The sequence below is a fragment of the Podarcis raffonei genome, chromosome 15, assembly GCF_027172205.1.
Source record: "Podarcis raffonei isolate rPodRaf1 chromosome 15, rPodRaf1.pri, whole genome shotgun sequence".
Taxonomy (NCBI): domain Eukaryota; kingdom Metazoa; phylum Chordata; class Lepidosauria; order Squamata; family Lacertidae; genus Podarcis; species Podarcis raffonei.
Genome location: NC_070616.1, coordinates 26,533,358 through 26,677,536, shown reverse-complemented (window position 1 = coordinate 26,677,536; position 144,179 = coordinate 26,533,358). Strand labels below are relative to the sequence as shown.

General features: G+C 43.9%; 1 protein-coding gene across 2 annotated transcripts; it reads left to right on the top strand.

Moving 5' to 3' along the window:
* Positions 1–48,957: 48,957 nt before the first annotated feature.
* On the top strand, positions 48,958–123,627 carry DRD2 (dopamine receptor D2). 2 transcript variants are annotated; one of them, XM_053367225.1, is made up of 8 exons: positions 48,959–49,831; positions 109,795–110,093; positions 114,296–114,405; positions 114,603–114,739; positions 116,361–116,560; positions 118,532–118,618; positions 120,866–121,199; positions 122,728–123,627. In XM_053367225.1, the coding sequence occupies exons 2-8, from the start codon at positions 109,821–109,823 to the stop codon at positions 122,919–122,921; spliced, it is 1,335 nt and encodes a 444-aa protein (XP_053223200.1). In that variant the 5' UTR covers positions 48,959–49,831; positions 109,795–109,820; the 3' UTR covers positions 122,922–123,627. The 2 variants fall into 2 exon arrangements, with proteins under 2 accessions (XP_053223201.1, XP_053223200.1); XM_053367226.1 differs by lacking the exon at positions 118,532–118,618 and having other exon boundaries at positions 48,958–49,831.
* The last annotated feature ends 20,552 nt before the right edge of the window (positions 123,628–144,179 follow it).

The following is a 144,179-nucleotide window of genomic DNA, read 5'->3' as shown; positions in this document are numbered from 1 at the left end:
AGTCCCATGGACTGCCAGAAGATCAAACCTATCCATTATTAAGGAAATCAGCCCTGAGTGCTCACTGGAAGGACAGATCCTGAAGCTGAGGCTCCAATACTTTTGCCACCACATGAGAAGAGAAGACTCCCTGGAAAAGACCCTGATGTTGGGAAAGATTGAGGGCACAAGGAGAAGGGGACGACAGAGGACAAGATGGTTGGACCGTGTTCTCGAAGCTACCAGCGTGAGTTTGATCAAACTGTGGGAGGCAGTAGAAGACAGGAGTGCCTGGCGTGCTCTGGTCCATGGGGTCATGAAGAGTCAGACATGACTAAATGACTAAACAACAACAACAAAGCACTACTAACCCACTTGAGCTGTAGGCTGTTTTAATGGAACTCACACTACAGTTCCAGAAAGTGAAGTTTGCTTTTCACTTTGCATAAATAAGCTAAGGGGGAAAAACCACCAATCATTACCCAAAAGCAAACACTCATATCCCAGGATGAAACACGGATTCCATAGATGCTGTTTAATTATCACTGCATTTCATTAACTCAGAAAATTAGCCTTTGGGGAAGGGCGGAGGTGGGGTGTTTAAAGCAAAAGAACCCATTTGGGACAAGTCATTATTAATAAGAATATGAAGGGGAAACAATAAATCACCACACAATTTCAAACTCTAATGAGCCTTTTTATTCTTTTGTACCTGAAGGTACAGTTAGCAAAAGAAATCTAAAAAACAAAGAAGAAAGAACCCAAACCCTAATCAGAAATGGCAAGAAGTAAGCAAAATGCTAATCAAAAATGTCAGCCAAAAAATTGTGGTAAGTGGGGAATTGTCTAACTTTTTGTTAAAATGAGCTGGAGACTAGGGGCAATGGGAATAATGGGATGCAAAATCTTAGATTACTGGGAGGGATCCCAAAAGTATTTGGAGACGATGAAAGCAGTGTGATTACATTGCTGCTAGAGTTGCTGCTGGCAGTCCCGAGGCAGAAATGAAGGGGAGGGGGAGAATTTCCCTTCCACCAGAACCAAGTCAGGATGCTTCCTCCTTCGCTATGTTATCAGAGCTCCGTTGCAAAGAATCTTTGTCATAGTGCAAAAGGGAGTGTTTAACAGAGGCGACATGCAAAGAGGATTTTTGGAAAAACCTCAAATTGGAATTGCACTGCTGCAAGACGACTTGTGTGTTATTGTGTACCTTTAACCTTCCAGCAAATTGAATGCACATTTGCCTAATTACTTCTGCCACTGCAATGGTTCTCAATACCCCCCTCCTAAAAAACCACAAAAACAAAACAAAACATTGCTAAAGGGTATCTGTGGGTCATTCAACAAACTTTTCCATTCCACAAATCAAAGCATGTAACTCATTCAATCATAACATTTTTCATCAATGTCAGCATTATTACGGAAACCATTGCAATATCATGGACCCACTGTCAGGATCTTATTATCAGTTTTATTATCTGGCCCTGGTCTAAATGTATTCAACTTTTAAACCAGGGCTAGATAGATAGATTTGTTGTTGTTTAGTCATGTCCGACTCTTTGGGATAGATAGATAGATAGATAGATAGATGATAGATAGATAGATAGAGAGAGAGAGCTTTTTTCTGGGGGGACATAGGGGTACACATTCCCCTAAACATTTTGTGAATCTTTGCACTTTTGTCCATTTACTGTATTTATTTTTTTCCAATTTTAACTATAAAATGGTGATTTTCTTGAGTCAAAATGAGAGTACCCCTAAACATTTTTTTTTAAAGAAGCACTGGATAGAGATAGATAGATGATAGATAGATGACAGATAGATAGATAGATGATAGACTGATGTATTCTCCATCAACAGACAAAAAAATAAATCCAGGGCAAAGCCAAGTACTGCCTGAATGCAAACCACAATTGGATGATCTCTGTCAGGCATAGGCAACCTAAGGCCCGGGGGCCGGACGTGGCTCAATCACCTTCTCAATCCATTCTGCGGATGGTCCGGGAATCAGCGTGTTGTTACATGAGTAGAATGTGTGCTTTTATTTAAAATGCATCTCTGGGTTATTTGTGGGGCATAGCAATTCGTTCATTTTTTTCTTTTTTCAAAATATATTCTGGCCCACCACATGGTCTGAGGGACGATGGACTGGCCTACAGCTGAAAAGGTTGCTGACCCCTGATCTCTGTGCAACTGCCTCCTTTTTTTCTGGCTGGGAAACAAAGGCACTCAATGGTCAGCTGCCTGGTGCCTTGATTCCCAGACAGAGAAGGGCATGGCAGTGACTGAGTCAGGAACCTAAGAGGGCAAGGGAACATGGGTACCATCTCATTGGGAGGTTTAAGATACAGGAACTGGGCCTTTAGTGTGGTGCAAGTATTTTTGTCAGCCAGAACTCACCAGAACTCCTCAGATGGGCAACGTTGCCATGACAAAAGAAAAAGGGAAGCATTCGTGATGAGTTTTGGTACCTCTTTTTCCTAGAAAAATAGCACTGGTGGGGTGGCACCTGTCATAGAATCATGGAATTGTAAAGTTGGAAGCAACCCCAGGGTCCTCTGCAATGCATGAATCTCAGCTGAGCATCCAGGAGTAGAAGACCATCCAACCTCTGCTTAAAAACCTCCAAGGAAGGAGAGCCCACCACCTCCCAAGGGAGTCCGTTCCACGGTCGAACAGCTCATTGTCAGAAAGTTCTTACTGATGTTTAGTCAGAATCTTCTTTCTTGTCACTTGAAGCCATTGGTTCAGATCCTAGCTTCCAGAGCAGGAGAAAACAACCTCCACAAGACAGCCATTTAGATAGTTGAAGATAGCCATCATATCTCCTCTCAGTCTCCTCTTTTCCAAGCTAAACATACCCAACTCCCTCAATCGTTCCTCATAAGACTTGGTTTCATAGCTGTCAATGTTTCCCCTTTTTTAAGGGAAATTCCCTTATTCCGAATAGGATTCCTGACAAGAAAAGGGACAAGTTGACAGCTATGCTTGGTTTCCAGACCCTTAATCATCTTGATCACCCTCCTCTGCACACATTCCATCTCATCAATATCCTTCATAAATTGTGGCACCCAGAACTGGACACAGTACCAGGGCCATCTTTAACAGATGCGGCGCTGGGGTGCAAATATCCGCCCAGGGCCCCCAAATTACCACGGATGGGGGGGCAAAGCTGCGCACTGCCAGCCATCGGGGGGTGCAACTCTCCCTCATGCTGCTGCAGGAGAGCAATCCCCGCAGAGGCTTGGGCGGGAAGCTGCACCACGCCGACCAAGCCTCCGTGAGAGGAGAGCACAGCCTAAGCCTCTGTGGGGATCACTCTCCTCCTGCAGAGGCTTAGGAGGGAAGCTACATGCCCACCAGCCGTATACAGTAATTGACGGGGCACAGCTTCCATCCTAAGCCTCTGCGGGGATCGCTCTCCTCCCGCGGAAGCTTGGGAGGCAAACTGCATGTCTGCCAGCCATATGATTGGCGGGGCGCAGCTGGCAGGCGTGCAGGGAAAGGGGAGGCCACCTGCAAAGCCGCACAGCTCCCCCACTCTCTGGGGCACCCCTGAGAGGCCGGCGCCCTGGCGCGACGCACCACTAAGCCCTATGAGAAAGACGGCTCTGCACAGTACTCCAGGCGTGGTCTGAGACAAAGGCAGAATAGTCCTGTTACATATCAGACAGACACCATCTCCAGTGCCTTTTCCATGCCTGTTGAATACCGTCTTTTCTTCCAAAACCTTTTAAGTGCATTTTTTTTTATTGCTGTCAGCATCTGTAATGGATTTGAAATTGTTTTTGTACATCTTTATATTGCTGATTCGTTTATTGTCAAATTGTTCCTGGGTGCTGTCAGCAGGGAAATTAGCATTTTACCTTTCACAAATACATTAAATATTTGTATTTGTTAGTTGGAGTCCACAGTGAATTGCTCACTTTTTCCTTCTTTCTATTTTCAGATCCTTTCTTTTCCAAAATGACTTTATTTACAATTTCTTGAAATTGCTTCTGTATTTTGGGTGGGTGAGATATTCTGCACATCTCTTTTGCGCAAATGTTATACAAGTGAAATCTGCAGTGCAGTGGGGATGGGTTTGGTGGGCTCAAGCTCACTGAGTAAGTATTACCTGGTGTGTGAAAAGGGACCGCAGTGTAACCATTAACTAAGACATGTTTGCTAATCATACACTACAGAGATGCAAATTTTTTAAAAACCAAATGAGGGTATTTGATTTGGAAGATGTGCTTTGTTCTGGAAAATAGATTATCTCTCCATTCCTAATTATCTCCAATCCTTTTCTCTCTTTTAGTAATTTTATGCACCCGTGCACAGGAAATGTATATTGTTATGGAGACCAATTTCTCTGTGAAAGGACCTATTCGCTAAGTGATAATTTGGCAGATGTGGGGCATAAACAAAAAAATAACCAGGGGAGTGGAAGCAATTTCAGGAACTGAGGACAAAGAGGGCGAGAAAAATACCTATTAGCCAAAGAATGGAGGGAAATTGCTGCAGGACCTAGTCATGGCCCATAAAAGAAACCAAAACAACCCAAAGAAGCAGATATATTGAGCTCTTTCCCAGTCTTCATTTTCACTGGAATTGTTTTTATATGCTTAAATTATTTTATTCCTTGTGCACTGGCCACCCTGGGCTCATTTGGGAGGTAGGTTGAGATATTAATATAGTAAATAAAGCAACTCCTGCAGCAGGAGGAGAGGTCCATCAATGGCTATTAGCCAAGAGGGCCATATGGAACCTGCACCCTCAGAAGCAGTCTATCTCTGAATACCAGTTGTTAAGAAGATATAGAAGAAAGCAATTGCCCTCAAGACCTGCTTGTGGGCTTCCTGGGGCTTCTGGTTGACTGTTGTAGGAAATGAAACTGGATGCGGGACTCATAATTTGTCCATTTTCTTGTTCTTCTTTTTGAATTATGGTGCTGGAGGAGATTCTTGAGAGTCCCATGGACTGCAAGAAGATCAAACCTATCCATTATTAAGGAAATCAGCCCTGAGTGCTCACTGGAAGGACAGATCCTGAAGCTGAGGCTCCAATACTTTGGCCACCTCATGAGAAGAGAAGACTCCCTGGAAAAGACCCTGATGTTGGGAAAGATTGAGGGCACAAGGAGAAGGGGATGACAGAGGACGAGATGGCTGGGCAGTGTTCTCGGAGCTACCAGCATGAGTTTGACCAAACTGCGGGAGGCAGTGGAAGACAGGAGTGCCTGGTGTGCTCTGGTCCATGGGGTCACAAAAAGTCGGGCACGACTAAACGACTAAACAACAACAACAAAATGTACACAGATATCTTTATGTAATCATCAGAGATGTGCAGCAACCACAAAAGTTGCCTGGCATCTGTAGCATTTGGAGTCGGCCAGATCTGCTTCAGACCTGCTCTGTATCATTCCTGTTTGATTTGTTATTCAGGGATCTGATCTATTAAATCCAAAGCCTTGTTTCACCCCCATCAACTATAATGGGAAAACTAAAATAGGTATAACATTGGTTCCCCTTTTGCATAAGTGAGTGAAATTTGCAGGCTATCAAGTCCCTCTAGAGCGGGTTAAACCTGGCAAATTTCTGGCAGATCCATCTAGGTGAGTTTGAGCAGGGAACCTTTAAAATGTATTTAAAAATTTAAAAAGCATCTAACTTTGTCATTTTTCTGCTGGAATTGAATGAAAATTGTAGGCATTGTTACTCCTTCTGAAAGAATATAGTGTGCCAAATTTAAAAAAGGAAGGTGTAGCCAGTCTTTTTCAATGACTGACGTTACCATTTTGGGTGGGAAAATACAAATTTCCTTACCTTCCTTAGTTTTTCTGTTGGCAATCACTTTGAAAATTGGGGTGTGGGGAGCATGAGGGAGTTGCCCCTGGTAAGTAACCTGTTGAGATTCAGAAAATTAGGTTCAGAGACTATTATGTTCAGTGATTTTACCTTTGTTGTAAGAAAGTGGAAAAGTTGTCTTTTTCTCCTCACTCCCCACTCCCTGGAAATACCCGAGAGAAAGAAGATTTGTAGTTTTTTCTTAGGAAAAACAATGACTGTGCTAGAAGCAGGCCGCCCCAGTAGTCTAACTCCACCACTTATGTCCTGGTTTCACAGTCAAAACTCTGAGGAAAATGATGACATAGGATAAGACATAAGTTGATTCATCCCCCAAATCACTGTTACTGGAGTACACTGGAGAAATAACCCTTTGATTAAATGGTAGACCTGTCCATCAAAATAAAATATTCTATCCCCCCCCTTCAATTTTTAAAATTTGATTTTACATATTAACAATTTCAATCATACCACAACACATTCCAAAAAAACCCCAACACAACAAGATTTCCACAAATCTCTGGACTTTCCTCCTCCCCCTCCATGGGTCTCATTGTTAAATCTTTTCTTCTGCATCTTTTTTATAATAATCCAATTTTTTATATTTCCATTGTTTCCCTAGTTCTTGTTACATTACAAGTGTTGTTACAACCCCGCTAACGATTTTAACTGTTTGCAGTGGTCTCCAAGGTAAATTATAAAATTTCCCTGTTCTTTATTAAAGAATTGGTCTTCCTGGTTCCTGACTTTTCCAGTCAATTTTGCCATTTCAGCATAGTCCATCAACTTGATCTGCCATTCTTCTCTGGTAACAAAATATTATCCCACCTCTCTACCACTCTCTTCTCTTGTAAACCCACTCACCCCACAAATTTTGAGCACTTCCCTGGCCAAGTAGGTTCCATTTCTCAGGGTGAGAAGGAAGCTGTACATTTATTATTTTATTTATTTATTTATTTATTTATTATTATTATTTATTTTATTAAAACTGAGGCAATAGAGATACTTGGAAGACTGGGCACTTCCTAATGCACCTTGGCATGTCTTGGTAATGCACAAACCAAGAATGTGAGAATCTGCCACAATTCACCCTAGTTCAGTTCATTATTTGGGGTGCTCACAGAGCTGATCACACACTAGTGGAAACCAGCATCCAGAAACATGTCTAGGTGAAGCATTTACACACCCAGTGAGATGATGGCCTCTAGTATGCGTTTGTTGGCTGGGGCTGGTAGGAGTTCAAAGCATAGATAGCACCTGGTTGTAGAAGGCTCGCTTATGCTCTCTAATTTAGCCTAATCTGCATCTGCAAAACAAAGACAGCACTTTGCTGCTGAAGTGAGCCCAACAGTGCATGAACTGTAAATGTAATTACTTACCAGCTCATGCAAATATTGCTTGTTTCACATAACTTGTGTCCAGAGTACCATCCCTCCCCTTGTTCTCCTCGCACCTCATGCAGCCATTGCTAATTAGCAGGTTGATTTCCTTCATGCCTTTTGCTGAGAGAAAGAGAGAGGAACGGAGAGCTTAAATGAATCTTCAACCATCCCGCCTGATGTATGTCTTTTCCTCCCTTTTTGGAAAACTGACAACAGCAGAGCAGCTTGGAGCTCCCCAAAAGCTTGCTCAGACACTCTGCAACTGGTTTGGAATCAGACTTTATAGCCTTCTATGATAAGGGCTAATTAGGACATTGTCAGCGCTTGATTTATTGCCAAGATCCAGACTAGAATAGGAAGAGATGTTGGCCAGCTTAATAAATTTTTCTTTTGCTTTTCATGACTGATTTGGACGCTCTGCTCTTTCCTCCCACCTCCCTAAACAGCATTGTTCCCATGTTCTCTCATTATCTGGCGCCTCCCTCTGCCCTCAAATGCTGGTGCTTTTCAAAGCTGAAAAGCTGTGGCAAGGTATCTTGCTTGATTCAAATTGCCAAAAGCGTTGGCTGTCCTCTTTCAGGAACAAAGGGGCTGATCCACTTTGCACATAGACCTCCTGCTCCTACAAAGAGCTTAGGCAGTACCAAATGCTGGCACCTCTAATGGCAGCTGCTGCAAAATGATTGTGAAGCAGTGGAGCCTAAGCTCAAGAATTTGCTTAGGTGGTCTAAGATGAGATGCTGATCTCTTCACTCCTGTTCCTCTTCTTCAATATGATGGAAGTATTGCTGGCCTTCCATGTAAGGTTGCTGTTATCATTGTTATAAGAAAAACAGTTCCCTTTCCCTTATGGGGTATTCCAGAGGCCTTAAGTGGGTTCCCTATCGGTAGGAGAAAAGTAACAGAGGCCAACCAGAGTATATTGAGAAGCAAAGCGGCTAGTGAGCCTGATCTTTATTAAAGGAACTTGCAACAGGCTCCCCACTCATCACAGGCAGGAGGGAGGAGAACCCTGAACAATGGTGCACAAGCCCTTATATAGACTTTTGAAATTGCCCACCCTGTAGCCCAAGAACACCCCCCCCCAAAAAAAAATCATCATACATACATCACAGAAGGAGGCAGTCTGCAGCAAAAATCCTGCCTGCCAGGATACCTGATAATGGTCACTGATTGCATTACCTGGGCAGCCTGGCCATTCTTTTGTGATGGTTAATACTTTAGTTCCTGAATCCAGGTCACAGGCTCACCCTATTCAAACACAAATATGCCCTGGAGACAGGAGTTGCAAGCAAAAAGACAATGGGAAGGCGTTCCCCATTTGCCTCCGTTACTGTAGAGGAATATTTGAGGTCACTGGGAGAGCCAAAATGGCTTCAGGATTGCTCTCCCATGCTATTTCAGACACATGGTTCATATATTTAGATGTGTGTGCATTTACGAATATTTATTCTACGTTTGAGACCTTAAAATTCTTATAACGTCATGATCGTTTTACTGTGCAACTGCTGTTCTCAGGTGTCTTGGGGGAGGAGCTGTGCTTTAAATGTAAGATATGGTTGTGACCTTTGTCTCCCTCTTCCAAAAATGTGACAAATTGCTGCTGCAGCTTCTCTCTCACTCTCTCTTTCACACGCACACAAGCACACGCGCACACACACACACACACACAGGGAAGGGGAGAGAAAGTCCACCCCCTCTCCTCTAGTGAAGAGGTGTTATCAAGCTCCCATTCAATCCCATACAGAGATCCCCAGCTGTCTTCAAAAGCCTTAGCTCCCACTCAGCCAACCCTTCTGGGCTATTAACCAGCTACCTGCCTAGGTCAGCCCCATCTCAGCTCATGCCCTGAGCTCACTCAGCAAAAGAGGCTGGAAAATGGCACCATACAAATTGACTAGCAGTTTCTTTAAAAAAAATAGCCCCTAGTGTAGCAATAAGATTATAGCTCATTTATCCTCTTGGGCAGAGCAAAGTAATTCTGTGGCTTGCAGAAGGCCATGAAGCAAGATGATGAAGAAGCTACTTTGCACAGTCCTGTTTCTCGTTTAGGCGGCAGATAAGGCAAAAGTAGCCTTAAGAGCTGGAGGCAGCACATGAAGGAGCACAACTGAACTCAAAGGCAGCCTTAATTTTAGATGTCTGCCTATTATCAAGATACATTCAGCTCTGCACAAAAGAGACAGTGGCCACAGGGTGAGAGATGCTTTCCTCTTTATCTAAATCCAGGAAAGTCCCAGGGCTTTGCCTGCAAGTGTTCCGCAGAGCTAATTTAATCTTTGCTTGTCTCTCCAACAGAGGTTCCCAAAAATGTTCAGGCCACGCCCCTCTAATTCCATAAACTCATCTTCAGTGCCCCCTACCCTACTCTATAAAAAGCATTATTCAGAACAGTGGTTTGCATGACCCATTAAGGGAGATAATAACACAATGCAATTCAAGACAGTAACAATCAGTAACAATTTAGCTGCTAGATCACTTTTTTATAAACACTGTATTAGGTTAAGTTTAGGATAAGTAGAATAACTACGTTATAAGATTTTCTCCCCCCCCCCCCCGCCCCGGTGTATCTTACAGTGACTATTCTTTTCACAGCTTATTTTACTTTGTGCACTTATAGTTTTATACTGGGTGCAAAGATTCCTTTTTATCTTTCAATAAAGTATGTAAAAAAGACAGTAGTGATTAATTGCACATTAATTCAAAATCCAATGAAAATGATTTAGTTCAATTAATTCAACAAATTTGATGAACTTGACCCAGTGATACTGTATTTTCAAGGTCTGATAGTTATTTACATCACCAGAGCCCCCACCCTTGCCTCTTAGTGCCCCACTAGAAAATACCACTGCTCTCTCCCCACCCCCAGAAAACACCTTGGGAACCACCTTTAAGACACCACCCCTGAATGTTCCCTGAAACTTACATGGATGTAAGTTAAGGAATGGCTAGGTCTGCAGTACTCTTGCACCTATTTGGAAGTAGATTTCATCCAGCAAAGTGGGACATTTTTGAGTGATAACTATGCATTGGATTGGGCTGTCAATAGCTTTCCAGAAACAAAGGATGGCAGCTACTGAACAAAAACAATGTTTCTACACAAGATTTGCAAAACAAATATCCAGACTATTTGGTTTGCTGGGTCATAAATATTCATACTTTGAAAAAACACATTGCAGCGAGCTCAGGTAGTTGGAGATTATAAAATAGGCAAAATGATGGGCTCAGTGTATGCTTGTGGCAAAGTGCATGATGATATTTCCTAGACTATAGCATGTATGATGACAAGCTAGTTCCCGGATCCGGTAAGATGCCCACAAAAACAATCACAGTAAATGAGTTGGGCAATTTAAATTATTTAACCTCAAGAAGTCAGATGTCTTCATCATTGTTCCTTCTTTTCCATTGGAGAATAAAACTGAGTAATTCAGAATTTTATTTGGCTAAATAATTCAGCTTGGTGGGTTGTTTGTTTCCAAGTGATTATGTGTATTTGATGATCACATCCAATCAGCTATTCTTTTCAGTTGCATAATCCTTATTTTGTCTTTGTCATTAGACGCCCAAGTAACCTCAGCAGCTAAGGCCTGTCCCAGAGGCTCCAGCTGTCAGGCTCTGGGGGATCTGCTTCCTCCCCAGTGGCAGTAAATGAGCAGATCAAACGTAAGGAAAGTCTTACCAGTTAGCTTCTTTAATAAACACAGTGAGAGACAAAAGAAAGCGTTTCCCTGTTATGGCGGTGCTCCCAATTAAGATGTACCCCCTCCGTCCCTATTAATCTATGTCATTCCTATGTTTTGTAATCTGAGTTTGTACCCTCTGCGCTTTCTGTTCTAACACTCCCTGAGCTCTCTTTGTCCCTGGGGATGGGGGGAGAGGGGGAGGAATGCTGTCCAGAGACTGTGAATCTGTTAACTCTCTCTCTTCCAGTGTTTCTTCTGCTAGCTGCTCCCCATCCAGTATTTCCCAGCTTCTGCCTTCTGAACTAGGCCCCTCTGCAAACCACTGTTCCAAATCTATACTGTCCTCCTGCTCCTGGGAAGATTCAGGGTCAGGGGGAGGGGGCTGCTCCCACCATTCCTCCTCAGTGCAGCCCTCCTCAGCACGGTCCCTGATAGCAGCTAACTCAGAGCAGAGCTGCTAGATGGGGACAGATGGCTAACAGCACATGGCATCATTGCTCAAACAACTACAATGACTGTCCATAGGCTGCTCGGGCAGGTTGAAGACTTTTGTGTTGGTATTGAAAGTCCTGAGCTACTGAGCTACAACATAGATGGTATTTAACACCTGAAAGAATAGCAAAAATGAATAAAAATTGTAGCAATGTTGCTGGCGATGCAATACTGGAAAAGGTACTATGATACATATATGGTGGAATTGTTTAAACATCAAACAATTTTGGGAAATAATATATAACGAAATGAAAAAAATGTTTAGATATTCATTTAGGAAAACACCAGAAGGTTTTCTATTGGGAATAGTACCAGGAAGCCTAGAGGAAGAAGACAAGACCTTATATTTATATGCAACAGTAGCCGCAAGGCAATTGATTACGAAAAACTGGAAAAGTGGTATTGTACCGACAAAAATAGAGTGGCTTGCCAAATTATTGGACTACTACAATATATCCAAAATAATGGGAGAAATTGGAAGGATCTCAAAAGAGAAGATAGATAGGGACTGGAAGGTGTTTAAAAGATACTTGCAAAATCATATCGAAAAATCAGAACTCCTATTAGAATAAACAAGTTCCGTTTCAAATACTGAAATACTAAATAAGATGGATAACAATGTGTAATAGAAAAAGAAGTATGAAATTAGGCTAAAGGTGTGTGAAAGAAAGTAATAGAAGTGGAAAGAAATTGCAATTGAGTAGATTGGAAGACTAACACAAAGGTGGGGTGGTGGATGGTGATGGGAAAAGGAATTATTTGTGGGATTGAGTGAAAGTATGTTTGAACACTTTTAAGGATTGTATGAAATGTATGTTTGTATGCTTGTATATCTGTAATATATGAACTATTTTAACAATAAAAATTTATTATAAAATAAAAAATTAAAAAAGAAAGAAAGTCCTGAGCTACTTGGATTGAGAAATTCCTGAGCCCTCATAGCCCAGCTTGATCACTAAGACCTTCTGGAGGAAGTCTACCAGTTGTCTCCCATGTTACAGAGGCCCAAGTGACCTCATCTCGAAGTCAGGCATTTAATGTCCCATGCCACAGTGCACTCTTCCAGCAGAGATGTGGCAGGCATCCCCCGTCTTTTTACTTGCAGGCTTCTCCATAACCTCCAACATTTCTCCGATGAAAATAGAGATGTCCCCTCCAATATTTCTCCGATGAAAATAGGGATGTCCTAATGACCAAACTGTGGGAGGCAGTGGAAGACAGGAGTGTCTGGCGTGCTCTGGTCCATGGGGTCACAAAGAATCGGACATGGCTAAATGACAAACAATGAAAAGCAGTACATTCCAGGATCAAATCAGAAACCAGGATGGCTTCTGTAAATCTGGGACTGTCCCTGGAAAATAGGGACTCTTGGAGAGTCTGCTTCCCTTGATGACCTTTTTATGCTAACAGTCCTTTTGCATTTGTTTAATTAGCCGTCACTTAAACAGTTATTTGCATTGATTTTAGTGGTGTTCTGAGTTTTACTTTTGTTCACTGCCCTTCTATTTTACGATAAGGTACAGAAATACTTTTATAAATGCACAAATAAACTGAAAATAACTTTTCTCTCCTGAAGCCATCCAAAGAGAAAAGAACCAGTCTGACCCAATTCTGAAATACTTGCCCCAAAGTACCATCTGCAGCACACTTTGTGCTGTCCGCTTCACACCAGCTGGGCTCTGTCTGTCTGCAGAAGCTGAAGGAGGCAAACTTACTAACTCCCTAAGTCTCTCAACTAATTTTTTTTCCAAGTCTCTACCTCAGCATCCAAATATCAGGGGGGTCAGACTTTTGCCTCCCTCCAATTCTGTCGAAAAAACAAGCAAGGAGACCATTTTTATATGCTGAGTTTAACCTACCGAGGCAGGCAGGCTTTGTTCAGCAAACCTTGCACTGGAGAAAGCAGCCTAAAAAATGCCACAGGCAAAAAAGAGAGAGGAAGTTTTTGCTCAATTTACTGGAAATGGAGAGCTGCCACCTCTTGGGAAGCTGGCCATTTAATCCTGTGACTTCAAATCCCAGAACTTCCTAAAGATTTTCAGGCACCTTGCAAATGATGGTTTTATTGCACGACATGTTTGCAAATGTGGTGTGTCCAGCGGGGAGTCCAAACTTTTCACATCCACAATCGATGCGCCTAAGCAGAAGACATCTGGTGGAGAATGCAAGGGTAAGAATTGCAGAGTGCCGTGCCACAGGGCTCCCGCAATCGTACCCTCCAACTACCACATGACACTCTCTGTCACCTGTGGCCAGTAAATCTCTGCCTGTGATGGCCTTGGAATCTGATTCAGAGGCTGAACCTGAGGAATCCCAGCCTGCACAGGAGTCCCCGCCTCCAGGGCTGGCTGAGCCGGGGCTGGGGCTTGAGCCTGAAGGGATCCTCAGGAGCAGACATCAGCTGAATCTGCTCTGGCTCCGGAGGTGATCGAGGACCCATTGCCTGCAGGTGCTCCTCTCCCAGCCCTGTCAGGGAAAGGTGAGGTTACCTCTGAGTCCAGTAACCCTCCAGCCTCACCTGAGCTGCAGAGGCTCAGGGCAGAGAGGCGGAGGGAACTAAGTTCTCGCAGGAGGAGTGCTCGCCTCCAGGCCAGGAGAGGCGAGTCACCTGTGGACCGGGGCCACCCAATGCCTCAGAGGAGATAAAGGCCAGCCCGCCCAGTCCCAGGTTGCGGGAGCAACATCGTTGGTTACCTGTTCCTGCCAGAGTTCCTGACCACCCCCAACTCCCTGCCTTGGACCCCGCTTCAGCCTCGGACCGGACACGGACCATGCCGCATGGTAACACCCCTCCCCCCAGGACCAGAAACTGCCATTTTCCACCAGCTCCATCAGGCCTCTTCTCCCTCGACTGTCACCTGGGAGCAGCCATTGTACCATTAGAGAGATGGGAAGCAGGGCTCACTCGCATCAGCTCTGCTGCCACCTCCATCAGGCCTCCTCTTGTTCTACTGCCATCTGGCTTAAGTGGGGAGATATGAGGCAGCGCTTATTCCACCAGCTTTGCCAAAAGCCCAGTACCACCAAGCACACCCTACTCCTGAAATGTGCTAGCTGGTCATCATAAGAATAATTAGTTTTCAAGTTTATACATTTCACTAATTTTACAATCAATTTAACATTTCAAAATTTGAATTCCTTCCCCCTCTTTCTGTGGTTCCTTAAATTTATTTTTTAATTCCTTCTGCATATCCAAATTCATTTAACTTGCTCATTTAATTACCTACTGTAAATATATACTCTTTATAAAGCTGCAGGTTATTACAATAATCCTGCTAATGTTTTTATCTGTTTACAATTTATCTGTAAATATTCAATAAGCCATTTCCATTCTTTTATAAACAGTTTGTTATTCTGATTTCTTACTCTACTTTTCCAGTAAGTTTTGCCATTTCTGAATATTCCATAAGTTTTTGTATCTATTCTTCCTTTGCTGCTTCTATCCACTTTTGGACAAGTAACATTCTTGCTGCTGTGGTAGCATACATAAATAAATTTCTATACAATTTGAGTAATTCTGTCCTAAAAGAAAAGTGTTTGGGGTTTTTTAAATAAAAGTTATTTTAAACATCCTTTTTAATTCATTGTATATCATTTCCCAGTAAGCTTTAACCTTACTACATATGATAAAGAGAACCTTCTTTCTCTTTACATTTCCAACACTTGATTTAGACTTATACATTTTTGCCAGTTTACTCGGTGTTATATACCATCAATATATCATTTTCATATAATTTTCTCTTAAACCATAACATGCTGTAAATTTTATATCTATATTCCACAATTGTTCCCATGCATCCATATCTATATGATGACTGATATCTATTGCCCAATGTATCGTTGAGAATTTTAATTTGTCTCCCATTACAATAATATTTTATACATTTTAGGCAAGACTTTTACATTACATTCCAACAGGTCTCTCTCCAGTTGTAATATTTGTTCCCCAGACCCTTGTATCCTTGCTTTCTTAAAAATAAGAATAATCGTTTAAGAATTGGTGCCTGAGTTTTTCCTCTTCCCTCCCTGTCCTTTTCCCCTTGTGTGTCATGTGTTTGTTTGAGTTTTGTTTTTGTTTTTTAAAAAAGAATAACCCAGCAGGCAGGAACTGTCTTGCTTTTACTAATTGTATGTAAGCCACTGTGGCGTTTGCCCTCCTATGTGTGTGACATCATACTGGGTTCATAGGGAAAGGGTTAACTAATTGTAAAATGACTAACCAATGGGAACCCAGGGGGCAGCCTTAATGGTGTATAAGATTTAAGCACAGAGGTTTTTAGTGAGTTAGAGTTGTTGAGAAGACAGTCTGGAGTTAGGAGAGACAGAGAAGATAAGTTGGGCTAGTCTGGTCTGAGAGAGTGAGATAATTTGTTAAGAGGAGTCAGTCAAACAGTTGAGATAATCCGTCAGAAGGTATTAGGAAGGTATAGCCCGGTAAAAAAACTAAAATTAAGATACTGACAGGAATTATCTGAGAAACCATAAACTTGTTAATGTTTGAAAAATAAACTTGTTTTTTTGGCTCACTTTTAACAACTGACTGGACTTAGTGTTTTACCAGAGAGTAACTGGTTGGTGGCAGCGGGGAAGCGAGCACAGTGGTGGCACAGGGATCAATAGACCGTTAAACGTCCGGGGACCCTGTGTGATCACCACAGCCACTCTGGGAAGCTTTTTGGCTGAAGAGTGGGTACAAATGCTCTAAATCATAGAATCATAGAACTGTAGAGTTGGAAGGGACCGCAAGGGTCATCAAGTCCTGACAGTGAGGAACCTTTTTTTCAGAGCAATGAATACGAATTATACTTTTGTACAACAGTCTCGATTCAAACAGATTCACTCTCTCCTCTCTTTACCCCCCCCCCATCCAGGCAAGCAAGAAACATTGTCAGAGCTCAAGGACACATTCCAGCAAAGCAAAAACAATCAAGGAAGATGCAAAGCAAGTGAGGGGTGTGGCCTTGGGAAAGGGGGCGTGGCTTGAGGAGAATGTCAAGGATTGGAAAGAAAGGTTTGATGGGTTATGTTTGGAGCCTTCACCTGAGGTTCCCCACTCCTGTCATATATGGACTTTAGAGGGGGGTTTTGTTTTTTGTTTTTGTAAACTAGGAAATCTTTATTTTATTTTATTTTTAAAAAAAACATTTTACAACATATCAAAATATCAAATGAAACAATTCACAATAAGACATTACTGAAGATAGTCAAATATAAAGCGTACACTAAGAGCAACACAATTAACAGGAAACCAAAATATTATCTTCAGGATTTCGAAATAAAGCATTACGAAAGAGGTCAGCTACAGAATGCACATTTGATGCAGCAAAGTTAACAAAAAATTATCTCAAACTTTTCAAAAGGAAATATTACTAAAGAAAGTCAGATATAAAGCACACGTTTAAAACAGCATACTTAACAACAGAGTAAAAATATTATCATAGACAGAGAACACTGCTGCTGCTGTTGCTGCCAAGCCTGTCAATGGTGGTTCATAGTGGGCAGTGAGTGTTTGTGTATTCAATCTCAAGTTTAGAGGGTTTGTTGAAAGCAAGACGTAAGGATCAGCGTTCTCTTAACTGAAACTGGAGCGGAAGGTTCATTCCATTTGTTTTCGGCATCTTCCATTCCTTTATTCTCTCACTTCTTCTTCCTATGTTGCATAATATATGAAAGTGACGCTTTGCATGAATGCTGAAAAGGTTTCTTCTGACTCATGGAGAAAAGGCAGCTTCGGGATATAAATTGGTAACTCTGAGTGTTGGGCTTGTCTGTGGATTTCTTCCAGGTAACCTGACATTCTGTGTGATCTGTAAGCTGACCTCATGTTAAGGTCCGCAGGAGAATTTGTGAGGTAGCTTTCTTTTATTGGTTCTGTTTTGCTCAACATGAACTTACAAGAAGGGAAAGGGATGTTCATATTCAGCATGACATTATTCTTTTGGCCAATGCTAAGGTTGCTTTTGGTTATACCATATTAAGATTTCAGCATTTTTTAAAAATATTATTTTTCTAGTGTTGTTTCTAGCTGTCCCCTGAGAAATGCCTCTATCCTTCTTGTATTAATCTTACAGTGGTACCTCGCAAGACGAATGCCTCGGAAGACGAAAAACTCGCAAGACGAAAGAGTTTTTCGTTTTTTGAGTTGCTTCGCAAGACGATTTTCCCTATGGGCTTGCTTCGCAAGACGAAAACGTCTTGCGAGTTTGTTTCCTTTTTTTCTTAAAAGCGCTTGAAGAGGTGCAGTTGCGACTGACCGTGCTTCGCAAGACGAAAAACCATGCAAGACGAAAAAACTCGCGGAACGAATTAATTTCGTCTTGCGAGGCACCACTGTATTTATCTTACAGTCCGTCAGAAAAGACACTAAAATGAATGTATACATTTAAGGTTCTGTATTAGTGATTTTGAACACACACTCTTTTATTGCTCAGGTTTGCAAACATCCAGAACGGTAGTGGGGGACAGGGACAGAGAGACTTTTTAGTACATTCTTTCCACTGAAGGTAGAATTCATAGCTCATCCCTGTTGGTGTAATTTGGAAAAAAAAATGGGTGAAATTGCACTAAGTAGGCCATGTCTTGAGCAGCCCATCCTCTGTGCCTGGATTCTGTTTAGAGTTAGCATGTCGGCTGTGCTTGGTGACTTAGAAAGAGTCCAAGCCTAAATTCTTGGAGCATGGCTACCCTCTCTTTCTCTAAGGAATATGCAGAGGTGGTTAAAAAGCCAAGGCTGCATTCAGCGATGTTGGCAGGAGTGAGAGGTATTCACTGAGTGCAAAATATCCATGGAGAAGCTGAAAGTTGCATGGTATGTGGTTCATGATGAGTTGGCGTAGTAAAGTGCTAGTGGATTTCTCTCTACAGTGGTACCTCGGGTTACAGACGCTTCAGGTTACAGACTCTGCTAACCCAGAAATAGCATATAGAATGAGAACAGAAATCGTGCGGCCCCATTAGCTAAAGTGGTACTTCAGGTTAAGAACAGTTTCAGGTTAAGAACGGACCTCCAGAACGAATTAAGTTCTTAACCCGGGGGACCACTGTATACTTGTATCTTTACAAGGTTTACTTCTTAAGACCAGAAGAACTGTATTATAGTAGATTAGTTTGCGATGTACCAGCATGTCTTAAAAGTTTTTGTAGCTAGTGTGCTTATGTGTGTCTTGTGCCCAGGAGCGGAGCAAGGGGGTGCGGTGGGTGCGGACCGCCCTGGGTGTCACCACTGAGGGGGTGACAAAATGCTGGGTGGCACTCATCGTGGGGCCTGCAGCATGCCCGAGCCATGCGTCTCTCCAGGGAGAGACGCTGTGGCTTGGGCGCACGCAGGCTTCATGCTGCCCAAATGGTCCACCTACTGCCTCCCTTCCCAGCTGTAGGGTGGCTGAGTGGGAGGAGGTTGGCAGACTCTGGAGGCTCCATGGTGTGCCTTGCCCCTATGGGCAGCTCACCACACCCCTGGGTGCACTGCCCCAGGCGCCCGAGCGGCTTCTTCCACCTCTGCTTATGCCAGGAGACGATAAACACTTTATACTCTAAACTGAACTGAGTGCAAAAGGAGTTTTATGAACTGGGATCTCTGGAAAAGGCTGACTTACTGGAAAGCAGGAAAACTCTGGTGTTCTGCTGGAGGACTCTGCTGGAACTGTGCATACTCTCCAATCACGCTGGTCAAAGTGTGGGGCAGTATCAACAACAGATGGTGGGCCCAATTCTAACATTCCCCTCCACCTAGTTTATAGCAAGAACTGTTAGAATTCCTGCTCCATGATTGCAGTAATGGGGTTTTTGTCTATCACATGACGGTAAATGTTTTGACTCCACAGAGTGGGAAGTGACGGAAACAGGATGTTTCTGTTACTGTGTTCCGTGAAGTGGGGCTATTGCCCTTTGCTGTTTTTCTCTTTGCTGTCTGATGCTAGAGAGAGAGGGAGCCATGTTGCAGTGCTCTGTGTGTATTTATATGTAAATAAAGTAGATTAGCCAAAATGCTGAGTTCTGTCATGCGAACTGCGCAGACTCTGCGAATCCCTAAGTGTGTCGGTGTCTGTTGGCATCAGTTGCTGTAATGTTCGGGAAGAAGAAAGCTTTTGAAGCTCCCGAACGATCGACCAGAAGGGAGAGAACATGCCAGTTGGGCATGTGTTTCTACCAGGGTCCTACTTGAGTGTAGGACGAGCTCCTGACAAGAACAACCCTGTGAGGTAGACTAGACTGAGAAATCATGACAGGCCCAAGGTCACCCAGTGAGCTTCAAAGCTGACGGGGATTTGAATCTGGAGCCACCTGGTCCCAATCCAATACTGCTGTTCTAAGTTGGAGGGGGAGACTCCACCTAAACCCAAGACATTGATGAATGTCAGAACGCTGCACTGCTGTAAGCAAGCTCCTCTTCAGATGACCATGTTGTAAGATCTGGACTCCCTCCTAAATCAAGGTGTAAATATGTGAATAAACCATATTTCAAAAAGAGAGAGAGAAATGTTGCATATGTATGTCAAAAAGTTTCCACTTCTACCTTCACCTGTTGCTCTAACAAAAATGATGCTATTTCCAATATAGCAATCTGTGGATTGAATGCTCAGAAGGTTTTCACTCGCTGACTCTGAGCGATGCTGTAGGTTGAGGCGTGTGGTATTAATATGTCTGACATGTACATCCAGAAGTTCACCCATTCTGTTCACATCGTTGGATTCGTTAACATCTCTGCAGCAATTATTGATAAGCCTGACAGACTGCGCTTCTCAGAATCAAAGAGATTAGCAACAGTGCGCTCCATATTTTTGGTCAAAAGAGCCTCTTTGTGGTTTCAGAACTTCTGCATAGGTCAGTTGCGGTTTTACACACACATACACAGACTCAAAAACAATCAGTCTATATAAACAAGAGCCTCCTTGACTTTTGCTCTGGCCAAACGAGACAGAAAATGTAATGAAACCCAGGCCTTTGATTGTCATGTGGGTCAACCCCTTGAGGATATGTTCAGGGTTCTCTGCGCTGGGAATATGATTTTTAACTATTTTCAGTTTCCTGTTACTATATATACACATTATGTTTTCAGATTTTCGTTTGTTATGGCCAATGGCAAAAACAAATACAGAAATAAATCGTTTTGTTCAAGGAGTTAGGCAGAGGGAACTATTATCAGATGAACTCCAATTGAATCCTTCCCCTCCCTTCTCCTTTCCCCTCCCCACAGGTCCTGGGATGTGAGGTTTACGTAAGGGCAACTCTTGACGGACAATATGTGTGACAAAACGGAGGAATTATGATGACAATCAATGACTTATTAAAGGAGCAAAGTAAAGATGCAGTGGATCTAGGGGTGGAGAAATCAATTTCTTTTTCTAATTTTTCCTGTCTTGAAGAAAATGAGTCTTTTCCACATTTCTGCACTGGTGTGTGATTTATTTTTAAGAAGTCCTTGTGAAAATTCATCATACGCGTCTAAACATACACATTTTATGTGATTTTACAATTTTTTGAAAAACCTTTATTTTATTTAACAAAATTTATGTGCCACTTTGTGAAAAAGCCTCTTCAGGATCAAATTTCTCCCCCTCCTTACCTGGATCTCCTCCATAAAGGGTTGCAAGAATCTTTCAACTTGCACATTAAAGGCTCTGTCTGCCTGCCCATTCCAGGAGCTGTGTGTTCATTCCCTTGAAACATTTGTTATTTACATTGGAACACAACATTCTTGCTAACTTATTAGGAGTCAAATGCCACCTGTACATCATTTTCATATAGTTTTCTTTCAGCGTGCAACATGCCAAGAATTTCAAATCATTTAGCAAAAATTTATAAGACAACTAAATATACCTGCTGGAAACGTAAAGAAAAAGAAGGTACCTTTTATCATATCTGGTGGTCGTGTAAAGGAATAAAAGCATTCTGGGAAATGATATATAATGACTTGAAAAAAATGTTTAAAATAACTTTTATAAAAAACAACAATCCAGAAGCTTTCTTATTAGGAATTGTAGGTAGCGATATTCCAGAGGAGCAAAACAGACCCCTTATGTACCTGTATGCGACAACAGCGACACAGATGCTACTAGCCCAAAGATGGAAAGAAGGCGAAGTCCCTACGATAGAGGAATGGCAAACCAAGCTGACTATGCCAAAATGGCAAAACTGACCAGAAAACTCAGGAACCAAGAGGACAAGAACTTTACAAAAGAATGGGGGGAATTTGTAAGTTATTTAGGAGACCACTGTAAGCAGATGAAAACATTAGCCGGATTTTAATAGCACTTGTAATGTAACAATCACTATGGATAATATGGACAGATACAAAATATGGATGATGAAATAGTATGCAATTGGGAAGTCTAGAGATTCAGAGAAATCAGCACCCTGAATGGTCCCATTTGAGTTGTCTCACATTCATTCATAATTTGGCAAACAAAATCGCATATGGATCTTGAGAGGAATTGAGTTCTTATATTTCATTCTTTCCTTACTAAAACTGCAATGCCTCCTCTAAAAGGTAAAGGTAAAGGACTCTTGGATGGTTAAGTCCAGCCAAAGGCGACTATGGGGTGTTGGCGCTCATCTCATTTTTTCAGGCTGAGGGAACCGGCGTTTGTCCACAGACAGCTTTCCGGGTCATGTGGCCAACATGACTAAACCGCTTCTGACGCAACGGAACACCATGACAGAAGCCAGAGTGCACAAAAATGGCATTTACCTTCCCTATTTATCTATGTACACTGGTGTGCTTTCAAACTGGTAGGTTGGCAGGAGCTGGGACAGAGCAATGGAGCTCACCCCATCATGCGGATTCAAACCACCAACCTTCCGATCAGCAAGCCCAAGAGGCTCAGTGGTTTAGACACCAGCGTCACCCGCTCCCTGTTATGCCTCCTCTATTTCTACCCAGGTTATGAAACAGATTCTGGATCTGGGCAATACCTTAATAAACATTAGTTACACAAGTAAACAATGCAAAGATATCTATAACAATATTGCCTGACTGTGGATTTTTGCAATTTTCCTAATAGAGCCAAGTGGCTTCCCGTGCTGTTTAAATGTTACCGAGTAATTGATTAGTGGTGCAGCCCCAACCATGTCTACCTGAAGGAAATCCTGCAGAATTTAATAGGACTTACGTCCAGATAAGTAGGGTTAGAACTGCAGCCTAAGGCTGAAATTCTGCACACAGTAACCCAGGACTCATTGAACACAGTGGGACATGGTAGGATTCATTGCTCAGCAGAGATGCAGAGAGTGATTGCTCCATTCAGTGAGAGACACATGCATGGTCATGCTTGTTTTAGAAAATTATGAATCCACAGTATTAGGAAATCATGTTTCGCAAATAGAACCCATTTTATTTCTTGTCGCTAGGCTTTAAATTTCACAAAGCTTTTTTATTTTTTAAAAAACTGGCATAAGTGAGAGAAAAGGGAATAGAGGAAAAAATACAGCCTTAGGCTAGGATTTGTGTCATTCCGCCCCCCCCCCCAACTCTGAGAACCAGAAATAATATCATCCCTTTGATGCAAGGGAAGGGGGCTCTGCTTTTAATAACTGTGTGGAAGAAGGGATTTGGGCAATATACTGCACTGCTGAAATGCCCCCTAAAGGGTACATTTCCATCACATCCTACTCTCAAACAGACCACAAGATACTATTAAAAACTATGGCTGTACCCACACAAGTGTGCGTGATTCAGTATCCCTCTGCAGGTGCCCATGTTAAGGCGATAAGTATACTTGCTGGCTGTTGGAAGATTTTACCAGTCCTTTGCTTCCTTCACTAAAAGAATGCGATGGATTCTTCCCTTGTTTTCCATGTAAGCATGGCAGATTAGACCCCTAACAGTAACAATAATGGGGAACATTTGCATTGCATTGTATTTACAGTCAAGTTGGTAATTTATGAGGAGAGATAAAGCAGATGTTTATCTACATTTGCCCAGCTAATTTATACAAAAAAGAACCGGGCTCCCCTGATGTGCAAAGCAGAACGGAATTGTCACAAACAAAGCATCCACTGAGAGCAAAGGCAGAATCATTATTCCCATGGAAGAATGTAACAGTCAGATAACAGCGGTGGGTTGCCTCCCAAGACACAAAGCGTTGTATTTTAACATAAAACTTTTCTTGATCTGTTAAATGCAGTCATTGTTGTGGGAATGGCGGGTTGCTAAGGAGGGTAGAGATTGTACAATGCAAACCAATAATAAGAATAATAAGAATAATAATGTATCATTTATACCCCGCCCATCTGGCTGGGTTTCCCCAGCCACTGTGGGGGGCTTCCAACAAAATGTTAAAAATACAATAAATACAATAAAACATCAAACATTAAAAACTTCCCTAAACAGGGCTGCCTTCAGATGTCTTCTAAAAGTCAGATAGTGGTTTAATTCCTTGACATGCTGAACGATGGGGATGGAGATGCTCCTTAAAGGTCAGCACCAACACTTTGAATTATGCTTGGAAATGTACTGGGAGCCAATGTAGGTCTTTCAAGACCAGTGTTATGTGGTCTCAGTGGCCACTCCCAGTCACCAGTCTAGCTGCCGCATCCTGGATTAGTTGTAGTTTCTGGGTCACCTTCAAAGGTAACCCCACATCTATGTGTGTCTGCTTGGAAGAAAAGCCCATTGAGTTCATTAGGACTTAATCTCAGGTGGGCATGCATAGGACTGCAGCCACAGTCTCTTTGCTGTCTATTCTTATCTGCTTCAGAAACCTTCCTCTAAATAGGAAGAGATAGTATGGTAACCAGGTAAAGGGTTTTTTGGGTGGGGGCTCCTTGAAACAAACTGCTGCCACACCAGGTCACAGCCCTTTCAGCCCACTGCCGTAAAGACCACAGAGCAATAAGGACCCCAAACCCCAATCAGTTCACAGCGATATCTACTGCTGAGGGGTCATTGGCTCCCTCCATCTGTGGACAGCATGTGTGGAAGTTGACACCACCACAGCCCCTGACTGGTGGTTTTCCTGGTGTTTCCAAAGATGCTGGGATGTATCTCTCATTTTTATACCATTTTGGTGTTTTCCTCTCCCCTTCTGGGCTGAGCAGGCACTGGGCTGAGCAGGCAAGCATAATAGCAGCATTTCTCATTGCCTCCTGGATAACTGGTCTGTACTAGGTTTGCTCTGTCTAGTCCACGGGTCAGCAAACATACCACACCTTGGGCTGGTGTCTCCAGCGCCGATCACGTGGCAGGCCGGAGGGCGGGGGAGCGTGTGCCCATATGCATGCGTACACGCTATTTCTGGTGCACTTCCAGGTTGGAGGAGCACCGGAAATAGCTTGTGTGCATGTGCACAGGCCTCCTCTGACCTGGATGTGCACCGGAAATAATGCTTGCTCATGCCCACAAGCTGTTTCCAGTGCTCCTCCGACCCGGAAGTGGGCAGCCGCACAGTGCAGCACCGGTAAGAGCAGGCAGCGGTTGCCGCGGGCCAGATAAACAAGTCCCTCGGGCCTTATCTGGCCCATGGGCCTTAGTTTGGGGACCCCTGGTCTAGTCCTACGTAAGAGCTTGCTGAATCAGGCCAATGGCTCATCTAGTTCAGCATCTGTCATGGCTTCAGGAAACTATTCTGCCCCCCGTTTGCAGCAAGAGTAGAGAAAACAAGGTAGAGTCCTTTTTAACAAGTTTATTCAATCGTAATAGCGAGAGATGAAAGAGCACAGCCAGCCCTGACAATGGCGTTGTTCCAACTGACTCCTCCTCCCTCCTTCCTAGCAACAGTATCTGCCCGTACGGTGGCTGCTTGTGGTCAAATGCTTCTGATTCCATTGTTCTTGAACTCTTAACGAATGCAGAGGGAATCAGAAATACTCTGCAGTGACAACGTGTCAGCTGGCTACCCTGCCTCTGTGTCCTGCCCAGCTCTTCTGTATATCTATCTCTGAGCTGTGATGTCCTTCAGACCCATCAAACCCCTGCTGTAAATCAATGCTGCATTCCCCTTCTCCTGCAGTGTCATGACAAGATGGGGTGACCTCCACCATTCCTCCTCCACCTCGCCCTCTTGAGTCCAATACCTGACAGCATCCTGCTCTTATAGTGACCAACCAGAAGCCTCTAGGAAACCCACAAGCAAGATCCAGGCACAAAAGCACTCTACCGCCCTGTGGTTTCCAGCCACTAGTGTTCAGAAGCATTACTGCCTGCAACCATGGAAGCAGAGCATAGGTATCATGGCCAGTTTCATGGCTAACTTTGTCTACCATGAACAAGGAGCTGGATAGGATGGCTGCACCCAGCAGATGGCAATGGGGATTAAGCCCTTCTCACTTAAATCCCCCAGTAACTCTTCATGGGCTTTTATGGAGTCCAGGCACGTTCAAAATGAGCAGCACTCAGTTCTGTGCCATGCTTTCTTCACCTTTCACTTTCCGTATAATAGGATTTGATGGGCTTCGTTTCTTGCCCTGTTCTCAACAATGAATATTAATAGGATGTTTAGGAGAAAATATGGTCTAAAGTTACCAATGGAATATTGCAGACCCCTGCTCCTTGGCAAAGCTCATTCAATTCCACTTGCCCTGCATTCTGCTCTGTTAAAATTGGGCACAGTGCTGACACTCTGCACTGACATCCAGAGAGGGGCCAAGAGGAGAAGCCAAACATTCTGGCTCCTCTTGGTTCAGAAGTGGCTGGAGGCAAGGCGCAGTCTTTTGAAATATCAGAGCTCCTACACTGTGTGTGCATTGCAGAGTTTCCACTTGGGGGCGGGCGCAAACCAACTCCTCCTGGCCCCAGTTAGGGTTGCCATGTGTCCTCATTTTCCAGGACGCACCTTCCTTTTCAGGGGTAAAAATTGAGACAAATTGCATTTATTTGCATTGAATGGCCGTCATAGCATCCTCTTTTTTGCTCTTCAAAATATGACAACCCTAATCAGCATGTAGTGGGGCCTTGGGAGTCAGGGTAATAGCTCAGGGATAGAGCATGCCTTCCATGCCCAAGGTGCCAGTTTCAATCCCTGGAAGGGTTGGCAAAGACTCCTGCTTGAAATCCTGGGAAGCCATTGCTACCCGTCACTGTAGATGCTACTGAGCTAGATGGACCAATGGTCTGACTCAGTGTAAGGAAGCTTCCTATATTCCCAGGGATTCCCTGTCCCATTGGTGAGGAGGTCCTCTCTGCCTCAGGTTCAAGTGCTGGTTGATTATTATTACACAAGCTTTGCATGTGAGCAGCACAGGAAGATACTGAAGCATGCCAGCTCCCAAGCTCTAAGTGAATGTTGGAGGCATACCTTTCTTCTGCCACTTATTAAAAGTAAAAAGGTAAAAGGTAAGGTAAAGCCAGTGTGGTGTAGTGGTTAAGAGCTATAGACTCATAATCTGGGGAACCGGGTTCTCGTCTCCGCTCCTCCACATGCAGCTGCTGGGTGACCTTGGGCTAGTCACACTTCTTTGAAGTTTCTCAGCCCCACTCACCTCACAGAGTGTTTGTTGTGGGGGAGGAAGGGAAAGAAGAATGTTAGCCGCTTTGGGACTCCTTCGGGTAGTGATAAAGCGGGATATCAAATCCAAACTCTTCAAACTCTTCTAAAGGACCCCTGGACGGTTAAGTCCAGTCAAAGGCGATTATGGGGTTGTGACGCTCATCTCACTTTCAGGCTGAAGGAGCTGGTGTTTGTCCACAGACTGCTTTCTGGGTCATGTGGCCAGCATGGCTAAAACACTTCTGGTGCAACGGAACACCATGATGGAAACCAGAATGCACAGAAACACTATTTACCTTCCTGCTGCAGTGGTACCTATTTATCTACTTGCACTGTTGTGCTTTTGAACTGTTAGGTTGACAGGAGCTGGGACAGAGCAATGGGAGCTCACCCCGTCATGCGGATTCGAACCGCCAACTTTCCAATCAGCAAGCCCAAGAGGCTCAGTGGTTTAGACCACATTAAAAGTAGTGTAGTTGAGAAGAGAGTAGCATGTGACAACCTTGCAGTGTAGTTCACTGTTAATGTTGCAGGTTGGAAGCCTGAGCTGAGCTGCTTTAAACTTTAAAGCCAAGAGTCTCCCTATGCAAAACGCCTCTCTGGTTGCTGCAAAGTTCACTCTGTTATTTCAGTTCTCAACTCAGCCTCTTTCCCAGTCTGAATCTGGCAGTCAGTTGCACACAGAAGCCTTGGAACCCATTTACATGCATTGCACTTTTAAATATTTTAAATCTATTTTTTTATTAATGGGGCATTTCCCACCACCAGTAAGATCTAAGTTATAAAGAGCTTTGCTGGTCTTTTTGTTGCTAGGAAGGGGCAAGCTGCTGAATAGCCTCTACTCTGGATTTCTTTTGCAAAAATCCTGGATTTCTATGGCAGCTCTCACTTCAGACACAGAGGAAAGAAAAGAAAAAACCACAAAGTCACCCCAGAAGCAAGGCTTTGTGTGCAAGTCAGCAAGTTTATGAGATAAACTTCTGGAAGGAATTTGGTAAGCCAGAAAGTCACGGGACCAGAGTGAACCAACCAGCTCCCAATTCCTTTCATATAAACCCCAAGGCTCACTTACTTCCTATTCAGTTTGAGCAGTATTTACAACTTGCCAGAGTGTTTTATGTTGTAGAGAGGACATTTATGAGACTGAAGGACTTTGAAATGAGGAAAGAGCAAAAGGGGGGGGGAAAGGAGCAAATGAGGTTTTGTGAGATTTAAGGTAAAAGCTACCTGTTTCTACAGCTTGGTTCCAAAATGTATGAAAGGCGAAGGCTGCTCTCCATCATCATGATACATCATGCTTTTCTCCTGTGCATACATTACACATCATGCAAAGGGCTGTGTTTCAGTCTGAGAAACACTTAACACTATTGGAGTGAACATTGTGGGGAAGTTGTGTCTGAGCATTGCAAGGAAGTTGGGTCAAGGGACAGACTTGTTCCCCTGCTTTGCCGAGGACAAGAAGGAGTTGCTCCCCCAGAGTTTGTTCCCACTATCTCTTTGATAGGGTAGGGGGTGTTACTGCCTTTGCCTTGAAGCAGGGAGGTGTGTGTGTGGTTATTTTTAAAGATGTTGCTAGGATTTTGTTGTCTTACAAAATGTAAGCTGTACTTTTATTGAATTTTGTAAGCCATCTTAAGGGTCTTTTTGGCTGAAAGGCAGCATAGAAATAACCTCAATTCACAAACCGAGAAGAGAGAGAGGTTATAATTAGTAAGACAAACTACAGTCATACCTCATGTTACGTCCGCTTTATGTTACGTTCTTTCAGGTTATGTCCAGCAGTGACCCGGAAGTACCGGAAAGGATTACTTCTGGGTTTCGTCGCTCGCGCATGAGTAGAAGCGCAAAATGATGTCACGTGCATGCGTAGAAGCGGCGAATCGCAACCCGCTGTGGGTTACGCTCTTTTCATGTTGCAAACAGACCTCTGGAATGGATCCCGTTCACAACCAGAGGTACCACTGTACTAAGTTGGTGCACTATGTTGTAAATCAGACAGATAATATAATACATTTATGGACTAGTTATTGTTTGGCATGGATTGATTGACTGACTAGTCTTCCAGCAGCTCCTCCCTAACTCTGGAGCGGTCCAATTTTTCTGGTTTCCTCATGAATGCAAATCTAATTGGTGAGCTCTAAATTCACATTTGATCTCATTTTTATACATGGTGTACAGAATTCCTTCTTTAGAGCTTTTGACCTCTCCTGCATTTAATCAATCAGGATGAGAAGTTTCTGTTTTGGGTTACTTATTTGCATGGTTTTATTGACCTTGACAAAAGCCTTAACAAGGGAACAACTAAGGAGAGTAACAGCCCAACTTATTTTCTTTTTTCTTTTTACACTTGCAGTATAAAAAGGCTGCTTTATGAAGGCAGAAAAGCCCATCGTTATACACACTAGTAAATTATGTTGTGTTCAGAATTTATCTTCTTCACTGTCAGTTTTTCCGCGAGGGAGTTTTGTTACGGAGAAAGAAGATGGGCTAATAACTCCGAAGATGGATGTTTTCCTATTTCCCCCAAAGAACTGGGCCACTAAATGAGAGGCGAGCTTCAGAGAAAGTGTCTTACCTTCTGTAACCTTTCCTAAATAGAACGATGTGAGTTGTGGTCCCCTAGCGCGAGAGCGCAATTTTGTGTGTGAATATACAGTGAAGATGTAACCATCACACAAATGAGAGAGGTCAGTTTCAGGCTTTGTTCGATGCTCTTCTGTTCCTAAGCTTGGCGAGTGCAGAACCTCTCCAAAAAGGAGGACCAAACTGCTCTTCTCCAGCTCCAAAATCAGCCTCTTCCCAGCCTTTGCCAGTATGATGTGGTCTAAACAGAATGACAACTTTGCTCCAACCAAGTGAGGAGGAAAATGAGCCCAACCCTATGATATATACGATATACGATATCTTTATTGTCATTGTCCCATGCAGAACAATGAAATTGAAAAACTACATAAAACTACCACAAAACTACATAAAACTACCACAAAACTACATACCGTATTTTTCGCTCTATAACACGCACCCGACCATAACACGCACATAGTTTTTAGAGGAGGAAAATCTGTAGGCATGCCACGCACAGACATTTCCCCTTACTTTCTAGGAGGAAAAAAGTGAGTGTTATGGTGCAAAAAATACGGTAAAACTACCACAAAACTACATAAAACATTCAAAAATCCCTAAAAACTCTAAAACCCAATTTTAAAATACTATAGAGACCCCTTATGCTGCATTTAGAACCAGAATTGCATTTGCGTAGAAACTGTTTCTCAGACGGCTAGTCCTGGCCTTTATAACCCTATACCTTCTTCCAGAAGGCAGAAGCTGAAAGAGATCATTTCCGGGGTGCGTACTATCATGTGCTATCTCTGCCATTAGGTATGCTGACGTGACTGCCTCAGGTGGCAAATACTGGAGGGTAGTGGAAGGCATCCTGGTTGTCCCTTCTGATCCCCTTTGATGAAGCCTCTGTTTGAGGGGCGTGTGCCATGTGCGGTGCTCTGCACCCTGCCAGCTGATCTGCTGCTCTCAGGTGTGGTGAGGGACACTATCCAGGTGCTGATTCAGCTGCCAGTACTGTTGTCTTCTGTACATGAAATGGCAGGTGCCTCATCATGTGTTTTCCCTTGGAAATCAAAATGCCTTGTCCTGGCCCTGGGCAAGTTTCATTTGGGGTAACAAGAGCCAATCCCTGGAGCTTGCTTTGGGCACTAGGACTTGGCCTTGGAATAATCATGCAATCATACATTGAATGCCTCTAAAGATGTGCAGAGCACTTTACTCTTGCCTCTGTGCAATTCTAACTAATATGGGAGTAAGAGGGTGGAAATCCAGATTGAGTGAAAATTAATACCTGTTTTTAATTTCAAGGATAGATTCCTTATAGAGCTGAAATGAACCTGGACAGGGACATTTTCCAATTTGCTCATAAAATTTGGATTAATATACTTCTATTCTCCTCACACCCACCCACCCAGGTTGTGGAATGTTAACCCAACTGAACATTCACCAATAATACTTTTTGAAATGTGTGTGTGTGTGTGTGTGTGTGTGCATGCCTCTTAATAATATCCTTTGCCTGGAATTTTGAAATTTGTGCAACATTCTTTTCCATCTCAGCTAATAAGTGCCAGCTTCTGCATAACAAGCCAGCGTCTCTTTATCAAGTGACTATGAACAAGCATTATGCTATTACTTATGAGGTATTTCTGCAGCAAAGGGAACTGTAGAATTTTAGATGCTGTTCATTACTGCAGCTGGAGGCATACTAGTCTGGTGAAAAGTTTCTGGGTGTTCTTCCCTACGCTGCTGTCTGGGCATCATAAATAATAACTAGGATACAAGAAAAGTACTTTTTGGCACCACAATTAACTAGACAACTGCGGATACAAAACATGGTGTTGATGCAACAGTTGAATACCCATTAGAAATTTGACAGACGATTGAGGATTCTTATCCAATAGTTGCACTGAATTGTAACTCAATTGTGTTAAAAGTGCTCTGGGCATTTTGTTCCTGTTCATTGTTTTAATTAGATTTAGGTGTCTTAATTATTCTGCAATTCTCGCCATGTAACATATGCTGCAATGCGGTGGGTGGAAGGGCGGGAGATTTCAGGCTGGTTGGATCTACTTTGGTTTACCCACCCCAAGATTTACCAGTCAAATCCACTGGCAGCCAGTGCCCTTGGAGACTGATAGGATGGAAGGCAGGGAGGCCAACAGAAGGCGGAGCCAGAGCCATTAATGGGTGGAAGCAGAACATAAAAGACAAGCAAAGCCAACTGATTCTAGCTTTGAGCACAACACCCTCCTCTCTGAGTTTCACAGGGAGCAACATTGAGACTAAGGAGGAGGCAGCTGGCAGGCAGAGCCATTCCATTGACTGAGCATTTATATTTATGCAGGTGGGGGATGGCAGGCTGAGGATGGTGGGGCTCTCTCTAATGGCTAGCCTCCAAAACACAGAATCATAGAATTGTAGAGTCGGGAGGGATTCCAAGGGCCATCTAGTCCAACCCCCTGCAATGCAGGAATCTCAACTAAAGCACCCGTGACAGATGGCCACCCAACCTCTGTTTAAAAACCTCCAAGGAGTCCATTCCACTGTCAAACAGCTCTTTCTGTCCTGACGTTTAGTTGGAATCTCCTTTCTTGTAACTTGAAGACATTGGTTTGAGTCCCACCTTCCAGAGTAGGAGAAAACAAGCTTCCTCCACCTTCCATGTGAAAACAAAAAGAACATATAGCTAGGATGAAGGACGCGGGTGGCGCTGTGGGTTAAACCACAGAGCCTAGGACTTGCCGATCAGAAGGTCTGCGGTTCGAATCCTTGCGACGGGGTGAGCTCCCGTTGCTCGGTCCCTGCTCCTGTCAACCTAGCAGTTCGAAAGCACGTCAAAATTCAAGTAGATCAATAGGTCTACCTTCTCTGGCGGGAAGGTAAACAGTGTTTCCGTGCGCTGCTCTGGTTCGCCAGAAGCGGCTTAGTCATGCTGGCCACATGACCCAGAAGCTGTACGCCGGCTCCCTCAGCCAATAAAGCGAGATGAGCGCCACAACCCCAGAGTCGGCCATGACTGGACCTAATGGTCAGGGGTCCCTTTACCTTTACCTAGGATGAACGAGCAGGGCCCCTCTGAGTACTTTCTGAGCCTGGGGACTTGTTTTCAGCATCCTCTGGTTAATTTTCATTTCAGCCCCCTGCATTTGGGGGTGGGGGGGTTGTTAAACATCTGAGAGCCAGAAACCCTTGCCACTCTACTCCCAGTGTGCCAGAAACCTACCAGAGATGCCAATCTACCTTCTGCCCCTCCCCAATGTAACACATCTTTATTACCAGACAAACCCACATCAGGATGTTCTCTCAATGGAAAGAATGAAAGAACAGCTCTGCTAAAGGCTAACACCAACCTTGAATCACGGCAGCCTGGAGAAGGGGAGATGGAGAGAGGTTGTTGGCCAAAGGAACAGCACTGTACCAAGATGAGAATGTAGAAGAGTACCTGAGGGAAGGAGAAGGTGGAGAAGATATGCTTTGATGGCTACTGTCAGCATCAATGCACCCTTGAAATAGGGGCGGGTTACATATGTCTCCCAAAAAGAAGTGGGAAAGCCATTTAGGGTTTGATGCTGCTTCAGAAACAGACAGGAGAGCTTAACCTTTCTTAGCTCCTCCACACCTTCTCACTGGTGGAGACCTCTGTATCCCTATTTAAATGCCTATTTAAATTTTAATCCCGCAGGACTCTGCATCAGTTCAATCTGATGTCTTCTGTTAATATTCCTAACAATCCAGTCTGCATGACCCATTAGCTGCAGCTTTCACAACACCTCTGCCATCTTAATGCCCCAAGCTTGATCCATCGGCTTCTTTTGCTGAACTCTTGTCATTTCTAGAATCCTGGCCTCTTGACAGCTCAACTCGGGGGCTGTGTTGTACATTTATAATTGCCAAGATAACTTTCAGAGCTGCTCATTTGTGGTACTTCATTATATCCTTGCCTCTGGAGCAATTCCTCGCTCAGATGTTGCCCATGCCCAAGGACAGCAGAAAATGCGACAAAAAGCTTTGTTATTAACCACATTGTCCACCATCTTCCAGAGAAAAGATCTAGTGAGCACTCTAGAATTTAATTAAACTCTGCTTTCCGGCTGCAACTAATTACACAGAGTGATGAGAAATGCTCTGATAAGACAAACAGATTTTTTATCTTCCCACAAAGAAGAAAGGGCAGCCTTTTGCTGGAGAGTCTCTGGTATTTGGGCACAATTAATTACTGAAAGAAAAGGAGGTCTCCAACATGGCATATGCTGCACATCTTTGTGAAGTGGAGAAAACATTCAACACCATTTGGAATGCTTGCAAACAATGCAAGAAGGTTTGATGTTTGTTTGAAGTTGAACTCTCCCAGTGGATTGGGATTGTTTAGGTGGCTTCTGTTGTCATTTAGAGACTGGCTTTTCACCAGCTGCCACGCTGAGCTGTCATTTAGCCCCAGATGATCATTAAACCTGCCACAGTTTTAAGCAAATTGTTATGCTTGGAGTAATTATTTACCCAGGAGCAAAAAAATAATAAAAATCCAGGTTGGGTGTCTGCAGAAAGAGTCTGAATGGTAGTTTCCAGCAAAGGATTACATGAAATGGCACAATTAGGGCTGTGATGAATATGTTTCCTTGTGAAGGACAAAATTTGTATTTGACCAGTTTCTGTAAACGCTTTCTTCAACCAACATTTACATGGCAGATTGTAGTTATTGGGGATGGGTGTTCCCTGATTGTTCCCAAGGAGCTACAGATCAGAACAGTAGTGTTTCCTATTTAGGATTGTCATATGCTTGGAATTTCCCAGAATACTGCAGATGCAAGCAGTGTCCAGGTGGAAATCGGTTAAATGGCCGGGAAAATCTGGACGTATGGCAGCGCATGTCGGCAGTGTAGATTTTGCTGGTCTTCCCCAGAAATAGCTCAAAAATATCCAATTTCGTTCCTCAACAACTTTGGCAAAGAAAGCTCAACAACTTTTCTGTCTGGATTTTCACTTTTTTAAATATGGCAGCCCTAGACTAGATGGCCCACTGGATTTCTTCCAACTCTGCAATTTTATGATGATTCAACACTGCTTGTTTTGTCATTGCATGACAGTTCTGATATAGAACAGAATAGAAAGATTTGATATAGCACAGTGATTATACTCAGAACATCTTAACAGAAGCAATTTTAGCTCCAGAAGTAAAAAATAAGAGCAGAATGAGTGGTAAGATAAGCCGTTTCTTGGATGGACGAATGAAATGGACCAATGGGACCTCCTCTGAGGGGAAGACACCTTACCCCACTCAGACTCTGTATTGTAACATATGCATTGAATTGAATGTTCATATCAGAGGCTTCCTGTGCTAAACTTCCATCTCAAGAGAGTAGGGCCAGTGTTGTTGTTGTTGTTGATACTGTGGGAAATAAGAAATATGGAGGATGGATCTGTCTGGAAATCAATCTTTTATAAGGAACAGTTGAGGGAGTTTGGTACGTTCTGCTTGGAGAAGAAAAGTTTGAGATGTGATGTGACAGGCATCTTCAGATATCCGAAGAGCTGTCAACATGGAAGATGGAGCAAGGTTGTCTTCAGCTGCTCCAGAGGGTTGGCTATCAAATGGATTCAAATCTTCAAAAGAAGATTCTGATTAAACATTAGGATGAACTTTCTGATGGTAAGAGCTGCTCAACTGTAGAACAGACCACCTTGGAAGGTGGTGGACTCTTCTTCATTGGAGGTTATTAAACAGAGGTTGGATGCCCATCTGTCAAGGATTCTTGAGCTGTGATTCCTGCATCACTTGGGATTAGATAACCCTTTTTGTATCTTCCATAATTCTATGAATGGACACTAATCACAATATCAACATTTAAAAAAAACACCTCTGGGTGCAGAGTTAATCTGCCACTACTGAAAATCCAGTTGCTGGGGGCAACAACAGGACCAGTCAATTGCCTTGATGTCCTGCTTGTGATTTTCCTGGTGGCATCTGACTAGCCACTTTGGGAAAGTGGGATGATGCTGAACTACATGGACCTTCCATCCGATCCACCAACGCTCTTCTAATGTTCTTATGTCAGTCATTATGTATATATAACATCAAATGATGTGTCATTCAGTCAATTATTCATTTATAAGCCACCCTTCCAGGGCTGCAAAGAATATAAACACTGCAATAAACCAGCCTATAAAAATCAGTACATGCTGTAGAGGCATCAGTCAAGAACTGAGGCATCAGTCAAGAACAAAATGAGTAAATCCATAAACTCCAGCAGAATCCATTAAAAAAGAATCATGACTGATGAACTATAAGGCATGCTGCAAGCCCTGGGAAAATGTTTAAACATACCAACGCACACAAATCCTTGCCGTCTGCCAAAAGGACATCAGAGTTGGTGGTGCCAGGAGATGAAATGTCTGGGGAGGGCATTCCACAGAACAGTCTTCCTCTACCTGGAACCCTCAAGGTGCGTTTGACTACAACTCTCATCAGCTCCAACCAGCATTGCTGTGCCACAATCCAGAGAGCCCCCTTCCCACCCAACTGCAGGGGATCTGGAGGAAGGTGTGAAGTGAAGAGCAAAGGGTTAGGAAGTGAATTCGTGTAATAGAAGGCAGGCCACCAGGCATTTCTACCAAGACAAACCATTGGCCCATTTAGTTCAGTACTGTCTGCACAGACTAGCAATGGATCTCCTTGCTTTCAAACAGGAGACCTCCTCAGCCCTATGTGGAGAAGCTGGGGGTTGAAGCTTGGATCTTCCACATCAGGCCTGCCCCAAGACACTTTGTTATTTGAGGTGAGGAAAAATCCCACCACCATGGCTTCTGCCACCACTGCCTAGAGGAAGCCTGAGGAAGCTTGGCACAGTGGTGGGGCAGGGTGGGCCTCGGGAGTGGGCTGAGTGGCCATGGTGGTGGGGAGCATGTGGTCAGGGCTGTGGAGGAGGAGGAGGCAGCACAGTGGAAGTGGAAGAAATGGGCAGGCTGTCCCCATTCTGCCACTGAGCTGCAGTCCGCTTCTGTATCTTTGGAGATGCTGCTTCAGTCCAACACAAACTCCCCAACCAACTATTATATATTGCATCAGCAGCTATGCCAACTAAAGTAGCTGTCTCTTTAAGCACCAGTGGCTTAAGGGAAACCACCGAAAGCTCCTTTGCCAAGCTGAGACTCATAGGCCATAAGATCAACTCTTACTTAACCCAACTCCAGCTACGAAAAATGAGGGCTTTTCGAAAGCTGGATGGCTGCCACCATATCAGCTTTTGTGCTTTTTTTGGAATCGATTTCTCACTTCTTTGCCAGTCTTTAAGAGTGACAGTGAATAATCGTCTGAAGATGCCTTTCTCTACTTCCTAACCTTTCCAGTCACCATCTGTTGAGAGATCAATTCCTTGTAGAACTCTCCCTCTGTTATTTCCCCCCTCTTGCTTCTCCTTCTTGCAACTCAGCAGCTGGTTTTAGATTCCTAGACTTGATGCGTCAGGATATGTGGGCTTGCCACTTAAATCATCGCAGGGTCCCAAGTGCAGAAAGGCCTAGAGAAACCAGAAGGAGTTGCTGGCTACAGAGGCTGCAGATGGTCTTTGGGAAGCTGTGGCTGGTTCCATTTGCAGGGAGACAGCAAGCAGAATCCAGCACTGGAACCATGCAACATGGTGTGCACTGCTAGCACTATATAAACTAATATAGGGCTGCCATACATCCTGATTTTCCCAGACATTACCAGAATAGATGTCCAGGGGTGGGGGTGGGGATGTCCAAACAGCGCTTTGTCCTGGATCTTAGGCGAGTCAATTGAAAAATTGCTCTTTTTGGTCTTTTTTGTAAAAAAAAAGAAAAGAAAAGCTGAAAAACTTTTGTGTTTTCCTAAAAAGAAGCTCAACAATTTTCAGGGTGTCCTGGTTTTTACTTTTTGAAATATTGAAAGCCTAACTAATAATAATAATAATAATAATAATAATACCCCACCCATCTGGCTGGGTTTCTGCAGCCACTCTGGGCAGCTCCCAACAAAATATTAAAAACATGATAAAACATCAAACATTAAAAACTTCCCTAAACAGGGCTGTCTTCAGATGTCTTCTAAAAGTCAGATACCGTGGTACCACGGGTTACAGACGCTTCAGGTTACAGACTCCACTAACTCGGCAGCAGCGGGAGGCCTCATTAGCTAAAGTGGTGCTTCAGGTTAAGAACAGTTTCAGGTTAAGAATGGACCTCCAGAACAAATTAAGTTCTTAACCTGAGGTACCACTGTAGTTGTTTATTTCCTTCACATCTGATGGGAGGGCGTTCCACAGAGCAGGAGCGTCTACCAAGAAGGCCCTCTGCCTGGTTCTCTGTAGCTTCACTTATCACAGTGAGGGAAACGCCAGAAGGCCTTCGGAGCTGGACCTCAGTGTCCGGGCTGAACCATGGCGGTGGAGACACTCTTTCAGGTGTACTGGAGTTTAGGGGCCTGCAGTTCAAAGTAAGAATTGCCACTGAGTTACAGTTCACTTGTGTATCTTTGGAGATGCTGTTCCATTCTGGCACACACTCCTTGGCAACTATTTCTAGCCTCACACTATTTCTAGGAACCTAGGAAGCTGCGTCATACTGAGCTGAACCATTGATACATCCTGTATTTTCTGCACTGACTCGCAGTGGTTCTCTAGGCCTTCCCAGCCCTAACTGGAAGTGCCAGGGGTTCAGCCTGGGACCTTCTGCGTGGTCTACCAGGGAGCTAGACCACTTGCTTAAAGTGACCCTCTGCCTCACTCAGTCCTCATTTTCCTTTCCTTGGCTCTCTTTTTCTCAGCCAAACATGAAATAATTTGCAAGCAAGCAAACTGTTTGCCCACACAAATATGACCACTGCTTGCTCTCACAGCCATTGTTGTCCATATCTTATTCATTATTGCACCTTTCAGGTAGTGAAAGGATGTAGGAAAGACAGCTCTGCTCAAGAAAAGTATCTCCTTCCTGTTGCCCAGGAAGCATCTTTTCCCCTATCCCCACATAATCCAAAATAATTGCTCTCTTTTGGGTATCTGGCCATCTTCATTACTCCTGAGGCCGAAAACTCAGCTCTTATCTCTGCTAGGAAATATTGTGTACTGCAAGACCAGCATCCATCATCCAGATATGAAGGCAAAAAGGAGAAAAGGCGATGCCAGTATCTGTAGCCCTTGTTAGCAGCATCTGGTCAGGCTTCATCCACAAGAAGGAAATTAATTCTCCCCCTCCCCACTTCACCCACCCAGCCTTCCAGCCACTCGTGGCACAAAGAGACGTCCCCCACCTTTCCAAAGAAGGGGAGGCAAATATGCTTATTTAACAAACTACTGTTTATTTCCTTACACTCATTTGCATTTGAAGAAGAAATCCTAAAGGAAATGTTTTCTACAGCAGCAGCAATTTCTGTTTAAATTAACAGAGTTTGCCGACAAGGGCTACAAAAAGAGAGGTCTTTGAGGAACTGGAGGGAGTCACAAGGAAGAACGGATTATGATAAAGTGAAGAGTTACAGGTATAATGTACAGGATTTATTTTCATATTCAAGTCTCTGCATATAATAATGTCAACTTCACTTATCTTCAAACAGCCCTTCAGGGGAGAGCAGGGGAGTTAATATCCACTTCCAGAAAATCCAAGCAGTTTAAAGCTATAGCGTGTGAGGGCTGTGAGTGAGTGTGTTTAAGTGACTATTAATCAGAAATGTTTTAACATTTTCAGTGCCCTTTTTGAGGGGAACACTCATGGCTCCTGTTGGTTGAACCTCCAGGGACCAGTGGGATATATTGCTGATTTGTACTCAGCAGAGAATCATAGAATAGAACCATAGAGTTGGAATAGACCACAAGGGCCATAGAGTCCAACCCCCTGCCAAGCAGGAAACACCATCAGAGCACTCCTGACATATGGTTGTCAAGCCTCTGCTTAAAGACCTCCAAAGAAGGAGACTCCACCACACTCCTTGGCAGCAAATTCCACTGTCGAACAGCTCTTACTATAGAATCTAGATTCTAATTTTCACACATTGAGTACCAGACAGAAAGTGCAACTTCTGAATATTAAGAAGGCTGAAAGTACCATCACCTGTTCCAGCCTCCTGCATCCCATAGTAGCCTCCCAGGAGCAGGACATAAAGCCAGCATCCTTTCTCTCCTGTTGCTCTGCAGGAGCTATTCCTTAGGGATGTACTTCTTCTGAAACTAGGATTGTAAATAAATAATTGTAAATCCATAAATAGCAACACCCTAGAGGTCCCGGGCCCTAAAGAAGTTAGATTAGCCTCAGCCAGAGCCAGGGCCTTCTCAACACTGGCTCCAGCCTGGTGGAACGCTCTGCCTCATGAGACCAGGGCCCTGCGGGATCTGATTTCTTTCCGCAGGGCCTGTTAGACAGAGTTGTTCCGCCTGGCCTTTGGTTTAGAATCAATTTGATTCCCTCCTCCCCCCCTTTCTTTTCCCCTTTCTCCTTCTACGATGAGGCTGCATTTTAATGTTTTAATTGTTTTAATGTTGTATTTTAATTTTGTTTTTTAAGTTGTATTTCAATCAACTTGTTTTTATTATTGGTTGTTAGCCGCCCTGAGCCCGGTCTTGGTTGGGGAGGGCGGGGTATAAATAAAATTTATTTATTTATTTATTTTTATAATTAATTTTTATTCAAATTTCCAATAACCATTCCAATTACAATTTAACATCCAATTTAACTTATACATCTTGTAGACTTCCATCAGCCTATCTGACAATTTCCATATTTATCACAACTTTTCACATTCCTTAAATTTATGTTGCACTTTAACAATCCTTATTTTATCTTTCCCTTTAAGCGACATTCCTATCTATTCTTTTCACAGAGCTTCCTGAAATCCAACAAGCGTTATTTCCTGATCACACACAGTTTTGATATACTCTGTAAATTTGTTCCAGTCCTCGGTGAATCTCTGATCGCGTTGGTTTCAAATTTTACATGTTAATTTGTCCATTTCTGCATATTCCATCAATTTCATTCTCCATTCTTCCCTCGTTGGCATTTCTTCCTGTTTCCATTTTTGGGACATCAAGATTCTGATAAAATTTATTTATTTATTTATTTATTTATTTATTTATTATTGTGGCTATAGCTGCAATTATGCACCCATTTTCATGAAAGTAAGACCCACTGAACTTTATCACTTACGGCAATTCTGTGTAAATTTGGACAACTTTAAAAGAGGGTATGGCAAATGCACCAAGGATAAGGTTATCAATAGCTAATATGATGGCTGCATTACTACCTCCAGTATCCAAAGAGACATGTCTCTGAATACAGGTTGATAGGAGCATGTGGGCTATCTGGCCACTGTGGGAACAGAAAGATGGACAAGATAACCTTTGGACGGATCCAGCTGTTGGGCCAGCTCCAGGGGACCTCAAGACAATGGTCCTAATTTTCTACTGGTCTTGTAGCTTTCATGGTGCCTGAAGCATCCGACAAAGTCATTAATGGAGGACCTTTTTCATCCCAAGGGTTGCATTATTCCCTTCTGGAAAACCTTCTAGATGCCAGAGAGAAAAGTAGGCAAAGCAATTCATGTAAATTTCACCTTTGTGTTTTAGTTTCTATACATGCTCACACACCTCTCTGTCCTCCATCTGGGCAAGCAACAGCACAGATCAGAATTCAAGGACTGGCAAAAACACTCAAGGAATTTAGAAAGCCAGGACAGTGGAGGTGGGGCCTGGGGTGGGGAGGGCTGTGGCCTGGGAGATTTCCAATGGCCAGATTGAGAGGCCTGGAGGGCTGTCGAGTTTCCCTGTCCTTGTTCCCTGCATTATTCCTTTGCCTCTCAGGTTTCGAAACCTCCTAATTCCTAGAGCTGGAACTTCTGTCTTTTCCCTCCTTCCACATCAAGATTCTCTTTCTGCCATCCTCTTTCTACTTTCTTGTTCAACCCACTTCTTGGCCTTTAAACTGCCTTTGTTTTGTTTTTTTGTTTTTTTAATATAATTTTTATTAATTTTAACATATAAATTATAAAGTGTACCACAAAACTTGTCACTTATATAATCTTTTTAGACTTCCATCAGCACCTCTGATGATCCACCATTTTAACCACTTCTTATGCATTTCTAAACTTTATATTGCCTTTACATCTCTTAACAAATCATCCTTCCCCTTCTCCATTTTTGCAATACTTCCATTAATACTCCTCACAAAACTTCTTGCAAACCTACAAACGTCGTCTGCTCTTCACAAATACTTTTCAGATAGTCCGTAAATTTACTCCAGTCTTCCGTGAATTTCTGGTCCCGCCGGTTTCGAATCCTTCCTGTTAGTTTATCTAGTTCTGCATAGTCCATTAGCTTCATCCTCCATTCCTCAATCATCAGTAATTCTTCTTGCTTCCATTTTTGGGCCAATAATATTCTTGCTGCTGTTATTGCATATAAAAAGAGCTTACATTCCTTTCTATTTATATCCCTCCCAACAATGCCAAGTCAAAATGCTTCTGGTTTCTTTATAAATGTATATTTCAACATTTTTTCCATCTCATTATATATCATCTCCCAGAACCTTTTCACCTTTTTACATTCCCACCACATGTGATAAAATGTTCCTTCTTTTTCTTTACATTTCCAACATTTATTACTAACTTTATACATTTTCGCTAACTTTACGGGTGTAATATACCACCTATACATCATTTTCATCACATTTTCTTTAAACTGCCTTTGGATGGGCCAGACCATTGGCACATGGCACATGGCAGCTGAAGAGTCTTCTGCTCATTTCCCGGGGAGAAAAATTGTCTCTCTGAATCCTCTGATTACATGCTAATTGGACATCTATACCACATATATGACCCGACTGAGTAAAGTAGCTCTTAGCATTACAGTGGGTTGCTCTCTTTCATTCAGGACCCAAAAGCTTACACCACCGCATACCGCTTTAGTTTTCTGTGTCAGATGTTGCACTGATAGTGTTAACAGGCTCTGGTGCTGGGGTTATTCCAGTGTGGTCCTTCCACGAAGGCTTCTTTCTGAGCAATCTACCCACGATTTAATTTCCGCTCTGAAACTACAGAGAATTCCTTCCAGCCAGAAAGCATATTGTATAATTAATTCTGAAGCACTATTTGACTTACTTAGCATTAATAAGTCAAATTTCACACCTCCCAGCTGAATTACTGTCAGAATTAGATTTGTGTCTCCCAAATACCACCACCCTTTCCTACCCAACATGCATTCACCAGAGGAGAAAAGCCCATCTAATCCAGTATCCTTTTCCTCCAACTGCAGTCAATCCATTGCTTCCAGGAAGCCGACAAATATATGAATATGTGAAGCTGCCCTTTGGATGAGTCAGACCATTGGTCCATCCAGGACAGCACTATCTTGCTCAATACTTCCAGGAAAGTCACAGCAGGTCATAAAGGCAACAGCTCTCTCTAGCTACTGGTACTCGGGGTAGACTGCCACTGAACATGGATGTTCTGTACAGTCCTTGTGGCCAATTGATCTGAACCACTGACCAAAAGGTGTATCAGTTTGTCTCATTCCCTTCTAAGCTTTCTAAGCTTCTGGCCATTGCTACACCTTGTGGCAGTGAGTTCCATTAAGGCATGGTATGAATAAATCCTTTCCCTCTTCTGTCCTAAATCTTGTTTATTTTTTCATTCATTCATTCACTCACTCACTCATTCGTTCATTCATCTATTTATAGCACGCTGTTCGCCAAGTGGAGGTACACACATCATTAAAACAATAGCATTTCTAAAATCCCACACATGTGAAGCAGAGCAAATCAGTACTTAAAACCATTGATAACCATCCTTCAGAGAGGCTGGTGAATGGAAAATTCAGAGAACAAAGCGTCAGGCGCTAAACCTCATTTCCTCCCAAAGGCCTGGGCAAATAGGTGCATCTTCAACTGTGAGTGAAATGGCAATAATATCAGTGCATAACACACCTCAGTGCAGAGATTGCTTCCATAAGTGTGGGCCACCACAGAGGAAAGCACCGATTTCACTGGTTTTTGCATCAGTTTTCTGCAGAATTTTAGAAACCCTGATCACTGTCTCCACCACTGCTACTATCTTAGTCTAAAGCCTTCCTGGTCTAGCAGTCTATTTTGGGAACACAAGCTGGCAAAATGATTCTGGGAAGCCCATTGCCTTCCAATGCCGAGGTCCTTTGCATGCTCACCAATGTCTGCAGTTTCAAACAAATAGGATGCTTAAATAAGCAATGGGGTATTTAAAGAAGCATTGCTCCAACAGGACGTTTTAGACAAGGAATGGCTCGTCCTTTTTAGTACGAGAACCTCATTCATCCTTGCACAGTCCTCAGAGACCACATGTTGTTGTTGTTGTTGTTGTTGTTGTTGTTGTTGTTGTTTTGCATTTGCCACCCAAATCTGTGAGTTCTTTATGAACTGGGGGGGGGCTGCGGGTGGAGAGATGAAACCCTGAACTGGGGGTTAGCTTCTCCCAGTTTCAGGATAATGCTTTGGGTTCCCCCCACTCCCTGCAGTTCTTGCCCTAATTTGTAATGACAGGCTGTATGCCTGAAGCATGAGACTTAGTACTGCTTTCCCCAAGTATATTTTAATTATATAATAATCTAATTCACTATCTCTCTCTCTCTCTCTAAATGTCTGACTACTTGTTACCTGGAAAATCCTCAACTATTGGGGTTTGTAACTTGGGGATGGGTCTCCCACCCGCCCATCTGATGCATTCTCTTTTCTTTTTTTTGTATATAATTTTATTATGTTTTCTGTTTTACAATTTAAAGTACTCATTTTACATCCTTAAGGTATCAATGATTTCCTTTCTTCTCTTTCCACAGTTCATTTTACATATCATAAATCCCTGCATATTTTACAGAAACTATACCATTCAGCATTCCATTATTACACCCATCACAACTTATTTACACTGTTGAATTTATCTTAATGCTGCCAACGTTTTCAGCTGTACACAGTTATTTCCCATATATTCAATAAACATTTTCCAATCTTCTCTAAACATATGTTCTTCTTGTTCTTTTATTCTATATATTCTATATTCTGTATTTTAATATTTTGTTGAAAGCCGCCCAGAGTGGCTGGGGAAGCCCAGCCAGATGGGTGCGGTATAAATAAATTATTATTATTATTATTATTATTATTATTATTATTAGTCTGAGAGCTGTGCGTATTCTGTCAACTTAAGTTGCCATTCTTTTTTGGTTAGGACCTCACTCATTTTCCATTTGGGGGCTAACAAAACATGGGCTGCAGTAGTAGCATACATAAATAACCTTTTTTGACACATGGGGATTTCAGTCTGAATTATCTCCAACAGAAATTACTCTGGGGTTTTTTTTGGGGGGAAGTACTTTTAAACATCTCCCCCCAATTCATTATGGATCACTTCCCAACACTCTTTTACCCTTTTACAAGTCCACTATCTGATGCATTCTCTGTCTCTTGTTAGCATCAAGAATATGAGCTTCAGGAAAAAAGGTTCACATTCTACAGATGTTCATTCAGCAGTTAGAACAAAAGCTAACGTGGTGTGTGGGTGTGTGTGTGGGTGTGTGTGTGTGTGTGTGGTGCCTTGGTCTCCTACATTGAGTATGTGCAGTAGTAGCTTGATTGTAAGAATGGAGGAGGAACATGAGATCTAGGGACTGAGGGTGGTTGGATATAATGTAGCTAGTGTAACTCTCTTGAGATTGCTGTGATTTTAGGATGACTAAGATGCAACCTCCATGCTTGGGTGCAGTCTACTTCTCAAGGGATACAGGGGGAATGGCAGAATAAGTCTGTTGTCTTCGTACACTATCTGTGGTTGCCTCAGAGGCATATGGCTTGGAGCTCTTCAAAAGAGGATGCTGGGTCACATGGGAACACACACACACACAAGTTTGATCCAGCAGACAACTTTGTGTATTCTAATTCAGGGATGGGGAGCCTGGGGAGATGCAGTTGGATTCCAGCTCTGAGCAGCCAGCATGGCCAATGGCCAGGGATGGTGGTAGTTGTGGTTCAGAAACATCAGGAGGGACACAGGCTCCCTGTTCTCTTGTCATTCATTCCATCACATGGGCGGGCAGGCACGGAACCGTTCTTAATGAGAGAGGAAAAACGAGGTGACAGCCAATATAAATAAGATTATTAGGGACAGCTGCACAACACCCCCACTGCATTATTGAAGCCTGTAAATAAAAATGGCTGTATTGATTGGCACATACAGCCTTGACACGTGATAAAGAATCAATGGAAAGCAAAGTCCTAATCTGTAGTGTCTCCTGTTCCCAGCTCTGCTGTGGCACTTGCAATTTTATATTAACAGCACTGCTATTTTTCTGTTCTAACCCTGCCACCACCCCCCTTTCCCTGCCAGTGGCTGGATATAAAAGAGAATTGCGGGTGGGGGGAGGGGGTTGCTAAAAGGCACAGTGGTCTAAAATAATTACAAGTGGCTTTCTGAGCTTAGAAGAAGCTGAAATATCTGAAAGCAATAATTTGTGCCTCGCACTGCCTGTTGTTCGTCGGGAAATGAATGCGTTGACTCTGTGATGAAGCACAAAAGGATATTAAGACCCAGGGATAAATATATAATAAGAGGTGACCTATAACTACTGCAGTTTGAGCAGAAAGCAGATTATATTAGACAGATGGAAAGGGCAACACAGAAATGCTCCCCAGTTTACTTGGGAAGCGTAAGAAAAAGACATTGCTACTCAGCATAAGAAGATTTTGCTAAAGGTGCAGATATTGTAAAGCAGCCTTCCTTACAACCTGTTGCCCTACAGATGCTTCCATCAGCTCTGGTGTGATGGTTGGGGACAGTGTGGTATAGTAGTGTTTGGAGCACTGGACTAGGACCTGGGAGACCAGGGTTCAACTCCCCACTCAGCCATGAAGCTCACTGGGCAGCCTTGGGTCAGTCACTGTCTCAGCCTAACCTACCTCAAAAGGTTGCTGTGAGAATAAAATAGGGAGTGGCAGAACCATGTCTGCCATGCCATCTTCAGCTCCTCAGAGGACAGGTGGGATATAAATATATCATAATCTATTATGTCTTCTGGAAATTTGTTTGCCCATCTGTTCTCTGAGGATCTGCACCAATCTTTTTGGTTCCTTCGAATCCTCAACCAACACTGGGTATGAGACTACTAGTAAATGAATAAATAAAGGTCATTGTAAAGTATACAATAGGGGTAGTGTGGGCAAAACACTGACAATTCCATGCCTTGGTCTGCTGGGCAAGGAAAAAGTGGAGATGATCAACTGCAGGGGGCTTTGTACTAGTGCAAGGTTGTGATTCACGGAGGTGAGCTAGGGCAGCGAAATCTGTAGGACAATGCAATGGTGCAGCGTTACAATGGCGCAAGCCTGATTAAGTATGGTTGAAGGTGAGGGGGATGGGGATGGGGATGGTTACCCTGGGGAAGAGAGAGGATGAAGGGAAACCCAATAGCCATTTTCAGATCTCTGAGCAGCTGCCAAGCGAGAATATAGAAAAGATCCCAGAGGGCAGGACTAGAACCCACTGAAGGAAATGGTTGGGAAGCAGATTTCTGCTAAACTTTAGGAGAAGATTCCTAATGGGAAGAGCTGCTCAACAGTGGAACTGTTTGCTACAGAAGATGGTGGTCAGAAATGCTGTCACTGAGTGATTCCTACATTGAGGAGGAACTATGGGCTAGATCAGTGTTCTTCAACCTTGGGTCCCCAGATACTGTCAGACTACAACTCCCTTCAACCCTGACAGTTGGATAAGCTGTCTGGGAATTATGGGGACCGTAGTCCAGCAGCATCTGGGGATCCAAGGTTGAAGACCACATAAGATTGGATACCTTCTGAGTCCCTTTCCTACTGAACAATTCTGTGGTTCCAAGGGGTTGGCACATCTTCCCTGCCAGTAACATCTGGAGCACTTGGGACTTGTTTAGTTTGGAAGCAGTGACTAAAGGGATACAATTATGATCAGTGTGGCTAAAGAGGTATTTTCCTCAGGAGTCATCAACAAAAGTTGATTGGTCAGTTCTGGACAGACATTTCTGTACATAATTCATGTGGGGCTCACTGTTCCAATTGTCACTAGATCAGACAGGTTTTAAAGGATTTAATTTTTAAGGATTCCTAGGGGGAAATGCCTGTGAGCGGCTTCTAGCCATGATCATAGAATCATAGAATTGTAGAGTTGGAAGGGAACCTGAGCCTCATCTAGTCCATCCCCCTGCAGTGCAGAAGTCTCAACTAAAACATCCATGACAGATGGCCACCCAACCTCTGCTTAAAAACTTCCAATGAAGGAGAGTTCACCACCTTCCAAGAGAATCTGTTCTACTGTTGAACAGCTCTTAATGTCAGAAAGTTCTTCCTGATGTTGAGTCTGACTCTCCTTTCTTGTAACTTGAAGCCCTTGGTTTGAATCCTACTCTCCAGAGCAGGACAAAACAAGCTTGCTCCATCTTCCATGTGACAGCCCTTTAGATACAGTGGTACCTCGGGTTACATACGCTTCAGGTTACATACACTTCAGGTTACAGACTCCGCTAACCCAGAAATATTTCCTCGGGTTAAGAACTTTGCTTCAGGATGAGAACAGAAATCACGTGGTGGCGGCGCAGCAGCAGTAGGAGGCCCCATTAGCTAAAGTGGTGCTTCAGGTTAAGAACAGTTTCAGGTTAAGAACAGACCTCCGGAACGAATTAAGTACGTAACCAGAGGTACCACTGTATTTGAAGGTGGCTATCATATCTCCTCTCAGTCTCCTCTTTACCAGGCTAATACCCAACTTCCTCATGATAATGAAACATCCACATTTAAAGCCAACCAACCTCCAAGGCCCAGGTGCTGAGGGAAGGCAATGAGGCTGTGGTGGCTGTCACCTCCATGACCTTTTGTGAGCTTCCAGCTGTTGGGAACATAAAGCTAGGCTAGATGCATCGTCATTTTTAGGGCTCTCTGCCGTTCCATCATGTTCCAGGATAAATGGACGCAATAGTGTTTAGTGCAACAGTCTAAGGACATTGTGTGTTGAAAGCAACCCAGGGTTGTCTGTATGCGCCTGAACAGCTCCTCAGCACCATTCGGTCGTCCCTCTCAACCCTGACCCATTAGTGTCTGTTTGAGATTTCCCCCTGCATCCATCTAACTCGTCTCTCTACACCCCTTCTTCCATTCACGCAAACAGCGCTGTGACCCCCCCCCCATTTCCGCTGAAATCTACCCATTTCTACATGTGTATCAATACACTTTGGTATTGCCAGATACTTCTCTCCATTAGGATGAATGGCGGTTTTCCGTGTATCCCTTTGGGAGCTCTCCGAGGTCCTATCAAAGCTCCGTCTATCGATCTGTCCCGCAGCTCTCTAATCTGTTCTGAATCTCTTTCTCACCTCTAGTTCGACATCCTTTTGTCTCTCGATCTTTGCTTGTGACTTTAGAGCGCTCCCCCCCCCGCACTCCTCGTGTGCCTGACACCAGACTCAGCTGCATCGGAGGTCCGTGCCGACGGGGTGCGCCTGCGTGTGCAAAGCAGCTGCTCCCTTCAACGTAAGGGAATCGTGTGCCACTGGCTGCCTAGGGCTTGTAGCAGTGCCAGGCGGGTCACGGTCTGTTTCTTACCCGTCAACACTATACCACACACACACACACACACACACACGAGTCTCCGCCCCAACCTGAGCCACCGCCTCCTCCCTCTTCTTTTCCTTCCCTTTCGCCGACTCCGTCGGAGCTGTCCGTCCTCTTGGTGCTGAATTATCTTCCCACCTCTGCGTCTCCCGGGTGTTCCGTTTTGGTTCTGAGTAGAGGCAGTGCAACTCCGGCTGAGGTGCGCTCAGCAAGTTCCTCGCCAGCCAGCGGCCGCTATCCCCTGGGAAGCCGACGGGAGTGGGAGGAGGGGAAGGATCTCCAGAGCTTTTGCTTCTCGGAACAGCATCACAAAGCTTTGGCTCACCTTTCAAGATTCCCTTTCCCTTATCTCCTCCTCCTATTGTTATTATAAACTCAACAAGAGAATGAAAGGGAGGAGCGCCCTGTTCGCATGAACCCCACTTCAAGAAACCCTGTCTCCCTTAAACGGAGCGACATAAGAGCTTTGCCCAACTCAAGCTGCTCTCCTGAGAAGTTGGAGGACATTCTCTCCGAGGAGGCAAAGGCTAAATCCATAGGGTGGGAGCTCCTACCCAGTCAATGTCCCTTTTTCCAAGAGGCTGACCCTCCCTAGCCTCAGGCGGTTCTGTCTCAGAACAGAAATAGTCTTTCCTGGTGGGGGGAAATTCCGGGAGAGTGCCTCTTCTCCACTGGGGGGATCCATGCTGGTTTGGCAAGACCCTACTAGCCTTGCCTTCTCTCTGGGTATCTCCAGAGATCCCATGGAGATGGGAAGTCTGGCAGGAAGCAGGGAGAAGTGAGAAGAGGAGGAAGAGAGGAGCAAAAACGTGGAAACTTTTGGATATACAGGTCAAGACGTGAAGTCAGCACTGTGGTTCGTGGTTCTCGCTGTCTTATCTTATGGCTTGAAGGTAAGGGCAAAATCATCAGTATTTCACTTTCTCTTCAAGGATAGCAGAAACTGTCTTCTAAGGGTGTAAAAGGTTTAGTTGTAGCAATGGCTCAATAAATAGTAAAGTATTACAAATTCACCTATTTGTAGGGGGCACAAAAAGATGGGGGTATCAAAATACAAAGAAATATGTATTGTATAAGCATGACTTGAGAGAACAACTGAATACTTTTCACTTAGAAAACCCCTTTTTTACCAGAATGAAGATTGGAAGAGTTGCAAGTATGAAAGATTTTCAGATGTTAAAACTGCGAAGATGCTCTCTTGTGTATGTGTGTGTGTGTGTGTTGCTTGTAATGTTTATTAAATATTTGTATATATATATATTTTTTTAAAAAAATATTAGAATCTGTCATAGTGAATCTGTTTTACTCCCATTAATCAGATAACAAAGTAATCAGAGCAACTCCAGAGGTCTGTAGGCAGAACAAGTCCAGACTGCAAGAAATGAATAAACAAATGAGAAGTGATTGTGGAACAAGAAGCATTTGCAGAGGCCTTTTGCATTGCCCCAAGATGAAAGGCAAAGTTTAGAAAGGTGGGTGGAGAGGAGGAAACAGCATCTGCCTAGACAGAGCTTTTTATGAGCTCCGGCTCCCAATGCAATAATGTAGACAGACATCTGGATATAGTACTGTTTCCACTACCCTTCTTCCTCTTCTCTTCTGCACATCAGCAGGCAAACTCGCCCCATAATCACTGCAGTTTTATTATAGATGTATGCTTTTCGGCATTAATCTTTTTATGCCAAAGCAACCATTCACACAGCATTGTTGAATGTGCAAAGAGTGTTTCTTGTTGATATTTCTTGGTCTCACAACACCGGGAAGTCAATCACCTCTATTCCCATTTTGCAGGTGTGAGACTGAGACTATGGCAATCCTACCCTCTACTGTTTCTCAGCTTTAAATCTATCTCCTCTTTTCAAGAAATCAGTGGCAAATGTTAGATGGGAGTTGGTTCTGGATCCTTCTTCATCCATTGCATGCATAGATCCATCATTTAAATGAAGAAGTTACTTTGAGCCATCTTTTTAAAAATCCCTTTTGAGTGTTACTTTACACAATTGTTATTTTTTTCTACACTAGTGACCTCATCCATCTTCAGGCACCTATTTGCATCGATATTGTAACTTGTGATCCGTGGCAGATCTTGGGGGTCTCAAGTTTCAGCGGCTCCTTTAGTGGCATCAAAATTCAGTGCACCTCCACCTCTGCTGTGATTTAGGTGGCTATGGATACAGCCCATGGAAAATTTGAGGATGCACTGCGTAGCGGAAGGGCTCCAGACCCACACTTTGGGGGGAACTGCCATCAGCTCTGTATTCCGCCTCACATTCCATGATCCACACAAATGTGTGGTCAAGATTGCATGGGTGTCGTGTTTAGGAAGCAGAGAGAAGAAAGTTTTGTGTTAAATTAGCTCTTTTCCTAGTCCAATATAAGATGTTGACCAACAAATTCTTAACAGAGCAAAGGGCTGCAGTTCAGGAATCGCACTGGCTAACTCAAAGTTTCTGATCACCAGCAAGGGCAAGAAAAAGTTAGTGATACAAAGGAGCTGAGAGACACTGCAGTTCTCATTTCAGAAGAGCTGCACTCTCCACGCTGAAAAGATCTGGGTACACTTAAAGAACATTGCTCATTTATTTTGTGCAAATATGATTAATCACTCAAGGGCCCTGACATGGTGCAATCTCCTGTTTATGTATTTTTTTTGTCTTTGCGAACAACTCTCTGTGGGTTGCTACTGGCAACCCTGAAGGAGTTGGCTGCTTTTTTCCCTTTGTCCATAAAAGAAGGAGTTGTTACACACACACACACACACACACACACACACACACACGGTCTGGTTCCATTATTTCCCCAGAGGAATGTGAGTTTCCTATACATATAGTGCTAATTTTTTTATATAGAAAAAGAGGTGCCAGAACTCACTCTGAACACCTCCCTTGTAGTCTTAGAATTGAAATGGTACCCACCTGAGAGGTGCTGGTAAAAAAAGAGAGGTTCTGGCTGAAAAAAAGCCATACATACAGTGTGTGCTATTTTGGTTTATATGAAAATTCATCTAACATCAATTACCAATGGCACATCAAGGGATTCCCCCCCCCCTTAAATAACAAGAAACCTTGGCTGCTTTTTCATTTGGGCAGTGAAGATCCAAAATGATCTTGGAGTGGAAATGTTGAAGGAAGAGAGCAACAAGAAGCAAGTTGGTGAATCAACAGTGTTGAGCTGGAAAAGTTAAACAGAAAAACTGTGTCAGTGAGTCTACAGGCAGAGATGCTGATGGAAAAAGTGATGGTCTCACTCAGAATATTCCATTTGGACAGGGGTGTCATTAAAATATTCCTGTAGTGCAGAGGTTCACAGACTGGTTGTCCATGACTTCTTTTTGCAGAGTCTGCAAAAGGCTTTTGGAATAATCCAGAATATCTGTAATGACCTCGTACGTATTTCATTCGCCTTCTCTAACAGTTGACATAGAGGCTAATTTTAACCAAGGCCTGGTTACTGAACACACTAATAAGATCTGAGCTTAGTGCCCATGATTTTCAGAATACGAAGCTGGCGCAGTCTACTAATTCTCCATTTAAAAACTACCAGTTAAAGAAAGGGCTACAGTAATGAAAATAATGTTATGTTTGCACTTTGATTTGCAGAATTTTTTTTGAAAAAAGGTTTATCTAGTGGTCCACGGGGGGGGGGGGAAATATTTGAGAACCACTGATGTAGAATGTGCTGACCATATAAATTAACAGCTCCTTGTGTAACAGATAGATCCACAGTTCTCTTGGCACATGCTGAGAATGTCAGTGTGATTTGACTGTTGCCCCCATCCATTTGAGGCAAGATATAAAGTAAGCATATTAGCTTAAGGGAAAAGAGAGAGAGAACCAGACACAGTCCTCTTGATAAGCACATAAATGGTGTAAGGAGGTTGAAAAGGAGGATGAAAGTTATTCCTTCTCTCAAAATACCAAAATTTTGGGTAACACACTAAAAGGGAGGATCAGCTGGCATAAGGTGTTTGTGCATTGGGGAAGCCTTTAAGTGAAGATGCATCTATAGTAGTGGATGGAATTTATGGTACCTTTATGGCACAGAGGCTGAAAAAGAATGAAGGTCCAAAAGCTAGACTTTTTGGCAGCTGTCCTGGCCATTTTTGATAGCCAGAAAAGCATCAGACATGGCATACCTCTGACTACCTGTCGGTTACCAATCAAGTAAAAATGATGCATCATGTACTTCTATTAACTGCATTTATATCCCACTTTTTCTTCCAAGGAGCTCAATATGGCGTGTATGATTCTCTCCCTCCCCACAGCAACCCTGTGAGGTGGACTAAGCTGAGAGAGACAGTGATCGCCCCAAGGTCACCCAGTGAGTTTTATGGCCAAGTGGGGATTTGAATCCTGGTCTCCCAGATCATACAGGTAAAGGTAAAGGGACCCCTGACCATTAGGTCCAGTTGTGGCTGACTCTGGGGTTGTGGTGCTCATTTCGCTTTATTGGCCGAGGGAGCCGGCGTACAGCTTCCGGGTCATGTGGCCAGCATGACTAAGCCGCTTCTGGTGAACCAGAGCAGCGCACGGAAACGCCGTTTACCTTCCCGCCAGAGCGGTACCTATTTATCTACTTGCACTTTGGCATGCTTTCGAACTGCTAGGTTGGCAGGAGCAGGGACCGAGCAATGGGAGCTCACCCCATCGTGGGGATTCAAACCACCAACCTTCTGTTCGGCAAGTCCTAGGCTCTGTGGTTTAACCCACAGTGCCACCTGCATCCCTCTCCCAGATCATAGTGCGACACTATACCATGCTGGTTCCCATATAAGTACCACAACAGGTGACCAGCGTTTCACCCTCCCAAATTGTTCCCCCCTCCCCACCACTTCCATTGCATTTGTGCATGAAAGACAGAGTTGAATACCCCCCCTCCCCGAACCCTCTTCTTCATCCTCCCTCCTCAGAATATATATATACTAGACATGCTGCTTCTGACTGGCCAGCCCTGGTGGGAACCAGAAAATCCTATACTCGCCACTGCCTGGCTGCACGTAAGAATTCTTATGTCCTCTAAACCCCGTGTAATGCATTGCATGAGCACCTTCACTCCATGCTAACTGAAAAACAAAACATGTATTGGACATGCCAGGATGCCCTGCCCCTATTAATATGTTTGAGGAATGCCTCTGATGCCTGGAGCTGCTTCCTTTTCACACACAGGCGTTTGTTCTTTATATGCGGTACAGGACTTTGAATGCCATGTTATCCAAATGCCACGCTCATGCACTTAGCATCAGCAAACCCCATATTACCATAATAATTATTTCAATAGCCTGCCTATTGCTCAGCAATAATCCTAATATGTTACTAATTAAACACAGAACACAGGGGTTGCTGTACGCAGCAAGTTTTCTGCATGCAACAGCAGTTGGTTCAAGACCTTGCAGGATATTACAATGATTTCCATTTGCCAACTGATTACCTCCTCTAATAACTGCAAATAATGCTGTTGTGGAGTTCTTAGGGCAGCCAAATGAGCAGCCATCAAAGTAAAGGGACTCCAGTTAGCATCTAGTAAAGATTTAGACTATGTAGTCCTCATAGATCATGTACTAACAGAATGGAAAAAAGTTCTCTCTCCCACTCTCTCTTTTATTCCTGGTGGTTGTTTTTCTGAGAGATATTTTATGGACAATCTTGGCACAAGAAAAAGAGGTTGATTAAAGGAAGGGTTCCTGTGTGCATGCTCTTCACTTTACCATAGCGCCATTGGGTGTCAACATGGATGTGTGAATCATCATTATTATTCTTATTAGACTTGCTTGCAACCTGAAGGTCTCTGAGCGACTTACAGAACATTGAAAACAGCAACATAAATACAACACACAATAAAAATGAATGGGCCACATGACAGATCTAACACTGAAGACAGAAATTTATCACAGCCTCTCCAAGACAATGGGTCACAATCACACCAGACACCTACCTAAAGCATGTATAATACACATGGCTAACCCAAACAAATAATGGGAACTGTGTTTGTTTGGGGTGTGGTGAACTGTAACTCTGTGGAGGGTAAACTACAGTTTCCCAGGATTCTTGGTGGGGGGGGCATGACTGTTAAAGTGCTTTTAATACAAGGTGTAGATGTGACCTAAGTTCTACTCAGAATAGAAATTAATGGACTCAAGTTAGTCAAGTGCATTAAATTCAATGATTCCCCGAGTCTCCTCTGAGTACAGCTCAATGCTTTGAAAGAGGTGAACCTAGGAAGCTACCTGAAATTAGATCACTTGTGCATATACAGCCCTCCGATGAGTAGCAGACCTCCAGAGTCTCAGAGGGGAGAGGTCTTTCATTCCTCTTACTTGCTGCCTGATCCATCATCTGCTACTAGGAATTCAAGGTCGGAGCCACTAAGCTATAAGACTCCAGTGCAAATTCTGTATGACACCATGTATTCTTTCCCAAAACAGCCTTAAAACTTCCACAGTGAACTATTATACTGCATGCTGGAGAGTCCTGCTGGTCAACAGGGATCACACACAGCACCGTTAAAAAAAGCAGGGATTTAATATGGCTTCGTGACTACTTAATAGTGTGTTAATCAACATGAATGGAGCTTCTCTGTGTCCTGTGCACTCAGCTGTCAGTCACAGTCAAAAGTCACATATTTGTGGCCAAACAATGTGTTATATTAAAAGCACGATGTGCTTTTTTACCTCTGTGTGTTGTTGTTTTTTAAACAGCAGCAATGGGTGGGTTACAGGATGGGGCTCATGTTGCACAGAAGGGGTTTCGATCTATTCTGTTCCTGGGCTACAATTCTAACCAAAGACTTCCCCCCAGCTGCAACTTGCCTCTGGGTAGAAGATGTCATTGGCTTTTTAAACAGCTTGTGGGAAAAGCGTGCTGCAAATTGAAGATTCTTAAGCCAAGTAGCAACTTTAAACTGAATGAAGCCTCCATGTTTTGCGGCAGTATATCTTTGACGGCAAGATGCTGAGGACAAATAGCCGAGGGAGTCTATCACCTTCCCCCTCTGTTTGTGAGCTTCCTGGGGCTGACTGCTCTCCAGGATTGTGTCACATCTCTCCCATATCATTTTGTGCAATCCATGCGGTTTCATGTGGTCTTTCCCCATGACCCATTCAATTTCCTGCTCAGTTACGTTCTATGCTATATTTTTACAGTATTATTATTATTATTTTGCCGCTTGCATTTATTTCAATGGAGCCTGGTTGCATCAAATGGCATTTGCTCCTCTCTTTGAGTCTTATGGACCTCCGGGTAGCTTTCACTAGCTTGTCTCCAAGGCTAGTCCCTCTCTGAGTAGATCCATTGAAGTGAATGGACCAAGTTAGTCATTCCCATTCACTTCAGGCGGTCTGTTCTGAGTAGGATTAGCATTACTTGCAATAGGCATGATTGCCCTTCCTTCTAGTATATCCTTGCTGGGAATAGAATGCCAGGCTAGAGAGACCTGACTTGTACTGATGCAGAAGGGCTATTCATACCATCTTGTGTACTGAGTGCAGCTAGAATCATCAAATCAGAAGGTAGCTTGTAGGTCATCTAGTCCAACCCATTGCTTAATCAGGATCTGCAATGCGGGATGAAACAGCAGCATCCTACAGCATCCCTGGCAGATGTCCAACCAGCCTCTGCATTCTTCCAGTGAAGGCTAGCTCACGGCTGGCAGAGGCAGTCTCTTCCATGGTTGTATGGCTCTTAGTGCTACAAAGTCTTCCCACTTCCTTGCCATTTCCACCTGTTGGTTCTAGTCCTTCCCTCTGGCACATCAGAGGGGATAACACAAAAAGAACCTGCAGGATCAGGCCGACGACCTGTTCTCACAGGCTGTGGGAAACCTGCAAGTAGGACCCGAGTGCAACAGCAACTCTCTCCTCTACAATTCCCAGCAACTGAGGCATGAGATAGGAACACAAGAAGAGCCTTTTGGATCACAGACCAGTGGCCCACCAAGTCCAGGACTCTGCTTTCACAGCCAGATACCTCAAGGGGAAGCCCACAAGCAAAGACCCAAGCACAAGAGCATTCTCCCTTCCTGCAGTTTCCATCAAGTGGTATTCGGAAGCATTACTGACTCCAACCATGGAAGCAGAGCACAGCATCCATCATGGTTGTAGCCACAGATAGCTTTCACCTCTGTAAATTTGTCTAATGCCTTTTTTTAAAGAAGCCATCCAAATTGGTGGCCATTGCTGCCTCCTGTGGGAATGGATTCTATAGCTTCGCTGTGCATTGTCTGTCTTGAGCCAGTGTGGTGCAGTGGTTAAGAGCGGTAGACTTGTAATCTGGTGAACCGGGTTCACGTCCCTGCTCCTTCACATGCAGCTGCTGGGTGACCTTGGGCTAGTCACACTTCTCTGAAGCCTCTCAGCCTCACTCACCTCACAGAGTGTTGGTTGTGGGGGAGGAAGGGAAAGGAGAATGTTGCCACTTTGAGCCTCCTTAGGGTAGTGATAAAGCAGGATATCAAATCCAAACTCTTCTCTTCTTCTTGATTCTTTTTTTTTTTTTAAATTGCATTTTCAATAATAGGAACAGAGAGCATGTTTAACCCCCCTCCCCCTGTCCCACTTACAACTTCATACCAAATACAGCATGTATACATATACCATATGACTTCCCTTCCACACTTTTCCTGATTCCTTTTGCTTTTCTACTGCTCTGCGTAATCCACATCTTTTTAATCATCCAATTTGTTATCTATTAAATACTCCATTTCAACTCTGCTGGATTTACACGAGACCTGCTAAACTATGTATTTGTCTATACTGGTTCTTGAAATAGTCAATAAACATTAACCATTCCTCCTTATATTCCTTATCTTTGTTTTCTCTTATCCTGACCAGCCAGCAGTGGCGTAGCGTGGGGGGTGCAGGGGGGGCCGGCTGCACCGGGCGCAACATCTGGGGGGGGGCTCGCACTCGCAGCTCTCTGCCCCTGCTAAAATCCACGGGTTAGGGGGCGCAAATTACTTGCCTTGCCCCGGGTGCTGACAACCCACGCTACACCACTGCCAGCCAGTTCAGCATATTCAAACATTTTACACTGCCATTCTTCCTTAGTGGGTGCTATACTTGTTCTTCACCTTTGTACCAATAAGCTTCTAGCTACAGTGGTGGCGTATAGTAGTAAACTCTTTTGTTTTGGGGGGGACCTCCGTTGTTACCATCCCCAAGAGGAAAATCTCAGGTGTTGGGGGGAAAGTTTTCAAAAGTATCTTTTTAAATTCATCATATATAGTTTCCCAATATTCCTTAATTATTTTACAGGACCACCGCATGTGAACAAAAGATCCCTCAGTTTCATTGCACTTCCAACATAAACTTTTTTCATTTTTAGACATTTTTGAAAAATGTCTCTCTTACATTCTTTCAATGTTCAGTTTCATTGATAGTCCCCAAGCTCTAGTATCGTGCGAGAGGAAGAAAAGCTTTTCTCTGTTCACTTCTCCACACCATGTGTAATACCATGCATAATTTTATAAACTTCTGTCATATCACCTCTTACTCATCTTTTCTCTAAACTAAAAAGCTCCAGGCACTGCAACCACTTCATAGGGCCATTGTTCCATCAACTTGGTTGACCTTTTCTGGACCTTTTCCCAACTCTGCAATATCCAACATCCAACACTTCATCATGGCCAGCAGTCTTTGATAGCTTTCTCCTCCATGAATTTGCCTAATCCTTTTAAAGGACTCCAAACTGGGGGCCATCACAGTTTCCTGGGGGAGTAAATTCCATCATTTAACTATGCTTCATCGGTCCCGAATCTTTCAATGTTCCGTTTCATGGGATGTCTCTGAGTTCTAGTGTTGAGAAAGAGAGGGAGAAAGCTTTTCCTTGTTCACTTTCTACACACTGTGAGTAATGTTATGCACCTCTAATTTTAGATGCTTCTTGGGCAAGTCTTCGCAAACTACTGCTGAGTCCCCCCCTTCAAATTTCCTCTTCACCAGGCTAAACAGACTTGTATCTTGCAACAGTTCTACACCATCCCAGTCATGCTGGGTGCCCATTCATTTTACTCAATCTCTAGTGGTAATTTTCTCAAACAAGGTGTGACACGGGAGCTTTTTCCGCCCAGCGTTTTTGTTTTTATTTGTGTTAACGTTGGCATTGCAGCAAGTAAATATGACAGCGCTCTCACAATTGCGGGGGAGGAGGCATGAAGTGGCAGCATGCTGCTCACAGATTGGTGGAGGCTGCTGCTGATCAGCTGCCCGTGTGGTTTGAGCCACTAAAAAGTAGCAACCATATGTTTAACTGGCTGTATGCAATTCATCTACCTGTCATTTTTGACACCCGTGGGGGGGGGGAAGGGTTAAGATCCAATTCATGCATTTAGCACAACCAAGTGGGAAAGCTGTCCTACGTCAGGCTGCAGATGGCAGAGAACAAATGTTTCTTTGTTCACAAATATATGCTTTTAAAATCCTCTCTGCATTTATAAACCTAGCATGTCAGGGAGATGATGATGATGATGATGATGATGATGATGATGATGATGATAATTTATTTATACCCCGCCCATCTGGCTGGGTTTCCCCAGCCACTCTGTGCGGCTTCCAACAGAATATTAAAATACAATATTATTAAATACAATCTATTAAACATTAAAAGCTTCCCTAAACAGGGCTGCCTTCAGATGTCTTCTAAAAGTCTGGTAGTTGTTTTTCTCTTTGACATCTGGTGGGAGGGCATTCCACAGGGTGGGTGGATTACCGAAAAGGCCCTCTGCCTGGTTCCCTGTAACTTGGCTTCTTGCAGTGAGGGAACCACCAGAAGGCTCTCGGCACTGGACCTCAGTGTCCGGGCAGAACGATGAGGGTGGAGACACCCCTTCAGGTATACTGGGGTTTAGAGAGGGGTTTAGACTAGGTTTCCCCATGGCACGATGTATTTCTTTGTCAAGGGGAAGTTTGGGTGCATGTGTGTATAAGACAGAGAATTAAACTTGTGGTCTCCCACTTACAGCCTGAAGTGGAACTTGCATGCAGGGGAAGTTTTGCCACTTGGCCACACTGAGTAAGCAAACTGGTCCTTCCACAGTGCTCTGAAAAGCTTTGCAAAGTAAAATCACTCCTCGAAACATTCTAAAAGCAGCATATTGTCTGCCTTAAACTATTCTTAATAATAAGTACCACCTCCTTTCCCAATTGTTCCTTCTCCCATCACATTTCCTTCAGCTGTCCCTCAAGTGTCTATTTTTAACCTTGTGATTCTTGTTCAATAAAGAAAGCATCACAACTGCATATGTGCTGTTGCTTATCCCCTTGTACATCTTCCTAATTATCTCCTCCTCCTCCTCCTCTCCCCATAAAGAGACATGTGTTTTTTCGGCTTCAGCCCGCTCCTCCTGTGCCTTCCACGCAGCTCTGGAGGAGGCAAGCATGTGGAAAGTACAAATCTGTGATTAGCCCATTCAGAAAATGTAAATGTTGCCATCTTCATCTTCTGTGCTGTGCAGCACACATGGTGGAGGTGGGGAAGGGAAGGTGTGTGTGAGAGAGGACCAGCTTGCAAAGCCAAAGCAACATCAGGATGCCACATTTAAATGCTGTTCATTGTCTGGAGCAAACATTGGTTGGGTTACCATGTTTTTCAAGCACCAACAAGCAAAATTAGCATGCTGCCTGCGTGGAGAAGTCATTGGTAGCAGCTTATCAGCTTGAAGGCCAGGACTGAGGCCACTGGAGCAATATGTTGTCTCCCGTTGTGTGTGTGTGTGTGTGTGTGTAGTCAATATGAATTTTGTGTCTTGCCAGCCTTATCTGCCTCTGTCTGCATTCCTCCATTTATCTTGAATCCACTCCCAGACCAGCCATTGAGACACTTCACTTCCTGAAAGAATGTGTTGGGAACATCAGGTTGCCTTTTATATATATATATATATATATATAGCAGAACTGTGAGTAATTATTTCAGATAGCCTAATTGGTTCAAAGTCTGGTTGCCTATGCAGACCCAGTTGTTTGTAGAACATTGGCTAGAATGACGGAAGTGCTGAATCTCTGGGTGTGGAACCTCATTAGTGAAAGGGAGTTTCAAAGAGTTGCACTTTCTGCTTGGGGTTGCTCTTGTGTTGATCTAAAACAGGGCTGGATAGCTTAAGGCTTTCTAGATGTTGTGGACTACAACTCCCATTATCCCTGACCATTGACCATGCTGGCTGGGGCTGGTGAGTGGTGGGATCCCTTGCAACAACTGGAGGATACCACATTGGCTGTCCCTAGCCTATAAGGTGGGGAACCAACATCTTGTGAAGGAAGTATTTTGGCATTTCTCTTGACTCTTTGGAGCAGACTGCACAGGCATGTCGCACCACCTGATCTAGGGAAACCTCATGACACTGAATGGCAGGATACAGCTGCAGAAATGGTCAGAGAGTAGGATACCCTTTTCTCCAAGGAAAGGCTGAAGCATCTTTGGGGTTAGAAAATAAGAGAACTGGGGGAGGATGGGACATAGTGGAAGTATATAACTATAACCAGTGTGCAGAAAGCAGATATAGAGAGGTATTACTCCATCTCTCATAAGGCTAGAAGTCAGTGCTGTCCAACTCAGCCTCTTGTTTTGGTCACTTTAAAAGAGGAGTAGATGGATTCATGAAGCAGCAGGAGGAAATGGATGGCTATTAGTGAAGATGGCAACATGGAACATATAAATTCAGAGGCAGTCTACCTCCGAATACCATTTGCTGATGAGACACTGTCATAGAGGGCTGTCACTTTCTCATTCTGTTGGTGTTTCCTGGAGGCATCTGATCGACCACTGTGGGGTGCAAGCTGCTGCAACAGATACTCTATATTTCTTGACAGAGTGGGTATCTTCTTAGGTTTCACCTGAAGGTGCATACTGACTCCACTAAAAAGTATTGCAGCGAAAGTGAAATGTGTTGCATCTGTGAATAGCCCTTACTTGTTCTGTTGTTTGTTTGCTGTTGTTGTAGTATTTTTAAAATCTATTATCCCACTCTTTGATTCAAAGATTGGCAAACAAAATGAAATAACAATAAATGGCAACAGTATTTAAAGGCACCACTTTTGAACAGTTATTAAAAGCAATAGTCATTCAAATCCTTAAAAGCAGCAGTAGAGCTAGATATTAAATCTCTATTTGGATACAAAATTCTTGATCAAGTCCATACACTGGATATGGACATCTGAAAAGGAACTCCACGTTCCCTACCCAGGAATCTTTTTGCACTTGGAAAACCTGAATGGGGGCCCTGGTTGAGGAAGCTTCTTCCTTGGAGCTATCCAAGGTCCTGAAAATCCAACCAGGTGCTGCAGGCATCCACCATATCCTGCAATCAGAACAGTTCAGGACAGGACAAGAGCATTCAAAATGCTGCTAATACATGTTATCTAAGATTTAATCCTAGAAAGGTCATTAATTTGTGCTGGTATTATTGATGTGATTTGCTGAAACTGGCTTGGAATAGGTGCTGTTCCGCATGCCCAAATGCTGCTTGCTGGATTCTCAATCTGGTGTTAACAGTGGTCATCCAGATGCTTTTCAGTTTAGGTTTATTACATTTGTACATCACTTTCCATTGAGAAATCCTCAAAGCAATTTAAAACTAGATTTTTTTTTAATTAAAAATGCAATAATAAAATCACCTAAGCATCATTATTTTAAAAAATAGATTTAACTGTGCAACCATATCATTGGCACTACCCAAACATCTTGAAGGCGATAATGTCTTTGCCTGGTGCTGAAACAATGACCAAGTTGGCAGGAGGTGGACCTCCCTGTGGAGATCATTCCATAAATGAGGGGCTACTACAGAGAAGTCCCATTCTCTCATTGTCACCCTTGGAGGTCATCTGCAGTGAAGGGCCTCAGCTTGTGATCTCAGGGTCCAAAGAGGTTCATATTGTATTATTGTATAGGGGTCCTAAGCCATACAAGGTGTGAAGGACCACCAGGGACCTCCCCACAGCCCCTGGATGCAGGATCAAGTCCCTGCTGGAGAATGGTGGGAGATAAGCTAGATAAGGAACATCTGGGGGAGAGACTCAGGTGTTGACAGTGAGACTCCAGAGTATAATTGAGGGAGGAGGAAGGGAATGGGTGGGGTGGAGAGAACTTGGTGGGATCTTGATTTGAGCCAAAGCCCAGCATGGAAAAGGGGCTGGGGGGGAGCAAATGGGCTATGAAGGTCAAAAAAGCACTTTGAATTGGGCTCAAGGACAAACCAGTAGCCAGTACAGTCAGGCCTGAACTGGTGTTACATGTCCATGTCTTCATGTTCCACTTAACAATCTAGCTGCCACATTCTGCACTAGCTGTTCTTTCCAAACAGCCCCAAATATTTCTAATTTCTAAACAGGGCCTCACTTAGTCAGCTCCCTGCTGTTTTTTGTCCCAGCATCTGGCAATCAGAGGAATATTCCTCATTTTTCACCCTGCAAGTAAGGAGCGGATACATTTCTCCTCTCCCTATGGTTAGGGAAGATCTAGGAAATGCCTTTGCAGTTGGCTGGGAGCTCTTTAGCTCACAATAAAATCAAATTGACTGCTTAAAGCTGCTTCATTTTTTTCCCTGTGAACTCCATACAGCTTGTAATAACAATTAAAGCTTTTTCAATTAACTTGGTTCTCATGGGGGCAAACCAAAAGTCAACACGTTCTTTTCTATGCAAATGAAGAGTTCTGCAAATGAATATGATGGTGATGATTTACAGCTGCAGCCTGTAGCAACTTTATGTCTTCCATTCTGCTGGGTTTGCCGTACCAAAAAGGAATAACAAAATCATTTATATTTATTCATTCACTTAGTTACTACATTTGATTGGCTGCTCAATCACATATGTTTTCTGGGCAGCTCACAAAAAATTAAGGAACAAAATATAATATTAACAATACCATACAAAGCACTAAAAGCAGCATAAAATCTGGTTCTTTCTGGAAGATGATAACTCAGTAGTTCCACTGTGCAAACGATTTAATGAGCACAACTGAAAAGTAAACTTTTCTAAAATTCTTCTGGGTAAAGAAATGTGAGATATTTGTAGAGCTGGGAAGCCAGTTTTGAAGTGTTCTGATCAAATGCATATATTCCTTTCTAGGACTGAATATTTTGTAAAATCATCTTTGACATAAGCTAAGCAATGGACAGTTCTGTGAACAGTGCTGATTGGGCAATGACCATGACATGCCCGTCTCCAATATCTGAAGTAAATCTGCAATGATTTTTCAAATGCTTGCATTAAGATGGAGGGAGGGCTGAGTTGTGCACAGGATTCTTAAAGAACCACCTACCAAAGGTTTCCTCCTTCAAGCACTAGAAAAGCAGCAAGACTGGAAGCTAACCTAGCATTTAGCTTTCATAGGGCATACATCTGTCATGCACATCGCACAGCTGGGTTCACTGGGCAGGGGCATCACACAACATTTGGTCTGGCTTTGTGTGACACCATTGCTTTGAATGAATATAACTTTATTTGTGTTAGCCATCGGCCATAGCAACAAAAGAACATTGCAATGTACACAGAACAAAATAAAAATTGATTATATAAAACACAGTTTAGGGTCCTGAATCAGCAATCAAATAGCAGACCTTATTCTGATTGCCCGAGCTAAAAACCTTGCAACCTTTGCTGTCATCTGCTCCTCTTGATCTGCCGGGAGGAAAGACACTGTGGCAGTGGTTGGGCGACTTGGAATGGACAATAAAAGAGGGGTGATAATCTCATTCCTCAAATTTTGTAAAGAGTGCAAGCCAGAAGGACATGCACCATTGATTCAGTGATGCCATCTCTGCAGGGACATAATCATTTTTCATGTGGAATCTGTTGGAATCATCCCTCAAGTACAGCTGAGGGCAATAATAATATATTATAATAATAATAATTTATTATTTGTAGCCCGCCCATCTGGCTGGGTTTCCCCAGCCGCTCTGGGCGGCTTCCAACAAAGATTAAAAATACATTAAAATGTCACACATTAAAAACTTCCCTGAACAGGGCTGCCTTCAGATGTCTTCTAAATGTCAGGTAGTTGTTTATCTCTTTGACATCTGATGGGAGGGCATTCCACAGGGCGGGTGCCACTACCGAGAAGGCCGTCTGCCTGGTTCCCTGTAGGTTTGCTTCTCGCAGTGAGGGAACCGCCAGAAGACCCTCGGCACTGGACCTCAGTATCCGGGCAGAACAATGGGGGTGGAGACACTCCTTCAGGTATACTGGTATACAATACATGAAATCTTGTAAGGGTAAAAGCGCGTCTATATTTTGGAATTGCTAGGTTATACAGACACCATTGCTTTGGTAAAGGTAAAGGTAAAGATAAAGGAACCCTTGACCATTAGGTCCAGTCGTGGCCGACTCTGGGGTTGTGGCGCTCATCTCGCTTTATTGGCCGAGGGAGCTGGTGTACAGCTTCCGAGTCATGTGGCCAGCATGACTAAGCTGCTTCTGACGAACCAGAGCAGCGCACAGAAACGCCGTTTACCTTCCTGCCGGAGCGGTACCTATTTATCTACTTGCACTTTGATGTGCTTTCGAACTGCTAGGTTGGCAGGAGCTGGGACCGAGCAACAGGAGCTCACCCAGTTCACGGGGATTCGAACTGCTGACCTTCTGATCGGCAAGTCCTAGGCTCTGTGGTTTAACCCACCGCGCCACCTGCGTCCCAATTGATTTGGTATATGGCTATAAAAAGATGGGGATAACATGTTTTCTGGATGTGCTGCTGCGATGCATTCAGACATGCCTTATGGGGAACAGTTCAAGGAGTTGGGGAAATGGCATATCCTAGAACCCCTGGTGTTTGTAAGCTTATAACAGTGTTTTAAATACCAGGGAGGAGGAGAAAGATACATGCCTAGATTACGATCTGAGCCAAAAAAAATGATAAGGGATGATAGCTCAGTTCAGAATACTGATAAGCTTTGTGAGCATGTCATTATGAGCCAACCCATTGCAAAGCTCCGTTGGTGTCTATAGTCACAGATTCTGCTGATAGCCATCAGTGGTCCAGTAAAACACACTGCTGTGTATACATGAGTGAACCAGCACAAGATATGTTGATAGGCAGTAAGGATCAACCACTATCTGATTAAGAAATCTGAATGCTAAGCCAAAGGGACTCTTAAAAAAATTAAACCTGTATTCTCTTTTCCCATCTATAAAACACAGATAGCATCACTTCCCTGCCTCACAAAAGTGCTGGGAGGATAAAGGGACTCCATTAAAAGATTACGAGCACCTCTGATGGTGTGGAATTGACGGTGGTAGCTGTGGATTGAATGATAAAGAGAAATTTCCTAAGAAGTTTCTGACACATCACATTCTCCTCCAGAGCTGGCCTGCCCACATGTGAAGGCACAGAGGGGGTTTTGTTGTTTAGTCATTTAGTCGTTTCCGACTCTTCGTGACCCCATGGACCAGAGCACGCCTGGCACTTCTGTCTTCCACTGCCTCCTGCAGTTTAGTCAAACTCATGCTGGTAGCTTCGAGAACACTGTCCAACCATCTCGTCCTCTGTCGTCCCCTTCTCCTTGTGCCCTCCATCTTTCCCAACATCAGGGTCTTTTCCAGGGAGTCTTCTCTTCTCATGAGGTGACCAAAGTATTGGAGTCTCAGCTTCAGGATCTGTCCTTCCAGTGAGCACTCAGGGCTGATTTCCTTCAGAATGGATAGGTTTGATCTTCTTGCAGTCCATGGGACTCTCAAGAGTCTCCTCCAGCACCATAATTCAAAAGCATCAATTCTTTGGCGACCAGCCTTCTTTATGGTCCAGCTCTCACTTCCATACATCACTACTGGGAAACCATAGCTTTAACTATACGGACCTTTGTTGGCAAGGTGATGTCTCAGCTTTTTAAGATGCTGTCTAGGTTTGTCATTGCTTTTCTCCCAAGAAGCAGGCGTCTTTTAATTTCGTGGCTGCTGTCACCATCTGCAGTGATCATGGAGCCCACTGCAGATGGTGACAGCAGCCACGAAATTACAAGAGGGGGTTTAGGGTAGTATAATTCTATTGACACCAAGGAGGTGTGGCACACACAGAGTGGTGCAGCCCCCGGTATATTGCAGAGAATGTGAAGTATTACTGGACTCAGCTCCTTCTGGAAAGGGGGCGAAGGAGAATCATAGAATTGCGGAGTTGGAAGGGACCCCAAAGGTCATCAATGCTCTGCAATGCAGCAATCACAGCTAAAAACACCAGATGGCCATCCAAACTCTGTTAACAAACCTCTGATGGAGAGTCCACCACATTCGAAGGTAGTCTGGTGAAGAGGTTAAGCACAGCAGCAGAGTCAGAGCCACCTTGGTGGCTCAGACCAGTGGCACCCAGGATACTTTCCCTAGAGCTCAAGAAGTGTTGAATGACCTGCTCTGGCCTCTTCATGTTATGATAATTCTTTAACTGCCTGCAGCAATTCCATGCAACTTAAAGACAAGCCATGAGCTTCTATCTGGAGAAGTGCAATCCAAGTGAAACAATAAACTCTGAGAGGTCACCAGCCCAGCACCCATAGGTGCTAGGGTGCCTGCCAATATTTCATAGATAATATAATAATAATATTAATAATAATTTATTTTTTATACCCTTCCCGTCTGGCTGGGTTTCCCCAGAGCACCCACAAAAGCTCTCAGTAAACACACACACACACACACACACACACACTTGCAAATCCACAATGTGTGAGCAACTGTTTGTTGTTGCTGTTCAGATTGTGTCTGACTCACTCTTTCCCACACTGAACATGCCCTCCTTAAACTCACATTTAATCAAAGATTTCCCTGGATGCCAGGACTGGGCACCCACTATCCCTTCCATTCTGAACAGAGGAGAAAAGCAATGATAATTTCTCTGGGAATGAATTTGGCTACCCTGGGATTCTTGCTATTTGTAGTAACAGGGAAGGAACACACCATGAAAGGATGAAATAAATTCAAAATAACATGCATAGAAGCAGGAACTCTGGAGTATGGCTTTCAACTGCCCAAGGCAGAATTATTATTATTATTATTATTATTATTATTATTATTATTATTATTATTATTATACCATAAACCATAGCTGAGGCTATAAAAGTGATTTAAAATAAGATAACAGGACATAAAATACAATACAGATTCTAAAATCAGTAAGACCATTTCTACAATTGTACAACTAATATTTCATATCCCAGTATTCTAGTGACATTAGGCCCTCATTTTACTCTTTTTGGTGCCTGCTGAAAAGATTTTTGTTTTGGCAAGCCTACCCAGATATGTAAAATGCTGGCGTGTGTTTTAATCTGGTTGTTAGCTCATTGTTGCTTTTAATTGTTTGACAGCTGGAACAAATTCACTTTGGTTCCCTTACAACTCAGCGATTCTGTTGGCAACCAAAATCCTATACTGCTGGAGAATCAGGATATGCAAACTGCCAACGTTGTCACAGTGGTTTTCTGTGGCCCTGATGGTTACACTGGCTTCAGACAAAGCTGTTCAGTTCTACCCAGAATATAATCACTATATGCCTGTGTGACCAGCACTAAATGGATGAGAGCAGCTTTATTCTCACAAAGCCCTGCCCCTCCCCAATACACATAACACACACAATGGGTAGGGCTCTGTCTAGATAAAACTCTCCAAGCATCTCTCCTCCCCACTCCCAGCTCTGGGCCAAAACAGTACAGCAGAGGCTGCAGGGAAATGGAATGGAAATGCTTTCTCAGTACATAGTTTCAGAAAAGCTCAACAGTGACATGGAACTTTGACAAGAGACAGAGAACTTGAATGGTAAGGATGGAAAAGACCGATCGGCAGATTGACACAGCTGATTTTGGCTCATGAAGCTACATCCTGCTGGTGTGAAAAAGTGCAATCATGTAACCTTAAGAATCTGCGTGGCACAATAATCTGTTCAGCAGGCATAGACTGCTTCTTAAGCTGGAGGCTCTATTTCTTCTTTTATTGTATTTTTACCTCTCATGCTTGGCAGCCATTGAGGCACCTATGCTCAGGTCCAGTTCTCAATGAAGCTGTTGGGTTGGATCCTGCTTCCAGGTTTCTAACAGTTCCACAGGGCTGGTGGGTTCCTTTCCCCCTTCTTTTGAAGTGGCCTGATATTTCCTTGAAGGGGGCACATCCTACCCCCTGGCTCCCTGGACTGTGTGACTGCTACCTGCCTCTCCTTTCTGTCCCCGTCATTTTGGTCTGCAAGCATTTGCAGCCTCTTGCACACACAGTACTTTCCTCTTCTGTGTACACTCCATCATCTGCTTCCTCCTGTGCTTACGTAGTTTGCATGTTTGATATTTATTTTTCTGGTTCTTGTATCTCTTTATGGTTCTCTTGATCTCTCCCTTCCAGTAACCAGATTCTCCCTTCTTCACTGTTGAAAGCACTTTAAAGCATCTTAGCTGGTCTCTCCTTGAACTTTACCTCTCACGTGTTCTTTGTAGAATCACTTATTGTCTTCTGTGCTTAGCTCTTTTATACCTGTTTACTCAGAACATGTGCTCAAAGGGGAATGACTGTGTGATTACAGTCTTATAAACCGGGAGGCTTTGGGCTAGAACCTGACCTCTCCAATTCTTCTTTCCACAGCCTCATGGCCCTTTCAGACCAATGTTTCTTTTTGTGGGAGGGTTGGTGTATTCCGAACCACGTCATTGATACAATATTAGGGCATGAATGGTAGATTTATTCTGGATTGTCCACATGACATTTGGCTTTGTTAGATGTTCTGTGCTGCTTCACCTATGTTTCCGCAAAGGAGGGGCACTTGTGTTCTGATGCAGCAAAAGCAGGATTAAAAAGCACCCTAGAACATTCATAGTACAAAAGGTGAAAGCATTTCTTCTGTGTGAAGTTATAGGACATTCACCAACTGGAAATGAAGCGGCATATTTCTGCCATGCAACTTTTGCAGGTGCAAACTATATTTTAAAAGGTGTAGTGTATAACCACCCTAGAGACCGGATTGTACACAAATCACCATGAATGCATGATAAAAAGGATGTTCGGATAGGTCCTTAGCACCACAATCTATACAAACTGTTGTTTACTTCTGTGAATTTCTTCGCCAGGTTCTTATTTATATAAACCTACATAAACCAGGCATTGAAAATTCAAAGCATGCAAATATGCTAGTATCAATTTCTCCATTTACATACCACTCAGGCCCTGTGGATTTTAAGTTTCATGGAGATTTGATAATATGGAACATATTCTAGCTGTTCAGCTGGTGTAGATCTGGAAAGTTAGCTAACAAAGCCAATGAACAGCCCAAGACAATGTGGAGTGGCTGAAGTACGGTATATTATTCAATTTGAGCTAGGTGTGATAGACAGGCAGGAGCTGTTCGGAGTGAACTTTTGTGTTCTTGATGTACACGGAGATTACTTACAATTCGTGGCACACTGTTCTATTTACCCATCCAAAAAAAATAAATAAAATATGTCATGTATATTCATAGGACTGAACATCAAGGACTTCACTTCAGAATGGAGGGATATTTGAGACATGCAAGCAATTTACAAATAGCATCTTGGCAGAGATTTATGTACAGTGATAAGAACCACTTCTCAAGATGCCATTAAGAGACAGACCCAAGAAGGAGCTGTGCAGGTGGAGGGGCTGGAGGATGCAAAGGAAAGACCAGGATCATGCAGACTGGGCCAAGTTTGGTGCTAATTAACCCCACCAGTGGTAAAAATGAAGGAACTGCCTTTCACTATGGCCATGTAAAACAAGGCATGGCGAGTTTACAATGGCGACGAAACATGCCACCCTTGATTTGAGGGGGCTTTTCTACCACTGAGAGCTCCCACGGGGCAGGCAGAGTGACACCATTGCCTTTGCCTACAAAGCATCATGGGAAATGGCAGCTCTCAGGTTATCAAGGAAGGGGACCAACGTCACCAACCTCTGCTCTTTTCCTCAACTCCGTGGGATATACAGATGTTTTGAGCGGGGTCAGAGAGTGTAGTTTCTATGGCAACTGCCAATCCAATACATTTCTCTGGGGATTTTCACCTGACATTTTCACAGCGAGACAACTGTGAATTAGGAAGATTCAAGGAACCAGGTCTATTGCAGTGCAAAATCAAACGAGGTTTCAATGCAAGGACACCCAGTTTAATTCACTTCCTCGATAGCACAGGGGGAACTGCAACCTTCTCCAGAACAGAGACTGTAGCGGTCACCTCAGGCAAATACCTTTCTTCCTCTTCTTTTTAACTGACTCAGGCATTTAAGCTCTGGCTCGCTTGGTTTTTATTTCTGCTGGGATTTGTTTTCAGATCTGCCTTTTTATTGTTCTCAACTGTTGTTTTTATTGATCATTGTTGTTTTATTGCTGCTTTATTAGCTGATGTAAACTCCTCTGGAAAGTTTCAATTGAAGGGCAGTATTCATTCATTTAGGGACACGGGTGGCGCTGTGGGTAAAAGCCTCAGCGCCTAGGGCTTGCCGATCGAAAGGTCGGCGGTTCGAATCCCCACGGCGGGGTGCGCTCCCGCTGCTCGGTCCCAGCGCCTGCCAACCTAGCAGTTCGAAAGCACCCCCGGGTGCAAGTAGATAAATAGGGACCGCTTACCAGCAGGAAGGTAAACGGCATTTCCGTGTGCGGCTCTGGCTCACCAGAGCAGCGATGTCACGCTGGCCACGTGACCCGGAAGTGTCTGCGGACAGCGCTGGCCCCCGGCCTATAGAGTGAGATGGGCGCACAACCCCAGAGTCTGTCAAGACTGGCTCATACGGGCAGGGGTACCTTTACCTTTTTTTATTCATTCATTTATTTAAAAAAAACCTGCTTTAGCAAAATAAACGACAAGCTGAGTGTCACAACTGTGACATCATAAATGAAATGAAACAATAATCCTGATAATAACAGGATATTGATGAACATGAGCCTGCTTACTGGCATCTGAGGCTTATGTTAGCTCCATATATGTGCCCCCAGTTCTTTTTTTCTGGGGGGACGCAGGGGTATGCATACCCCTAAACATTTTGTGAATCTTTGTCCATTGACTGTATTTATTTTTCCCGATTTGAACTATAAAATGGTGACTTTCTTGAGTCAAAATAAGAGTACCCCTAAACTTTTTTTTTTTTTTTTTTAGAAAAAAAGCACTGTGTGCCCCTAAGTGTAAAGTGTTTTTACACAAATGGGAGCTGATTCTGATTGGGCCCATAGTGTGGGGTAGGGGAAATCTAACCCTTTGCCCCCCACTCTGGTTCCAAGTACAGTGGTACCTCGGGTTAAGAACTTAATTCGTTCTGGAGGTCCGTTCTTAACCTGAAACTGTTCTTAATCTGAGGTACCACTTTAGCTAATGGGGCCTCCCACTGCCACCGCGCCACCAGAGCACGATTTCTGTTCTCATTCTGAAGCAAAGTTCTTAACCTGAGGTACTATTTCTGGGTTAGCGGAGTCTGTAACCTGAAGCGTATGTAACCCGAGGTACCAGTGTAAGGTGTTGTGCCTCATCCAATGCCAGAAATCTGCATGCAGGGTGGAGGTTAAAGGAAAGACCATTTAAGCAAATGAAAGGCAATTCCCCACCCCCACCGCAGCTCGCCCATTTAAATTGCTGAGATTGAGGTGGGAAAAGCTACCCCAAATCAGATCCAGAACAAGGGCACAGTTAAAGATCCCTACGCACCAGGTCCCAGTCTGGAACTGTCTCCAGGTGATGGGCACTTTGTGTTAACAAACAAACAAAAACAACCCCCCAACCAAGCACTTAAAGACACAGATATAGAGCTTTTTCTGCCAGCTCTGCCTTTCTGTAAGGTTAGTCCAGTGTTCACCAAGCTGATGCCCTCCAGTCATGCTAGCGGGGGCTGATGGGAGTTATATTCCAAGACAGATGGAGCAATCAATCAATCAATCAATTTATTATACAGTTGCAGAGCCATTAAAACAGAACAAAAAATAAAAACGTTAGCATTAAAATACACTTAAATGCAATTTGAGATATGCAATATGATAAATGAATTTAAACATGAGATACACACTGCAGCTTAAGTGAAAGTATCCTCTTAAGAGGCCTTTGAGTAGAGAATAGGAACTTCACCACTATCTCTGTTATTAATTTGTTTGCACCAGCCAAAAAAATTTCAAGATACCATTCCAGGGTCCTTCTAAGGTGTTTCTTTAGAAGGGAGCAAAGTAATCTATTACGTTCCTCTATGTGAAGATTGTGTTCAAAAAAAGGCATGACCCAAAGTTTTGGCTACTTCGTCTTCCACAGGGACACAAGTGATCCTCATATGGGAAACACTGATAACAGACAAAGCATTTTCGGTGGTGGCACCCCGTTTGTCAAAGACCTTCCCTCTGGAAATCAGCCAAACAACCGTGCTTTTTGACATTTGTTGAATGCATTTTGGTTTTTAGTGTGCATTTAGTTTGGGATTCCACTCTGTTATTTACTGTTTTATGGTCTTTAATATTTGCAGAAGAAACACCAGAAAACTGGGCAAAGTACTACTGATTAGGTATGGGGGGTGTGGAGAGAAGGAAGATATGGCAGATGCTTGAAGTAAGATTTATTCTGTGCCCAACTCATTTCAGAATAATCTTTCTTTGTGGGTATGTTTTGTACAGCAATTTCCATCAAGTGCCCCTCTATAGCAGGGGTCAGCAACCTTTTTCAGCTTTGAGCCGGTCCACCGTCCCTCAGACCATGTGGTGGGCCAGACTATATTTTTTTTGGAGGGGGGGTGTGAACAAATTCCTATGCGCCACAAATAAACCAGGGATGCATTTTAAATAAAGGCACACATTCTACTCATGTAAAAACACCAGGCAGGCCCCACAAATGACCCAGAGATGCATTTTAAATAAAATGACACATTCTACTCATGTAAAAAAACGCTGATTCCTGGACCGTCCACGGGCCAGATTGAGAAGGCAATTGGGCCGCATCCGGCCCACGGGCCTTAGGTTGCCTACCCCTGCTCTATAGCAGTGGGTGTAGTGGGTGAAACCAAAGACAAAAGCGTGTGGAACTATTGTGGATTTTTACCTTTGCACAGTGGGCTAGTTTCTACACCCACTCACACCCATTCATCTAAAGAAGCAGGAAGCCTTATAAGAATTCACACAGATTCCAAAGAGGCAAAAACACTCAGGGTGCAAAGCAGGCCAGTGAAGGGGTGTGGCCTCTAGAGAGGGGGGGGTGGCCTGGGCAGAGTTCCATGGGGACATCCTCCCCCCCCCACAATATAGTAAAATCAGATCCTTTAATTTATGTGAGCCACTTTGTGTGCATTTTGTAACAGAAAAGTGGGGCTGGAGCAAAAAATATAATAAATTTCAGGGAAACAGTAGAGTTATTTCCATCCTGCAATGGAATTCACTGAGTAGATTATGTGAGGTTTTCTCTCCACACAGGTTATAAACTCTGTTACCAATTTCCCAAATGCTTTCCTTTGCCCAGGTTCTCCTTTTCCTGCGCACATTAATGCTACGCCAATAATGAAGTTGACATGTTCAATCCATTGAGTTTCACTTGAGCCGTAACGGCCCAGCCTTTCCCCCACAAGCCCTCAGTTCCACAATTACCCACAGCTTCGCCCTTCCATAATTAAAAACATTAGTGTTCCATCTGACGTCCGTATCTGAAATAGTAGACTCTTCAAATAATGAGATGGAAACGTTTAATGAATACATGGAGACCCATTAATGACTTTTAGGAATTAGTTGGGGACAACACCAGCGCGTTTATGTGGAAATTGTTCAGTTTAGTTGGGTACCTTTTTATGTTTTGTTCATTGCTTATGATGGCTTTTGTTATGTTTTGTAGTATGTAATTTTTTATATGTTGTCAGCTGCCTTGAGTATGGTTTTAACTTTGGAAAGGAGGCAGACACAGGCTTGAGGGATGAGGGAAGGAGGCTATCCAATTCTTTTGATGCTCATGAAATTTTCCTTTATAACACACTGTTCTGCATTAAGCACAACCAGTTACTTTGTAGGATTAAGCATTCTGTACTGCTTTAGTCGGGGACGCGGGTGGCGCTGTGGGTAAAACCTCAGTGCCTAGGACTTGCCAATCGTATGGTCGGCGGTTCGAATCCCCGCGGTGGGGTGAGCTCCTGTCTTTCGGTCCGAGCTCCTGCCCACCTAGCAGTTCGAAAGCACCCCTAAGTGCAAGTAGATAAATAGGTACCACTTTATAGCGGGAAGGTAAACGGCGTTTCCATGTGCTGCGCTGGTGCTGGCTCGCCAGAGCAGCTTCGTCACGCTGGCCACGTGACCTGGAAGTGTCTTTGGACAGCGCTGGCTCCCAGCCTCTTAAGTGAGATGAGCGCACAACCCTAGAGTCGGACACGACTGGCCCGTATGGGCAGGGGTACCTTTACCTTTACCTTTTTACTGCTTTAGTCACTTGGAACACCTCTGGCATCTGAAGCCTGTGGTGTCAGGCCATTGTAGAATAAGAAATGTGTGGAAGAAAGGCATCTGACATGTGGAATGATTCAAAGGTTGGTGGGTAGCAGCTCAAAGCAATGTGCCCTGATGTGTCACAACAGGATGTGGCAAATGCCCCCCAAATATCCCAATTTTTGCCTGTGAAATGTGGGTGGAGAGGGAACTGATTGCCACTTCCTGTAATGGAACTAGGGTAGGTTTGCTGGCATGCAAATGGGGTGACAATGACTTGCTGGTTTGGATCAAGAACTGAATGGACCTACACAAATTCTGGAAGGCAGCCAAGGATGTATTTCACTTTCACAAATGGAGAGAATCAACCCCGGAATCACAGATACAGATGTGAAATATCGTTTGTTAAGAGATTGATGGGGTTATAGCGCTGCAGTATTGTCCTACGGAAGGTACGATAGCAGATGGTTCTAGCAAAACTATTTGCTAGGTCAAACTATTAAGTAAAATGAGCCTAGCCGGGTAATTAATTTGCTGAGATTGAAAGAGGTGTTGGAACAAGCAACAACCTTTAATTAATCCCAATGTGCTGAGAGAAAAACCAAATTGTTAATGTACCTAGGAAGAGAAAGCTTTGTGGCTTTCCTGGCTTGCCTGTGCAGTTCCTTCCTTCCTTCCTTCCTTCCTTCCTTCCTTCCTTCCTTCCTTCCTTCCTTTGTATCCAGATGCAGTAAAAGATTCAGTTTAAAGTATAGAGCCGCGTCTGTCTTCAGCATGGTGAAACAAAACCTACTCTGCAACATGGGAAATCATCTGTCAGAGGAGATGTTGGCAACTTCTGCCCAATGTCACCTATGATGCTGTTAAAAAAAATTGATCCCAATTTATTTTAAGTGAAAGTTGCTGAAAATGATTCTTTGTCCTAGATTGGTTGTGTGCTCCCTTGATGACCTCTCCTTTATGAGACAGGTCACGGAAGCAATTGCTGTGAAAGAATGAAAAGGTCTTTGTCAGTGTTACGAATGAGTAGTTCTAGTCCTGTTTACATCATTTTAATGGTTGAATTATGCCGTCATATTGGAGGCCTGGGAAATGGTTGTTAGGATACAACCAGCCCATGAATCTTAATTGCACTTCCTAGTCCTAATGAGGTGAACAAATACAAAAACTGAGCCAAGATCCATATTCCCTAGGGGTCACACCAAGCCAAGATATATTTACGGAATGGAAATGATAACAGGCAGAATGGGGAGAGAAAGAGAGGGGGGGAGACGTTGGTGTTTGAGATAACTGAGATGCGAGTGAACGCAATGTTTTGCTTTTTTGAGATGGGCACATTTAATTCTATGGAGCTGCTGATAAATCCCCAGCACTTGGAAATGGTGGCTTTAATGAAGAGATGGAAAACTTGTAGGCCTCCTCCAGCTGCTGTTAGATTCCATCAGGGGGCTGCAACCCTTCCAACAATTCTCTGATGAAAATAGGGACACCCCATTCGATAATAATAATTATGTATACCCCGCCCATCTGACTGGGCTGCCCCAGCCACTCTGGGTAGCTTCCAACATACATGAAAACATAATAAAATGTTAAATATTTTTTTAAAAAACCTCCCCTATACAGTGCTGCCTTCAGATGTCTTCTAAAGGTTGTACAGTCATACCTTGGTTCTCGAACACCTTGTTACTCGAAGGTTTTGGCTCCCGAATGTCGCAAACCCGGAAGTGAGTGTTCTGGTTTGCGGACATTTTTTGGAAGCCAAATGTCTGACGTAGCTTCCGTGGCTTCCAATTAAGTGCAGGAAGCTCCTGCAGCCAATCAGAAGCCACACAATGGTTTTCAAACGCTTTTGGAAGTAGAATGGATTATGTTCGAGAACCAAGGTACAACTGTATAGTTAGTTACCACCTTGGCTTAGGGGTCACATAACTCCATACTCTCCAACATTTCTCCAATGAAAATTGGGATGTCCTAAGGAAAAGCGGGACATTCCAGGATAAATTCAGAAACCAGGACAGCTTTTGCAAATCCGGTACTGTCCCTGGAAAATAGGGACACTTGGAGGGTCTGTGAGCTGTAGTCCAGCAACACCTGGAGGGCCATAGGATAAGGGCATTTCTCTATTTCTCTATTTCCATTTATTTACAGATTGCTTCCTATGAGGCCTCTTGAAACAATAGAACAATAAACACACCAGCAATAAAAATATCTCTGAAACAATTTCATATATAAAAACAAAACCAATTTCATGCATAAAAACAATTTCAAATCCAAATGCAGATACAGAACGGGGAGAAACCAAAACAAATCTCTCCTTAAAATAGGCAACGTGACAGAAGTTTATCACATTATGTGTGGCATGAAGAAAGTGGATAAAGAAAAGTTCTTCTCCCTCTGTCATAAAACTAGAACTTGTGGATACCCAATACCTCTGGTTAAGAACTTAATTCGTTCCAGAGGTCCGTTCTTAACCTGAAACCATTCTTAAACTGAGGTACCACTTTAGCTAATGAGGCCTCCTGCTGCTGCCACGATTTCGGTTCTCATCCTGAAGCAAAGTTCTTAACCTGAAGCACTATTTCTGGGTTAGTGGAGTCTGTAACCTGAAGCATCTGTAACCTGAGGTACCACTGTAAAGCTGAGTGTCGGAAGATTCAGGTCAGATAAAAGAAAGGATTTCTTCATGCAGCGTAAAGCTAAACTGTGGAACTCACTGCCACAGGAGGCAGTGATGGCCACCAACTGGGATGGATAAATTCATGGAGGACAAGGCTATCAAAGACTACTGGCTGCAATGGCTACACTCTACCTCCACAGCTGGGAGGCAGTAATGCTTCTGAATATCAGTTGCTGGAAGTGACAGGATGATGGAAGCTCTTGTGTGCATGCCCTGCTTTCTGGGCGGTCACTGTGAGAACAGAATCCTGGACTAGATGGGATATTGGCCTGATCCAGAAGGCTTTTCTTAAGCTCTTAAAAAGCTTGGTGGAAAAGTCAGGTTACCAGTAGGCACTGAAGGCAATACAACTGGTACCTGTCTGGTGTGTAATACGTGGGAGATCCAAAGGTAGATGCCACCACCATAAAACTCTAATTCTGACATCATATGCAATGGACCTCATGAGACCACAATGATCACTTGGGTATATAAGGACTGAGATGATGCTTTTCGGTCTCCTATTGCCCCACCGTATAGAGCTTTGTACACCAATATCAGCCCCTTGAACTAATTCAGGCAGTGCCATTCTTTCAGAAGTGGCATAGGAGAAGGTGCAGTTAAGCTGCTGCAGTTAAGCTGCCCTACACAGAATATATTGTAGGTAGTCCATAGGCAGAGTCCATAGGCAGATCAAGTCACAGTCCAATCTAGTTCAGCCTCCACTTTTCTCGGTAACCAACCAGATGCCTACAAGAAGTCCAGCAACTCAACTCATGCTTTCCAGCGTCTGATGTTCAGCAGCATCCAATGCCTGATCCTAGACATTGTGACTAGTAGCCAAGGTATTAATGGTCTTATTCTCCACAAATGTGTCTAATCCCATTAAAAAGCTTCTCTGCAATAGTGGCCATCCGTATGTGGCCATGTTGGTTGGAGTTGATGGAGTCCATTGATATCTGGAGGCTCTAAGGCTCCCCTTCCCTCCTCTAATGAAATTTGACCCCCCCCCCCATTTATAAAATATTTGCAAAGAGACTGAATTTGATTTTTGAAATCAGATTGCCAACTTTTGCACTAGTCTCTATAGCTGGTCATTAACGGCCCTCTAATCAGCACGGGGACAGGGGTGGCGCTGTGGGTAAAAGCCTCAGCACCTAGGATTTGCCGATCGAAAGGTCGGCGGTTTGAATCCCCGCGGCGGGGTGCGCTCCCGTCGCTCGGTCCCAGCGCCTGCCAACCTAGCAGTTAGAAAGCACCCCCGGGTGCAAGTAGATAAATAGGGACCGCTTACTAGCGGGAAGGTAAACGGCGTTTCGTGTGCTGCGCTGGCTCGCCAAATGCAGCTTCGTCACGCTGGCCACGTGACCCGGAAGTGTCTCCGGACAGCGCTGGCTCCCAGCCTATAGAGTGAGATGAGCGCACAAACCTAGAGTCTGTCAAGACTGGCCCGTACGGGCAGGGGTACCTTTACCTTAATCAGCAGCCATTTAGCAGGGGGACTGCATTCATCTCTGTGTCATGAGAAGCTTAAGCTACTAGTTCCTACTCTTTCAGCTCCTATTCAAGGCACAAGAGAAGGCCAGGCTGGTTGTGGTTCTCATTAGTCCTCCTCCTCCAGATCCACTAGAAAGTTGAATGAATGAACATGACCAGTGTAGTTTCATTATTTCAGTGAGCCTACTGGTAGAACTTGGTTGGATACAACTGGGAGTGAACAAATGTGTCTATTTCAGTTTTTCATTTCCCCCTGTCTTAAATTAGATCCCCCACATTTCTGCATCAGTTTGAGGGTTCAGTCCTCAAGAAAAGTCACTTGAATTTTAATGTGCATTCCTCATAATAAATACAACTTTTTATGCAATTTTCCTAATATAACATTCTTTCGCAATGGATTTTCTCTTGAATAATAGATTATGGGGTTGTTGCTGTTTTGTTATTTCCATGAATATATGCATCTTTATGCAAACCCCTAGATAGGCAGGTAGGCAAAGTCAGAAAGACAGACAGATATAGATACTGGATGGAGAACTGCTTTGCAAAATTCAGAGAAGTGAAAATCTCAAATGATAGCTGTATTAGGATTTACATATTGGTTCATGAAATGCAGATTAAATAGGTGCATATTAAAATGTTAATTGAACTAATTTTTCCCCTCCCTATCCCTAGATACGACCACTTTCTGCTAATAGAAATGCAAAATATTGAGGTAGCACTAGCAGGTCAATGGAAGGTTATACCAAAGAGAACCTCTTCTAAGGTCTGCACTCCATAGGGCATTGCATTCACACATTGAATTTGTGATTCTGATCATCATTACTGTGGAGGAAAGCCTGCTGGGATTCTCTACAATATTCATGTCTCATTTGAGATGATGGCAGTAGCTTAGATCCCCCAACTGTGAAGTTCTTTGTGCCTAAAGCTATTCAGTGGGTAAAAATATATCTATATAAAACTGGCTTAGTGGCTTACAAATGCATACTTTCTGGTGGTATAATATCCTCCAGAAACTACCTTGTATGTGATGATGATCCAATGCATACCATGCCAAAAAGAACGTCACTGTGTCAAAGGGAGAACCAACTCTAGCTCCTTGCATAGAGAGGGTTCTCTGATGACTTCTGATAGTTGGCGGCTACTATCTACTTCACATTTCCTTACTTGCTTGGGTAGAGGCTGCAGAGAAGCGGCTTGAAATGGGAATACAACCAGGAAAGAGAGAGAGGGGAGTCTGAAGATTTGCATCAAGAAGCAGGGCAGGATGCTGGTTGATTGCCTGTTTGCTGGTGGGGGATACTGTACACACCACGTCCTTCCTACAGAGCTCTGTTACAATTACCGGCCCTTTAGGATATAGCTGTGAATCCCACTGATGGGTATATTTGGAAGGTGAAACAATGGAAGCTGACATCCTGCCTCCTTCAATTCTTAATGAGGCACCTGGGATGCAGGGAATTAGGAGATGGACAGACATCAAGAAAGAAAGTGTTTTCCATCCAGCAAATTACTAGTCACTGGGAACAAGCAATCTTGACCCCTGGCACTTTCCCTGGAAGCTTCTTGCCTGTCCGTTGCTGGAGAATGAATATAAGATTATAGGCACTTCAGGTGGTCTAGGCCAAAGAGCTCTTGTGCTGTTGAGAGTTGTGTGACAAAGGGAATGCAATCAAGTGGGTGGGGATGAGCTATACCAGGGTAACATGTTACATTAAAGGTGATCATCACCTTTAAAGTGGCTGTGCTGTTTTTTTAAAAGGCTAGCTGTGAATGCAGAAATCATAATCAAGACCTTTCATCTACGCTATGCTTCCAACAAATAGCCTTGGGAGGAAAGCCATATAGTTAAAGGCTATGGCAGCCTTTCCTTCATCGCCTCTCCCCGCTCACTGTTGATCTTTTTTCCTCTTTGGGAAAACATCCCGATAAGAGAACTCTGATGTCTTGATTCAAGAGACCTCTGCCTCTGCAGTCTGTGAGCTTGCCTTGAAATAAACTTTCTCTCAACTGCCAAGACTTTCTTCTTTTCTATTTAAAGATCAAAGATGTATAATCTGAGCCCCTTCTCCCACCTCCCGCAAATCCTCAAGGATGTTATTGATTACAGTGACAGCTGAGACATTGCTTCAGCTGGGAACACTACTGGATCATACGATTGGGAACAAATGGATTCCTCCCTCCCCCAATGCACACCTTTATTTTTGGAAGAAGCTGAGTCTAAGAAGCCTGTTAGATTCTTCCACAGATAACTCTTTTGAAAAATATCCAAGGTACCAAAATACCTGCGCTAAGAATGAATGTGGGAGAAACTGTCCCTTTCATCAGATTTTAATGCAACAGAAAGAAACATCACCAAATGAAATAATGGGAAAGTTGCAGCTATTCTTAATCCCACCTCTCATTTGAATTCTGGCTATGGATTTAGCCATCAAAGTGTTGTTGATGTTGCTGTTTAGTCATTTAGTCATGTCCGACTCTTTGTGACCCTATGGACCAGAGCACGCCAGGCACTCCTGTCTTCCACTGCCACCCGCAGTTTGGTCAAACTCATGTTTGGTCAAGAACACTGTCCAACCATCTCACCCCCTTCTCCTTGTGCTCTCAATCTTTCCCAACATCAAGGTCTTTTCCAGGGAGTCTTCTCCTCTTATGAGGTGGCCAAAGTATTGGAGCCTAAGCTTTCAGGATCTGTCCTTCCAGTGAGCACTCTGGGCTGATTTCCTTAAGAATGGATAGGTTTGATTTTCTTGCAGTCCATGGGAGTAGGTGAAGGCAAATCTAACCTCAGTTCCTCTCATTTTCTTCTTTCCCCAGTCTTACGTTCAGGTTCTCCATTCTTCTGCATCAGTAAATCCATCAGCATTTTAGGACAATTTTTCCTAATATGCAGATTTTTGTGTGCCTAATCAACCATTTGTGCAAAGCAATTTTCTCTGCTATGAGGCATTTTTTGTGCATATTACTTGGCTGGAAAACTGCACTGCAAAATTCAGACAAATGCAAATTTCTAATGCCGGCTGTGTTTCAGATTTTGTATTGTTTTGCAAACTGAGCTGAATTTCTCTCCCCACCCCCACCCCCATCCATACATTTATGGTTACAGTGGTACCTCGTGTTAAGTACTTAATTCATTCCGGAGGTCCGTACTTAACCCGAAACTGTTCCTAACCTGAAGCTAATGGGGCCTCCTGCTGCTGCCACACCGCTGGAGCACGATTTCTGTTCTCAACCTGAAGCAAAGTACTTAACCCGAGGTAATATTTCTGGGTTAGCGGAGTCTGTAACCTGAAGCGTATGTAACCTGAAGTACCACTGTACTCTTCAGAAATTGCATAATACTACTCAGGAGTCATGAAGTCTCTCCCTGGATACCCAACATTGACTTTATATTCTGGGGAGAAATTATAAATACATATATTTCTGAATCTCTGGACTTCCCACCTCCCCCTCCATGGGTCCAATTGTCAACTTTTTCAACTGCATATTATTCCATAATCCATACTTTATGTCACTCCATTTTGTCCAAAGTATCTGCTATATTACAAGTGTTATTGCAATCCTGCTAATGTTTTCATCTGATCACAATGGTATCCCAGATATATTATAAAATTATCCCATTCTTTGTTAAAGTTTTGGACTACTTGGTTTCTTGACTTCTGAGCTTCCCGGTATGTTTTGCCATTTCAGCATTGTCCAACAGCTTAGTTTGCCATTCTTCTCTGGTAGGGAAGTTCTTCTCTGTCTTCTTTCCATCTCTGGGCTCTTTCCATCTCTGGGCTCTTCCATGGTCTTCCAACCTTCCACAGCATTGGCTGAGGAGGCTGTAATGGCCCTGATCCAGGCTTGCGAAAGCCTGGGCTAGCTTCCAGAGGCATATTCAGACTTTAGGAAGAGCCATAGCTTAGTGGTAGAACAGCTGCTTGGATGCAAAAAGTTCCAGTTTCAATCCTTGGCATTGCTATTGCAAGAATCTCCAATAGGAGAACTTCAGAGAGCCACTGTCTCTTAGAGAAAACAGTACTAGGTTACATAGAGCAATGGTGTGATTCGGCGTAATGCAGTTTGTTAAGTGTAAGCCCCAGATAGACCACACACACACAATGTTGGGATGATAGAATTTGATGCTAGAGCTAGTGCTATACCAAAATCTTGCCCCTGGTTTCTCAAAAGTTTTCTGCTTCAAAAAAAAAAAAGCTTCAATTTTCCCACCTCATTCTCAGAGAACTTGAGAATTCCTTTAGAATTTCAGTGGGTGTGGAGTTTTGGAGATTACCCTATTGCTGTGTGGTGGCCAAGGACTGTGTGTGTTTCTTCCCAGTAAACAATTCTCCACCACTCTGGCTTCCCACACTTCCTGATCGGAAAAAGCCCTAAGGAGTGAACCTCGTGATGTCTTCCTTTGGGCATTGTTTGAAGCCCAGGCACCCAGGGAGGCTGCATGATGCAGAACCTCAGAGAAATGTGTTGCAGAACAAGGGAACTTGCAGATTCCCCTTGGCTGCCTTAACGTATGATGAACATTACAAAAACTCAGCAAGCATCCAATTCATGAAAATTTTTCTAAAGTCTTCTGTCTCCTTTGATGATTTTCAATGGCAATTTCTTTTCCCATTTATTGATGGAAAGTGTTAAAAAAAGACCACAGACAAGAGAAATTTTGGCTCAGCCCTCACTAGAACAGTTTCACTCTTTCCTCCTTCTGTGCCTCCTCCTTGTAAAAAAAAGTGTAGCCCTCCAGCTCATGGCTTAGCTTGGGCATGGAAGGACCTCTCTTAAACAATCTGTGACAAAATCCTGCTTTTGCTTTGTGGCTCGCATTGATCTAATGAATGCTCAGTCTCCTCTGGGCTGGCTAATATTTATGCTCATCCCAAACCACTGCACACAAGGCAAGCTTTTTTTGTGCAAAAGAGAAGAATCTGTCACTCAGATCTCCAGGGTCTGAAATGAATGCCAGGCCTTCATTGGTCCTAAAATGGACTATTAAAAGATGCTGTGCTGCTGGCATCCCAGTGGTCCCAGGGAGTGCAGAGAGCAGAAACTCTGTACAGAAGTACTTGTATATGTGCCTTGATGAGGCTCTTTGGATTCCAGCTGAATACATTCAGTCAGAGGCAGGTTATTAATATACCACATGTTCCACAGATACATCTGTGCTCAAAATGCTTTACACAAATTGAAGGGTAAAGCTCCAATAGTAAAATCTGAATAACAGTGACAGGTAATAAAAGTTGTATCGCTACACTAACAATTCAGTCACCAATAACTGCTTCAAAACAGGCATGGGGGAAACCTCTTTTCAGGCTAGGAGCTGAAAACCTCTTTTCAGCCCAGTGGTGGGTGGGGCAGGAAGCAAGAGTGAGTGGAGCAAGTCATGTTAATTTATCTTTGTGGAGTAAGTTTGTTTCTGCAGAAGAATGAGTCATGCGGAGGAAAAACTTAAGCACGTTGCAGAGTTCCCCCCAAAATAGACCAGAGGCAATTGTATTTCATCCAGCAGAGCTTTACTGTTACTGAAGGCAAATGAGCATAATGGTCACAAATCCAATATGTTCAAGATTGGCACAGTCCATAAGAAATCCATTTGCAGCAGACTTAACTTAAACTTACAATAACTTATGATAAGTCTAAACCTTAACACTAAGCATACTATGTAAGGAACAGCACACCAGAAAGAAAAAAGATAGAAAAAGTGAAACCCAGGCTCCTTCTGGCCCTACTTCTATAATCAGCATGACCTTGACAGAAAAAGATAAGAGAACCAGTTTAAGCCAGCTGTACTCAGCTTCTATGAAAGAATAACCCAAACATCATGAAATTTCTTTCACACAGAGAAGCTTCCAGAAGCTTCCAGAACCCTCTTGAATTAAGTAGAAAAGGAAAGATCTCTACACATCAGATCAATACTTTCTGCACTAAGAAATGCAAACTGACAGAATTTAGTTTAAGGATACCTTCTAACCAGGCAAACGAGTGAGTAAAATAGAGCCAGGGAATGGCGTGGCTGGGTGAAACATGGGGAGAGTCCCAAGGGCCAGGTAAAGAGGCCTGGAGGGCCACAATTAACCTCTGGATCTGACATTCCCCATCTTTGATCACAAGAAAACTTAAGCAAGCTTAATGCTTACCAAGAGGTGAATCGCCCCCCAAACTCATAGCATAAGTATCTAGCAGACCCACTCCACATTTTTATACCTAGGCTCAGAATCTCCCTGCTAGGGTTGCCATATTTTGAAGAGCAAAAAAGAGGATGCTATGAAGACTCTCATTTTAAATACCCCCTACTATATGTAAGCTATAGAAGCTGTGATATATTGCTGAGCGGGCAGGAGAAGAGAAGAGGAAAGCAAGTCTTCAACCACCAGTTATGTCTATGTCTCATCCAGAAAGTATAGCCAGAGCCATTTTGGCAAATCCACCCAGACAGAAATTTTACCCCTGAAAAAGAAGATGTATCCTGGAAAAAGAGGACACATGGCAACCCTATCGGCCACTCGTAGGACAGGAAGCTGGGTCATGGCAGGTGGAAGCAGTCCACCCTACCATGGATGGCCAACGCAGCCCCTGTCTCTCCCCATCTCACATATACCAGGAAGCCCTAAGATGGGACAGGAGAGGATTTGATCAAGCTCCCTTTCTCTTCATTTCCCTCTTTTCTATAACCCTTTTAATAGTTCAGTTCAAGGGATCTGATTCATGTTATGGAATGAGAGCCAAGTGCTGCAAATGATGCAATTATCCAGAAATGAACCGCGAGTGCTGGTTAAATATTGTGGCAGCCAGAAGTGGAGAGGTAAAATGGAGTTTTATTTTCCTTTCTTTTAAAGCATTTCCTACTAGGAGCCTGACTTAACAGCATTTCTTTGCACTTAACCAGGGCAAATGAACCGATCAGCCAGTCTGGAGACGTGCACTGCGGCCAGAACCCCACCTGGTGGGCAGAAAGCGCCAAAGCAAAATGGCAAACGAGTATTTTTTGTTAGAACAGCTATTATTTATTTCTTCATTCCTTTTATTTACCGTATTTTTCGCACGATTGGACGCACCGGACCATAGGGCGCACCTAGTTTTTTGGGGGGGAAATAAAGGGAAAAAAATTCCCTTTATTTCTCCCCCCCCAAAAGCAGGTCAGGGAAACCGAACCAGGTCGAGGAACAGCGGGATAGTGGCGCTGCGCCTCCCTGCTGTCCCCCGAGCTTGTGGGGCTGGCTGATGTCTGCCTGGCGCGAGGGGCGCTCTGCTTCAGGGCGCCCCACCCGCCGGGCGGCAGGCTGCTATCCGCAGCTTGGAGAGCCTTGCAGGGAACTCCTGCAGGGCTCCCCACCCTGCGGATGTCTGCCCGGCGCGAGGGGCGCTCTGATTCAGGGCGCCCCGCCCGCCGGGCGGCAGGCTGCTATCCGCAGCTTGGGGAGCCTTGCAGGGAACTCCTGCAGGGCTCCCCACCCTGCGGATGTCTGCCCGGCGTGAGGGGCGCTCTGATTCAGGGCGCCCCGCCCGCCGGGCGGCAGGCTGCTATCCGCAGCTTGGAGAGCCTTGCGGGGAACTCCTGCAGGGCTCCCCACCCTGCGGATGTCTGCCCGGCGCGAGGGGCGCTCTGATTCAGGGCGCCCCGCCCGCCGGGCGGCAGGCTGCTATCCGCAGCTTGGGGAGCCTTGCGGGGAACTCCTGCAGGGCTCCCCACCCTGCGGATGTCTGCCCGGCGCGAGGGGCGCTCTGATTCAGGGCGCCCCGCCCGCCGGGCGGCAGGCTGCTATCCGCAGCTTGGGGAGCCTTGCAGGGAACTCCTGCAGGGCTCCCCACCCTGCGGATGTGTTCCCGAAGCGCCGGGCGCTCTGCTTTCAGGGCGCCCGACGCTCCGGGAAGCAGGCTGCTATCCGCAGCCTAGACATCCCTGCGGGACCTCCCGCAGGGTTGCCTAGGCTGCGGGTGAGTTCCCGAAGCGCCGGGCGCTCTGCTTTCAGGGCGCCCGACGCTCCGGGAAGCAGGCTGATATCCGCAGCCTAGACATCCCTGCGGGACCTCCCGCAGGGTTGCCTAGGCTGCGGATGAGTTCCCGAAGCGCCGGGCGCTCTGCTTTCAGGGCGCCCGATGCTCCGGGAAGCAGGCTGCTATCCGCAGCCTAGACATCCCTGCGGGACCTCCCGCAGGGTTGCCTAGGCTGCGGTTGTGTTCCCGAAGCGCCGGGCGCTCTGCTTTCAGGGCGCCCGACGCTCCGGGAAGCAGGCTGCTATCCGCAGCCTAGACATCCCTGCGGGATCTCCCGCAGGGTTGCCTAGGCTGCGGATGAGTTCCCGAAGCGCCGGGCGCTCTGCTTTCAGGGCGCCCGACGCTCCGGGAAGCAGGCTGCTATCCGCAGCCTAGACATCCCTGCGGGATCTCCCGCAGGGTTGCCTAGGCTGCGGATGAGTTCCCGAAGCGCCGGGCGCTCTGCTTTCAGGGCGCCCGACGCTCCGGGAAGCAGGCTGCTATCCGCAGCCTAGACACAGCTAGCGGAGCGCTAATCCCGAAGCTTGGGGCTGCGGAGCTCAGCGCGCCCCAAGCTTCTGGGTGCCGGCAAGGTCTAGACGGCTAGCGGAGACCTTGCCGGCACCCAGAAGCTTGGGGCGCGCTGAGCTCCGCACGCCCCAAGCTTCAGGATTAATGCAGCGCTCCGCTAGCCGTGGGAGAGCTGGGTCTCCCACGGCTAGCGGATAGCTTCCTGAAGCCTGGAGAGCGAGAGGGGTTGGTGCGCACCCACCCCTCTCACTTTCCAGGCTTCAGCGAAAGCCTGCATTCGCTCCATAGGACGCACACACATTTTCCCTTGCTTTTTAGGAGGGAAAAAGTGCGTCCTATGGTGCGAAAAATACGGTAAGTATTTTTGGGACTGTCTTTCAGGGCTGTAGGCGAAACACCCTTAAAATCATGACAAGCAATCCAATGCCGTAAATAAAATTCATGAAACGTGAATGAACCAATAAAATGAAGTCCATAAAAGACAGCAGCAGTTTACAAAGTCCACTAACAACCTCGTTCAATTAGAAGCAAATTGGAATACTTTTTTTAAAAAAAGGAGGAAGCCGCGAACTGCACACCGCACAGGAGGAAGTTCTGCAGGGGTGGAGCCACCACCAAAAAAGACCTGCATCTCCTGCCTGAGGTCTCTTGAGGACCAAATGCTGTGGGCAAAGAGCGGGGAGCTTTCTGCATTCCCATAAGCGGTCCAGATATGGTGATGGCCACCAGCTTAGATGCCTTTTAAAAGAAAAGCAAAAGGGAACCAGACATTTTAAAAGATGATATGTCTATCTGTGGTTAGTAGAACATTAGAGCAACCCTGCCGGATCGTGCCAAAGGCTTATTAACGTCTACTTCCAACAGGGACCAGCCAGATGTGTCTTTCAAAGCTCTCCATGAGCTCTGATAATCAGCTGGTAGTTGGGGCTTGCAGAGTGATTTGCACAGGGGGTTTGCAGGTGCCACTGATCAGCTGATTGCTAGTGCTTGCAACCCCCCTTTGGGCTGAATCAGGATGTTACCTGCCCCACACGTGATGTTATGTATAAGGCAGCTGGGCCATTTGCTCAAAATGGCCTGGTGGGTCAAATGGGGAGGCCTGGCATGCTGAATTAGACTCACAGGTTGGAGGTTTCCCACGTTTGATATAGGCCATAGCCATGGCATGATAGTCTCAAAAGCACAAAGGCGGTGGTTCCCCCTTCCCTCTTCCCCCATGGCAGATTGGTCCTTTTTCTTTCTTGTAGGCAGGGCTTTTTACCATAACAGATCATTGATGTTCATGGAAAAGAAGATGGGCCTGCCTTAATGCACTGGTACAATCAGTGAATTTTTCAAGCAAATCACCATTTTATAGTTCAAATCAGGGAAAATAAATACAGTAAATGGACAAAAGTACAAAGAACATGCATTACCTCATATTACGCAGCTCACAGTAACTTCCACATTGACATGAGGTTGTGCGCCCTAACATCTTCCCAATTCCTCTGCTTGCTGTTGGTGTCTGTCGGAGGTGGCGACAACGAAACTGACCAATCCCCATGCTAGATTCCAACTCCTACTTCACACATTAAACGCTCGCTTCTGTCTGAGACTTGAGAAACACCGTGACAGGAAATGAGGCTGCCATCGGGGGTAGCAACGGAACTGACGATTCACTGTGCTAGAGAAGAAACTAAAAATTTTAAGTTTCTTCTCCTGTTAGATTCACAAAATGTTTAGGGGTATGCGTACCCCTGCGTACCCCCAGAAAAAAAGCACTGGCTGCAATACATGATGGTGTTCCCTTCTCATTCTGCATCAGGAATTGACTCCAACCCTAGTGATGGGAAAGCACACACACACACCTGTCACCCCTGAGCCAGCTCACCAGTTAAGGGTACCCAGGGGAGGCCATGTGAGAGTTGGTTGAGTGACTAAGGAGGAAGAGCTGGGCATCTGCTGTTGCTCCCCAACAGCACTTGTCACTTGAGGTGCTTGTCTCACTGTACCCAAAGATGTGTCAGGCTTAGGGGATGTGGCTCCCCCCCCCCTTGGCCAGGAGATAAGAAAGACAAAGCAAAATGAGTTTCTTACTGGTGAAAGAGCTTTTAATGCTGACAACAAAAGAACAAAGCAACCATCTTGAAATGGCGGTGTTCCCAATTAAAGGTTACACCCATTTCCCTCCTAGCTACTCCCGTCATTTCCAGCCCTGGAAACATGATATCTCCACCACCTAGCTTTTTGTTCAACTACCTTATCTAATCTTCTTGACCTTGGACTGGATGCTTTCCAAAGAGGGACAGCCTGTTTGTTCTCTCTCTGCCAGTTTGTTGTCTTCTTCTGACTGTCTCTCCCCCCCTTGCCAACTGTGTCCCTCCACAAACCATTGTTCCAAATCAGTACTGCTCTCCTGCTCCTGTGCAGTTTCAGGATCCTGGCCAGGAGCAGGGGGAGGGGGAATGCTCCTGCCATTCTTCATCAGAGCAGTACTCATCAGCCTGGTCTCTGACATGATGGGACCAGCCCTGTACCTTGGGAGTCCTCTTTTCCTGTGGCATGCATGCATGCCCCTTTCCCCACAGCCTAAGGTGGCATTTCCCCATACCTTGAGAGCCAGTCTGGCTCACTGTGCCATGAAGAACTGAGCTGGAGTTGGCCTGCACTGGTGGTAGTAAGAAAGCAGGAGGAACACAGCTGGCATTTGATGGCAAATGTTTTATTATTTATGTGCCGAGAATGTATAAATGTCAAGATCCTACCAAGGATTGCCTCTGGTTCGATCTAATTAAAAGGGGCTTTGATTCAAATGGCTTACAGTAGGGAAGGAAGTTTCATAACTGTGGTCAGCAACATATGGATGTGTGTGACGCATTAGCAGAGGGGAGCTTGGACCTTTCCTGCAAATTCTCTGCGGCCATTTAAAAGAACAGAAGAGGGGAAATACTTGTGTCCCCACCACACATATCTTGCACATTGGTACCTCAGATTAAGAGCTTAATTCATTCTGGAGGTCTGTTCTTAACCTGAAACTGTTCTTAACCTGAGGTACCACTTTAGCTAATGGGGCCTCCCACCACCGCCCCACCACCACCTCACGATTTCTGTTCTCATCCTGAAGCAAAGTTCTTAACCCGAGGTACTACTTATGGGAGTCTGTAACCTGAAGTGTCTGTAACCTGAAGCGTCTGTAATCCGAGGTACCACTATACAGTGGTACCTCAGTTTACAAACTTAATCCATTCCGGAAGTCCGTTCTTAAACCAAAACCGTTCTTAAACCGAGGTGCACTTTCCCTAATGAGGCTTCCTGCCGCTAGTGCCCTTCCACCATTCAGATTCTGTTCATAGACTGAGGTAAAGTTCGCACACCGGGACACTACTTCCAGTTTTGCAGAGTTCATAAACCAAATTGTTCGTAAACAGGACTGTTCTTAAACCGAGGTACCACTGTACTGCTTTATGTTTCACCAAAGTCTTCAGGGAAAATATTGGGGGTGGGGTGGGTGAGAGATTAGTTTTGTGTTTCACAGCAGGCAATTTATACTCCCCAAAGAATGTCCTTTCCCTAAAAGCAGAGTCATGGGCATTTATAGAGAAAGCCTGTCTCCCAGGGGAGAGACACGCAGCCCCTGGGTTTTGCTGGTGTTGCAATTTCAGAAAGGGAGGGAGTAGTTTTTGTAACTTACGTCCTGCCACTAGTAGAAAATTGATTCTATGTGCTGCCAAAAAGCCTTCAAGGTATAACCACTTTGAAAGAGCTCTCACCACCCCCATCTCCAAAAGACCAACAGTAATTAAACACTTTCGGCATCTATCTTAGTGTCTGCAATGAAGAATAAATGTGATGTGAGGTCTGCCTCAGCAGGAGGTGTTGTGGGAATGGTTGCATGTTAACTTCTCCTTCTCCCTTTTCTTCATCTAAGTCTGGATAGTGCAGAATTGCCATTGGGTCTGTCCTGCAATTTAGAACACTCTAGCAAGGTTGGCATTTGACTTGCAGAACTTAGCTGAGGGCCTGGGATAGATAGCCAGTTCTCCCTCCCTCCCCCCTCCCTCCCTCTCTCTCTCTCTCTCTCACACACACACACACACATACACACCCATTTGAAAGGCTGTCTGGTCCAAATCTGGTTTAAAGAAGAAGAACCATAAGAAGGTAGAGATGTAAGTTCCTTTAAGTTGCCCATAACAGTTCGTAGCACCTGAACACCAGCAGGAATGTCACTTGGCTACAGCTGTCCCCACTAAAATGAGATGTGATCTATTTTGTAAAGTGGCTATTTCTAAATATTCATTTATACAGAGGTGTAGTGCTCCAGGTCACAGAGGATCCTTCTCATCATGCTAAGGAAGGCAAAGAGGAATTTAGCTAGAGCTGAAATTTCTCGGAGGACAGAATTCTGAGGGGAAAATCTGTGATTTTTCCTTTTTTCTTCCTTTCATTCCTGCAAATAGGTTGCCCCTTTGCAGCATGTTCCCCAGTGGATCTCTACTCTTCGGTACCACAAATTCTACCTAAAATGGGAAAGCTATGTCACTATACCTCTCACATCTGCTCCCCTCTCAAGTGGGACTTGGTGGCAGAAAGTTCTATAATTCTACACTGGTCAACATTGGTTGTTTGGCATGGGTAGGAGTGAAGTGAAGGACATGAGGCAGGAGTTGATAATGCAGGTGAGCTGCGCACAGGTGAGTTGCAAGCAAGCTGCCGGCCAGCTCTGTGAAGGCTCCTTTTATTGACACAATATGCAAACCCAGGCAGATACATTTTGGGCGGTGACCTTTACACGTCTTCCTGTCCCGAGATTGTGGGGTGGTAAAAAGTTATTTTGGCACCTGTTTCCACCACGTCATTTTACCCTTGCACAGTGTATGACGAAGGAGACAAAGGTCTCAGAGACAAAGGTCACAGACAGGACACGACAGACTACTGAGACCACAAAAGGTTAGACAAAAGGCAAGATGTTCAGACAGCTGTGGCTTTATCTGTGAGGGGGAGTGTGCCCCGCACCCAGCGATCATCCCTACATAGGAGGGAACCCGTAGCCATTCTGTTGGACTCCCACTCCCATCCTTCCTGACTATTGATTCTGTTAAGAAGGTAAGAACATAAGGAGAGCATGTTGGATCAGGCCAGTGACCCATCTAGTTCAGCATCCTACACTCCGTGGCCAACCAGATGCCTGTGGGAAACTCTCAAGCAGAACCTAAATGTCAGGCATCAGTGAATCCAACCCACCACAGTAGATTGCCAGGAATGGATAAGACAAGGAAAGTTCTTACCAATGTTGTTTATTCAATATTCACAGAGAGAGGCGCAGAAATGCAACCTCTTGTAGTAATGGTGTTGCTCCGAGTAAATCTCCACCCCTCTTCTTTCCTACTTCCTCATTTGTCAATGGCACCATCTACCTAACGGCTGCTGCTTAGGGCCATCTGTCTCTGAGCCCTTTGCTCTCCTACTTTCAATGCTCGCCAGGTTCTGGGAGAAGGGGTGGGTGGGTCTGATATGCTTTCTAGTGATAAGGTGTCAGCCAGCTGCTCCAGCTCTGCCTCCTCCTCCTCTCCCATTATTTCCCAACTTTCCCTCTCATCAGCCTCTGAGCTGTGGCCTCCTGCAAACCACTGTTGTAAATCTATACCAGGGGTCAGCAAGGTTTTACCTGCCTGGGCTGGTCAAGTCCTGTGGAGATTTCTCCATGGGCCGGATTGCACACATGCGCATGATTTCTGGCATCTGGGCATGCACAGACACGATTTCCGGGACCGCAGAAGTGAGTCGCCGCGCTGTGCCAGTTTAGCACAGTGCACAGGGACTTGCCAAGTAGGCAGCTTGGTTCGGGGGTGGTTCAGGGGCCAGTTAAACTGCCCCCGTGGGCCACTTGCGGCCCATGGGCCGCATGTTGCCGACCCTTCATCTATACAGTCTTCCTCTTCTCTGGAAGGTTCAGGCTTGGGAGGTGGTCTCCGCCATTCCTCCTCTGCCCAGTCCCTGACACGATGCACAAGAGTCCTTTCCCCTTCCCATGGCTTCTAGCAACTGGTTTTCAGAAGCATTACTGCCTCCAACCATGGAAGCAGGGCAGAGCCGCTGTGGCTAGTAGCCATTCATACTGTCCTCCATGAATGTGTCCAAACCCTCTTTTAAAGCCCTTCCAAGCTGGTGGCCATCACTGCCTCCTGCTCACAATTTCGTGCAACTGCAGATCTTTCTGGGGTCAGCACAGGATGTTGTGTGGTGCTTTCTTGAGTGCCTTCTCCGAGGGCAGCAAGGGAACAGTCTTAAGTGCTGCTGCTTCGCTTAGCATCCTGATCCCCCTCTTCTCCCCTTTCCCGCCCCCTGCAAAGTGAATCATCGGAGCTAACATTTAATTAATTTGTGACACTTTGACAGTTTGCAAGGCGACATTAGTAGTTCTGTCAATCTGAATTGATAATACTGTCAAGCAGGGCCCTTTGGGAGTTATCAGCTCTTAAACTTATATGCCACACATTGCCAAGGTGTGCCACACATTTTGTTCTTTGACAGAATCAAGTACCACACAAAAGCACTCCAAAGGCCTCTCATTATTCACGGGAGAGTTTGATATTTGCAAATGTTTTGCTATCTTAGTAATTCTCTCCCCATCACCACCCTTAAAAGGTAAAAAAGCGTGCACACCTCAGCCTCATCCCCCCCCTTTGTCTTTGAGAAAGAGAAATGAAATTAGATGTCCTCTTTCCTTAATCACTTGCCGATGCATTTAACAGGGCTGATTCTGTCTTGCACCTAGTTGTGTCTGCAGGGATGTCTATCTTAAGCTTCCACTCTCAATCTGGGTAGACAGATTCTGGTTCACACACGCACACGTTCACACATAGCTCAGTTTCTTCTCACTACTTGTTAACCCAGTTGGATGTGTGAGCCAACTTGATTGCAAAGTGTTGTGCTAAAAACGATATTGTGAGAATTACCTGTGCTATATCATGCATGGCACTTTGCAAAGTACGAGAGAACAGGTCGCTGTCCCAAGATGATTAGAATCTAAAATTCAGTGCAGGGAAGGTAATAGAGATGGGTAAACTCTGAATGCCAGCTGCCAGGGGGCAAAAGTGTGGAGTATGTTGTTGCAGTCATGCCCTGCTTATGAGTATCTGGTTGGTCATGGTGAAAACAAGATGCTGGACTAGATGAGTCTTTGGCCTGACTCAGCAAAGCTGTTGTTATGTTCTTCCAAAGGAAACATTTCCCCAGCTTTTAAGCCTAGCAGGAAATTATCGGTGTTTGCTTCATTCTTTATAAACAACCCACATTAGTGTAAAGGGGATGAAATTGCTGAGAAAACCTGCTTGGAACTAAATTATTCAGCAACCCTAGCTATTCTCCTCAAGTGATCACAAGTCCACTTTCTTTTTGTGCTGCTACTGGATTTTAAGAATGCATAAGAGATTCCCTCTGGCCTTGCAGGAGACTTGCGGTTGTTTTGCAAACTTAAAGTCCCCAATGTCTGTGTGGGATTGCTGAGTCCTTCTCTTGGAATTTGCTGCTTTTAAGGTCTGGTCAAGTTAGGGTGTCTACTTGCACAGCACCCAAAAAAGAGGAGAAACATTGGCTTAAAATGTGATTAAGCAAATACAGATTGATAAAGGCAAATTTAGAAAGAGTTACTATAGTTTAAGACTGTGACCAGGTGCCCTGTATATTCTGATGTCCAGGTTGATGAGCAACTTAAACCCTTCATATGACACTTCAATAGAGGACTGCCCTCTGTAACACAGGCCACATGGCCATCCTAGGTAAGGGCATATCCTAAAACTCACACCAACATTCCTCAAAAGAGAAAGGTAGGGTTTTGAGGTCAGAGTAGGCAAAGTGTAGGTAGTTGTAGGTTTATATTGTTCCTTAAATCATTAGTTGACACTGTGGTCAAAATTTCAGATTTCTTTGTCCATTAACTAGGAAATTCTACTTGGAGTCTTTTTGTTTACTTTGATTTTTCACGGGTATCAAATATGAACTCTCATAAACTGTTGATGGTCAAATTTTACATGACACTGAATATAAAGTTTTGTAGATAAATATTTACTTCTAGAGGTGTGCGCCAGCTCCAAGAGCCACCTTATACCTGCACATTTTTAAAAAATTCTGATTTGATTCTGAGCCCCCCCTACCTGCTTTCATCTGTTGCTCTGTTCTGACCTGCTCTGTGTAAAATGAACTTTCCCAAAATACAAAAACAGCTATCACTTTTTTGACATTTGGCAGAAGTGGATAAACTTTGCAGCCATAGGAGCCCAGCCAGAGTGGATGAAGACTGCCAAATTGCAGACAACTCGATCCAGGGGCTTTGGGGGGGGGGGAAGTAAAATGAATTTACTTTCCTCTATAACCCATATAAGGATGATATATTTATTATGCCACCTAAAACTCTGAACACAATATTAGGGTCTTATTGGGGGGGGGGTTGTCCCTTGCTTGTTCTTACCTTCAAGTAACTAAGAGAAGGCAGAGTGTATTCTTACTTGCCTTTGAGTGTTTGTGTGTGTGTGTTTTAACTGTAGGTTATATAAAGCAATTTAGAGAATGCATAATTTACTACCTTAAAAGGCAGTTTCCTGGTCGATCCTTAGAAACTCTTTTGAGTATCTTCCTTGTGGGAGTCTAATATCCGAATGCTGTAATATCTCTCAGACCTGCTATGATTGTTAGCATACTGCTTCTGAAAATGGAGAGAGCTGCAGAGAAGTGTCATCACATAAATGATTCCTGGACAATAAAAAAAAAAAATCCTCTGCAAGCTGAGATTAAATTGCCAAAGAGATGTGCAAAGCAGAACAATTTATTAATTCAAGGAGAGGTCAATGGTTATCTTGATAACTGAGAGAACCTCAAGGAGCTGGTTGTGTGTCACCATCTATTACTTATGCCGTATTTTGAAAAGGCCAATGGAATGGCTTAACACTAAGGCAGGCATGTTGGAAACTGTTTCTAACAAGGTTTTGAGCACAGGGAGAATGTCCTGTCCTCCCATCCTTTGTGGTCAGTTTCATTTGATGGAGAGACCTCTGGAGCCTCTCAACATCTTCCTCAAAATCAGAACAAACAGAGATCCGTTCCATGGAAAACACAATTCCCAACCCCACCCCTCCAGCAAGGCTGTGTTTCATTTCCCACTTAAAAAAACCTTTGAGTAAGGGCCAAACAACCGTGCCTCGTACCATTTAGCACTTATTGAGAGCCTATAGTTCTTCATCTGGGGGTTGAAATGCTTTGAACATTTCCTCTACCATTCAAAATTGTGTCCATCTCCCATGGAGGTGAGGCAGTTGTACTGCACATATTAAAGGCACAGTTCTTTTGGAGGAATGGAATGTGATGGTCTTCTCAGGACATGAATCCTCTAGAAAGGGAATGTGCGTGACCCAAAAAATAAAGCATGTTTACAAAGCATTTATAATCTGGTTTGTTCTCGTGGAATCATTACTCTGCATTCGTGAGCACCAGTTGGCCGTCTCCCTGCTTCACTGGTAAATTCGTTCTTCCTTCTAAGCGAATTTGTCATTTGGAGTGATTCAGCTGAAGTGTTTGGACAAACAAATCTCACACCACGAGTGGCAGGTTCCCTTTTGCTTTCCACTCTTTTGTCATTTTATGGTTCCTGTTGCTCGCTTTGTCATCAAATATGTTTTCTTCTCCCCAGCGTGAAATTTGTTAAACAGGGAATAATTTATTGCACATTGTGTGGCAGAGATTTTCAGATGCCTAAAGCTGCTCTGAAATGTTTGTAGTTTAAAACTATCCATAACAATCCATCAGAAGGCGCCATTGTGTGCTTTGTGTCATACACAGTGCAGAATTTCACAGCAAACCACAAAGCATAGCCATTTCTTATTGGTTCCAGTTGAAAGGGTTGCTGGGAAATAGAACGATTATAGTCATACAAAGTGCCTCTTCTCCAGAATTTAATGACTGCTGAAAGATGCTTCATTCCATGAACTGATGGCTGGTTGTAACTACCTATTTAACACTTCTTACCTGCTTAGGGGAGAAAAAGAGCTACAATGCAGGCAAGCAAATGAGAAAGAAGTCTGGTGTTTTTGCAGGTCACTGACTCTCTCTCTCTCTCTCTCTCTCTCTCTCTCTCTCTCTCTCTCTCTGTGTGTGTGTTTATTTCTTACATGTTTATACCACCTCCCCCCCTCAAGGATCTGCAACTAGTGTACATGGTTCTCCCCTCCCCATTTTCTCCCCACAACAAGCCTGTGAGGTAGGTTAGGCCAAGAGGCAGTAACTGGCTCAAGGTCACCCAGTGAGCTTCATGGCTGAGTGGGGATTCAAACAAACCCTGATCTCCCAGGTCCTAGTCCAGTACTCTAACCATTACACCATACTGGCTGTCACAGAAGGAGCCTTGTGGGGTAGGGGCAGTTGGTGGCGGAGGGGTGTGTGTGTGTGACAGTATTCCAAGCTGTGATTATGGGAAATGTCAATACTCTGAAGGCTACCAGTGGCCACCAGGTTGCCACTCTGCTGAACTTGTATGTTTGAAAAACACCAACTATTCAGGAGAGAAGTTGCTTTGTAAAAAGGATGCTACTTAAACTTCCTACCACTCTGTGAAATGCAAGATTATCTTCCCATCCGTCCATCTATATTTCAGAGTGAGCTCATTTGCAAACTCTCTTGAAGAGGGCAAAATGAGAAAAGGTGTGGAAGGGTCTCAGGTATTCATTTCTCAGCACAACAGTTGCCATATGTCTTCTTCCACCAGTAAATGTCCAACACATCCACCCAATATGCCTCTGGACACTAGTTGCTGGGTACCACAAGTGGGAGGGGGCTACTACATTGAGCCCCCCCCCCCTTGTAGGCTTTCCAGAGACATCTGGTTGGTCACAGTGGAAAGGAGAGGGTGCTGTTGAGAAGATGAGACTTTGATTTTATCCTGCAGGGCTGCTGTTATGTTCCAAAAACTGAAAAGTGCTCAGAGTAATGCTAAATCCATGGTGGGATGGGCAGAGGGTGGCTAGTTCAAATGAAATACATCTTTTTCATGTTTGCCTGCTGAGTACTCAGCTGTAGAGCCACCAGAGCCAAGAAGTCATTCGTTACTGGGAAACAGAAAATCACAGGGTGAGACTTGGCAGCTCTGGGGGCTCAGCTTGGAGAGGCTTTCAGAATTGGTTTCTTCTGGATTTGCTTTGCTGAAGAACCCCAGATCCCACACATACTCTGCATCAGGTTGAGAAGGGCGGCTCAGATCAATCAAACTGTGTCAACAGTAATCAGTTGGAGGAAATCACAATTGGGAGAAAGTGTTTTTCTTCTTTTTAAAACCTTCTTTTAATGGTACACATGAAGTTGTTGGTTAATTAAGCTGTCTAATTAGCCACTTCAGGCACCACAGTTTGAATCAGAACTGGGGAGAACACTTTAAACTGGGTGGAGATTATTGCAGATGTTAATATGTGTACTAGAAGCATAGGAACTGAGTCCTTTTTTGAGTCTGGACAACAATTCCTTTCAAAAGTATTACAGTGGTACCTCGGGTTACATACGCTTCAGGTTACATATGCTTCAGGTTACAGACTCCACTAACCCATAAATATTACCTCGGGTTAAGAACTTAGCTTCAGGATGAGAACAGAAATCGTGCTCCGGCGATGCGGCAGCAGCAGGAGGCCCCATTAGCTAAAGTGGTGCTTCAGGTTAAGAACAGTTTCAGGTTAAGAACAGACCTCTGGAACGAATTAAGTATTTAACCTGAGGTACCACTGTATTTGAAGTTTTACTGGCAGAACTCTTCAAAACAAAACAGAAACCTCAAATGATACATCCAAAACAGTTATGCAATGTCTTGTGCTGTCCAGCACAGGCTCAGCATCTTAGAAATAAAAGGTAACTCCAAAAATCAAAAACGGTGTTTCTCTCCCCCATTCCAGCCTGCCTTAGCCTGCTTTAAGGCTATGCAGCTTTGAGAGAGCCATTTATCGCATCTGTTTGTTGCATTCAGAGAAAGGCTTTCAGCCACCAGCCTTTCAAGATGGCGAATTTGCAACTCAAGACCTTGGTCACCTGATCTAAGGTTACAACACTCACATGTTAGCTAGCAGAAAACAAGAGAAAGTTGATTATCAGAGCCCACTTAGAAAACTACTGTGGAAAAACCCCAACATTAGCAATACGCATCCAGCCATTTTTCCATTTTAAACCTTCATGAAATACACATACATTTCCCATCTCTGTGTCAATTAAATTAATTATACTGAACAGAGATCTGATTCCTGGGTGCAGATGCTGCAGAACTGTGGTGGAAAACTGGGCTAGCAAGCACAGCCAAAATGGTGTCTTTGGAAAATGAGTCGAGGAGATCCAAGGATGAATAAGTCGGTGCCTAATGAAGGGTTTTTGTAATAGTTCTGCCACATGTCCAAATTACAGTGCCCCCAGCTCCATGTACAGACGCCAACCAGACTGGCTGCTGGATCTTCCCTGAACATTGGTAGTGTTCCTCCACTGCAACAGAGGGTAGCATGCTAGTTTAGAGGACAGTGTTCCTTTCTCCCCAGCTTCTGTTGCCTGAGCCTACTGGCTTACTCGAAGAACCTTATGACTATTTCAGCACACATGCCTTAACCCTGTGCTGATCCAGCTCGGCCAAACTGTTGACACCTTTTATGTCACTTGAGTTATCTTCTTCCTTTCCCCACTTTCACTTCCAGCCTTGCCCCATTGTTGCCTCTTTATTTGCAGGGTTCCCTCTCCTTTCCCCCACCTGCCGCCACTTCACCGTAAATAGTGATGGGTGCAAATTGCATAAAATAGCTAATCAGCCAATATTGTGTCTGGTATTCCCAGAGTGCTGTCATTCATCAATAATCTTAAACTGTGCATCTAAAGCAGACGTGGTTGGCACAACTTGTCTTTTAGTGCATTATCCTTCGCAAATCCAATTATTCCAGAGAAATCACCTTTTTAAAAAATAACAAACTCAAAGCTGAGTAGCATATCTTGTTCATGGTAAATACTTACCATACTTCATTTCACCCAGTAAATGTGGTGGCAAATTCAGACGTGAAAGGTCCCTTCATATATGTCATAGCCTCACCCTTTCTTAGATTATACAACCTTCTAAACAACCTTCCTGTTAACCGCCCTGAGACCTGTGGGTACAGGGCAATGGGGTGTGGGTGGCACTGTGGTCTAAACCACTGAGCCTCTTGGGCTTGCTATCAGAAGGTCAGCAGTTTGAATCCCCGAGACGGGGTGAGCTCACGTTGCTCTGTCCCAGCTCCTGCCAACCTACCAGTTTGAAAGCACACCAGTGCAAGTAGATAAATAGGTACCGCTGTGGCAGGAAGATAAACGGTATTTCTCTGCTTTCCGTCACGGTGTTCCATTGTGCCAGAAGCAGTTTAGTCATGCTGGCCACATGACCCGGAAAGTTGTCTGTGGACAAATGCCGACTCCCTCTGCCTGAAAGCAAGATGAGTGCCGCAACCCCATAGTCACCTTTGACTGGACTTAACCATTCAGGGGTCCTTTACCTTACGTGGCGGTATAGAAATTTTAACAACAACAACAACAAATTTACACAATAATCTTAAAATTATACAATAGTATTCAGGGATAATATTCAGGGATGCATCACAGCCATCAATGCAGATCTCCATGTGTTGCTGTTCACCTATATCTAATATTTTCTGTACATGTACATGGGCAAATGATTTGGAAAGCTCCAGTATATTCTTTCTGGATGACTTAAGGTGTGTTTCCCTTGAAGCTCCATTGTACGTAGCAAAATTTGTGCACCATTCCCTTGAAACTGAAGGCCCATTTCTTTTCCATGTTCCCAAATGCTTAGCTTCAGAACATACAGTGGCTAAAAAGTTCCTCTTTCATGGTGATTAGGTAACTCTAGGATGCTGGAGACAACGACCTTGCAGGCACCCTGCTGCAGAAATAGTAATGGGACTTTACCCCCATCCCACTCCCGTGAGCCTGGACCACTAAACCACTGCCCATATGTGAAGGCAGATTCTTGCTTTTCCATTTAACTACAATTTTGGAACTCTTTTTGAAGTGGCTCTCTTTCTTATCGCAAACAGAAACTGCAGGCTGAAAGTACAAACAGCCATATTTTTTACTGAGCCTCCCTTACTAATGCGACATTATTGGGGTTTAGTCTGCTTTCCCCTCTATAAAAGGCACAGCGCTCCCTCCTGATTATTTCAGTTGACCTTTTCTGCACCTTTTCCCAGTTCTACAATATCCTCTTTGAAAGTATTCCAAGTGTGGCCGGACCAGAGATTTGCAAAAGGGCATTACGATATTGGCACTTAGATTTCCCATCACTCCCCTAATAACCCTTAGCATGGAATTTGCCTTTTTCGCCACGGCTGCACACTCAATCAAAGTCAGGATAACGTTTCTCAAATGTTTCTCAAAATCCTCCATCAAAAGCCGTGGAATTGTAAATCTCCAGTCTCTTGTCATTATGTGCTTTTCTGCAGCGCAGTGTTTTGAAAAACGTGCCTTTTTCAATTATGTTGTACAATTATATGCAGCCTTCGACAATGAGCACCATAGCCATATCCAATTAGCATAAACCTTTGCAAAATCATTTTGTTTACTGAAGTGTTCTAATCAGTTTTTAATCTTTCCTTGAGCCGACCTAGATAAAGGCATAATCAAACAGAAATGGCAAAAAAAAGTGATGCAGTTACAGAAGCTTTTGAAGCTGCCGGGGATGGAGGGGGAGACGACCACTTTGGCAGCATTTTCCTTGCATAACTAAAACAGATCTCTAGGGGAAAATAATTAATACTCTTCCACCCCTGCCAAAGTGTGTTCGGAACTGTCGGGAGCCATATTTTAATTAAACAGCAAACCATAAACTGTACCATAAATACCACCATTTACAGAGCAATTTAAACTTATGGAGCAGCACTTCAAATTTTAATGTGCATTCCTCCCCTCTTGCCCCCCCCCCTTCATGACTGCTCAATAAGGCATGTTGGTTTTACATATAATCTAAGGGCCTCATATTCTAAGGGGGCCTCGGCATCTTGGCAATTTTTCTTTTTTAAACACCAGACAGATTTTACTATCTAGCCCAGAGGCGAATGAGGGTGTCAATGTCACATGATGTGTGACGTCAGGATGTCAGAGGAGCCGGGGTGGAGCCAAACATGGCGGCAGCTTCTCCTCCTCCTGTTGCCACTACCACCAGAACATGGGGGGGCTGACTCCCTCCACAATATTGGGTCCCCCCCAAAATGGGCTTGGCCCCTGGGAGATGGCATCCCCGATCTAGACCCAGTTGCTTATTAACAATACACATGTGGCATATGAATCTATGACTGTTTAACAGTCCCACAAGTGCATACTAACAGTTTAGCAAAATGCATGGAGGTTTTATTCAGAATCAAATTATAAAGTCAGCTATGAAGCAATGCAAGTCTTCATATTGTGGCAAGACCACCTGGAAGAATTTTACCTTTATGATTTCTATATAATCATATATCCATATATAACCATATATCCTAATGATGATTTTTATATATCCATGTATCCTAATGATGTTTGAATTGCTAAGGCTTCAGCAGAGCTAAAAGTGCTTAAATCTTAAAGATCCAAAAGTTGCCCTCTGCCCTATTTCTCTCTCTGCCCTGCTATTGTGCTTGAAGGAAACAATAAATCTGATGTGTTGGCATTTTTCTATAGGGAACCGTCTCCATATGGCTTCTCAGGCTCACGAGATGGGGCTGAGTTGGGGAACAGGAAAAAGCAGTCAGCCACAATGCAATGTTCTAAGCCGATAGCAGGTGGTGGGGGTTATTCAGGTTTCAATGGTCAAATAGGTTTCTTTTCCTCTTTATTGCTGAAAATTAGGGTAAAGGGCAAATTGACGCACCATCTGAGAAAAGCAGAAGTATTCTTTACATGGGCAGAGGAAGAGCTTGTACCCGCTCATTGGTTTGATTTTGCTGCAACATATGAATATGTCATGTTTTATGCTGTTTGTAATCAGGTATAAAAACCCAATGCACAGGGGCTTCGGGGCCCAGGCTTTGGAAAATATTCCACTGGGTCTTTATTGCTCAGCAATAAACTTTGCCTTCTTTTTCTCCACTGCTGCGTCTGTCGATTCTTGGACACATTTTGAGTGGGCAACAAGTATTCCTTATATACTTGCAGCAATATCACTGTCTTATCATTATAGTGTATATTTTGAGAACAAGTGAGGATTCTTTTATATTGGGAATCACAATCATACTTAATTTTGACTTGTTGTGGAAATGATAATGAGTAAGCAATATGAAAGCGGTGCTAGTAAACAAGAGACAAAAAGAACAGAAGGAAATAGTCAAACCTTTAAAGTCAATCATGTCATATGGCTTTGTACAGCAGACAGAAACAGCCTTACATAATCCCTAAGATGCAGACTGTTCTTGTTTACAAGCATAAGACAATCAAGTAGACTATACTGAGCAGTCTGAACAGAATGAAGAACCAGTTAATATACAAAACACAACCTCCCAAGAACTTCAAGGAGAACTGTTGAGAGTAAATACCACTACAAGTACAGAGATTTCCGAAGAAAGTGACAATGATATGGCATGACCAAAGAATTAACAAAAGGCACTGAAGGAACATGCTAGGAGATGGTTGCACCAAAAGAAGCAATTCAAGCTCATTGCTGCTTTAAAGAATTGGAAAACAAAGTAAATTATCTAGCGAAAACTCAGCATTACACACACAAAAATACCAGCTGTTCATGCTACTAGTGATTTCAGAGACAATAATGATGTAGACTTATGGACCACACTGAATAACAAGGAAATATTCTGTATTAAGAAAGGTCCATCAGAATGGCAGCCATATTGAGCACATCCAACAGGCAGGTTATTTTAGTTTATAAGTGAATTCAACCCCTGATGTTTCCCATGTTGGTCAGTTAACTATCATGGATGTTCTCGAAACCAACCTAAACAGAAGAGCAACAGTGTATAGGAGTATCGCTGGGATTTTTTTCATTTTTGGTAAATCTGCGAGCAACCAAGGAACAGATTCACAATGGCATTGAGTTCTTGAGTATCCAAAGGATGTTAACCTTAGTCTAGTCAATGAACTCTTCCACTTCCATCTGTACATAAAACAAGCTCACCCTGAAAAAGACAAATTCAGCCATCAATATATGAATCAAATAATATTCCAGGAGAAAATTCGGACAGATTTTTCAAATGGGGAAATGATGTTCAGATTGTTCCTGTGTTTAATGGTTACAAACTGTACTGGCAAAAGATCATTTTCTAGACTAAAAAGGATAAAGAATGATCTACGGTCAACAATGCTCCAAGATTGGTTGTCTGATCTAAGCATTCTCTTACTGATTATATTAATATAATTGATAAGTTTGCACTGAAAAGAGCTCAAAAGAATCTGTTCTGACTTTGTATACAATGTAAATTTCCCCTACGTGCTATGATTCCCCTACAAATATTCCCTGTGAATATCTTCATTAATTCCAAACTTTTGTAAACTTATAAAAGATTGTTTAGAAATTTATAATCCTTTTATCAGTGCTAAAATTTCTGCAATGTTCCACTTTCATTGAGTATATAAAGAAGAGGATAAAGTTTTGCTTCACATTATCAGATACTATTAGGTTTGGGCCTCCTAAGGTCTCCTAGCTCAGGGCTTCCAGTTGCTTTAATCCAGGCATGAATGCATGTTGCTATTCTTCCCATTTTACAGGTAGAAAACCGAGGCTGAAAGGTAGTGACATGCTTCACCTATGACAAGCATGTTTGGCATTCTTAGGCTCTTCCTAAGAGGCATGCCTGTTGGCAATTCTCCTCTCAAGAAGTGTGCCTTTCTAATGCAGGAGCCATGAAGGTACACTCAAGGCTTTTGAGAAATCAATTAAGATTTCTGTTACCTTCATCTTCATACCCTAGTCAACAACTAGTTTTATGGGAAACCACCAGGCCTCCCTCATTTGGCCCATGGGGCCATTTGGGACAACCCTCTCCCACCTGACACCATATATGACCTGGCTCAGCCAAAAGAGGCTTGCTTCACAAGCTCCATCCATTAGCTGCTTGTCAGGTCTTGCAGAGCTCTTTGAAAGGCACTTTGTGGGCTGTGCATTTGTGGGTCTGAGTTGAGATGTGAGTGGCCCATGGGGGAGGTCCATGATTGGCCCACCAACCAGATCCAATTTCCTACCCCTGTACAAGAGCCAGTGTGGTGTGGTGGTTAAGAGCGGTGGACTTGTAATATGGTGAACCGGGTTTGCATCCCCGCTCCTCCACATGCAGCTGCTGGGTGAACTTGGGCTAGTCACACTTCTCTGAAGTCTCTCAGCCTCACTCACCTCACAGAGTGTTTGTTGTGGGGGAGGAAGGGAAAAGGAGATTGTTAGCTGCTTTGAGACTCCTTAGGGTAGTGATAAAGCGGGATATCAAATCTTCTTCTTCTTCTTCAATGCTGGGCAGAGGCTGGTAGACAAATCCCTCCCTTAAGCTGCTGAGCATTGAGATTCATTCTGTGACCACTGTGGTTCCTCAGTCAAGAGCATCCCATACTCAGAAATTCCACGTCTCCATTCCTTTCCCAGGGAAAACCTGCTCTTTAGCTCTAAATCAGAGCAAACGTCAACCCGACGAAAACCCAAATTGCTGTTTGCTCTGATTGAGCACTAAAGAGAGGTTTTTCCTAGGGGGAAGCAGCAGGACAAGAGGAAGTATGGCTAAACCCTAACACTCAAGATGTGTGCTTTTTCATGTAGCTCTTCCCTCCCCCCCTATAGTTTTCTTTAGCCCAAGGGCAGCACTCCCTTGTGGACAACCTTCTGAGAAGTGAATGTCACTGATAGCGAGTGAGACCAGAGGTGAAAGTGAGGAGGCCAGAGGCAAAAGTTGGGGAAGCAAAGTTGGGGAAGTTCAGTAGGCTATATTCCAGAGGTTTCTTCAACTCCCTCGCCATCTCTCCATCCAGGAAAAATAAAAATAATTGAAGGACATGCTTCAGCCATGCAAGAGCACGCACAGAGGGTGCGGAACTACATGTTCTCCACCTTTGGGAGCAATTCCAGGACCCAATACTCCAGTAGTTTTTTTAACTCTCTGTGTGAAGTTATCTGACAGAAGTTCACAAAACCGGGAGAAGTGTGTTAGTGGTCTTGCCTCCCAAGGGGACGCCCTACCTTGCTTCTCTCCAGCCCACAAGTGGAAGGAAATTTCACCAAGAGTAGACTATAATTTGCCAAAAGGACATCTCAGAGGGGAGGGGAAAGGAACAGCAAGGAAGAAGCTTTAAAGTATTGTGTACTTGGTCAAGAAGATGGCTTAGCTCATCAAGTGCAATATAGCGGGGGATTATAGTCTTGTATCCAACTTCCTCTTCAATTAATATGGTTAACCTTTTTGTTTTATCTCCCGCCGAGATAAGTCAAGGGGAGGCCACTGAGTCAAGGGGAGGCCGCTAGGAAGGAATACTAAACATCTCAGACCAGCCAGCCTTTCAGTTCAAGAAGTGAAACTTGAATAAGCTATAGATGGATCATTTGGAGGGGCGTTCCCTCCCCCCTGCGCATACTGAGCGATATGCAAAGTTTAAAGTTCTACAAGTCCCTTTATCTCAGGTGTCAAACTAACCTCAGAGACAGATTTAGGGGAGCACAACTAGTTTGGTTGTACTGGGCGTGAAGCCTCAGGGGTGCTGCAGAGGGCACAGCAACTAGGATGTAGAGTGGATGTTGAAATTTTTAAATAAAAAGTTTTTATTTATACTTTTCAAATGTATACATTCCACTAACTTTACTATCATTTTAACATTTCAAAGTTTGACTTCCTTCCCCCTCTTTCTGCGGTTCCTTAAATTTATTTTTAAATATCTTCTGCATATCCAAATTCATTTAATTTGCTCATTTAATTGTCTGCTTTAAATATAAACTCTTATGAAACTGCGGGTTATTACAATAATCCTGCCAATGTTCTTACCTGTTTGCAATTTATCTGTAAATATTCAATAAACAATATCTATTCTTTAATTTTAAAAAATGTTATCTTGATTTCTTACTCTTCTGGTAAGTTTCGCCATTTCTGCATATTCCGTAAGTTTTTGTATCCATTCTTCCTTTGCTAGGACTTCTGCTTCTTTCCATTTTCAGGCGCGTAGCATTCTTGCTGCTGTAGTAGCATACATGAATAAATTTCTATACAATGTAGGTAGTTTGATCCCTATAATACCCAAAAGAAAAGCTTCTGTTGTTATTTTTTTACAAACGTTATTTTGAACATCCTTTTCAATTCATTGTATATCATTTCCCAGTAAGCTTTAACTTGACCAGAATGCTAAATATGATAAAATATGATAAATATGATAAATATAACCTTTCTCTTTACATTTCCAACACTTGTTTGATTTAGATTTATACATTTTTGTCAGTTTACTTGGTGTTAGAGATCAACGATATATCATTTTCATATAATTTTCTCTTAAACCATAACGTGCTGTAAATTTTATATCCACTGAGCTTTTGAAATTTGAGATGACAATATCCACTACTGTCATTAGGAATAGTGGAATGGTAATCGAAAAGGTATTGATTTGCACCAGCTCCTGAGTTGACAAATTTCTCCTGGATCTGTGTGTGTGTCAGGGAGCTGGGGAAGGAGTTGTTCCCTCTAGATCTAAGTTTTCCACTGTTTCTCCCCCAGCACACCCCCAATATACCCAGTTGCTAGAGAACACAAGTGCAAAGGGTTGTTGTTCTCATTGGGGCATTTAGTTGGGCACTGTGAGAACAGGATGTTGGACTGGATGTGCCATTGAGCTGATCCAGAAGGCTGTTCTTAAATTCCTGGAATTTATTTTTATTTTTTAAAAAATATTTTTATTGATTTGATAAGAAGTGCAAATATAACAAAATGAAAGAAAGCAAAGAATCAAAATGTAAACCACAAAGCCTCGCAGTCTGGAAGGGCAGGAGGTACAGCACATCTCCAAAGGAATAATAAAGTATTGACTCATACAAGGATTCCCTTTACAAATATCAAAGATAGGTAAAAATGAAAGTAGTCTCCACCTGTAAGCTCCATCGTTATTGACAATAAAAGCTCTATAAAGTCTTAGATGAGCCAGGCGTTTGCACAGACTTGTAATGCTGGGCAACTGTGTGCCACAATATCCATCCAATAAATAAAAATCATCTTGTATAGCAAAAAAAAATTAAGAAAATGGGTCATTTGAGCTTAGCCCTTAAAATACACTCAGTTTATAAGAGATCTTTTCAAGGAGGGCAATTTTTGCAAGCCCTATTCTACTTTGTTAAATACAGATTTTTTAATTTTTATTTTCTGTCGCAGTGTTGCTGTTTTAAGCTTTCTATGCAGACTTATTGCAAGTTGTCAATGTATCGTCAGACAGGAAGGTTCTAAAAATCCTGAGAATGAATGGATAAAATCATATTAGGTGTCCTAGGCAGATACATACTTATGTACAAAGGGAAGGGAGGCACGGCAAAGTGAGATCAAAAGACTCCACAGTGTACAGACAGTAGCAGGAAACTCCCGTTGCTTTGCAGAGCAGAAATGAATAGAAGATCCAGTTAGAATGGGCAGCCCATTCCCAACCAGCCATTGGTGATAAATTAGAATAGCATGATTGAAAATGATAAACACCTAAAGTAGGGCAATTGTTTGTTTGTAGTGAGACAACCACCCCCCAGTTTATGTTGGCTTCTGTCTGCATCTTATTGAATTTCAGTTCAGCATCAGTTTCACGCTGGAGCCTCTCTCTGAAACATTGTTGTTCAAATATGGTGGCCTTAAGATCTGTGACTAAATGTTCCTCACTGCTGATTCCCAGTTAATGACCAACTCTTTTGTCTTCCCCTTTTGTGGTGAGGCAGATCCCCAAACCAGCTGCTTCTTCCTCATGGATTTCCAGAACATGTCCTCGTATGATGACAGCTATGATAACCAAACCCTCAATGGGTCCAGCCCAGGACAGGAGCCCCCTCAGTATAATTTCTATGCCATGCTCCTCACTCTCCTCATCTTCGTCATTGTCTTTGGAAATGTGCTGGTGTGCATGGCTGTGTCGAGGGAGAAGGCTCTTCAGACGACCACCAACTACCTGATTGTCAGCCTCGCCGTGGCAGACCTGCTCGTGGCTACTCTGGTGATGCCATGGGGGGTCTACTTGGAGGTAGGAAGACTCTAGAAATAGTCTATTGCAACTTGTCCTGGTTAAGAAGCCTTGAAGCTCATCCATTTAGGATCAGGAAGAAATGACCCAAACACTTGGGAAGTGTTCAGATGTGGGGAATATTGTGTTCATTTTTCTGATTGTAATGCTACTGCTTCTGTCCCATTTTCTGAGGTTCCTTTCACACAGCAGAACCTGTTGAATTATGGAACTGTGGCTGTTTGATCAATATACTGGCATCCCACAATAAATTCCATTCACACCAGTGGGCACGGTATAACACAACAGCAAATGTTATTAGACAATGTTGCTACTCCCCCACCCTTTCCACACATGCGTGCTTCTATTTTACTATGTTTCCCCCATGAAAATGGCGGAAAATGACTGTATGTCAGTATAACACCCTAAATTTTGTAACTTTACTTCCATAATATTCTGGGTCAATGGGGTTGCAAACAGATTGTTTTGGAACCCATTACCACAGAAGGGAGCACTAAACTCCCATTAGATTCTGCTAGAAGTGGGTTTTATGTCATGCAAAAGCTCAAATATACTGTAAAATGAAAATTAACAGAGCGAAACTGAATTAACTACTGTGCGAATGCGGCCTAAGAAAGGGAGGGTTAGTAACTTTTTCCACCTGCTTTTCACAGTGGACCATTCCAACCAGACACTCCCAGACTTGACTGAAAATCAGAACCCAATCAGATTATGCACTTTTCTTGCTTTTGTGATGCTGTTTCAGTGTGGAAAATGTACGCATCTTATGTAAAAGATCCATGCAAAATGAGTATTTTATAGGCAAATGCATTGAAAATAATTGGAAAGAAAGACCAGACAGTGAGGCCTAGAAGGTTGCATTTGGCTCCTGGGCTGTAATGACATGTATATCCTGGAGCAGGAATTTTGGCTCAGGGCATTGCACTCTTTAATGCATGCAGTGTTCAAAGGGCCAGCTGTGGTACTGTACAGATTCCACTTTAAAAATCCTTCCTTCCATGTCTTACACCCTGCTAAACTCCCACCTGCCCAAGAACATTGCACAAGATTTTAGCACTCCCGCTTACTTAACACTTCAACTTAAAGACTGCCAAGCTGAGGAAAGACCTGTCCATTTCAAACATGCCCCCCCTTCCTGTCACTCTTCCAACTCATTAGGATGTTGATCTGTCTGTGGGGTTCCGGTGGGGAGGAACTAGGCAAGCCCTTGAGTTAGTTAAATCCTGGTTGGCTCAAAAAGCAGGGGGCCCAATATTCTAGCAAGCACCATCAAGTCTTCCAGGAAATCTACCATTCTGTAGCTGTTATTTTGCACACTCATTTCCCCAGTGGATGAATGGATGAATGAAATCTTTATTGCCAAAAGCTTTAAGACAGGCACCCCCAACCTTCGGCCCTCCAGATGTTTTGGACTACAAGTCCCATCATCCCTGACCACTGGTCCTGTTAGCTAGGTATCATGGGAGTTGTAGGCCAAAACATCTGGAGGGCCGCAGGTTGGTGGTGCCTGCTATAAGCCATCACAGTTGGTCACAATGCGTAGAATGCAAATAATTGATTTGAAACTGAACAACAACAGCAGCAAAGCAAACATACAAAAATGCGAAAAATCACACCTGCATAAGTTAAGAACTCCACATCTCACACTCCCCCTTATGCTACTTGTCTTGGCGCCTAGCTCTCAATTTACTTGCAGCCAAGGCAAGTTTTGCAACCAGTGCAATAATAAATATGTTATTGCCAGCCTGCTAAATAGAGAATTGCTCAAGGGGAGGTCAGTTGGAAAGAGAGCAAAGGATGTAATTGAGGAATTTTTGTCTAGGGGACGTACATAAGGGGCATCGTAACGAATAGCGTTGAATGTCCTCCATGTCTCCCAACTCACAGATGCAGTCTTAGATACACAGGGGTTTTATTGAATCTTCCCATTTGATATGCGGAGGGGATACACTGAAGACACAAAGCTGTAAATGCTTTTCTAAGGGGTGCCAGCATGAGATTAATGAAGTATTGCTCCAGTTCAAAAGATGTTTTATATATTGGATACCAGGATGAGTATGCCATCTGGGAAAGTGAGTGAAGGTCCCTCCATTTAGAGTCCAAATAATTTTTTTCTTTGATGAGTTGTTTGACTCTGTTAGAGGCAAAATTTGGCAGGGAATCCACATTAATCCCATAATAATGGAGAATCTTACGGATTCCCCAGTGGATGTTATTCACCTGTTGGCTGGACATACATTTAAGTGTCATTACAGTACAAGAATGCCTCTCCTGCTCTTACTTCTGTGCTCCATTCCAAAGTAAACAAAAAAATATATATCAATGGGGCTTGTTTCATATATCTATATCTATCTCTGTGGCAATGCTTGCCACACTTTTCAAGAGCAAGTACAGGCAACAACAGACCCAGACTCCCTCTGTATGATCCTCAACCTGCTTTCAAATGGAATATCAGTTTATCCCTTCCAAGAGAATAAAAATAAATAATGACTGATTGTTTATCAAACAATAGACAGTGTCATTTGGATTTTGATGGTTTTGCCTTGTTCTGATTGAAATATTGTGTGCATATTTTTAATGTGACGCATGAAACTCATTTGTACAAATGCACTGTAAGAAAAGTGTTCCCAACAAGTTTTTGACTCCCCAGAAATCAAATTCCACTGAAACATACAACTTTTGCCCATTTCTAAAACTGTGTTTACCAAACAATATTTGCATGGGTGTGTTCTTTCCCCTTTGGAGTGTATGTGATTGGTGGGGGGGGGTAGATTTTTAAATACACTTAAAAAAACACCACAATTCTAAAACCATTTTGGACACATGGTGTTTGGGTTTTGCATTTCCTACATCTCCAGATCAAAAACATCCCTGTTGTTGAGTGCTCCACATGAGAGTCAAAACATTTTTTTGGTGCCTTGTCTATCACCTGTACCCAAAATGCTTTGCTGCTAAAAAGGATGCTGTTGCAAATGCAAATTGTCCCCAGAAGGCCTCTCTGCCATGCAGCTATAAGACATAATGGGGGGGGGAATGCAACCTTTTCTATTTTGCTATGAACCACTCATAAGGTTTCACTATGAAGTGATTTAATTAATAAATAAAACATCCCAGAGACAGTGTCATTCTGGGTGTCAGATGCCAGGGGCAGGGCATCTACTGGCCTGATGTGACAGATCTCTTCTTAAGCTGCGTTCCACAACCACCACAAAGAGTTCACTCCCCACCAGCATTGTGTGTAACACTTCATTAGTTTGTCTTCTAATTCCTTCTGAAGTCTCACATCCTCTCCCTTAAAGTGAATGATGCTGAGAGACATTGATGTAGATTCCAAGAATTACAGAGGCCAGGGAGAGCTGAGGGGCAGGTGGGGAGGAGTCTGTTGGCAGCTTGCTGGATGTATATTCAGGAGCATGTTGTCTGTTTCCAAATTCCCCCCGGCTGATAGGATCAGTGCTGATCTCTCCGGACAGGCAGGTCTAGATTTTTACATTCAGACAAGCTAGACTGCAACAGCCAAAAGCGGCAAGCGATGAACATCTGGAAACCTGATCAAAGGTGTGATTTGTGCAGGAGAGAGAAAAGGAAGGAGAGAGCGCTTATGTGGTTATGCTGGAACTGTCTTGCTCTGGGCATTTGAGAAATAAATTGATTGATTGAAGAGATTGCACCAAAGAAGCTCAGATGCAGCCCATGCCAGCATTGTTTCTGCGCTTCTTGAATTATTCCATAACAAAACTGTCTCTAAGTTCCTCTAGGGCAGCCGGCTCCCAACCTGGTGCCTTCCAGATGCTTGGATTACAATTCTCATCATCACCACCCAGCACGATCAGGTTGACTGGAGTTGATGGGAATCATAGCCCAAAACATAAGGAGAGTGTGAGGCTAGGGGAGGCTGTTGTAAAGGCCATCTGGCTGGAAAATGGAATAGGTATACCTGGATAAACAAGTGTCTCCAGGGAATCAGCTATACAGCTGAAAATAGAACATTTCAAGTGTGTTGTAAAGTGCAATATACAAATGTGACACTAGATGGCGATGGTGAGCTATGGCGAATTCAATATATTTTTCAAAGTGTTTTTTAAAACAAACATTTTCACGGTTTTTTTTAATATTTGTGTAGATTCCACCCAAGTCTTCATTATTGTTGTACAGAGTCTTGGACTTTCCCATCCTTGACACCAATGCTGTTTTCTTCTCAGGTGGTTGGTGAGTGGCGTTTCAGCCGCATCCACTGTGACATCTTCGTCACCCTGGACGTTATGATGTGCACAGCTAGCATCCTCAACCTTTGCGCCATCAGCATCGACAGGTAGAGAATCCATCTCTGATTTCCTTCCCAGCTTGCAAGGGATTGCGTGCTCATTCCAGCATAGCACCACGAATCCTTGCTATCTCTGGACCTGAACTTTCCTCTGCCATCCTTCCCCTCCTTGTTTGTTTTTCAGCAGTGCAGGTGAGCTCCAATGCCACACTGAGTTCCCACTCTTGTGTCTCCCTTCCAAACAGGTATACTGCCGTGGCAATGCCAATGCTTTATAACACACGCTACAGCTCCAAGCGCAGAGTCACTGTCATGATCGCCGTGGTCTGGGTCCTCTCCTTTGCCGTCTCCTGCCCACTGCTTTTTGGGCTGAACAACACAAGTAAGCATGATAATATAAAATAGGGGGTGCATACTGTGCTGGGTTCAAGTCTGGGGGGGGGGTAGGCTGTAAACTGAGCCAGCATTCTCTCTGTGTGTCCTGGTCACAACACAGCCTTCCTCTTCTTGTAACCCCAAAGGGTAGTTTGTGCAGAAAGCAAGCAAATGCACCAGTGGCGTAGCATGGGTTGTCAGCACCCGGGGCAAGGCAAGTAATTTGCGCCCCCTAACCCGTGGATTTTAGTAGGGGCAGAGAGCTGCAAGTGCACCCCCCCCAGATGTTGCACCCGGTGCGGCTGGGCCCCCCTGCACCCCCCACGCTACGCCACTGAAATGCACACATGTGCACACACAAGAAAGAGTAAAATAGGCCTACTTTCAGCACAGCAATTGGGAAGAACAGCCTTTACTAACAGTGCTGGCAGAGGGTGATGGGCGTTGTAGTCCAATAACAATTGGAGTGCACCATTATGTCAAAAGCTGGTGTAGATACTCTTTATTCTCCTGCCCCAATTATAATTCAATGTTATTTTTATGAATCCGCAATGGCTCATTCAGAAAGACTGGCAAAGGCCCATCTAGAAAATAGCCCAGTGTGTGTCTCTTGGTCACGCTGTATTTCTGCCACAGCAACATCTGATCTCCTGAAGGGGTGCAAACTTCCACCAGTCACTGTCATGGACTGGCTGGATACAGAGGTGTGGTGGGAGGCAGCAGCTGGGTAACACTGAGGGAAGAAGGCCCAGAGTTGGGGAGATGATAATGAGTGGTCAGTGGAAGAAGACTGGAGGAGGTGTTGGAAATTGCAGAGGTAACAGGGTTTAGTGAGCAGGAAGAGGCTATGGCAGAGAGCAGTCCAGAATCAGAAGCAGAAGCAGAGACTGGAGTGGAGGAGGACCCCAGAGAAAGATATAAAGCAGGCTGCTGAAGAAGCCTGGGTTTTTTCCCCTTCCTGCTGTGACCAGCTCCCCTCCCTGCTGGTCACCCAGAACCTGCAGCAGTATGACACGAGTAAAGCAGAAACAGGCAAAACAAAGGAGCCTCAGACTGCTTGGGAAGTAACCAAGGGAGGAGGAGACTTAGAGAGCTGTGAGAAGGTGGGGGTCTTCAGTCCTTGCAACTGCCTCACTGGGGCAAGACATGCTGGGAAGAGTTGCTGTGCTCACTAGGCCTGAGCTATTTTGTTTCTTTGAATAAAGAGTTAACTTCACTGACACTTGGGGAGTTATTGCTGACTGGCTCCCGGCTCCTGCCTTGCCATTCACTCTCCTCCTCCTCCCCTTGTCTCTTAAATAACTTTATGGAACTGCAAGTCAGAAAGACTAGCAAGGCTGGGAGACAGCATGCCACCCCCTTGAAATTAGCAGTGTCTTGGGACGGGGCTGCTCTCCCATGGAACAGTGTCATGTATGTGAAGCTAGATAGATTCCATAACAGTCATGCAGTCTCCACTGCTGAAAATCTCAAGCTTGCATTGGAGTTTATTGCATTGGGACCAAGTGTGATGAGGTTCTCCCCCAGAAATCTTTTGCACCTTCTTGTAGTAGCACAAACTCACATGCAAGCTGGCAGTAGCTCCTAATGGCTGGGACAACGCTCCTGCAATCTCTTGTGTCTTCCAGAGAAGAATGAGTGTTTCATTGCCAATCCTGCCTTTGTTGTGTATTCCTCTATCGTCTCCTTCTACGTCCCCTTCATTGTCACCCTGCTGGTGTACGTGCAGATATACATAGTGCTGCGGAAACGCAGGAAGCGGGTCAACACCAAGCGCATCGCCGCCACCAACGTGGGCCTGGACCCTGACACCGAGGCCCCACTGAAGGTAATCAGAACCCAAGCAACACCCACACACCAATCTCCATCTCCTCTTTCCTCCCTGATCCTTATTTATCCCCAAGGATTTCCCATCTCCTCCTTTTCCTTCCCCAATCTTTGCTGTTCGGCGTAAGTGGACCTGAGATGGCTGTTTGGTTCTCTGACTCAGGTAGGGCTCCTAGGCAAAAGCAGAAGAGGCATCAGTCCTCAGCTGCCGTCCTGGTTTCTGACATCGCTATCCCATTGCATAGTTCAGCTATGGAGCTCACCTTCCGTAGGAGATGGCAATGGCTACCAACTTGGATGGCTTTAAAGGAGGATTGGACAAATTCATGGAGGAGAAGGCTATCCATGGCTGCTAGTCATGGTGGCCATGATGTACTGCCATGGTTAGAGGCAGCAATGTTCCTCAATACCAGTTGCTGGAAACCACCGAAGGCAAGAGTGCGCTTGGGCTTGGGTCCTGCTTGAGAGTTCCCCACAAGCATCAGTTTGGCCACTGTGAGAAGAGAATGCTGGACTATAGATGGGTGATTGGCCTGATCCAGCAGGCTCTTCTTATATTATTGAACCCCCAATAAAGGGGGACTTCATCTTCCTACCAGGATTGACCGTCCTTGCCCTTAATAGGCACACCAGGAGTTGAGGCAACAGTTAAAAGCATGTTGCTAGTGACACTGTGGAGAGCAGTTCATCCTACATACCTCCAAAAAACAAAACAAAACAAAAACCTGGAGGCATCCCATCCTGCACCATTTAGTGACAACTTCCATAACAATAGCTGAACAGGTGCAAGCTTGAGATCAAAGTGGAAAATATGACCAGGGGCTATACAGATTGTGACCCTCAAAGCTTCTCAACCCATGCATTCAGGCTCCCAATAAATGTTCTAGTTTTGCTGCCTGTCCAAATGATGGAAAGTATAGAGTTTATCAAGCACCTGGGAAGCCACAGTATATGACTGTGGGCCTATCTGTGTTTATTTTTTTTGAAGAGGGGTATTCACAAGAATTGCAGGCGTAACAACTTAGGAATAACCTTGCTAGATCAGGCCCAAGGGGCCCCATCTTGTCCAGCATCCTGTTCTCTCACAGTGGCCAATCAGATGGCTCTGGAAAGCAGAAGAGCCTTCTCCCTACTTGTGATTCGCAACAGTTCATATTCAGAGGCATACTGCCTCTGGCATGAAGGCAGGACCATCATGGCTAGTAGCCTTCTCCTCCGTGAATTTGCCAGATCCTCTTTTAAAGCCCTCCAAATTGGTGGCCATCCCTGACTCTTGTGGAAGCAAATTCCACAATGCACCCAAGTACTTTGCTTTGTTCAATCCTGAATTTTTCAACATTCAGCTTCACTGGATGGCTCTGAGTTCTAGTATTATGAGAAAGAGAGAGAAAACATCTCTCTGTCCACTTTCCCCACACCACACATAATAGTATACGACTCTATCATTTCCCACCACCAGAACTGGCCCAAGACATTTTGGCACCTGAGGTGAACCACAAAATGGCATCCTCCTCTCCTCCAGGGAAGAAGAGGTGAAAATGAAGTTCTTCATCAGGAACAAGGTGGAATAAAGATCTACATTGGAATCTGCTGCCCACCTGAGGCAGTTATCACCACCCCTTACCCTTTCTCTAAACAGGAGGTGCTCCCTTGATAGTTTTGATTGGAGTGATTCCCCTGTAAGGAAAGGCTACAGAAGTAATATAGAAAACTTTTTGAAATACATCTCTTACTTAGTTTTTCACCCACCTGCTTCACCCAGGATGAGCTACAGATTTTGCCAAGCTGATCCCTGTTTGTTCAGGGAGACACACACAGTCAGGGCCCTCACATCTATATTCTCCAATCCTGTCTTCTGAATTTCAAATCCATCTCTCTAGCTCACAGGCCAGACTTATCTCTTCTTACACTCCCTGTTTGTCCTTCCTTGCTTCCCCTCCCTTCCTTGCACTCCCTCCCTCCCCACCCATAGAGCAAATGCACTCATCTAGAAGACGTCAGGCTCTGCACACTCATCATGAAGACCAATGGGAGCTTCCAGCTTCACAAACGGAGAGTGGTGAGTTGTACTACAAGCAACAGCAGGCTTCAGGCTTGCAGGATCTCTTTCATTTCTTAGAGTCCCTCCAACTGGAGCCAGGAACCCAGCTCCAGGGAAACAGACATACACTTAGTGAGGATTTCTCTGAGCACTTGCTCTGCTCAGGAAACCTCAGTCCCCCCCCCCCTTCCCCAGAGAAAGTCCACCCCGGGATTTCTCCCAAGCTTTCTCCATTTCAGCAAGTCCACTCCACGCAGGCTCCAGGTTTTGTACAGAGGGCAAAACACTCTCCCAGAGTCCAGCTCCCTGGTGAGTCTGCCTCCGCACCACCATAAACTGCTGCTGTGCTCCTCTTCCTCATCACATGTACTTCTGAAAATGTAGGCAAGGATGTCTCCTGCTCCTCCTCCTCACCACCATAAAGGTTAAAGGTAAAGGGACCCCTGACCATTAGGTCCAGTCGTGGCCGACTCTGGGGTTGTGGCGCTCATCTCGCTTTATTGGCCGAGGGAGCCGGCGTACAGCTTCCGGGTCATGTGGCCAGCATGACTAAGCCGCTTCTGGTGAACCAGAGCAGCGCACAGAAATGCCGTTTACCTTCCCGTCGGAGCGGTACCTATTGATCTACTTGCACTTTGACGTGCTTTTGAACCGTTAGGTTGGCAGGAGTAGGGACCGAGCAACGAGAGCTCACCCCGTCACGGGAATTCGAACCGCCAACCTTCTGATCGGCAAGTCCTAGGCTCTGTGGTTTAACCCACAGTGCCACCCATGTCCCTCATCACCACCAGAGCCTGAGCCAAATTAACTGCTGGATGAACAAGTTAGTGGGCTGCAGTGCTGAAGAGGAGGAGCAAGTTCAGGGAGCACTCTTGTCAGTGGGGCTCACTGGTGTAATGCTTGTTCCTGGCAGATGCCCAATAATGCCATCCTTTGGTGCCAGCCCTGAACCTGATTTAAAATGGGGAAATGCCTGATGTTGTTGCTACTGGTTACCTGTATAGCATTAGACAGCTCAGGACCCCAGTATCTCAAGGACCACCGTTGCTCACATGAAGTGACCTGAACCCCGCAACCATCATCTGAGGCACTTCTTTGTGTGCCCTGTCCCTGTTCAGAGAGTGGCAAGAAGAGTTCATGTCTTTTTAGTGGTGGCCCCAACTTGTGGAATGCTCTCTCCGAGGAGGCATGCCTGGCACCATCTTCATCTCCTTTTAGGTGCCAGGCAAATACTTTTTTTCTTTATCAGCATTTTGGCCCTTAATTCGGGCTAGCACTGTGGCATATTTCAGTGGGGTAGGATCTGTAAGTCCTGCCCTATATTTACACGGCTGTGTTTTTGTATTTTTATTATCTTTTCTGACTTGGCCTTAATGTTACTTTCTAAGAAAAGCAAGTAACAAATATAAATCACATGAGGCTACAGCTCCTACTCAATCCGCTCGCCAGCCCCTTTACCAACCCTCTCCCCACACACCTGGCCAGCTCCTCCTCCCTCTACACCTGACCAAACTCCCTTCCCTTTACACCTCACCCATCCTTTTGCCCATCCCTTCACAGCTCGCCCCAACCTCTTTTAAAGGAGGCTATCTATCCACATAACAGTTTGAACAATTAATACATCAGTTCATTTGGCATGGACAGATAACATATTTTCATATTCCAGAATGAAAATGTATCATCTTAGAAATAGATTGTGCATTAAATCGGAGCCACTTGGGTGTTGAGTGTCTGGGAGAACAGGATTCAAATCCCCTCTCAGCCACGAAGATCACTGCGTGTCTTTGGGCCAGTCATTGTCTCTGTGTCTAACCTACCTCACAGGGTTGTTGTGAGGGGGGTAGAGAACCCTGTATCCTGGAAGAAATGTGATATATAAATGTAGTGAAGAAAATAATAATAATAATAATAATAATAATAATAATAATAATAATAATGACATATCAATAGTATATGGAAGCCATGAATTGGATTACAAATGCAATTGTTAAAATCTGGAATTAAAAAATTGAATGTGCTGAATGGGGTCAAAATGCACTTTCCCCCTCCCCAATATTTTGCCTGGGATGGCACGAGCACCAGAGCTACAGATACAATCCTGGCTCCGTCAAGCCCTGCTGCTGCCAACCAGAGCTTAGAATTGCATCCTACACCGTTCCCCCCCCCCTTGAGTCACTCTTTGAACGAAGTAATTTAGGTAGGTTTTCTTAAATCCTTTTTGTAAAAAAATAATTAAAAACGGGGGCAAATCTGATCTTTGTCCAGGATGCAGTAAATCACATGGAAGAGATGGAGATGGCAACCAGCACCAGCCCTGCAGAGAAAACCAAACACAAGCCACCTGTGCCAACTAACGACGAAGTGGCCATGCCAGGTGCTTCCAACCTCTGTGCCAATTCCACTCTGCGGTCGCCCACGGATGGCCCACCAAAAGTAGAGAAGAATGGGCATACGATGGATAACCCCAAAGCAGCCAAGATATTTGAGATCCAAACAATGCCCAATGGCAAGACGAGGACCTCACTCAAGACGATGAGCAGGAGGAAGTTTTCGCAGCAGAAGGAAAAGAAAGCCACGCAGATGCTGGCCATAGTGCTTGGTAAGGGTTCCATGTCACTTCCACCTCCAGTTTACAGAAGTTCTCCATCCATCCAAGAACCACCTTCCACTGAGTTTGATAGTAAATTGGAGGCTTCTGGTGCCTTTGTTCTATGTATTTATATCAATCGCTATAAACCACTGTTTGCATGCTTAAAGTTCCTAATGTGGGTATTTATAAAAAAAATCATTAAAGTAATAAAGTAGATATAATTAAAATAATAATAATAATTTCTGCAGCAGCCTCTGTCAACCTGATACCCTCCATTGAATATAAGGCGATCAATGGTTATTTTACTGTCTGAGGCAGTTGCTTACTAGGAATCATAAAAGAGAAGGGCAAATGATGCAGGAATTTCTTGTTGAAATTTGCTGAACAACAATTCCCATCAAATCCAGCTAGAGCTGATGAGAGTTTCACCAACAACATCCAGAGAGCACCAGGTTGGCCAAGGCTGATACCAACATAATACATGTTGTTGGGTGACAGTTCCCATCAGCTGCAGCCAACATGGTCAATCATCAGAGATGATAGGAGTTATAGAGTCCAACCATATCTGAAGGGCCACAGGTTACCCATCCCTGCATTACCATGTGAGGAATTAAATTATAACAACTGCAGCTGCCAAAATAAAGAGGGAAATCTAACACCAAAGATGCAGTAGAAATTGAAAGAGGGCAGAGGTACTTTGGAAAGGTCTTTGACAAAAGTAGCCTCTTGATTGTGGGGCTCAAAACACACTTTATGCAGGGAAAAACAACCATACTGTTGTACCTTGGAAGTCGAACAGAATCCATTCTAGAAGTCCATTTGACTTCCAAAACATTCAAAATCCAAAGCGCAGCTTCTGATTGGCTGCAGAAAGTTCCTGCAGCCAATCAGAAGCCATAGAAGCCCTGTCGGAAGTTTGGCTTCCAAAAATAGTTTGCAATCCGGAACAGTCACTTCCAGGGTTTGCGACATTCGGGAGCCAAAACATTGGAGAACTAAGCTGTTTGAAAACCAAGGTACGACTGCATAAAGGTAAAGGTAAAGGGACCCCTGACCATTAGGTCCAGTCGTGACCAACTCTGGGGTTGTGGCGCTCATCTCACTTTATTGGCCGAGGGAGCCGGCGTACAGCTTCCGGGTCATGTGGCCAGCATGACTAAGCCGCTTCTGGAGAACCAGAGCAGTGCACGGAAACGCCGTTTACCTTCCCACCAGAGCGGTACCTATTTATCTACTTGCACTTTGACATGCTTTTGAACTGCTAGGTTGGCAGGAGCAGAGACCAAGCAATGGGAGCTCACCCAGTCGCGGGGATTCGAACCACTGACCTTCTGATCGGCAAGTCCTAGGCTCTGTGGTTTAACCCACAGCGCCACCCGCATATCGTGCTGCAAATGGCAAGGAATATCATTTGCTTCTCTGACATTCCCCACATCTGGTGGTAGCACATTGCATAAGTTAACTGCATTCTGTTGTGAAAAAGTACTGGCTGGTCGCTGCAATGCTAACCTGGCTCCTTTCATTTGTCCTCCTGCAGGCGTCTTCATCATCTGTTGGCTCCCATTCTTCATCACCCACATCCTGAACATGCACTGCAACTGTGGCATCCCCCCGGCCCTGTACAATGCCTTCACGTGGCTTGGCTATGTCAACAGTGCTGTCAACCCCATTATCTACACCACCTTCAATATTGAGTTCCGGAAGGCCTTTATAAAGATCCTTCACTGCTAACTCTCCTGAGGACCAGGTGCATGATTAGCATGGTCCTAATGGGGACCGTGAAGACACCATGTGTTCTGCCTGGACAACGAAGCACACCGTGTTATGGGTGTCCTGCCTACATACATTTGTCAGCTGGGTCAAAACCACTGTAACGGTTGAAGGTTGTCTCATTCATGACCAAGGTGGCATTCAGACTCTGGGAGACTGATGGAGAAGAGTTCATTTCAACTGCAACCTTTGCACTGTGCTAGAAACAACAGCAGTTAGGGAAAATGCCCCAAGTAACACTTGTGGTCTTCAGTGCATTCATCACAGTGATTAGCCGAGCCTAACAGTCGAATGCATTGACTTGCTCGTGTGTAGCTCTGATGGATACATTTCTCACCAAAGACACCACCATCCTGTCTGCTTTGCAATAGGAGAACCTCTCTCTGCCACTGCTTCCCAAACCAGCCAGGACTTCTTAGGATTGTGTCTGTCCATTGGCCTTGCCTTCAGACTTCAAGGTCTGGTTGGGCAGGCTGCATAAAGGCGTTCAGTAGCCTCAAAACACTGTTGCCGGGAGGAGAATGTAAGAAAATTGAACCTCAGTGTGGAGGACACTGTATAACAATGATGTTTGTGTGTATATATATATATATATATAATTGAATGAACTGAGCAGAAGCCCAAGCCAAAAAAATAAGAATAATAAATTAAAATATACAAAATCTTGTCTTGCATGGTATGCATTGTAATTCGTGTCTGCCCATGATGCTCAGAAACAATAGCCATCTCCACCAGCATCCACCCCACCGGCATTCCTTGCCTTCTCCAGCATCTTCTCTGATTACATGCCATTGTCCAGAAGGGAATCCAATGGAGCTGGGGATGAAAGAGAACTAACAGGCAAGGAGGGGTGGGTGGAAGACAAGGAAGGGCTGTAGCTCGGTGGCACAGTTTCTGCTTTGCATGCAGGAGGCCCCAGGTTAAATCTCTAATGGCCGGCCTGGGAGAGAACCCTGCCCCAAATCCTGCAGAGCTCATGCCAATCAGTCAAGACAGACAGATTAATGGTCTGGTTTAAGGCAGTTTCCTAGGTTCCTAAATCAAGCATTCAAACTGAAGAAACCTCTAAGGAACACTCAATGAAGCATAAATTGTTAGGAAAAGACCACTCAGTATTTATTTATACCCCGCCCTTCCCGGTTCAGAAACCCAGGCTCAGGGCGGCTAACAACAAATTTAAAACAATTGATGCAACAAAAAACAGCATAAAATACAGTATAAAATGTGAATAACAATAAATTCAGAATTCAAAAATCAATTTAGGGGGGGAAATCCATCCAATAAACATGATCACCAGGGCTAGCTGGCTAAATTAGTCCTATTTGGGCCAGTGAGGAGATATGGGGAGAATTAGCTGTGAGATCCAGAGCAGGTAATCTTCATAAAAAGGGGAGGGGGAGGGAAGGGTGGGGAATAAAAGATCAGGCTAAGTTCAAATTGAAAGCCAGGCAGAATAGCTCTGTCTTACAGGCCCTGTGGAAGGAAGTTAAATCCTGCAGGGCCCTGGTCTCATGGAACAGAGCATTCCACCAGGTCAGAGCCATCACTGAGAAGGCCCTGGTAGTGGTGGAGGATAATCTGACTTCCTTATGACCCAGGACCTCTAAACTATGATTATTCATGGACCTTAAGGTCCTCTGCAGGGCATACCAGGAGAGGCGGTCCTATGAATACGAGGGCCCTAAGCATATGCATTACTACTACTACTACTACTACTACTACTACTACTACTACAACTACTATTTATATACTGCCCTATTGTCCTGCATTGTTCACGGTGGGCCCCAGAATTAATTCCTGGTATCTCCAGTAAATTTTTCAAAGGATCAAACAGGTAGTGTTGAAAGACTCTCTGAGGGAGCCACAGTCAGAGATTGCTGTGCTGGTTTAGATTAGCTGTTGCCAACATCATAAAGGTAAAGGACCCGTGACCATTAGGTTCAGTCTTGGCCGACTCTGGGGTTGTGGCGCTCATCTCACTTTATTGGCTGAGAGAGCCGGCGTACAGCTTCCGGGTCATGTGGCCAAATGACTAAGCCGCTTCTGGCGAACCAGAGCAGCGCACGGAAACGCCATTTACCTTCCCACCAGAGCGGTACCTATTGATCTACTTGCACTTTGAGGTGCTTTCAAGCTGCTAGGTTGGCAGGAGCAGGGACCGAGCAACGGGAACTCACCCCGTCACAGGGATTCGAACCGCCGGCCTTCTGATCGGCAAGTCTTAGGCTCAGTGGTTTAACCCACAGTGCCACCTGCGTCCCTTTCAACATCATGCCCACCTGTAATTTCCAGCAACTGCAATTCAGGTTCATGCTGCCTTCATCAGTGGAGTTAGAACAATAGCCAGTATGGCATATGAACAGGGTTTATTTTCAAGAAGGTTTTATCTGAGGCCAGTGGCGTAGCGTGGGGGGTGCAGGGGGGGCCGGCCGCACCGGGCGCAACATCTGGGTGGGGTGCGCTCGCACTCGCAGCTCTCTGCCCCTACCTGGCTCACTCACTCTCTCTCACTGCAGTGCTGGCTGTGCGAATCCAATCCGAGCTGCCGGGTCGCCGCCCACTGTGGAGGGGGGGAGTGCCAGGCGTGCGGGTTAGGGGGCGCAAATTACTTGCCTTGCCCCGGGTGCTGACAACCCACGCTACGCCACTGTCTGAGACATCATTATTCTGGCATGATGGGATCTTTAGTCAAGCTGTGAAAATCTAGCATGCCCCATATCTGTGGAGAGCGTGTTGCATGGAAAGCCCATCTTGCAATGAAGCACTTCAGGCAGATTGGTTCTGCTTGAGTCCCTATCTACGGCAACTTTTAAAAAGCTAACACATTAGGGCAGGGACCTGAATTGTTCTTTCTATGAAGTTCCATACAGGATTGCTCATTAGGGACTCAGGGGAGTGCTCCCCTAAGCACTTGCAAATTGGGGTGGGGAAGAAATTTGATTTAGTTCACATCTGAAAGTGGGCCTAACTAATTCATACTCACTGAAACAATGCACAAACAGAAACACATCCGTCCTTCGAAATACTTCTCTGAGTTTAGCAATGGAGTTATCCAGCCAAGTAAGGTATAAGAAAAGAAGAAGCAGCAGCATATACTCAGGCAAAATGTGCATTAGAACACGTGTATTGGTGAAAATAACATACAAAAATGCATTATATTTGTTAGGGAAATGCTTTGAACAAAAATGTACATTGGGAGAAATTTGCGCTAAAATCACTGATGAGTTTTGATGAGGATTTTTTTAAAAAAAATGCAAACTGATGTGGGAATGTGGAGAATAGAAAAATGAGAAGGGGGGAGATATAAAAATGGATGGATTTGCCCATTTCTGTTTGCATTGCAGTGATTGGGCAAGAGTGGATTGAGGAACCCTTTCTCAATGGCTGTGCCAGATGGCATTCTTTCCTGGACACAGACCTGGGCCTTTGTGTTATCAAGTAAGAACACAGCTCAGAACAACAAAACAACAAAAAACGCATCAAACAGTCTAACTGAGAGGAGACAAAAACGCCACCCTCAATATCCAGGCTTAGTTCCGGGACTGAGATCATTTGTTTCTAGGTCTCCCGTCACATCTCATGCTTTGACATCTTGCTGTGACCTCTTCAATACTCTCCTCTATAAATTTTTAAAGGGGGGGAATATACCATTTCATGCAGTAACATTTAAATGTTAGAAATCTAATTAAACAGACATCACCAATAAAGGTTTAATTAGATTTCTAACTTTGTTATAAAAAAATTGTTGGGGATCACTGGGGATGTGTAGTTGGTCTCTGGTAAGATGCGGGGGGGGGCATTTTTCTGACTAAATATTTCCACGTCACCATCAAGGTATTTGTGGTTCACCATCAGGAAGCTGTCACTGTCGCCCACAGCCATCACATTGCATTGACAGACCCTTTGCCACCCCTGTAACTGCTAGCTGTACTCAGTTCACAGTACCTTTTGTAAGACCTTTGCCGATGTTATCCAGTCGGTTAATAATAAAATGGCGTGGAAATGGATCTCTCTGGAATTTAATTCACTAATGCATCTGGTGAATAAGGCAGCACCTTTGAGGTTTAAGCCTAACAATTGTTGATGATCATGTTTTGGGAACGCTGAGCTCTCATTACCTCTGTGTACTTTACACAAAGTCCACTGTTAACGCACTGGAGCTTTAGGGGGAACACACTTTTCTCACACACAAAATTCACAGCAGGACTGAAACTAACTAGACTCAAGTTGAGTCCCTCTCTTCAGTGAAGGGATCCTTCTTCCTCTTTGGCGATCACTCGTGGCCAAGTAAGATTGTCTTCCATAAACACAGTTTTAAAAGTGAGTCCGTAAGTGACTGTGGAGGCCAATTCTGGATCCACACGTCCTTCCACAGTGGGGACATAGGTTTCCGGGTGGGAGTTGATCATGGTGAGGGTCTGCCAAACGTGCCTTCCTCTTAGCACATTTCTCCCTTTGATCCTAAGTTTGAGCGTCTTCAAAACCCATGACACCTTTGGTAAAGGCTGTTCTCCAATTGGAGTTCTCGCAGGCCAGTTAGGTGCTTATACTACATTTTTTACAGGCCAGTTAGGTGCTTATACTACATTTTTTAAGATTTGCCTTGAGACAGCCTTTGAACCTCTTTGAACCTCTAGGGTAGGAAAAAAGGTTAACTGTCAGGAATTATCAACCACAACTAGAGATGCCAGACCTCCAGGTATGACCTGAAGTCTTCAGGTTTCCCTGGCCCCCTCCAGGTGACAGGTCCCTTCTAATTCCTGGATCCAACAAGGATCTGATTGCTGGGATAACCAAAGTTTCTTCCTAAATCAGGCTCCCTAAATATGGAACATTAAGGGAACAAAGGAAGTGGCTCTGTGCCATAAGACATATGAGTGGGACCCGCCTCCCTCAACAGCCTGTTAGTTAGAAATACAAAGGACAGGTGTGTGAGCTAGAAGCAAGAGGCAGGCTGGACAGCTGAGAGACAGAGCCATGCCTGATTTCTGGTGGGATCCAAGATTGTGGCCATGGGAGAAGCAAGCCCTTCCTGAGGTACTGATGCTCCATCACAGGCTCAGGTTGTATATATGTGTAAATCAACCATGTATCCTGAAGACATCATAGTCTCCGCTGTCCTTCATTCTGAGGAAACCAAACCCTGGGTCTATGATGCATGGGCTAAACTTTGGAATGAGAGTCTAAAATTCACTGCATGCTCTGCTTTAAAAGAGAATGTTATGAAAATGGTCTATCGTTGGAATCTCACTCCCACCAAACTGGCAAAAATGTATAGGACAAGTAGCAAAACTTGTTGGAAATGCAAGGAAAAGGACGACGATTTTTACCACATGTGGTGGTCATGTAACAAAATAAAAGAGTTTTGGGAATCGATCTATAATGAGTTAAAAAAGATGTTTAAATATACTTTTCCAAAAAAGCCGGAAGAATTTTTGCTAAGTTTGGTGGGAGAAGATAATTAAGAAGACAGACCAAAGATTATACCTGTATGCAACAACAGCAGCTAGAGTTTTGATAGCCCAAAAGTGGAAGTTACAGGAGATTCCAATGTTTTTGTTGGTTGGTGTTGGTATTCTTAAATCTTAATAAAAAGCATTTGGGGGGGGAGAAACCAAACCCTGGGTAAGCAGCTGGAACCCCCTGAAAGATTGGGGTGGCATGCAACAATATATTAAGAAGACTGTGCATGCAGCTTGCAAGCTTCAGGCAGGCAGGAACTTGCTGCAAATTATAGCATAGACCCTTGGGAAGGGGATTTGCCTTCCTCTGTTCCCCTCTCCCAATTAGCTTCCATCTCCAAACCCCATTCCATGACATCACCAGGGGCCTCTCCAGGTCTCAGATTTGGGCCTTGAAATCTCAGGGAATGGGAGGCTCCTGACCTGGCAACCTTACCACAACCCTGTGACTGAGATTTCCCGCCTTCTTCCTTACAGATTTGGTGCCATGACCTGAATTTTATCCACTTGAATGACATTTCTCTGTTTTGATCTCACTCAAGTGAAGCTGGGAAAATCGCCGCTCGCTTTTTAATTTTAACGGTGCAAAGTAGGTTGACATTTAAGGTGTTTGAGCCTTTTAATTAAGAGGGTGGAGAATTGATTTGCAGGATTGAGTCGATTCAGTTGGATTAAGACACAAACAGTCGTCCAGTTGGAAACACGGGTGCTCTTGAGAAGTTTGGTATTTCCAGTTTCCTGATCAGGAAGGGATTTGCTGCCTTCCTGTGTTTACAGAGGAAATTAATCTTGTGCTTACATGTAATCCTGTTAAGCTCGCACTCTACAAAAGCTAGTCTAATTGCCGTGGCCCTTTTCTTTACTGTGGGATGATTAGCCTTGTGCCCATTGTGCAAACAGTTTTGCTCCGAAGAAATAATCAAAAGCCCAGGTGGCAGAAGGCAGGTGGCTACTCATCCATAATACAATGCATTTTTGTACAGTATTTTCACCATTATATGCAATTTTGTGCACGATCTTCCCAAACATATGCATTTTGTTGTTGTTGGAGAACTGCACCTAAAGAAATGGGGAGCATTTCCGAAGCTAGTTGTGTTTTGGTCCACATATTGATTCAGGAAGTGGGACTAGGATATGTTCCCATTCAAATGCAAATGGAATGACTTTCTCTCCCACCTCTCCTCACCCAAGTCTAGGATGTTGTCCGTAAACCCAGAGAGGCACTTCCAGTCAGTGGAGACAATGGCAGACCAATGATATAAGACAACTTCCTGTGTGAGTAAGTTGGCTTTCAGAGTAACTTATTAGTATGCATGCATAATTGTAATTGAGTGACCAGGGTACTAAAATGAGGGGAGATACCCCCCAAAACAAATTCACCCTTCAATTCCTGAAGGGTGATGAGAATGGCAAGGTGTTGGAGTAGGGATATGGGGCTAGAGCAGGCATCCCCAAACTTGGCCCTCCAGCTGTTTTGGGACTACAATTCCCATCATCCTTGACCACTGGTCATGTTAGCTAGGGATGATGGGAGTTGTAGTCCCAAAATAGCTGGAGGGCCAAGTTTGGGGATGCCTGCACTAGAGTATTCATCTCCACTGTCCTCCTTGACCCTTTCCCCTAAGTTAATAATACCGTCAAGAGGACTACAAAAAGCTAACTTCTCCACCTTGGTCTAGGAAACTTCAAGAGGAAATTAACTGCTGTCTTTCTGAAGTTCCTGCCTCAATTTAGATGCCCGTTTTATGGATCAGCATCTCAACCCAGACTTCTTGCTTTATTTTTTTTTTTTTATAATATTTTTTATTACGTTTCTTTCCAAATTTTATACATTACAGACAAGGAGTTTACAAGAAACCATTTTTTTTTTTTTTTAACAAAAATCCCAAATTGGACTTCCCCACCCCTTCCGATTCTGCGTTCTTTATATTAACAATGTCAGCAATTTGTTACCTTATGTCATACCTTATTGTAACTTTTACATGTTATGTATCTATATTCAATGTATTATGTCAGAATTTTTATACCTTTAAAATAAACGTAACATGTTCAATTTCATATTATCTCCTTTTCTCTTTTATCACTTAGTTTACTATTTACTTAATCATAATTGCTAAAGCGTATCATTTTCAAATCATGCACCGTCTTAAGATTCATACAGTTTGTAATACTTTTGCAAGTAGTCTTTAAACTTTTTCCAGTCCACCTCAATTGTTTCTACATCCAAATCTCGGATTCTGCCGGTCAGTTCAGCTATCTCCATGTAGTCCATCAACTGCGTCTGCCATTCCTCCAGCGTGGGTAAATCTTGTGTCTTCCAGTTCTTTGCGATGAGTATTCTTGCTGCTGTACTAGCATACATAAACAAAGTTCTGTCCTTCTTTAACACTTTCTGGTCTACCATGCCCAACAGGAAGGCCTCTGGTTTCTTGGGAAAGGTATACCTAAATACCTTTTTCAACTCGTTGTAAATCATTTCCCAGAAAGCCTTAACCTTTGGGCATGTCCACCAGAGGTGAAAGAAAGTCCCCTCTGCTTCCTTACACTTCCAACATTTATTGTCAGACAGGTGATGTATCTTAGCTAACTTGACTGGGGTCATGTACCACCGGTATATCATTTTCATAATGTTTTCCTTCAAGGCCGTACTGGCCGTAAATTTCATTCCGGTGTTCCATAACCTTTCCCAGTCTTCAAACATAATGTTGTGTCCAACATCCTGCGCCCATTTAATCATAGCAGATTTAACTGTCTCATCCTGTAAATTCCACATAAGCAGCAAGTTATACATTCTAGATAACAGCTTTGTCTTTGGTTCTAACAATTCTGTCTCTAGTTTCGACTTTTCCACCTGGAAACCAACTTTTTTGTCCATTTTGAAAACCTCTTGAATTTGAGCATAATGTAGCCAGTCTCGCACCTTATTTTTTAGTTTGTCCTGGCTCTGCAACTTCCAATTGTCTCCAATTTTTTCAGTCAATTCCCAATATTTCGGCCAATAGGCCTCCATATTGGGTCTTTTTCGGGCCTTGGCCTCCACTGGTGATAGCCACCTCGGAGTTTTACTCTCTAGTAAGTCTTTATATTTCATCCAGACTGCAAAAATTGCTTTTCTGACAATGTGGCTTTTAAACAATTTATGTGCTTTAACCTTGTCGTACCATAGGTATGCGTGCCATCCAAAAGCATTATTAAAACCTTCCAGATCTAGGACATCGGTGTTTTCCAACAGAAACCAATCTTTCAGCCAGCAGAAGGCTGCAGCTTCATAATACAACCTCAAGTCCGGCAGGGCAAACCCCCCTCTTTCTTTCGAATCTGTTAATATTTTAAACTTTATTCGGGGCTTTTTGCCCTGCCAGATAAATCTAGATATATCCTTCTGCCATTTTCCAAAGCAATCCACTCTGTCCACGATCTGTAAGGTTTGAAACAAAAATAACATTTTCGGCAACACATTCATTTTTATAGCTGCAATTCTTCCCAACAAGGAAAGTTTCAATCTTGACCAAATTTCTAAATCCTTTTTAACTTCCAACCAACATTTCTCATAATTATCCTTGAATAAATTCAAATTCTTGGAGGACAAATAGATCCCAAGGTATTTCACTTTTTTAACCACATTCAGTTCTGTTTCTCTCTGAAACCCCTCTGTTTCTGTAATTGTTAAATTTTTGGTCAGAACCTTAGTTTTTTGTTTATTCAACCTAAATCCCGCCACCCGACCAAATTCAGATATAAGTTCGAGAACTCTTTTTGTACTGGATTCTGGCTCCTGCAGTGTCAAAACTAGGTCATCTGCAAAAGCTTTCAGTTTATATTGATTCACTCCGACCTCTATCCCTTGTACCAACCGGTCCTCTCTGATCATATTCAATAGCACCTCCAGGACTGAAATAAATAACAGAGGGGATAGAGGGCACCCTTGTCGTGTCCCTTTTTCAATTTTAAATTCCTCCGTCACCACATTGTTCACAATTAATTTAGCTTTTTGTTCTGAATAGATTGCATGTAATCCATTCTCAAACCCCCGTCCCACTCCCATCCCCTCCAAGTTCTTCTTCATAAACATCCAAGATATATTGTCAAATGCTTTCTCCGCATCAATAAAGATTAACACCGCCCTTGTGTTCCTGTTAGTCTGCAAAAGTTCTAAAATGTCAATGATGTTTCTAGTGTTCTCATATAAATGTCTACCAGGGAGAAAGCCAGCTTGGTCTTTATGAATTACTTCATTTAAGACTTTTTTAAGTCTATTTGCCAAAATGTCTGCAAATATTTTGTAATCCACATTTAGGAGTGAGATGGGACGGTAGTTTTTAAGCTGAGTCTTTTCAGATTCTGACTTAGGTATCAATGTGATGAAGGCTTCTTTCCACGTTTCTGGTGCCCTCTTCCCATCCATAATCTGGTTACATACCTCCAACAAAGGTTGTATCAAATAGTCCTTCAGAACCTTGTAATATTTGGAGGTAAATCCATCCGGGCCTGGAGATTTGCCTAGTTGCATATTCTGAATGGCACCTTCAATTTCCTGTGTGGTTATTATAGAGTTCAAGATTGATCTTTTATCTTGAGTTATTTTTGATAGTCCATTTATCTTTAAAAATTGGTCTATCTCTGATTCTTTCTGGGGCCCCTGTGCATACAGTTCTTTAAAGTATCTGTGGAAGCACCTCCTAATTTCTTCTGGTTTCTGTACGGTCCTTCCATCAATCTCTAGATTTGTTATCGTGTTTAGCTTTTGTCTTTTTTTCAGCTGCCAAGCTAGCAGCTTTCCACATTTATTTGCTGATTCAAAAGATCTTTGCTTCATCTGTTTTATTTTCCATTCAATCTCCTGATTGATCAATTTTGAGTATTCTGCTTGGTGGAATTTAATTTCTCTCAGCACCTCCTTGGACTTTGGTTTGGTTCTCAGTTTTTTTTCTCCTTGGTGTATTTTCTCCAATATTTTGTCCTTCTTTCCGTTCCAGAGTTTTTTCTTGATTGAATTCTGTTGTATCAGAAACCCTCTCATAACAGCTTTACTTGCGTCCCAGATCGTTCTTTTTTCAACTGTAGTATTCAGATTTATCTCAAAATAGTCCTTTAATGTTTTTTGGGCCTTTTTCACAATCTCTTGATCTCTTAGTAGTGTGTCATTCATTCTCCATCTGAAGGAACCGGGTTGAGTTAATCTAAGTTCTATTTTCAAGGCGTTGTGGTCGGAGCATGTTTTTGGGCAGATTTCCACCTTTTTAGTCTTGGGTGCCAGCCCCCTGGAGGTCCAGATTTGGTCGATCCTTGACCAAGACAGGTGGGCCTCAGAGAAAAAAGTTCCTTCTTTACCTAGGGGGTTCTTTGTCCTCCATATGTCGATCAAATCCAGATTGTCAGTCAGTTCGAAAAAAGTTTTGGGCAGTCTGCCATCAGATGTTAAGTTTTGGTTGTAAGACTTATCCATATGTGTAGACACCACTCCATTCATATCTCCCATCATTATGATGTTAGCATAGTCCAGATAGTCCAGCAACGTCTCATGCAGCTTCTTGAAAAATTCTGATTTCCCGTCATTTGGGGCATAAATTCCTAATATCAATATTTTTTCTCCTTGGGTTTGAATTTCAATTGCCAAAATTCTTCCTTGTTCATCCTTAAATAGAAATTTGGGTATCAGGCTCTCCTTAGCATAGATCACCACTCCTCTTTTCTTTACTTTGTCAGACGAAATAAATTCTTGGCCTAATCTTTTATTTACCAAAACCTTCCTGTGGAGCCTGGTCACATGGGTTTCTTGTAGGCAAATAATGTCCAATTGTTCTTTCTTCAATATGTGAAATAACCTCCTTCTTTTCTCCGGGGAATTTCCGCCATTTATATTCCAACTAAGTAGCCGCAGAGACATCCTGAACTATTCTGCTACACCTAGAGCGGTGTATCTTCTTTCTCCTCTGGTTCCGAAGGTGCAGGTATTGCTCCACCTGGGTTGGGTATAGGCCAATTAGCTGCTGCTTCTTTTTGGAGGTCTTCTCCGTGGTCGTGCTGGAACTTTTGTAAGTCCTCTGGTGATCTTATTTTAACCTTCTTCTGTTTGTAAGTGAATGATAGCCCTTGTGGGAACTCCCACCTATAAGGAATTGTGTTGAGTCTCAGTAACTTAGCCAAATCTGAGTAGGTGGCTCTCAAGTCCAATAACTGTTTAGGAATATCTCGATAAATTTCCACCCTTTTCTCTTGTATCACAATTGAGTTTTTGAAGTGTAGGCCTAGTATTTTGTCTCTCTCCTCCCTTGATCTCAAAGCTATTAAGCAGTCTCTGGATCTATCTTTTCTTACTAATCTTCCCAACCGAAAAGCCGATACAATTTTAAAATCAATTTCTTCTTTTAAGTCCCAGAACTTTGTAAACTCTGTTGTCAAAAGTCCTTTCAAATCTTCTTGTTCAATTTCTGGGACTGCCCTTAGTCTAAGGTTGGTCTCGCGATTTTTCAATTCCACCAACGAGAGATAGGTTTGTTGGTCCCCTATCTGTTTATGAAGAGGCTTGACTTCCGCTTTAACTTCCTCGACTTCTTTTTTAGCTGATGTTGCAATTTGAACGGCTTCCCCTGCCAGTTTACGATTCTCTTCTGTTGCTCCTTGCAATTTTTCAATTGCTTGAGTATGTTGGGAAACCTGATCTGTCAATTTCTGAATCGAGGATGTTGCTTGGTCAATTTTTGTTGATTGGTTATCAATTTTTTGATTTATTGCTGACAGTTGTTCCAGAACTTGTTTCAGTACTGCCTCAGCTCCTCCTGCTGCCATATCTTCCTCTTCAGATTTTTCAGGCTTTTCGGTTTCTACTTTTTGTGTCGCAAGCACAGCTGGAACTGATAATCTACGTCCCTGAGTTAAAGTTGTTTGCAAAAGCTGTGCTTGCTTTTTTGCTTTCTCTTTCTCCTTAGCTTCCTTAGCTTTGGCTGCTCTTGTCTTTCCTGTGCCACTCATCAGTCAACGTTCAAGGTCAAGTGTTGTAATCCCATGGGAAAGGCAAGTCCAGAATTAAAAACAGTCTATTGAGAGAAGGTAAACAAAAAAAACTTTCCCAGGCCTCTGTATTCCCAATGTCCTCTAGGGGGAGTGCCACCAAAGTTTTAGTAAGAAGAAGGTAACTTTCCACAATTAAAGTCTCTTTGTTCCAACTTTAAAAACAATTTTAAAAGCAAATTAGTTCCAGCACGCTAAAAAAAAAAGTCCTGCAGAGCCCTTTTCAACATATAACAAAGTTCCAGCAAGGTGCCTGCAATTGTATCCACTTCAGCTAGATGAGCTCAAAAGTTACAAAAGTATCTGGAAGCTTGCAACAGTTCCGCAGTTTAAACAACTTTACCCGGCCACCCGGGGATTTGGGGTTAGAGTCCTCCCTTGCCCTTGGGGTGTCCGCTCCAGGTCAATTTTATGCTGTATTTATTCTTTAAAAGTAAAATTCAAATGTGCACGAAAGTCCCAATTTAAAGCTTCAAAGCTTCCCTATTCACAGCGCTTTCCGCTCTTTAGACCGTCTGCTTTGATCTTGAAAGCAGTGTCGGAAGACGGACTTCCTCTTTCTCGTCTCCCGTTTTTAGCCAAATTTTCCGATTTAATTTGTAAAATCTTAGGTCCTTACTCACGGGTTTGATGTTTCAGCCCGATGTTTCTTGGAAGAAAGGTCAGCGCTCATCCGTGACAGCCGCGCGGCTTCGCCTCCGCAGAAAGAGCGATGAACCCACAGCACCGCTCCCCCTCCTTCACTCCGGAGCCCCTTACGGGGTTCCTTTTGTGATTTCGGGGTCGCTCCAGGTGCCCGCCGGGTCCCACGGCCACGGACTCACTCTGCCCGTGGTTTATCTTGATGGGTTGCCGCTGCGCCGTCGCGAGCAACCCTTTTCTGCGGTGCCCCTCTTCAGAGCTCGAAGAGGTCCGCCATCACGGTTTTGCGCCGCCTCCGGAAGTGAGACTTCTTGCTTTATTAAAGAGCTGAGCAAAGGCAAGCATGCCCTGTTCTCTCTATGCGCATGAATATAGACTCATCAGTCTGCCTTTATCTGCCTGTGCTTCGAGTGCTTGTTGGTAATTTTAGTCGTCCTGATCTGACAAGAATCACAAATGTGATTGAGGCAATTTCTGGAATTTCTTCTTGCCCGGGGTTCCAACTTGGTGTTCCTTGCTCCCCACAACACCCTCCCCAACTGACTAGAGAGCAAATATAGCCTGTGTGGTGGAGAAATTCAAATATATATTGGAAAACCTCCAAGTCAGTGCTCATCACTTTCTCTTGTAGGAGCAAATTCCACTATTTAACTTTCTGCTATGTGAAAATGTATTTTCTTTTGTCCTGAATCTCCCAACTTTCTTCTTTATTGGATGTCCCAGAATTGTAGTGGTTTTACAAGAGAGACAGAAAAACTTTCTTCCCTTTCTCAACATAATGCATTGTTTTCCCCACCTCTGTCTCATCTCTTCTTTAACCTAATGTCCTTTCTTCACATGCTCCAAAATGATTGGATGAAGTATCTGTTCTAGGAACTTCCCTGGTATTGATGTCAAGCTCACCGGTCGTTAGTTACCTGGGTCTTGCTTTCCCCCTTTTTTGAAGATGGGGAAAACATTTGCCTGCCTCCAGTCTCTAGGGACCTCACCTGTTCTCCAAGAACTCTCAAAGATAATAGACAAAGGCTCTGAAAATACATCCGCAAGCTCCTTTAGTACCCTTGGATGCAGATCATCATGTCTTGGAAATCTGAATTCATTTAAAGTAGCTAGGTGTTCCCTTGGGACGCGGGAGGCGCTGTGGGTTAAACTACAGAGCCTAGGACTTGCTAATCAGAAGGTCGGCTGTTCGAATCCCCACGACGGGGTGAGCTCCCATTGCTCGGTCCCTGCTCCTGTCAACCTAGCAGTTCGAAAGCATGTCAAAGTCCAAGTAGATAAATAGGTACCACTGCGGCAGGAAGGTAAACAGCTTTTCCGTGCGCTGCTCTGGTTCGCCAGAAGTGGCTTAGTCATGCTGGCTACATGACTCGGAAGCTGTACGCCAATAAAGCGAGATGAGCGCCACAACCCCAGAGTCGGTCACGACTGGACCTAACGGCCAGGGGTCCCTTTACCTTTACCTTAGGTGTTCCCTTACTACCTCTTTTCCTATCTTGGGCTGCAGCTCTAGATCATTTTGGTTTTGGTTGCCCTTTTCTAGCTCTACAATACCCTTACAGAGGTGCGGCAATACAAGGCCTGCACTTTCCTTGCGTGAGCAGAACAGCATAGAGTTGAAAAATGCAGGATAAAGCCAGTCTCATATACTAAAACACAAGTTCTGCAGCTACAAGTCAAGGTCTTTGTGCTTTCTGTGTTGTTCTGCGGTGAACAAAACAATCATCTTGCCAGCTCCAGAGCGCTGTTTAAATAAAGTGAGCAAAATGTAGGCAGAAGAATGAGTTGCAACAATGCGAGAACTACGCTTCAGGTGCCCTGAGAAGCCCAAAGTCCATAATTAAGTCTTCAGGTTTGTTAAATTCTGAGAAATCTAGCTGCTGCTAAAAATACAGTATGTTTAGCATGCAAATTGTCTCCAGTGTCAGAGTGCCCTGACAGCTTGAATTTTCCTCCTTCACAGAATGGGGGATCTAAATTCGTGGGTGTGCTACTGAGCCTTCATCAGTTCTTAGCCGAAGCTACTTGACTCAAAGCAGCAGAAGATACAAAAGACTATCAAATACGTGCTCATTTCCCTCCTGCCACACTCACTTCTTACCCAGGGTTGTTTTTTTTAATATAAAAAATAATAATCCCTTAATTCGACAGCAAAACTATCAGTGGAAAAGATGGAGCCTGTTTTAGACCAGATATTTAGAGCTTAAAATGGGCACAATCTTTTATTGTGACCATTTAAAAGTGTAAATTTCTCTGACAGAATGTCACAAGAAATCGTGGGCTCCCCATTTGGATTCTGTGCAAAAAATGTTGTAGATCAGCCCTTGCAACATTCAACATTAATCCAGGAATTACAGCGATGCCGTGTAGTGTCCAAACCAGGGATCAGCAAACTTTTTCAGCAGGGGGCCGGTCCACTGTCCCTCTGACCTTGTCGGGGGCAGGACTATATTCTGGAAAAAAATAATGAACGAATTCCTATGCCCCACAAATAACCCAGAGATGCATTTTAAATAAAAGGACACATTCTACTCATGTAAAAACACCAGGCAGGCCCCACAAATAACCCAGAGATGCATTTTAAATAAAAGGACACATTCTACTCATGTAAAAACACCAGGCAGGCCACACAAATAACCCAGAGATGTGTTTTAAATAAAAGGACACATTCTACTCATGTGAAAACATGCTGATTCCTGGCCCATCCGTGGGCCGGATTTAGAAGGCAGTTGGGCCAAATCCGGCCCCCAGGCCTTAGTTTGCCTACCCATTGTCTAAACACACTTAAGATGCAAAATGATGCTCATTGAAGGTATAAGTTACATTCACATGGAAACTTGCAAAAGTAAGACTCACAGAGGGCAGTGAGCAACAGTCAAATCCTAACCATGCCTACTTAGAAGTAAATCCTATGGGTTAGAATTACAGCCTAAATGATGAATACATTTGCATGGTTGCACCTTTTTAAATTTGGTTCACACATTTTATCAGTTGCCTCCAGATCAGAGCACAGGGTGGCTTACAGTATAAGCAGCAGTACAAAAGATAAAACAAAGCAGAATAAAACAAAACAGCCATTATAAAAACAGCAACACTAAGTCCAAACTGCAACCGGCATCAACACAATCGCATTCAATAGCATTTTGCATTATAATAAACTGCTCATCAAATGTTGGACATCCATCAAATGTGTCATTCCAGGGGGGAAATGGGGCACAGGCTTGACCGTCACCAATAGCAATGTTTTTGCCAGCCTTTTGTATGACTCATACCCTCCAACATTTCTCCGATGAAAATGGGGATGTCCCATTCCATAATGATATTTTTACTATTTATACCCCATACATCTTGCTGGGTTGCCCCAGCCACTCTGGGCAGGTTCCAACATATATAAAAACATAATAAAACATGAAAATATATATTTTTTAAAAAACTCCTTCCCTATACAGGATTTTCTTGTGACGGTACAGGGTTCAGATAGCTCCATATCCTTCAACATTTCTCCAATGAAAACAGGGACATCCTAAGGAAAAGTGGGACATTCTGGGTTCAAATAAAAAACCGGGGCACCTTCTCTAAATCAGGGGCGTCCCTGGAAAATAGGGACGCTTGGAGGGTCTGTGACTTCATCTGCTTCACCTTGGACCTGGAAGTCAAACGCAGTCCTCCAGGCTTCTCTGTCTGCCACACACACACACACCCAGCCTTACTTCAGATCCTACTGTTCAGAGGTAAAATTTCCATTCATTGTTTCACTCACTTTTCTCTCAGAAGGGAACATGGCCCTTGGACTGAAAGGGGTTCCTTTTCCCAGACCTTGAATGAATCAAGCATGTATGTGCATATATATGTAGGCCAATACTGCTGTGGGTTAAACCACAGAGCCTAGGACTTGCCGATCAGAAGGTTGGCGGTTCGAATCCCCACGACGGGGTGAGTTCCCGTTGCTTGGTCCCAGCTCCTGCCAACCTAGCAATTCGAAAGCATGTCAAAGTGCAAGTAGATAAATAGGTACTGCTCTGGCAGGAAAGTAAACGGCGTTTCCGTGCGCTGTTCTGGTTCGCCAGAAGTGGCTTAGTCATTCAGGCCACATGACCCGGAAGCTGTACGCCGGCTCCCTTGGCCAATAAAGCGAGATGAGCACCGCAACCCCAGAGTCGGCCACGACTGGACCTAATGGTCAGGGGTCCCTTTACCTTTACCTTTACTGAGCTTTAATGCACACACTCATTTTTCCTTGCTCTCTGTTCCCCCACATAACTTGGATTTGGAGACATCCATATCAACAGAAAGGAGAACTGGATGAGATAATGTCTTGCGAGTGATTTGCACTTCCATGACACAACCTACATCTGTAATATGCAGCTGATAGCTGCAAATGCTGGGGTTTTCACGGTAACACCTAACACTAAAGCACATTTTGAAATCTCTCACTGTTTAACTGAAAGGAGAAGCCCAGCAGCTCCTGCTGCCTCTCAGATATTGACTCCAAGGAGATCGGTGCTTCTCAGATAAACACTCAAACCAATCAGTGGATAGCCCAAAATTTAATGCAAGATTGTGTCAGCAGTTGAGCCCCTGGGATGCTCTGAGCTTCTTGTTGATTGTTCGTCTAATCACAGAGCTAAAAGGGAACAAAAAGAAACCATTTGCTGAAGCCTGTGTACCACTTGGAGAGGTCTAGTTCATCCTTGATGTTCAATTCAGCAGACAAAGAGATTTATCTAAAAGGAGAAAGGGCAGCCCACAGTGAGAGATCATTCTGCCCTAACCTTCTCAAGAGGCAGGCATTGCCTATTTCAAAACATGAGAAACAGGGGTAGAGAATGAGAGTAGGAACTATACATGAACAACACAGTTGGCATTCAGACACTTTGCTTCCTGCCTTTCAGTGCCAAACTCTATGCAGCCAGGTCAAATCCAAACATGGGTACCTTCAAAACTGATGGCCAACTTCAGCTGGGAATTCAGGCATTGATCCAAGATTTAAGACACCATGTGGAAATGGAGCATTCAAAACTGAAGTTGTTCACTGGCTAAGATCTAAGGCCACTTCAACAGCATGCATTTAAAGTAGCACCATACCACTTAAAACAGTCATGGCTTTTCCTGCAAAGAATCCTGGGTACTATAGTTTGTTAAGGGTGCTGAGAATTGTTAGGAGACCTCTGTTCACTTCGCAATTTCCAGAGTGGTTTACATGCAGTCCCTCTTCCCAGGCATCTCTGGGAATTGCAGGGGTCTCCTAATTACTTGCAAAAATATGGATGTTAGTCAGAGCTGCATACAAAAATGTGTTTATTAGGGGTGTTATAAGAAAAACTGCTCCCTTTCTCTTATGGCGTATTCTGGAGCCTGCATAGAGTCCTTAAATGGATTCCCTATCAGTAGGAGAAAAGTAACAGAAGCCAACCAGAGTATATTGAGAAGCAAAGCGGCTAGTAAATCTGATCTTTATTAAAGGAAATAAATTGTTGCAACAGGGTCCCCACTCACCACATGCAGGAGGGAGGAGAGCCCTGAACAATGGTGTGCAAGCCCTTATATAGACTTTTGAAACTGCCCACCCTGTAGCCCAAGAACACCCCCCTAAAACATCATACATACATCACAGAAGGAGGCAGTCTACAGCAGAAATCTTGCCTGATACCTGCCAGGATACCTAATAATGGGCACTGATTGCATTACCTGGGCAGTCTGGCCATTCTTTTGTAATGGTTAATACTTTAGTTCCTGAATCCAGGTCACAGGCTCACCCTATTCATACACAAATATGCCTTTAAGACATGATTTGCAAGCAAAAAGACAATGGGAAGGCTTTCCCCATTTGCCTCCCTTACTGCAGAGGAACATTTGAGGCCTTTGGGAGAGTCAAAATGACTTCAGGATTGCTCTCCTGTACTATTTCAGACACATGGGTCATATGTTTAGGTATGTGTGCACTTATGAATATTTATTCTATATTTGAGACCTTAAAATTCTTATAACAAGGGCAATTTGCGCAAAAATGCTGGCAGATTTAAGATTGGAAAAATGAGAAACTGATTATTTAAAAACTAAACAAGACAGGGAAAAGAAAACAAGTAATGTATGGGTGTATCAAACTATCCTCCACCACTCCAGAAGCAGTTGTTCAATATAATTCTGCTTGAAAGAAAACAAAAGACAGTTCATACATGTCTCTCTCTACAAATATTGGGTGAGCTCATTGGAGTTCTTCAAAATCAACTTTGAAAACCACTGGACCTGGAAACAAAAGGAGCTGAGGCGTAGAACAAAACATGTCAGTTCATTGAATTAAAATCAATTGCTTTTGTTTTTATTCCTTTGATTGCAAGCAGCTTCTTATAATTGTACCGGGGAGGGACTGTGTAACCCTCTGGAGAGGCAAGAAAACAATTGCTGAGTATCACATACATTGCTGCCTACCCGATAAACCGAGTGTTCTTCTCTGTGGCTGAATTACAAAAAGAGGTGTTGGGGAGGGAATCAATGCTCTCAAAAGTGTGATGGAAGAAAATCAGAATTGGCCCCAGGGGAGTTCCAGAGGCAATAAAACCTTCTAAAGTTCATGGGGAAAGCTGTGCACCCTTTCACAGCACTGCTGTTAGCAAAGCGACCTGACTGCTAAGTGATGTTTAATTATTAAGCAATAAGATTCTCAACTCTGCCCTGGGTCTTTTCAAAGGCAAGAAGACGTTTTGGCTCTGCAAAATGATGTTCTCTCTCAAGGATTCTGTAGCATTTTGCTTGCTAGGGATGATCGATTGGGGAGCAGGGATGGCTGCTAGCTACCAGCTGCCGATCCCCTTGACCAGAGGCGGATTTTGGGGAGCATGACCGATTTGGTCACACTGGGCAAGGAGCCTCAGGGGCTCCGTAGGAGATGCTGCGATTATTGTTTAGAATGGAGCGCAAGATGCAAAGGGGTGCCGAATTTTTGCACCCCACAAGGTGCCACTGAAATTTGAGACTCCAAGGTTCACCACTGCCTTGACTCAGATTCAAGGGAAGCAGTTAAGCAGTTCTGAATGGAGCTCCAAATAAGCAAAACACTTGCATATTTAAATGACATAAACACAAAGTAATGAAATATTTGTTAACCTATCTGAAAATAGTAAACTCATCTCATGTGGAAAGTGGGAAAAGCTGCTTTCTGTAACTTCTGACAGTTATGGGGAACTGGCCATATCACAAAACATTTCTTTAGGTGGGGGGGTGGAATTCAAGCAGATACAGTGGTACCTCGGGTTAAATATGCTTCGGGTTACATGCGCTTCAGGTTACAGACTCCACTAACCCAGAAATACCTTGGGTTAAGAACTTTACCTCAGAATGAGAACAGAAATTGCATGCCGGCAGCACGGCAGCAGCGGGTGGCCCCATTAGTTAAAGTGGTGCTTCAGGTTAAGAACAGTTTCAGGTTAAGAACTGACCTCCAGAACAAATTAAGTATGTAACCAGAGGTACCACTGTATTATCAATGTAGCTTTGCACAAATAAAATTAGAGGGCTGTGTTGCCCTCGTACAACAAATCAACTTCAGAAAAGTAATGGTCTTTTGGAACTGCTGCCAGCTAAATTCTACTCAGAGTAGAACTAAAATACAGCCATCCTTCGAAATTCACATTTATCCAAAATTTTGCGATACGGTTCTCTAACCAATGTTTCCAAAAATGCATATATTAAGGGAAAGTGTTCACAAAAATGAAGATAGTAGTGAAAATGCATACAAAAAATGAAGTGTCAATGGAAATTACTTGCAAAAATGTATGTTTGTCACAAATCCACATAAAATGCTTTGATTAGGACAAATTTGCCCTAAAAAGCTGGTGAATTTTCATGAGCATGAAGCAAAAGAAGAAGAAGAGAAGCTGCAAAATGTGGAAAACTAAATTGTAAGACTGGAAGAATGAAAAATCAGAGAAACGATACTGGCAGATCCTTCCATCTCAACTGACAAAGCTCCTTGGCACAGAATGCTTGCAAAACAGTTTGTCTGGCCAGATGTGTGTAATCGGCCAGTTCTGTTCCTAAGGATGTGATTGATGGCCAGACTGTGTGGTGGGTTTTTAAAAAAATGTATTTATAATGGTAAATATCA

Bases quoted from the DNA above. Each gene is read 5' to 3' on its own strand.
- DRD2 (XM_053367225.1), top strand. From the start codon at position 109,821: ATGGATTTCCAGAACATGTCCTCGTATGATGACAGCTATGATAACCAA. The intron at 114,740-116,360 runs GTAAGCATGATA...TGTGTCTTCCAG, and splicing joins TTTTGGGCTGAACAACACAA to AGAAGAATGAGTGTTTCATT. The intron at 118,619-120,865 runs GTGAGTTGTACT...ATCTTTGTCCAG, and splicing joins AGCTTCACAAACGGAGAGTG to GATGCAGTAAATCACATGGA.